Raw genomic sequence first — 121,896 nt, 5'->3', positions numbered from 1 at the left:
TCCGGAGGAGCAGCAGCATTGATTTCTGCACAAACGTCCACTGTACATTTACTAGATATTCTCAGAGCTAAACTAACTCTTCTGCAGTGTGTAGTGAGACAGCGAGAACGCGCGCGGTGTGTGAGTGAAGGCAAGCAGGCAGCGGAGCAGAGACTCCGGCCAGTCGCGAGTGCGCATATGCGAGCGTGCATGGGATCCCAACCCGGTAGATTTATACGTGTAAAAAGTTACAAACAGTCCCTTTAAAAAAAAAAAAATTAATATTAAAATATGCAGGTATTTTTAAGAAGCGATAGCCAGATAGAATATTATGATTTTAAGCTGATGACTAAATTGACCGCTATGAGGAAAAATATCTTATTTACTGACCTTCTTGCAGGATCAGCTGCAAAGCCACACCTCTGGAGCAGCTGGTTATTTTGAGTCTTGGTCCCATTTGGAGTTCCTGAAAGGTCACTCTTCTTTCCCTCTGCAAGACCTGGTGGTAAACAGATTTTCAGAGACTGGTGAGCATTACCCCCCCCCCAGTGATCACTGCCATCAAGTGCCTGTAGGTGGCGTTGCAGCACTGGGCTCACATGTAGACCCTACCACATCAGCATCCACTGAACAGCACCTGTATATGATGTTTTGCTCACTGGGAGCCAGGATCCACACACACTTGGACATGCACCATAACTAGAGGAGCAGATTTTGGAGAGCCAGGGTGAATTATTTTGCTTTCTCTCTTCAACTACTTTATTCTACTTAAATCCTTTTGGGGTGCTTTTGTGCACTAATATGTTGCCAATGCGTCGCTCCTTTTTGGTGCTTGTGACTTTTATCAAACTGTCTCCGTTCCGTCGCACAGTGTTGGTTTTCACTATGGTTGTTGTTTATCCGTTTTGTGTTTGACCGACTTTGAGCTCCAGGACAGATGTTCACAGCTGGCTGCTGCAGCATCATTGCGACCTTGCCTCTGACTCACCATCACATGCTGCACCGGTGCAACTCATCTACCGATTTTACTGTTTTGTTTTTGTCTGCTGGTGATGGGAACTCTTTTTTGGGACTCTTTGGCGCATGAAGGGTTCTTATGGTTCATTTTTACGCAAAACACTCAGCTGCTGCTGGATCTCACTGACTGAAAGGAGATAACTTGTCTTTAAGTTAGATTTAAGAACATACATTTTTTTTTTTTATTTATACAGTTATATATTATAATTTAATAGATGTTTGTGCTGTTTTTTTTCATCTGTTTTGATTAGAAAACACCTTCGCATTCATCTCGGTTGATAATGATGATGTATAGTTTACAGATATCCAGCATGTAATTGTAAGGCTGTCTTCTCGCTGCCTTAACTATAAACTTACTTGTCACTGAATTAAACTACTGTAGGGCTGCTGTGGGTAAAGCAAGAGCTTCGTCTGTGCAAAACAGGATCCACTTTAATGTCTCAACTCCAGCCTATAGGACAATTGAACACCGATAACCAGGTGGCACATCACTTCTCACTTCATATCACTCCGCCAATCTTAATCATTACTCACCTTATACAAGCACGTAAGGTGCGCCATATTATATAGTTCCAGATCTAACTTTAAAGGAGCAGAATACAATATGTATACTGTATAAAATAAGTCTTTACAACAAAAAAAAAATCTAATCTTACATAATTTTTTACGCCTATACTCTTCTTTTTGAACAAGTATACTTTCAGCACCAAACCTCGTTGCACCACTTCAGGTGTTGCAGGTGAAGTGGAGAATTGGATCGACCTAAAAAAGTTTGCCTCATGTTTGTGTAAGACTATGGAGAGGACTATCTAGCTGCCTGAAGGATCTCAGAATTGGGACTTGTTTAACGTTCACTGTGAACTAGGTTTAGGCAAAGGCGTGCAAGGATCTTGCTTTTACGCACGGCTGCCAGCCTTTTTTCCATTCCCTCCGCAGCTCAGACAGTTGATGATAGGAGAAAAGGACAGTGCCAAAGGACGTGTGGAGTCCCAGACCTGGGGTGCCTTTAGCAGTCAGGGTCAGGTTACCGTGAATGGTAAATGGACTTGCATTTATATAGCGCTTTTCTAGATTTCCAACCATTCAAAACGCTCTACACTACATGTCAGCATTCAATCTTTCACACACACATTCATACACTGATGACAGAGGCTGCTAAGGTGCCAACTTTGCACCATCAGGATCTAATCTAAATACTAATTCACACACCGATGGCTCTCTAGCTGCAGGACAGACCAAAGCCATCACCAGAACTTTGTTAAAGACTCGTGTGACGGAGCAGGAGACGTCTCTGGCAGGAAAACTGTGGATATCTCAAGAACACTTTTTTCTTTTGCTGGCAAGTACCAGACGGATGAGCTGAATGAAGCTTCGGAAGAGGAAGCTGCAGACTCAGCTGGTGAAGGAAGGAATGCCTTACGGAAACTTTGTATGAATGTTACAGTATATATTCGGGTCGTTTTATTTCACCAACGGTCATTTTTACTATCTTTTAAGCAACATGAGAAAACTTCTTTCTTCGGGAGCAATTTGGGGTTAAGTGTCTTGCTCGAGGACACATGTGACCTTGTGACCCCGGAGCAGCCGGGGATCGAACCACCGACCTTCCGATTGGTGGACAATCAACCTGCTCTACCCTCTGAGCCACAGCGTGCGGTGAAAGCATGTCCTCTTGTCCCAATCTCTCGGAGTGCCTCTCCCATGATAACTACAGCTGGGAGGAGACACACAGCAACGCCACGAGGACCTCTGACCTCAGCCTGCCGCCTCTTAACTACTACTCCATCCCTCTCCTCACGGCCATCACCACCGCCTGCACGCTGCTGTTCCTGGTCGGAGTGACCGGGAACGTCATGACCATTTTGGTGGTGGGCAAGTACCGAGACATGCACACCACCACCAACCTGTACCTGTGCAGCATGGCCGTGTCAGACCTGCTCATTTTCCTCTGTATGCCCTTGGACCTCTACCGGATGTGGAGGTACAGGCCCTGGCGGTTTGGAGCCGCGCTCTGCAAACTCTTTCAGTTTGTGTCAGAGTCGTGCACCTATTCCACCATCCTGAGCATCACCGCGCTGTCGGTGGAGCGCTACCTGGCCGTCTGTTTCCCGCTACGTGCCAAGGCCTTGGTTACCAAGAGACGGGTGCGCGGCCTCATTCTTCTCCTCTGGACGGTGTCTCTGTTGAGCGCCGGACCTGTGTTCGTCATGGTGGGAGTGGAGCGCGACAGCATGGGGCCAAATTTCACTTGGGGAATGAATGAGACTGGCTTCTTCATGGAGGACACCCGGGAGTGTAAGATGACGCATTACGCAGTGGAGTCAGGCCTGATGGGCGCCATGGTGTGGTTGAGCTCTGTTTTCTTCTTCATGCCGGTCTTCTGTCTCACAGTCCTCTACAGCCTCATAGGCCGCAGGCTGTGGCAGAGACACAGAGAGACAAACATCAACTCACGAGTGGCTCACCGGGACAAAAGCAACAGACAGACCATCAAGATGCTGGGTAAGTTTTGGAGAGTGCGTAAATTATGATACGATAATACGATAATACGATAATACGATACGATACGGTACGATACGATACGGTACGATACGATACAACTATATCCTCCTGAGACCCAGTCCATTGACATGTGTCCTCTGTAGTGGACATTTTGTCCACATGCATATCCTTTTACTCTTTTGACTTACTCTATCAACCCCTGGTGTATTGTAAAGAGGACATCATGGGCTTTCCAGTGATATGGCATTAGTTTTTTTAATCAAATTGAATGTTTTCTTGATTTAATATCACTCTATGGCCATAATCTGTTCATTTTTTTTTGTCTTTTCACACTGAAATGGTCCTGCGGTCCACTACAGTGGACATGCTGTAAAATAAAAAATAAAGTTTAAAAAGCCTAAATTGTAAGATTTTCTTTTAACCATAAATAGGAAGGAAATCACACAAAAAAGTAATTGTAAGACTCTTTTTTTACTCGGTTCCCAGGAGGTTATTGTCAGTTTGCACTGAAATTCATTTTGCATCTTTGCGACTGATGGACAAAAGCGTTCTTTAGCCTGATGCAGGTTAAATGTAGGGACTCTGAATCGCGTCTTGGAGGGCAGAAGTTGATATTCCCCATTTAAAACATGTAAGGGATCAGAACAGATGTTGTTGGCCTGTCTGAGCATACTCTTGTTGTGAGCTGTTTGAAAGGAGGGTGTCACAGGAGGGCCAATGATCTTTGCGCAGATTTTGATTTGGCTATAAACAGTGTGTCACTGTGTCATAATACTTTATTGTCAGACAGGTCTGAAATTTGTTTTTGCGTCACAGCAGCTCCATTTGCAACATCACAGAAAGGACAAAGACAAGAAACAAGGATACGTACATTTAAACATTACAATCACAGAAGGACGATATTCAGGGCCCTTCAACGTGCATTTGATCTGGGATTAGGCTTCATATTTAGTTTTAGGATTGACTGGTGTACAAAAGAGTGCTTCTTCAGTCTAACCTTATTAAATCGTGGAACCCTGTATCTCTTATTTTGATATTCACCGTTCAAAACATGGTTGGTGGTCAGAGACGATGTTGTTAGCCAGCCTTAAGTAAGATGTTATTATGATAGGCTGATTCATAGAATTTCTCAAGGGGGTTGAACGACAATCTTTGAGCAGATTTTCATTTGGTGAAGCAGTTTTGACTTTAAAGTAGTGGACAAACTCTTGTACCATGTAGTATAACAATACTGTAGAACACTCATAATAACAGACGTAAAAAACAAAAGAACGCACACACATAACTTGGCATTTCAACTAGAGTTTTTGCAACTTCATTAATTCTCTCCTTTCTCCTTTTACTCCTACCTACCTGCTCACCTTCGTCCTCCAGTGGTGGTGGTTCTGGCCTTCGTCCTGTGCTGGTTGCCGTTCCACGTGGGTCGCTACCTGCAGTTCCGCTCTCTGGACGCTCCGTCCCCGCTGCTGTCCGTGTTGTCCGAGTACTGCAGTCTGGTGTCCGTGGTTCTCTTCTACCTGAGTGCCGCCATCAACCCCATCCTCTACAACACCATGTCCTGGAAGTACCGGGGTGCAGCGGCGCGCCTCTTCGGCCTGGCCGACAGCCAGCCGCCACGAGGGCGCACGGCCAGCACCGTGAAGGGAGACGGCTCCAACGGCTGGACGGAATCCACAGTCAGCTTCTGAACACTGTCAAAATGGAAAAAAACTATCAGTCATAAATTGATAACAATCACTGACCTAAAAAAAGCCATTATTTCTGTCAGGCCGAAGACAAACTGCTCTGCATGTCATGCAGCGCGCGTCACTTGCCTTTTGACTTGGACACAAAAAAAAACAGATGAGAAAAGCGCAAGCCGCAAAAAGGCTGCAGGCCTCTGTTCACTTTATCAACATCTATCAATAGAACTTTGATTTTTGTCAAACAGTTCATTTTCTTGTTGGATTATTTCAGCAAGTGCCCTGCAGTATTCATTCACACAACACACTCAGCAGCATTTCAAACACAGAAGTGCTTCTATTGATCCAAATGTGAACAACATGGGGGCGCGCATGCCCGTATACACATATAAATAGAATAGACATCTACAATTGCCTTATATTGTATTCATACTCTGGATGACAAAGAAAGCACTGTAGAACTTGTGGCACTGATCTGTACCCTTTCTGAGAGGGGCAGCGGTGCAGTGTGTGTGTCTGTGTCTGTGTGTGTGTGTGTGTGTGTGTGTGTGTGTGTGTGTGTGTGTGAGAGAGAGAGAGTTTGCATGTGTGTATTGTGTGCCAGGTGTCATGTTTTTGGATGTGATTGCTGTAATATGTTAGAAAGAGTGTGAATATGTAAAAGTACTGTGTCACTGTTATTCATTTCTGACATGCTGAATGCCCTGTATCTTGGAAATTCAAGTCCATGCTTTGTTGATGCTGCCAAGAGGGCCAATGGGGATTGGATTTCAGAGAATTAATGTTCCTGTGACGCCACGTGCTGCGCAGCAGTGGGCACTTGGGACTGTGAGATAATTTACCGAATGCAAACATTTCGATATGTATCATTATCATGTCTCTATTTTTGTAATTATACTTCATTCTTGTTAAATGATCGTTATTCAAGCTGCAGGCTCTTAATAGAAATCATCTGGAAAAAAAAACAAACAGTGTACATGAGGAGGGTTTTAAGAAGCTTAGACAAAGAAAGCTGGTTGGTGTTACTGTAAAAAATCAACATGTCAGTGGCCATAAACGCCTCAGCTTTCTGAGTCTTGTGTACTGTGTGCATCATTGAAACATTGCTGATTTCAGCCATCTCAGGTGTGCTGATGTTGGTTAACTTCATACAACATGCAGTACAGGGTATTTTCTGTTTATTACAGCTGTGCGGGGACAGGATCCAATCATAAATCACATGTAGCACATCTGTCTGATTTGACAAGATTCGTTATGTTACTTGAAGTAATGTCCATACTTGGTAAGTGATGAAAACCGTTGGGAAGGTTAAGTAACTTTTAATTTTTCCCCATTCACACCTTCATAAATGTACAAAGGCAGTCAGCCTGGAGTATCAGCTGCCCTGTGGATTCATCTGTGGCCTGAAACTGTTCAGTGTGAACAGTAACTTCTTCAATGGTTAAATCAAACAAACAATTTAACTTATATTATGTATGTATAATTTGTCTTGTTTTTTGATTTGCCAAAAAGTTTGATTTTGATTAAAAATTAAGGATTGCATGGGTGTCCTGTGGAAACTATTTCCATGGGCAACTTTAAGGTGCATGATGGTGTGTGAACTGAAATAAAAACAATCTAATGTGCCAAAGGTGCCACCCTATACAACACTATTGTACAAAGACGTTTTTTTAAATAGCCTTTCCTTTAAATATGTATAAGATAATGCAACAGATGGAAAAATTAAAAATATTTAATTTTGTAAAATGTATCATGCAAGTGATGATGTTGTGCTTGCTGCTTAAACTTGTACATAGATGCTTTGTAATGCTCCACACTCAACGCTGTACACTCAGATGGTTTCATCAGTCCAAATCACTGCAGCAGCCTCCACTAATCTGCACTGGATCTCAAACCATGGCCTCCTGTGCTCTGAAGAATGTATCTCTGTTATAAATAAATGTTTCTGACTGTACATAATGATGTCATGACATACTATTTATTAACATACATGATGTATAATTAAAATAGAAAAGATTGATTCATATTTTTCTTATTTTTGAAGATGTCTGTGAATATCTCCTGCTGGCTAATGTATATGTCGATGATAAAGTGTTGTAAAAGTAAAAAAAAAGAAAAAAAAAAGGGAAAACTCAGTTCCTCTTTGTTTTTCTTCTGTAAACAATACCCTAAACCTTCCATCCTCATTAAATCCCACACCGCTCAGAGAGAGGGCCTGTAATCTTTTCCCCTTGTGACCCTGCTGTAACCCATTATAATGATGTAAGTCTCAATGGGGGGTAACAGCAGTCAACGGATTGCAATCTCAACACAGAGACGCAGCGGTGTGCTCTCTCTCATCTCAGCACAGCTGCATCACCTGCTTCAAAGACAGCAGGCTCTGCCCTCAGATGCCACACAGGAGCCCTCGCTCACCTGTGAGGTAACATCAGGCAACACTTAGAGTGTCTGCAAAACCCACACTGACAACATTACACCGACAGAAGTGAATTCATTAATTAAAAGCTGGGTTGGTATCTCATAGAAGATGGTTAGTGGGCGGATGATGGGTGAGGAGAGGGAGAGGTGTGAAAGAACAGGGACGAGAGGTCCCCATTCAAAACAAAGTGTGCAATGAAAAATAGACAATAAAACAAAAGGTGAGAGAAGAGAGGTTTAATCAATGAGTCAGACATCATGATAGTTTATTTAGATGTGGGCTGTGCAGTGGAGAGTGAATTAATTACCTTTACACAAAGAGGAGGAGGAGGAGGAGGAGGAGGAGGTTGAAGATGATCTCTCTCAATTTATATCAGCGTGTGCCTGCACATGCAGTAGCTACTTTGTTTGGTATACCAGCTGGTAACAGTTATGACTAGCAGTTGCTAATTGGTACTAGCTGCTGTTCAATTAGAGGCACATGCTCGAGCATGTGCACCCTCACAAAAGCTGAAATTCATGTGGTGTATGGATTTAGCAAAGTGCCGGTCCCTGCAGACTTGACAGTTATTGGCGAGTCTGTGGTGCAGAATCCCAGAGGTGCTCTACTGGGACTGTGTGCAGACACAGTTATATTTCTGGAGCCATCGTCTGACGGTGACAAAGCATCCTGCAGGAATCATCCATTTATTAAGAGCCATGCTCGCGGCTCGGGGAGGCTGTACTTAGGCACGGCGGTGCTTTGAGCTGAATGCAAATATCAGCATGCTGCTAACATGCTGATGTTTAGTAGATATAACGTTTACTGTGTTTACTATCTCAGTTTAGTGTATACCACGCTAATACTTGTTAATTAGCACGGAACATAAAGTACAGCTGAGGTTGATGGGAATGTCGTTAGTTTTATGGGCATTAGGTCATAAACCAAAGTATTGGACACATTTAAATTTTGACCTGATGATGGCGATAAATGAAAAGTTAAGGGATTATCACATCTCATCCTGAATGGGAGAAATAAATCTGAACCAAATTTCATGGAAATCCATCTAAAATTGTTGAGACATTTCACCTAAAAAGCACAAAAGTTCACCTCGTGATGACTGAAAAAGGGATCACCAAAGTCATAAAGCTTCATCCTCTGGGAACCACGAATGTCTCCACAAATTTTTATGGCAATCCATCCAATAGTTGCTGAGATATTCTAGTCTGAACAAAAGAGGTCGTCCTATACTGACCTCACCAATGTCATCTCTAGAGCCATGGTTTAAAAAAATGCATTTGTATGCATTTGTATTGCATGCATTTATGTATGCTATATGGTGTTCTGATGGTTCTTTGCGGATCTGCCCAGTTTGCTGTAGCCCCAGCTGTAGATTACACAGCCACAGAAGTACATTACATTTCTTATTCTTTGTTTTTTCCCCCGCGAGCAGCTGATTGGATTTTTTTTTTGTTCTTGGTCAAATTTAGATGATACAGTTGGTGAAAATGCCAAGAAGTTGGCTGCTTCAAAGATGCCAGAAGTGGTGCATCAGACCCCACAGATCATTCAATTGTGCTTCTTGTCCAGTAATTCACACACTACCAAAACCACTTTGGATTGCTTTACCCTTCAGCTTTATTCATGCTGCATTTCACTGTCTGGTAGAGCGAGTTATCGCGTGGCCACTGCTTACAGTGCACTTCCCAAGAACAAGGGTTTCTCATATTATTGCTGTATGAAGGCTTAACTAATAAAAGACAAGTGTTGTTTTGCTCCCTCCTATTTAATCGTTCAATTTCAACACCACTTTATACAAAAACTATGCGTGTGCACCACTGGAACGCTCCCATAAAAAGGTCAAAAGACTGTTATTCCCCTGTTGTCCTTGGGTCGCTTCACTCTCTCTCTGGTTGCCCTCGCGGACAGCAGGGGATGATCACGAGTGATTTACTCTTCCCGGCTATCGAAGCCACTGGAGAGTAAATCTAGCACTGACACACCTTCACACTGATAGTCCAGCATAAAGGGATAGTTTGGGTGTTTTGAAGTGGGGTTGTATGAGGTGCTTATTCATAGGTGTATTACTCTATACTTTACTTAAATATGTTTTTCTGCCGTCCCCGTCCACAGCACTGTATTGCTTTGCTCCGGTGTCGGTTCTCCAAGCTGTGGGCGCACCGACTGTCACCTACTGTAGGTTATACACCTACTATGGATAAGTACCTCATACAACCCCACTTCAAAACTATCCCTTTAACTGGACAGTCGTGACAAAAGAAAAGTCTTTAATTACATAAATGAGTCTGACATTTAAAATGTTGTCCCCTTGAAGAATTACATCTGTTTTGAGACTATTAATCATAATTTAAACCCTAATATTTTAATTCTTGATTACTACTCAGCGATGATTATAACAGTACATAAAGATGTATCTGATGAGAACGGAATCATCATTCTCTTATTGAAGATAAAATCGATACTGCTTCACAGCAGTAAATGTCAGTGAAACTGTTTTTGCATTGACATTGGCTACTGTTAGTTTGCACAACAAATAACTGTCCATTTAGCTACGGTTCATCAGTAGAAAAGTGATCCATACAAAAGCACAAAACAATGTGTAGAACAGTGTCTATGTAGGTAGAAGTGCTGATGAATAATGACACACGCAATAAAACATACAGGTGCAATCGAAGTCAGAAAAAAATCAAAACATTTATTGGGCATAAATATATTATATATACGCTACCGATACAGTTACGTCTTACATACATAGGGTAGTATTTGCAAAAATCTATACATTAAAATTGATATGGCAGTTTCTTTTATATAATGCATATGAAATTGTCTAACATTTACAATACAAGAAGAAATGCATGAATTTCTTTTTTTTTTTTCTCAATTCGTAGACCATGACAACATTGGAATGTTTGTTTTTAAATCGTGAGGTAAAAATATGTTTCTTTTTTTTTTGTCTCGCTTAAAAAATAGTTAAATACCTGTGAGTCTCTGTACGTTTGTCAAATCGCCAAATTCTCAGTCAAAATTCTCTACTTACTGTAAAACGTACAAAACATAAAATAAAAAATTAAAGGAAAAAAAATAAACTGATCAGAAGGCACAGACGTGGGGTTTGCTGGGCGAAAAAAAAAGTCTTATTCTTGACATACCCGCCAAATGCGCAGGACCTGCAGGGTGGGGGTGGTGGTGGGGGGGGTGAAGGGGCGGGGCGTCTTTAAAATCACCAGCATTTGAAAATAACAAAAAAGCACATAAAGGGAGTACCCTGCCCACACACACACAGCCTTTCAGTTAACGCTGTGATACCTGTACAACGCTAACAAGACTGGCCTGAGCGCGACAAAAAACACCTCTGCTCTCCCATTAAGGCCTGAAAAAGGGGGATAAAAGGGGCTGCGGGTGGGCAACATAACATCAGGGGCTTAAAGGACAGGACACCTCACATTATCACCTGCCGACTACAATGCAACAGGCTCGGTACACGCACCACGAGCACGTCTGAGAAAGGAACCGATTCTCCCTGTGAACTGTGCTTCCTTTGTTGCCGTAGTTTGGAGAAGCACAGCGGAGCCGTGCTCCGGTAATGCCAATGTCACAGTGACGCCAACGACAGAATAATGCCAATGAATGTAACAGACGGCGTTGGCAGTAGTGTTTGGAACAGAGCGACGTCTCCTCCCGCTCTTATTAACCTCATCAAGACTAATGCTCGGCATAAAAAAAGTGCTTCAACTCTGTTAGTCATAATGTATTACCATCTCATTCTATAGCTCTATAGATATCTCTGTATATCATCTCTTAGCAAAATACTGGATACAAAATACTAACTACTGCTATACCAGCACTAGCCCGATCAAGGAATCGTCAATATTATTATTGTCATCATCTGCCTGAAATCATCATCATATGATTGTTTTTGCCTTTCAGTGTGAAATCAGGTTGTGTTAAAAACTCTCCTTCGAAAGGGGCTACACATTTCAATAAAATGGCACATTTTGCTTTACAAAATAATAAAAAGATAATATGAAAAGAAGCATAATCACAGATCAAGTTAATGTTTTTTTTTTTTTCCTTTTGAGAGAATAATAATAACAATAATAATAATGCTGTGTCGTTACAGAAGAACATCACAGAACCCTTTAGACGACTGCGAACGCGACATCTAGTGGACACGAGAAGCCTGCGCTTTGGCAATAAAACAGTAAAAAGATATCAGAAGCTTCATTATAACACTAATCAGGAAAATAAAAATAAAAAAGCCAAAGGCAGCGACGTTTATCCCAATACAGATGACTTGAACCGACCCTATAAGGCCTCGCTTTGCTACATGTCTCTCTAAGCGTTACAAGAACTGCTCGGCTGTGCACGGCCGCGACAGGAGATGAGAAAAAAAAATAAAATACATTTGGTTACATGTTTGAAACGGCAATGATAACTGCAATGCATGGACTGATGAGCTACAGGTTCCCAACAGCTGTAAGAGAAATACTTAAAGGGTTACTGAGATAAGGAATGCTGGCCTTAATCATACAATCTAACGTACATCCATTAAAAAAAACAAATGAAAAAGAAAAAAAAAAACATGCTACAAGGAAAAAAAAAATTAGTATATAACTACACTTGTCTCTTAATCTTTAAACAATAAATAAATGAAGATTGCACTGTAATTGGCATGTAAAGTACTGTATGCAAATATATAGTATAAATAAAACCTAGAAAAGAACTCTACCTTAACTTTCCCATCAACTTTGGCAAAGGTATTTTTGAGCTAGTAAACCACTTTGCTTACTGACACATACAGAAGCAAGGCACAGCATCGACAAGAGGACAAGATACAGCATAAAAAAATAAGAGAAAAAGAAGAGAGGGAGGAAGACGGAGAGAAACAGAGGCTAATATGATGACGAAGATGACAGCGGTGGGGGTGACAGGATCAGATCTCCCCTCTGTAAGGCCTTATCCCTGAGGTACGTTACAGGCTGCCAATCAGAGCTGGCCCGGCGGCGCTAAAACTACAGCACCGCCACTCTTCCATACTCCCCCCTTCCCACCCAATCCTTCTTCCCCTGCACCCCACCTGGTCAGGGTGACTTCTTTGGATCATCAGGGTATGTATTGGGCTGTACCTTGGCTTTGTGTTTGTCGGGGTTTGGGATAGTTCAGGCGGGAGGTCAGGTGGGGGTGTTACGTGTGTCAGAATGCCCTGTTCTGTTGAGTTCTGTCAAAGGCTTGTTTGGTTAGTGAACATGATTAGTTCAAGTCCCCAGAGAACATGTCCGTCTGAGGAGAGACCACAGACTTGCTACTGCTCTGATTACATGTCAATAAAGCACCTTTTAATAGAGAGAGAGAGAGATGGAGAGAGGGAGAGGGGGAGTAGTGCATGGGTAGAGAAGATGGGATGGATCGAAAGCAAGAGAAGAGCAGCCAGAGCGAAAGGTAATTACAGATCATTATGGGCAGAAAAAGAGAAGACGAGTCTTCAGATGTATTGATTCACAGGCAAGCTGGAAGGAGAAGCTGCAGCGCTGCTCTGGCTGGCGGCTGGCAGGAGGAGGTGTGGGAGGGGGGTGGGGGGGGGTAAAGCTCAAGCTAACTCCTAATGGCTTTCCTGGTTAACACACAAGAGCTCTGAGAAGCGCGGCAAGCTGGCGGGCTGTTAGCACCTCTGGGTCTAACGGGCGTATCGCTACTAAAGCTACAGATAAACAGGCTGGAGCGATGGTACTTGAGATGGTAGAATACGAGGAAGGACCGACAGCTAAACCCCTTTCCCGTTTAAGTCGCAGCCAATCACAATCCCCCAGCCCGGCTTCCTACACGCTAGCGCCAGTTTACGCCCGACATTCGAATAACTACAAGGGTTCATAATCTGATCCGAGATCAGTGTTTAAAGGCTCCTTCTTTGAGCTGCGGTTTGTGAGCACCTAGAGTCGCCTCCTCCTCCTTTCACACTGTACTTCAGACCTTACATTGCCATCATTTATATTACATCACTTTTATAGCATCATAGATATTTGTTATAATATATATATATATTTATATATATATATATATATTGTGTGTATATATATATATATATATATTAGATTACTGGTTTTCCATTCTTTCTTAGATATAATAAAATCACAGGATAGCAGCATCTTACACCACACATGGATTGCATCACTTTGGTAGCTGAATGAGTGCGTGATTGAATGTTAAAAGCTGAGCAGATATGAATCGACTGAATTGCATGAATCGACCGACTGAGTCTGTATAGTAGTAACAAACTGAATAATAAGGTATGAACGGCTAAAGCTTTTGTAGGCCTACATTGGAATATGGCTGAAATTAATAAAGACTGCAGCAAAAAAAAAAAATTAAACATTTAAAAAACAAAAAGTAAGGCAATGACCGTCAAGAAATATACACGTTCTCTAATCAAATATGTTTTTAAAAAGATACAAAATAAAAAAAACAAAAAAACATGCAAGTCAGTCTGAGGAGCAACTGCTTTGCTCACAGCTATTTTAAGGCTTGATTATCAGTTTTCTTTCCCAACCGGGGTACAGCTAAGACACGGCTTCCCCCGACAGAAATCCTCAACAAATGAGACAGACGATGACACAAAGACGACAGAGACGTAGAGAGAAATGAGACTGAACTGAGTGAAGGCAGAAGACAACAGGAACAAGGTGAGGAAAGCCAGAATCGATACTTTGACTAAAAAACATACATCGCCTTAGAAGTACATCAAGTGTTTGTTTTGATTTCATTCGGTTCTTTCATAGACGTTTTTTTTTTTTAAAAGTTTCTCTGTGATTTTGCTTTCTCTTTCTATCCTATAGTTAAAATTCCCTCACTTCATGAAGAAGTACTGTAGCAAGCAGGCGATGAGGATGGAGAAGCCCGCGAACATGCACACGATGAGCGCGGCGAAGCGCTCGTCGCTGGAGATCAGCCCCGCGCCTTTGCCCGTGTCCACGGCGCACAGCTCTGAAGAAGACGCCGTCTCCTGGCGACGCAGCGTGAACAAGGAGGAGGGGCTCAGTGGTCCGCACAGCTCCTGGCACGTATCCTGGCAACGGCGGCAGGCGCCCACGCGGAAACGATAGTCTGTGTTGCCCTGGAGACCAGAGATTTGGAACACGCCCTCCTCTCCCTTAAAAACCTGCGGAGGGGAGAAACAGACAGGTTATAAAAACATCATACAGTTTGTTTCTTCTCATTAATGAGCACACATGTGCCAGTTGTTTGTACTGGAGGTGTTCTCATGAGTGAAATGAGTTGCTTGGTGTTTTGATGTAATAGGGACCTGCACGCTTGCTTAAGTCACAGTGACGTATGATTGATGTCGTGGGCACGGTAAAGCTCTCAGCAGGCGCCCATTTAAAAAGGGAACTGGTTCAAGTCAAATTATACACATGTGGCAGGACGTCATGGCAGTTTTAAGAAAGCAGTTATTGTCACCACTCATTTACTCGAGTTTTATCTGCTGCTAGTTATAGAAATAAATAAATAAAGGACTTATAAGGTTTCAATTTTTCTGTTAACTTCTTCCTTGCTTACCTGCTTATTCTATTGGAACTAAATTGTTTTCCATTATCAAGGTGTAAATTAAGTTCAAGAAATGGCTTCAAGCTTTACAAATAAAAACACTTTGCTATAAATAACTAATAAAAAGGTTTCAGATTCGAGTATAAGTTAAAAGGTGACAAAAAGTGTGTCCTGTAATGGCCAGTCTGTACTGTAGAAATGTCCTTGGGTAAGACAACGAACCCATATTTTCTCATTTCCTGTCCATAACTCCCGAGACTGACTCATAAAATGACAATAATATGATAATACAATGTCATCTAAAAGACACAGTATCAATTTCAATATCTTGACAGGTCACCTTCTTGTTCATTTTGTAACCGAAGAAGCACAACATGTTATTTTATTCTGAAAAGCCATTGGAACTGGCTTATAGCTATATATGTGCCTATATAGGACCAAATTATGCAATTAGACGCCTGCTGTGAAAAACTGGATATCACGTAATTACCTGAGATACCAGGGATCACGCCTCTGTTATTCTTCCTGAGGTTTCTTACATTGTTTTTTTTTTTTTCAGGGTAGAGGGTGCACGCTGTACAGATTATAAAGCTCCTTGAGGCAAATTTGTGATATTGGGGTATATAAACAAAATTGACCTTGTTTTTGTAAGTGAAAGCAGCTAACATAATTTTGCAGGCAGAAGGTGGACCGTAAGTGTGTGCATGTGTGGGTTTCATGGACATCTGGATAACAGCCTAAAAAAAATGTCAAAAGGTCATTATTGGACTCATAATATTCACTCCTGGTGTTATCCATCTCGTCTGTTCCTGTGAAGTAATGTTTATAAAAAATAAAATTTAAATAAAGTCTATTTATGTGCTGGATGTGTCGATGTAAGATCATGTGCATGCATGCGTTCCTATGGTCACACTATGTGTTAAATAGAAACACATGCATAAATATGTCCTTGTATTGTCATACTGTCTTTTTTGTTAGGTTTGTTTGTCATGGAAAATCCGAAATACCATCTAAATGAAAAAAAAAAAGTTTCATCCTTCAGAATGTCTCTTACTTATGAATGAAATTTGCAAATCACACCATAGCGTATACATGCATGCACTCACTCACTCACTCACTGCTCTCCTCATTGTGAGACTACACAAAAAGGACAAACACACGGAGAGGGATGCATACAGACGTCTGAAAAGCAGCATCGCAGACTTGTATTGACAGCTGATGTGTGTAATGAAATGAGCAAATACACATATCAAACCCCCATATGCACACATGTGCGCACAGCTGCGGTTTAGTCCGCTGGTGAGTATCAGCAGTTCTTCCATTCAGTAATTCAATAACGGAGAGGAAAAACGTCCCTGAAGACAAATGTCTCTTTGTCTGCAGTATGCGGCTCATAGCTTCAACCGCCAGACACCCAATACCATATTTCCAAGTGCAGCCAAAATCTTGTTGTCAGTCGTTTCGGTTGTTATTTTCATTAAAATCCTTCAATACTATTCAATAAATACTGCTGGCACTGCAGATTACCTTCAATTTCAGAATGCTCTATCTCTCAGGGAAGACATAGTGTGTGTGTGAGAGAGAGAGAAGGAGTGTGTGCGTGTTTCATTCATCAACGTGCAAATTTGTGTCGAGGTGTGTGGGCGGTTGAGTGCTCTGTAATGCTTTCCCCATCAATGCAAACTGAATTTTTCTGCTCCTCGGGGAGATTAGAAAAATATCCTCCCAGTAGTCGTACACACTTCCACAACTTTAAGAATGAACCAAATTACTGACGCAGGGTTCTGGACTACAGAGAGCTCTCAACACTATCCTCAAATAACCCGAGTGTGTGTGTGAGTGTGTGAGACGAACCTGTTTGTATTCTGACTCGCGTCCCACCAGCACCTGGAGCACATAGCTCACCGGATCTCCTCTCATTGGTGCGATAGTCTCCCATGTGATCTCACACATGTTCCCCTCCAGCTGGTGCACCCTGGGAGCTGTTGGAATAAATTCCATTAAGAACAGGATGTTAATCACATGACAGGATTTCATAATTACAAAACGTAATACAATATAAAGCTAATAACTCTCCCAAACAGAGAATAATTGAATCTCACTCAACCGTCCCTCTAGGCACCCTTACAGTCAAGATGGCGGCAAAGATTACAAAAACAGGGATTTATTCATCTTGTGTCGTGTTTAACGTTAGTTTGCAGATGCTCTGGTTCAAAATGAGACCAAACTAGGGTTGTTTTTAGCCTAGCTGATTACCAAAAATGCCTTTTGCTACTGTAAATAAATGTCTATTTATAAGCAGTTGTTGATCACTTGAGGAGTGAGTTTTAAGCGGGGCGAGAAATAAGAAGTCACAGTCAATAGAATAGGTTTTTCAAAAAGTGTGAAACACTGCAACCAACAGAGGTCTTTGAGCATACAGTCATAAATGAGCACAACAAATATTAGGCTGATGGGTCCAGTCGTATGCAAGATAAGCTGCGGACAGACAGACACACTCGACCGAACACATAATCGCCTGGCGGAGATAACAAACATTTGGACTTTGTACATTCGGGCCTACCAAAAAAAAAATTCAACCTATTTGAAAAACAGAGGCACGGAAATAGATGAGGTGTATTCTCTCCTGAAATTAATACACCTTTTCCTATTGCAAGAATGCATCCTGAAGGTCATTTAACAGTTATTCCTAACCACCTATTTATTAGTAAACACTCCATCTCTCCATCTCCCTCCTAGAATCTAATGCTTCATAACAGCATGTTAATAGCTGATGTAGATGCTGCACATCATCCCGGACGTGAGCCACAACAAAGACAATAGATTATTCATGTGTAATAATTCTGCTTTTCAGTGTTGATACCTGTTTGGTAAAGCAATACTATCATTGGACACTAATGTAATTTTACTGTAAACAACATAACAATAATCCAATTCTGACTGCATTAATTGCTGTGCTAAATATAGCATCCATTTGACTAAACTCTAATCAGGGACCGATTCATTGAGCTGTCTCAACTCGTCCTGCTCTTGTTGTTTTGAATAAAAGCTGATGCAACCTGCTAACAGTTTTATCGAAGCTGTTTGGACCCCTGAGGCTGTTGTTTGCCTGGTTATGGATGTGTCAATGCTGTGTTGCACATTCACAGTAATACCCATAACACTTTCTGGTTATATCACCTGAGAGGATACTCTTTACTGTGATTATTGCCGGTATAATCAGCCACAGCAAAGAGCACATACTGGAGGCAATGATCAAGCAAGGCAACAGTAAACATGTCATCTCTACCAGCCAAACAGAAACGAATGAAATGTCTTGTCCTGTTAGTGTATCACCTCTCTGGGGCCGTTCAGCGTAACTCCTAAACTGCTGGAGTCAGTTGCAACAGCTTTTCAAAAGTTGGAACTTAGCCTAGTTATAACATATCTGTAGATTTATGCATTACTAAAATTAAATAGGTTGCACAATGCAAACTCTTACACAGAGATTAGCTGTTTCTAAATATTTACACCCAGTAACTGCCAGGTGTAGGCTAACTGTTGTGTAGCTAATTGAACCGAATGACAAAGCTAACGTTAGTCACACTTGGAAAGCTTTTAAATTAAATTCCAATTACTAAACGTTATGCTAATAACGTCACACTAAATGACCAAATAAGCATATTATAATTAGCATAATCTGATATTTTCCCTCTCATTCCAAACTGCATGACTACACACATTTCTCCATGTATACACTTTTAAGCAAAACAAAATGATACGTACATTTACAAAAGATTAGCACTTAAGTTTGATATAAAGTAGGCCCCCCTAATACCGATATTTTTGTAAGTTTGACTTCTTGTTTATATGGTTTATTTAATTATTTTGATTGGACGGCGCAACAGATGTATCAAGGTCATGTCTAGAAGGTAACCCACAATTTGGGAAACTCTAGCGAGATGGTATTGGTTAGGTGTTGACCTTGAACAGTTAAGGTTTAGCATTGATCTTGAATGGCTAAGGTTAGGATAGGTCATTGGGCAGCGAGTCTCGCAAGAGTCTTTGCACATTTTTGCAAGCTTTCGCAATTTGCGGGTTACCTCCTAGACACGATCACCAATCAATATACACTTTGTGAAAGATTTTCCTAGCTAAGACATTTCTTACGTTTTATAGTTTGAAACTGGCTAGTAAGAACAAAGAAAGGACTAGCTGATGCAACCAAATCCTGGAGTGCCTGGGTCAGTTTACCTTTGATGGCCGGGGGTACGGACTTGGTGGTGCAGAAAGTGTGCGTGTCGGAGAACGGACCCTCCCCAGCGTCGCTGATAGCCTGTATTCTGAAGCTGTAGCTGCTGGACTCGGTCAATCGCTGGACTTTGTAGGTGTGGCTGGGACCGCGGTAGATCGTCACGAACCTGGACAGAGGAAATAACGAAGATGAAACGTAAGTCTAAAGATCTAAAGGGAAACTCTGTAAATGAGAAAAGGGGGTGAATAATAGAAGAAGGGATAGACCGTGCGACGAACCTGGACAGAAAGAAAAAGTGACTCAGAGATAAGGGAAAAGGTGAATACTGAGGTGAAGGTGAGAGGAAGGAGTGATGGCGCTATGAATAGATTAGAGGAAGAAGGGAGAGATGTAGTGATAGAGGAACTCAGATAACAAGAGCAGATCGATGCTTGGATTGCACTAATCACCAAACTAGTTTTGGAGACTGATTCAGACCACGTTCAGAATTTAATTGATGCATTTTCCCAAGACTTTCAATGACTCATCACAGCAGGCATTACCAGTTAACTGCGCTTATCACCATTTCTGGTCTAACCATAAATATATAGATAAATCACAGTTCTGTTGTTACTTCTTTTGTTGTTGCAGTAGTTGAGACCTTGAAAAGAAACAAGGATGCCGGTGGGAAGAAGAGAGGAGAATGCGTCCGAACAAAGATAGCAGTGATTTATAAACACACAGCACGAATACTGTCAGGCTGTAAAAGTCACAAATCGAATGAAAACGAGCACCAAAAAAAAAAGTTTCTGGCTGGCTGGATGGACAGATTGATGGACTGAAAGAGAAATGATAAGTGAGTGAATGAGCGAGTCTGAGAGAAATGGGGATTTGAGCTGAAAAGGCAGTTATTTATCTCCGCTATCAGCTTTTCAGCACAATAAGGTAAAAGTCTGAGCGAAGAAGGGTTATGGGAGGGGAGGAGAAAGAGAGAGAGAAAGACAAAGGTGACGGGGCAGGTGAGAAGAGGAGGCAGTGATGGAGGGAGAAAGAAGCGGTGACTGGTAATTATAAGAGCGGAGACAATGATGGAGGATCTGCTGTTCGAAGAAGGAGAAGAGAGAGTGAGAGTGGAAGAAGATGTGAGGGAGGTCATGGTTTAGTAGTGGGCTATAACTCCAGATGAGCTCTTTATGTAGCTGCACTGCTGGGAAGTGATGCGTTTCTCTGTCTGATGTATGATGTTATTAATCCTTACTGCCGTACAGTTAACACCCACAGACACCCAGCGCTGGTAGACTTAGTTCAATGGTTGTAAATGTGTATCGGAGTCTCCCCTTGTTTACTCTCGGTTGACCCTCACAACCACATGGCCAAAACTTAGTTTTCTTCTACATATATACGGTAAATATATCAGCTTTTCCAGCATCATCAAGTTCCATCATCAAAACAATTAACACTCAGCAGAGCACCGACAATAAACACACACACTAAATGACCAGGCTGCGGTTAATGAGATGAACTGCATCCTCGGTCCAGAGCCAAACAGCCGACCAATTAACCACAACAAGCAGCAGCAGAGGAGGACACAGAGGGGTTAGAAGTAAGCAATGATTGTCGCTATCCATTATTTCAGTTTTTTTTTTTTTACAAGAATAAGTACAACAATATTGGATATTTTGTACTGATATCATAAAATAGCGTTTTATTTACTTCATTCTGTCAAATGTGCCTAATGTGCTGGAACTGTGACGCTTGTTTTGTTCCCGGTGCAGATCCACTCACTGATAAGTAACAGAAATAGCATATTGTGACCAAAATAGACGTGTGTAGTTGTCATTAATGGTGAAATCGTCATCACATTCGCACAGGACTTGTATACGTTTGTTATCAGTTTTTAAGCAATTATTGCCTGATATGGATGCGTCAAGCATGGCTACGTAGTGATAAGGTTAGCATTGGAGGCAGAGAAGGGGAAACAGCTTGTTTTCAAAGTGGCTGAATTGCTTCCTGGCTGGCTGCGTGGAAAAACAGATGGGTGTACATAAAGGAAAAATGGCCGAATACAAGGATAAAGGGATGGAGAAATGAGGAACATGGAGGAACGAACAAACAAATGGGTGAGTTGAGTGACACATGGGTAGATATAAAGACAATATTGGGTTAATGAAATGATGGAAGAACTGAAGGAAAAGGGGATGAAGGATGGACGAAAGGATGAATAGACCGCTATGGATGGATATTTCTTATGAGTGACGGCACCCAGCTTCGCCCCTAGTGACTTTTCTTCCACCTGCATTCATCTTACAAATACGTTGTCAGAAGGTTTAAGCCTTCTTCGCACTGCGCTGCCTGTGTTGCCATGGCGCCCTTACATTCCCTATACCAAAACTCAGCTTTTAAAGGGTAACAACGGAGTGAGTAAAATAAAGTGAAAATTAAAAAAAAAAGCCAGGAGCGAGGGAGGACAGAACACGAGCAACAAGTCTGCATACAGGGAGATAAGAGTGGACAAAATAAGCTGGGGGGAGAAAAAGAGGGACGGAGAGGGAGAAGAAATGGGATTACATTTTGTGAAAAAGCTTTGTTTATCATCTTACACGCTAACAAAGACGTGGCAGGGTGGACGGGGACAAACAAAGAGGGTAAACGATGGGAGGGATGAAATGTATGAAAGGGGGCGAGCATTTCTCCAGAGGTCCCTCAGAGGTGAAGTCAACTCTCTAACAATGAAATGAGATGAATGAATATGAATGAGATCGTCCGGAGACAAACAGATACCGCAAGAGACGGGGTCGGGGACAGCCAATGTCAAAAACATAAACAGACAGTAATGTCATTTGGTTAGAAAAATGTTACTGATGGAATTTATTGGCAAAGTCTGAAATTATATTTGTAGAAATTGCAGCTGGCTATTCAGTGTTTTTATTTACAAAGCAATTTCAAAATTCAATACTTTGTCTTTTCTCAAAAGGCCCCTCCAATCTCCCTCGATACATTATGATTAGCAGTGAAGCATCGGGTTACCATGGTGATTTCATCAATGATAAAACCTCCTGCTAATTCTTTTTAATAGAGTGTGACAAGAAAGCAAAGGGGGAAGAGGAGACGCGTAGGAAGAAGAGCCCTGTAAACCAACTGCACGCGCACACACACACACACACACCACTAATGCAGCCGCTAATACCCGTAAACGCCCCGTCACAATCACCTGTAGCTGCAAGTGATGAATCCTAAGCAGAGGCAATTAGGTTGAATCAGTCAGGAATCACGCATCGTCATTATGGGGCAATTCAGTCAATTATAGTTTATGGACAGTTTCCTCGGGGAGGAAATGATGGCGATGAAGAGGAGAGAGTAAAATAATGTTTGTGTATTTGGGCTCTTTGGAGATGCTGCTGTTATTTTTATCTGGATCCTTTCTACCAACCAAATGTTCTGCAGTTCTATCTGAATGAATCTGGAAGTTTGTGCCCAACCAAATGCTAAAAATCCACCGAGGTCGACTGCTGTTCTTGAATATATAAAATTCATGCTTTTACAATGAGGTCGACCAGGGTTAGTATGAAAGGGATCGCGATGAATATGTTCCTCTCTGTGGAAGTCTGATTTAAAAGACGTGCAGTCTATGGCTATATCTTAACTATAAAATCATCTCTCTCTCTCTTCCTTGATAGATGATGGAAGGATTGTGCTCTAGAGGAACAGGCTAGTGAGATCCTACTCAAAATGTTCCTTTGTTTACTTTGTGAGGAGAGTACACTTGAATCAACCACTCATAACAGTCTACTATCAGAGTGCAGGGAGGGACACATGTGGACTGGAAAAAGAAATGAAGTAAAACTGGCCAGAATAATGATACATTTAAGGCTATTCTTGGACAAAACAAAAAGCTCCCGTGGAACACAAACAAGCCCTGCTCAAGGTTGCTTTGGTCATTAAAGCCATATTGTTTCCAGTGTCATACATTTTATCTAGAACGCAGAAAACATTTTAAAGTACAGAAAGAAATTTGACATAAATGCATTATTTATGTTTTGCTAAATACAGTATGTTTTTGTCTTACAACTTTAACCCTTTCACGGTGGGTTTTCAGTTCATGAAAGTTAATTATAACCTTTTTGATCGCCTAAAAATGTCATGATCTGTTGCACTTAGCTCCAAACTCTCCTGCACAAAACCAATGGGTGATGTCACGGTGACTACGTTTTAACCTGTGTATGTGTAGGATTGGGCTTATCAATTATAACATGTGCTATAAAAATCATATAATCAGAAGAAAGATCGAGAAAATCAAATAAGCAACTGTATTATTTTTTCAATTTACAGCAAATGCAGGGACAATTCTCAAAATACCATCTGATCCAAATATGGTGCATGCACACATATGCACAAACACACACTGTGTGCCAATTGGAAAAGGGTAAATAAAACTCTCTACACTGTGAAAGCTGTTTTCATTTAGCTGGCAGGGAGTGTGTTTGTGCCTACGCACATGGCATTCCTCTGTTTGTTTGTTTGTGTGTCGAAGAGGTTACCAATCCAGGGGTGCCAACTTGATGCCAGCCAGGCTGTAATTCAAACACTGATAGCCGGCCAACCAGAATGGTAGAGGGCTCGATGGAGGGATGGAGGGAGGGAGAGAATCTGACAGGTGGGCAGATAAAAGTGTCTCTTCACTGCTTTTCAGTTTAGTCTGTTACCTTCTTCTTTGTTCATCTCTCTCTTATTCCCTCTACTCTTTGCTATTTCTGCTTGGATGCATAAAAGATTCTGCCTTCTCCTCCAATTATGTGTTTCACTCCCTGACAGCAATTATGTTTCACCCCTTCGCCTCCTCCTCAGTCCGTCTCCCTGTTCCTTTCTCTGTCACACCTATCTGACCAGCCCGTTAAATAGAGGCTTGATTGTTTGAGGCTGCATCCCAGCTGGCTCCAGATGCCCTCAACGTGACTACTCGCTGGTACATCTGGTTACTGCATACACAGGAATAAACCCACACACACATACAAGACCTACACACTAACCAGGCATTCATGCACACAAGCTCCCTCGTCTTCTCTCAGGCGGCTCGCGTTCTGTCCATCTTGTGTTTGTGTGTAGTATTGACCTTCTGATATTGACTAGCTGAGGGTTAAAGAGTCTGAGAAATGCGGCGGCGATGTTTAGAGAGCACTTCCCCACAATCACAGATCCAATATCGGTCGTAGCCGAGGCTCCATATATGAAATAGCCACTAATCTTGTCTCCTCTCTACAGAAGTGTTTATAGACCATTTCACAGTTGTAAACATTCCAAATGTGTCCCACTTTATTTCCTGTTGCAGTTTATGTGAATGACAAAACGCCAAGTTCATACTATACGACTTTAGCCCTGATTTTCCACTCGCAGACAGTTTTAAGAACTCCGCAACAAAAGCCCCACACCAGAGGGAAATCAGCGTTGACTTGGCGCTTGCACATGCTCACATGCTAAATATCTGGACCTGTCGGGGAGTCCGTCGGGGAGTCATTCAGTATGAAAAAAGCCATAAAAAACTACTAATCAACCAAAATAATCGATTAGTCGACTGATCGACTGAGAGGGGGCAGCCTGAGTGGACTATCCCCGTGTAACTTCTCGCGTGTGTTTTCGCGACAAAATGTAGTTTGGAGACCTCATCGGGGATCCTCCCAGTGAAAGATCTTGCAGTGTGTGACTCCCTGTCGCCGATCAGTCATGTAGTGTGAAAACCACGACGACTTCAAGACTCCCGATTACAAGACAGGAAGTTGCGTAGTGTGAACAATACTGCGATCTGATGACTTTGAAAGTCATGTAGTGTGAACTTGGCTTAAGCTGACAGGAAGTAAACAACAACCCAAGCCTAGCAACGCAATTCTGTTGAAACGGTCTATACTGTAGTGTTGATGAGTGCTTCTTTTGACCAGAAACGTCTACAAACCAATACTTATCGATGTAACACATTGAATTACCATTTTGCCAAATACCGCTGTCCAAATGAATTATTCTGTAATTGTGCAAAACTGCATTAAAAATGAACTGCATTAATTTCATTATTTTCAAAGTAATACAGCTGGTGTAGTGTTTATACAGTAGGAGCTGCTGCGATGAGGTGTTTAGTGTGAACAAAACTTGAGGTTCTTTCTTAAATGTGTAAATGTCATCTCTAATTGTGAGCTGTTATTGTGATGTGTTTGTGTAAATAAGCATGTTTTGGATGTTTGACTTTTTATCTTTTCTTTACCCTGTACACGTGGTCTGTTATATAGTAAGCTGGAGCCCTTCTCAGTCTGTACAATGATGATATAAGAGCAGCATAGATTAGTCTGTGTGTGTGTGTGTGTGTGTGTGTGTGTGTGTGTGTTCTCCACCTGTGGTTCTTGTCCTCCATCTGTAGTGTGTAGACCATGTCGTCGGTGAGCAGGGCGCGGGTGTGCGTGTTGCTGGCGTTCTCGCCCCACTTCAGCTTCAGGCTCTGAGGGCCGGCCGCCGAGCATTCCAGAGGGGGCGGGGCCGGAGGGAGGGGGCGTGTCCTCGCCAGCAGGGGTGGACTCAAGGGACTGGAGCCGATGGCGTTCACTGCCTGGATATGTACACTGCAAGCCATAAAGAGAGGGAGAGACAGATTACAATGTGGTTGTTACAGAATGTTAGATGGAAGATCAAATTTACATTTACACGTATCAATCGGATACCACTTGATATTTTTAGGAAAATGTCTTTAGAAATGGTGTTTCCACAACATGCATGTTGTGTGCAGGGATTGAGTTCACAAGCCAAAAGAACTTGTACATAAATGCTGGGTACATCAACCATGTGTATTTGCAGACCTATTTATCTAATGGTGGAGTCATTTTCAGTGAAGAGGCTGCTCTGGCGTGTTAGCTTTGACCTTGGATGCGTCCGTGATCTCTCCGCCCATTACCATTCCCCCATTACCATTCAACGTACTCTCCAGGATGAGACTTAAATATGTCTGGCCTACTTTTTCCTTCATCTACAGTATAGTAGTGTGCATGAAAAAAAAGCAATCCCTGCTGCGCGGTGTTTTACAAGAAGGACTTTTCTATTTTCCAAGCAACAGAAAGCAATTTCTTTCTTTTTGTCCAACTTGATTTATGTTGCGAAAAGCCAATCTAGATAGAACAGTAACAGACAGGCTACAGTGGGTGCAATGCAATGTGGTTAAAAAAGAGTGTGTATACTCCTATCCTAAAAAATACTAACATGCACACGTGCACACACAAGGACAGACAGATCTACTGCTAATTAAAAAGCACTTGCAGAAATTTATTTTTGTTGTTTTCAAACTCCCCTGCTGCCTTTCTTCTAAGAATCCCCCTCCTTTCCCCACCCCGTCTTCTGTCAATGTTTAGGTGGCTGATTAGCATCCATATCAGAGGCCCTCGGCTAGAGAGCATCCACCGTCTGGTATTCATTCTCTGTAACTGTAACCTTTCATTATAATTCATGCAACGGTTCAGAGTGAGGACCGATCAGAAAGGGCAGCGTTCCGTCCGTCCGTCCATCCATCCATCCATCCATCCATCCGGTGGGTAATTACGCATACAGATAAAAGATGATGGGGATAGATGAGAAGGAAGGGAATGACAGACAAAAGATCTTCGCTTTTGATGATGAGGGATTACATTTAGCTGTGTAGGGATTTACATATCAAAGTTCAGGACGGATGCAGTTTTTGTTTCACAGGTTGAAACGAAGAAGAGCAGGGAAGAGATGATCAAAAGGTGGTCGCTGCACCACCATAAGGCTTCATGGTAAACATGTCACCCTCTAACTAGCCACTCACCGTATGCTCAAGTTAGTGACAACTAGCCAAATGATTAAAATGTAAACATAACGTCTATTTTGCAAACCTTCCTGCAAATACATTTATTTTAATGACAAGCACACAACGCACTGACTGCTCCAATTACTTGTTTGAAATTGGCATTTTGTGGTTTTCTTGTCTATTTAAGAGCGCAATTTCTTAGCGAGTCTGTAGTCTGTGATGTGTGACTGTTTGGCAATTATCCTCTTATAGTGTCTGTACAGACTTATAAATAGCTTTTAACATTAGTTATGGACTGTGACCGTATTGAGCGAAGATGCATATGGATGGCAACCTTGTATTTGTAGAAAAAAAAGCCATTACTGAAAAAAAAAAAAACTCTGCTGCCATTCATTTTTGGTTATCAAGCACAATCTTTGGAGACTTAAAGGTTATAAAGCTTTCAATGAAAACTTGAAATGTAATTAGAAGAAAACAAATCATTAGTAGGTGCTTCAGGTGTCCTATTAAGACATTCTTTAATATATAAACTGCTGAAAAAAAAGACTATTTTTCTTTTGAACATACAGCTACTGTTACCAAGGACAGTTCTCCGAGGTATGGATAAAAGAGAGGGAAAAACACTCAACAAGTCTGAACATTAATAAGACATGTTAAACCGGCACTAAAGCACGGCACAGCCCCACTCCGACAAAGAAAACAACATTTAACGCGGCCCTTCCCGAAGTACAAATTAAATATGAATATTATTATTTGAAGTAGCCCACACTGCTGTAAATAACAACCAGAATTACCGTCATTGTCACACACACACAAAAACTCCCACAGGCAGACTCTCACGCAAGCACACACACACACACACGCACAGTGTTATTGCCATTATGCAAGAGAGCAGAGTGACATCGGGACAAAAACAACCTCGGAATGAAAACAATGGCGTGTGATCGCTGTGCCTCTTCACACGTCACCCCACCTTGGACAGACACCCTTTCCTTTTTTTCACAGACTTTGCTCATGTAAACATCATACCCTAACTACTATATACTACTACTACTACTACCTCCTATGTGCCTGTGCCTTAAAATTCATGTGTTACACCATAGGGAACAAGAGACAAAGTAAACAATCTTGTCGCCTACATGTCATGGACAGACGGTGTGTTGTTAGTGGTATTGAAGAGTAAGGACCACACCAGCATCTAACTGTGCAGAAGTGACATTTACAAGTATGTTTACACGCTGTTTAATGGTAGATATTAGTTTGGTCAGTCGTTCAACCAGCTATGGTGAAGGACAAGACGTGTATTCATGTTTGTAAGTTATATAAGAAGGAGACTGGAAAGTTAATGTGGGTTGTTGTTCATAGTCTGTGGCTCTTGTGTTGCGTAGCTGCAGTCTGGCTCAGTGTGACCGTCTGCTCTGCCTACAGAATGATAAAACCCTGATGTAATAATGTCATAATGTCTCCGTCTATGTCAACAAACACCGGAACAGTGTTCTGTTAAATTACTGCAAAATTAGGGGGCGCCATCATGAAGCCAAAACATTAGGACTGTCAAAATTAACGCGATAAGGCGTTAGCAAATTTGTTTTAACGCCACTAATTGCTTTAAGGCATTAACGCTACTTGTGATTTTTAGGTTGTAGCGGGCTCTGTTTTAAAGCTAGAGTGAAGGTAACTTGTGGTGAAGGAGGCTAAATAATGCTATAAATTTATGCAAAATTTTGGTGAGGAAAATTGGTATGGCCATTTTCAAAAGGGGTCCCTTGACCTCTGACCTCAAGATATATGAATGAAAATGGGTTCTATGGGTACCCACGAGTCTCCCCTTTACAGAAATGCCCACTTTATGAATACTGATATGAATCACATGCAGTTTGGGGCAAGTCATAGTCAAGTCAGCACACTGACACACTGACAGCTGTTGTTGCCTGTTGGGCTGCAGCTTTTTATGCTAAATGCAGTACCTGTGAGGGTTTCTGGACAATTTTGTCATTGTTTTGTGTTGTTAATTGATTTCCAATAATAGATATATACACATCAATTTTCATACAGCAGTGTATTTGTCCACTCCCATGTTAACAAATCTCCCTACATTTTGAACAGATAAAAAAAAAATGTTTTAATAGATTGACAGCTCTGCAAAAAATATAAAATGTGAATTTCTTCCCTTTTGTTTCTGTTTTTTTTGCCCAGGAAAACACAGGATAAGAGATTTACAGAGCAGATAAATATACTGTAGCAGACCAAAAAAAATGCAATTTAATTTCAGTTGGACTTTAAGAATGTGAAAGGGTCGTATTAATGAACCCACAGAGAATTATCACTCTGTCCTTCAGCTCTACGGAGCATTTCAGCATCTTTAAAATCAGTTTTTTTTGGTTCTTCTACAGCCGAATTAACTGTTTTTTTTCTCAAGCATATATTTCAGATGCAGCAGGCAGCTGTTTTAAACCAAAAAAAAGCTCTAGAAACCAACTGTACACTTCCTGTTACTTAATGCAGGTTTATTATTCAATATTTCATACTGGTTTAGGAAGGATTCAGATTCTCTGACAGCTGATGTTAATGGTCATCTGCCCACCAATTAATTCCTGTGGTAGTATATTTGGGTTTTATTAGTAGCTCATGTAAGTCAAAATGTCAGCCCACAATTTGATGTTCATCATGAATATAAATCACACTTTGTATCTAATAAACCATCAGTTTAAATGTCCCTCCCATCAGCCCAGATGTCTACTAATGTATGCCAGTACCTGTATTCGCTGTCTGGCTGCAGGTCCGTGACAAGGTGACTCGTCACTGACTCCACGGTGATGGTTTGGTCGTCCAGGGTGATGACGTAGGAGGCGATCTCCGCCCCGTTGCTGTTCGGCTCGTCCCACTTCAGGAGGAGGCAGGTAGACGGGGATTGGCCCGACTCCGAGGAGGTCGGGAGGTCCAGGAGGGCGAGGGAGGAGACCGGGTCGGGATTGGTCGCCGGGGTCCTGAAACTCACCTGCTCGCTGTACGGACCGGCGCCCGCCTGATTCACCGCCTGAGTCGGACACAAAAACACAGAGAGGGTGAGAGATGAAGGAGACGAGGGAGGAGACGGAGGAATCTGAGGACAGTGATAAAAGAAGACCAAGACAAATAGATGAAGGTTAAAAACAGGTTGAAAAGAGGAGAAAAAGTGACAAAGTAAAATAGAGCGGAGAAGCAGACTTGAAGAATGGAAGAGAGAGAAAACCAGCAGAGGGAGAGGAATTCAAATTAGTTGTGAAAGCACATCAGTCTATTTATTGTGCTATGTAACACATTTATATTCACCTCAAGTAGCCTCTATTAAATGCTTCAATTGCTTCTGAGTTGTAATAGTCTACTTCACTGCCTCTGACAAACTCAGCAAGGAGAAAACCAGGATAAAATATACCAGCTACCAGAACTAAAATTAAAAAAATGCAACAAAATGTCAGAATTGTTCTCTGCAATTCTTTTAATTCACAACCAAAATGCGACTTTCTGTCTGCGAGGAGCGATGGATTTATTGTAATGGTCAAAAAAATAAATAATCCAGTACTTCTCCGAGAACATGAGGACCACTTATTTCTTAGTATAACAAGTACCGAAGCCACTTTCTAACAACAGCCCAGCAACATTAATGTGAGTGCACTGAAGGAGTACAAGGCGTGCTTTTCAGCCTACGGTGTGCACTTAAAGAAGAGTCTTGATTTACTACTTTATCTTGGCAGTAAACTATCCACACTTTGAAGGTCTGACAGGAAAAGTTATATTTCAGTAGTACTTCTGATTTATCTTAACATGTCAAAGATATTTTGGCGAGGCTTGAAAGACTTTTTTATTTACCTTATCCTTGTGTGTGCGTGTCGGGCTAGTTCAAGTGTCTCATAAAACAAGTGCATGTCAAGCGGTGGAGATTTGAAACAGTGATACAGTAGGTGAAGCTGCACTGGTTCGTACAGGTACGGGACGTAAAGGAGTCACAGAGAGTTCAACCAAGTTGATGCCTCTAATGTGGTTTGTTCTTGCAAGTTATTACACATTATGAATACACATGTGCACAGAAGTACACAAAGACGGATCACGTACGCACACAAGCGTATTGATTAGAACATTAGGATGACCTTGTGTTGTCCTATGAACTATAAATGAGCCCATAAGGAAGTGAGCCATAAACCATGCTGTTATTGGATTCATAGCTTCAGAGGGTGCATCAGAGAGAGAGAGAGAGAGAGAGAAAGGGGATAAAGTGTGTGTGTGTGTGTGTGTGTGTGTGTGTTAGAAAAATACACAGAGGAAAAAGAGCACTTACTTATGCACCAGATTAAAAGTCAGAACATAAATAGAATCAATTATCATTAACCTTTCACTGGTCTCTGTCTGTTTGTGTGTTTCTTGCTTTTGAGGCTCCCTTGGCTGACATTTGTTAGCAGGTTTTGCACTTGTCTTTGCCTGTGTCCTGACTGCGTCTCTGTCATGCTTGCAACTGTGTATGTTTGTGCACGTGTCTGTGTTTTTGTATGTCTGTGTTAGGGATACGAAACGATAGAAGACGATAATTCGGTAGCAAGTCAATGCCAAAATTCTGAAAACACGATGGTGCCGTCAGGGCTAGAGACTAACGGCGTCCAGTCGTCCTGGAGGCGATAGAAAATGTGTTTGGGATGCAGTAAACTCACTATCGACGCGTCCAGGAGACGCGCCCTATTTTTGTCCCTCCCAATGCTACATTGCAAACAACAAATCTGTGTAGAAATCGGCAGGACAAGAGATAGTTAACGTTATCTGTTAGCTCTGTGCAGGGCTGTTTACCGGCTGCTAACAGATAACGTTAACTAGCTCTCGTCATGCCGACATCAACACGGGAGGTGGCATTGACATTACCATTGACGTTTACATCATGATGCGTTGAGGCTCTATTAAGTAAAAATTAGTATTTGGTGAAGTTAAATTCTAACGTTATCATGATGTGTCCAAATGCAAACATTTTGAATAAATGCAGTTGTTTGAAGGAGATGTGTTTATGATGAAGTACATGGGATTTATTGTTTTATTTTTGTTTTTTAATGTGGTATCAAGAATCGTGGAATGTCACTGGTAATCAGTATCGACTACTAAATTCTGGTATCGTGACATTTCTACTTGCAACTGTGTTCATGTATCTGCGTTCATGCCCGGTATAGCTTATGGGCTTTCTTAATTCCTGTAAGCAAATCTCTCTGTGTGCATGTGCACGAATGCAGCATCTATGTGTGCTATGTGTGCGGCTGTGAATAAGGGCACATGTATTTAACACCCACAAGTAGGTTTTGAGTGTATTACCTGTAGCCTGCAGCAGAAATCGGTGGCAGGCGTCAGGTCAGACAGTTCACACTGTGTGGCGGCTCCACAGTAGATGAGCTCCATGGGTTCGTCTTCCCTCGCCCACTCCAAACGATACTCAGAGATGTCTGTACCCGAACCCTCAGGACTCTACAACACAGAGACAATAGGAACTTGGAATTTAAACAATACTACCATAAGGGAAATGATGGAGATTTATTCAATTTAGGATACAATGCCAGAGGCTTTCTTTCAATTTGGATACGTCTTCCAGGACGAGTTGGATTGCTATGAACAACAGTCTCCTAGGTCTACTTGTCCACAACAGCCCGGCAGACAGATTTAAAGCAGCAGCTTTTTAGGTCAGTAGGAGCAGAAAAAGGGAGAAGCGTGGCCTCTCTGTCTGACACTTTCTTTGCTCATAAACTGGTTCTTTCTTTTGATAAATCCGGGAGTGTTTCTGTGTTTGTCTCACCTCCCAGTTGAGCGTTACGCAGGTGTTACTGGTGAGAGTGATGAGTGGCGCCCCGCACTGGCCAGGAGGGCCCGCCGCAGTCGTCACCTCTGTCGGCTCAGAGTACACTCCGAACTACAAGGGAGAAAGAGACACCACATGATGAGACATGTGTTTAACCTATAACACAAACAGGAGAGGCAGCACAGATCACACCGGGTTGCCTGTTTATGTGTGAACATGTGAGTGTCCTCAGCATGCGTGCACTTCCTCTGTGTTTTTGTCTGCATTCGATCAGCCAGTCTGAGTGCTATTCACTCTTGAGTGTGTGTGTGTGTGTGTGTGTGTGGATGATCAAATCAGCAGTTGTTAGCTGTGGAACACTTATGCATCCAAACACGGCTGCTTTTAGTCTGTCTGGGACACTCTGACCTAATAGATACCGTTCCTGTGTTTATGTGTGTGCGGCTACAATAAAAAAAACCATTTTGAATAAATTGGATAATATTTGGATCATATGAAGAGGTTCCACAGCTTGTGTACTCGATGTGCTGAGTAGATTTCATGGCCTGAAGAGCCATTAAACACAGAATTTCATGCCTGTAAAGTGGAAAATAAGAATTACTTTTATTCATTTTGAAAAGCTGACTTGTTGAGGTGCATGGTTTAACGTCCGGGAAGTGTTTTTTTTGGGAGGGTGGTAATATTCCAGGAAAAAAACAAAGAATTTCTGAGATTAAAGTCATACATTTATGAGAAAAAATAATTGTGTCGGTTTTTTTTGTCAAGGAACCACATTGCTTCAATTTGCAAGGCTGGATCCACCTCATTAAACCACAGACGCCACCGTTAAACACTGTGAGCCGCCAAGTGCAAAACTGTGGTAACGCAAGCCACTCTCTGAATTTCGTTGCTCCTAAAGTAGTGTTATTGTGGTAAAGATGGCCTCTGAGCAAGACAAAGGTCCTGAAAGATACATATGTGCGTTTCCTCTCATGTCATTTCTGTGTTATTTTATGAACATAATGATAACATCAGTATGCATTACACTTTATCCTCATGTTAGACTAGTTGCACGTTTTATTTTGCCAATGGGTCATCAGATAAATCCTAAAGATCGATGTTTCCAGCCTTTGAGCGAGGCGAAGGTCCTGAAAGATACATATACACATTTTCTTTTATGTAATTTCCGTGTTCTTTTAAGAACATAAATAGCGATAGAAGCGATGAAAAACAAACACAATTTTTCAGATTTTTTACTTGCAAATTTATGACTTTATAACATCAGCAAAGTTTTTTTTTCTTGTAAATTTGTGAATATTTTTCTCTTAAATTTACCACTTTAATCTCTGAAAAAAGTTTTTTTCTCGTTGATTCTGAGAATTTTTCTCAGATATTTAGCCCCCTCCATTGGCTCTGTAATATTATTATTTTTTACCTACAATGACCCTACTATGCCGTTGTATTTTCCTGGTGAATTACTAGTTGACGGGTTTTCTTTTTCTTTCCTATTGCTGTGTGCGCATGTCGTGAAATTCTCACCCCGGCCTCGTTGGCAGCCCGCAGTTGGAATCTGTATGTGGCACCGGGTAGCAGACTACCCACAGTGCATTGCAGCTCCGACCCATGGTAGACCTCTGCTGGCTTTGTGTCCCCCTCACTCATCTCCAGACTGAACACACACTCCTCACACACTCCCTCAGAGACAGCGGGCTCTATAGGGACAAAGAGAGCAATTACAATCGTAATCAGATGACATGTAATCAAAATCATCTGTGATGGAAAGACACAACTGATATCATGTCTTTGATACATAAACTTTAAAAGATTTCCTCAATATTAAGTGTAGTTTTAGATGCCATGTGTTTACAGATCAGTTCACCAGGTGCATTTTCTAAATCCCCTCCCAGGGATTCTTTCTCCCGCCAGCTGCTTCACTTGGGTTGCAGTATGGTGAAAGTAATAAATGATGGAGACAGTGGGGAAAACCCTCCAATACATTATGTCTGACCTTCAACTGGAGCCAGTAATTGCAGCAGCGCTGCCTCAATATGAGCTGATTAGGACTGCGGCCAGCACTATTAGACTGGTTAAAACAAGAACTTCCCCAGCGTTTCAGGCTGGGAGACTTTAGCCTGCCAACAGATAACAGAACTAATCTGCAATAATGGGCCGACATTAGGAGAGTAAAGTCAGATATGAGGCTAGTTCAGCCATATAATGGGCTAAATTAGGGCTCAATTAGGCTGAAACATGGTTGAGTAAGGTTACATTAGAGTTGGCCAAGGGAACATATTAAGCAGCCAAGGGCGATTTAGACTGAACATAAAACAACTCAAATACATTCTGGTAAATAAAACTAAACACAGTGTATATGTGCACTCACCCCATTCTAACTGCACTTCCTTGTGTTTGGCTTTACCCACAATCCTTGGCGGCGGGCAAGGCCCTGGTGGGACGCTTAATGTGCGGACCGGAACACTACCGGTGCACTGCAGGAGCGGCGATAAACACAGGAAATCAAAACATAAGAGAAGGAACTGCAGTTATAGATCAGTTTGAATAATATCTGGCAGAAAGTGTTGATTATCTTTGTGCAGATTGTAGATTTTCCCATATTCTTTTTCTCTACATGAGCATCAGTGATGCATCACTGCTGCCCCACTCCTAACTCAAGCTCAGGTTACCACTCTGAAGTTGTTTTCACCTGCGTGTGTGTGTGTGTATCTTACCGGGCTGTGTCCTCCGGTGGTGATGCTACACACACGTAGGCGGTAGAAGGTCCCAGGTGTCAGACGCTCACACACACATTCTGTTGCTGGACCACTGTACGCTACCTCCCACTGGCTCGCTGCGCACACACAAAACAAAACCCAGAATTTCACAACCCGATCACATACATAGAATCCTTTACTGTTTCAAATGTATTCGGCCGTCGATCTTATTATTTTCCCAGAATCCCACTGACCTAATTAATAACTGCACTTTGTGTTGCGGTTATTGTCCTGCTGATGGATTGTGTAGGACTGTGAAATGTACTATTCCAGCTGTAAAGCAGCACTTGTATTATGCAAATATAGGTTGTGTTTATACAACAGCACTGAAAAGCTATTGTGCAGCAGAGATGTAATAATATAATGCAATACCCTTTACATACTCTGACTGCAGCTTAAAGTGGAGTTCAGGTAAACTTTCAAGTGCTGCACATCGGAAAGACAGTGTTCAGTGACTGCTGAGAGTTCACCCAAACATCTGTTTCAGAGAAGTAAAGCTACACACACAAAACACGCTTAAAATACTGTAATGAATCACAGCAACCACAATGAGATGAGTCAGTGCCGTCCTGAGAGTTCACCGCTGGTGCAACTTAGTGAGAGGTGAGAAGGTGAAAAGGGAACAGGGATAAAGGAGGAGATGGAGACAATTTACAGATCAGAGAACACGGGACAACAAATTTACTGTGAACGGTATCTCTGATGTTTAAAAGCCCTGAAAAGCTTTGTTTCACAGTCAGCAATGAATTAGAACCTACTTTAAAACACAGTTTCACGCCACAGTTTTGTTTATTTCACATGAGATATGCGGTCCAGGCTGGGGCCACATGTGATTTTAGGGGCACCAAAAAATATTAAGCAGTCATTAGGGATGTAAAGCGGTCGTCCACTAATCGGAAGGTTGGTGGTTTGATCCCTGGTCCCTGCAGTCGTCATGTCAAAGTGTCCTTGGGCAAGATACTGAACCTCAAATTGCTGTAAGTGTGAGTGTGTATTGCTCTTTGGTACCCTTACTCTGTCAATAATACTACATTTATACTGCACATTTCAAGAAATACTCTTATTTAATTGTTATTTATACCATTCTGGCATTTATATTTAATACACTTAATAGAACCCACTTCTTAGCATTTTATATTTACTTATAAACATTTTGTACTTTATTTACTTATTTGCACTGTGATTAAATGTTATATATTGCACATCTTAATGCAAATATTTGTACATATTTCTTATATTCTCATTTCTTATTTTTAATTTTATTACTTACTTATATTTCTTTACATATATATTGTGTTTATACTGTAGCATTGTGTACATAATTTACATGTTACATACTCTTTTATTTCTATTTTCTTACATTTCTTTACGTTAATATAAGAGAAACTATAACGCCCCAATTTCCCCCTGACGATCAATAAAGTATTTCTGATTCTGAACAGGTAGCTGGTATTGCAGCCTCTGCCACCAGTGTATGAACGTGTGTGTGAATGGGTGAATGTTGACTTGTGCTGTAAAGTGCTTTGAGTGGTCGCTACGGTAAGACTAGAAAAGCGCTGCGTATATGCAGTCCATTTACCATCCCCATAGGTTTGGTTCTCTAAAAGATTCATATATAACAATAAACACAATACTCTTTCAGTGCTAACATACATTTTATCACTAAGAATAATTAGATCTCTCCTCTCTGGGGTGAAATATATACTAAAATATTTGCCACATTTAGGGGGCCAGAGGGGGGTCCAGGCTTAATATTATGGGTGCACTCGCCCCTCCATAGAACCACATCTGGATATTTCTGTATTTCATGTTTTGTCTGTGCTCTTATTACTGGATTAAAGCGGGGTATCAGTTGAACTTCATTGCACCAATGAGAAACACTGGAATCTGAATCTGATCAAATAACACCCACACAGGCGTGATAAAGCAGATGAGCTTTTGATAAATAATAACTGAGGATGTTCTTCTGAACTTTTACTTTTATTGTTGCTTATTTAGTCATGGATATTAAATGTTAGAGATAAAATCCTTAGCATTTGAAGCCAGGCTTAGCTGCTCTTGAAATATTTGAATCTAATAAGAGCACAACTGCAGTAGTTGAGGTGATAAATCATATCACATCCAGCTGGCTGAAAAGCACAGATTAAATTTGAGTTGCACACAAGCCCGCGGCTGAATTTACCAATTACATTAATCTAACTTGTGATTAGATATGTGCTGCTGCTGATCATCTTTTCATCATCAGTGATCTTTCACTGATAGAACATGAGCTTTTGATACTTAACACTGGTCTCCAATAAACAACTAACTCCTCTTTCTTTGATATGATTGATTGAATACAGATTCAAGACATTATGCCTCTTTCCTCTCCTCGCTAAAGAAACAAGAGGACATTTGGTTTCCTGAAGCGCATATTTGCGCAAATCAGAAAAATGCTGTGTGCTAAATTGATGCCAAAGAAAGAGTGAATTACAGCTGCTCTTCTTCTAAGTGAAGGTAAGTGAGAGAACGAACACACGGGAGAGAGGACGGATGGTACATCTTGAGCTTGAGGACTTAAAAGGCACTCAATTTAGCTGCTGCATGGACAGATGGACAGACGGAGAGAAGCACAGACATATAGATGTACCTTCAGAGCATCCCTCCGAGATCTCTAGCAGGTACGTCAGAGCCTCAGAGCCCCCGTTGTCCTGGGGAGGATCTGTTGGAGGAAGAGATGGACTCATTTTAGTTTGGGGTAAACATCATGAGCTGGAGCACAACTCAGAGGGATAAAACATCTCAATTCCCAACATGGCTTTTATGTCTTCAGGAAAAGGTGTAAAACAACTAAAATGGTCCAGTATCAGCACATAATCTATACAAAAATTATATAACACATATTCATAAGTCACCAGTTGAGACTTTTCATGACATTTAGCATCCTCATCATTCCTGAAGACGTTATACAAGAGCTCATAAACCGTCAGGTGCTGTGGCAGATTGTTCGTCTTTCAGACAAACAAAAATGATAATTCTCTCAGAGCACAGTCATCAAACTGTTATCAAATGTTTCAGTGGCAAGGGAGCTGGTTGGAAGTGGTTTTAGTTTCAATTCTTTTTGTATTAATCTGTATATAGTCTATTTTAAAGAAACTATACAGACATTATGATGTAACGGTAAGATAATACGCTATTAGGGATGATTCATTCTGAGATTACAGATAAATCAGCACTGCTGGAAACAACCTACTTGGCTGTGTCTCATCTCATACTTATCATATCAACACGGCTGCCATAATTACAGTGAGGCACACCCTTGGGTGGTGCTGTTTGAATAAATAAGCAAAAGTAACAAAATACAGCACACAATGAGGGAATGCAGTGCAGCTGTATCACTGTGAAATGGTAACGCTGTAGCTGCAGAAATCACACTCCTTACGATATAATAAAGACAATTGTTTAGCACTCTATAATGTGTTTATAGCTCTTAAGAGTCAAATCAATGGATGTGATCAAGAGACATACAGCAGATCTGTGCCGTGTTTGCAACATTAGAGAGAGGGCAAACTGCCCTGACTCCTGCTACTAACACAGGACAGATGGATGAGAGCAGACATGATGGCTTTCATGGCCGCTACAGGAACTCAGTTTCATGATAACACCCCAGAGGAAGCAGTTTATCAATGAATTTCCATCTTCCACAAATATGTTTATTTTGCAATATGAGTAGTTTTGGTACACTTTGATCACTTGCAACCGTTCTCTGCCCCGTCTCAAGGTCAGATTCACAAAAGATATTGCCGTAATGATATTACAGTGCAAACACGCCCTTAAAGTTGCAATTTGCCTTTTTTGTGTCCGATTGCAATTATCCATGTGGTAAAATTTGAATATTGCCTTTGCGCCAAGAACACATTAGGCAGAACAATGGCAGACAGAAAAAGAAAAAAATAAATTTTCAGACCGTGAGCTACAGGTCCTGACCGACGAGGTGCAGAGGCATTCCTCAAAACTTCAGGCAAGGAATTTAAACGTGACCAAAAGAAACCGTATTTGGAATTTAATATCCCAGTCTGTCAGTGCTGCTCTGAAGTCCAGTGCAGTTCTGGGTGCTTTTCACCCTTTACAAGTGCTTTGAGAATTACACGGTTCATTTTGTCTTATTTGTGCAGGTTTAGCAGCCTCAAAAGCCGTGCAATCCTTTTGTGAATTCGCCCCTGACAGTACTACAACATTTTAAAACATCATTATTATAATATTATTCCAATAACAACAACAACAAGAGAAGAAGAAGTCCAAGAAGAATAATTTAAATGTCATGTTTCCCTGTGTCTATTTCCACTGGCATCTTGCAAGTGTTTGTGTATTACACAACGTGCAGTTGATGTGTGGGTGTGTATCTTTACCCCATGAGACGGTGAATCCGTAGGGTGTCGCCGCGGTGACACAGGGTGTAGATGGAGGGCCTGGTTTGTCTGGATTGGTGGTGCACACCAACACTTCACTGGGACTGCTCTTTCCCTCCATGTTCGATGCTATGAGCTGCAGGAGAGGAAGAGGAGGGGGGTTGTGTGTGCGGATGGTATGGTGTGGGAGATAAATGTAGGAAAGAAGAAACAAAAAGACGGAGTGTGAGTAATAGGAGCCATTACTCTCTGCTCCTTCACCTTTGGCTCCTCTGCCTTCATTTCTCTTCAGTTTACTCCCTCCTTTCTATAGAAAATCTATTTGCTTTTGTTCCCAGATGTTCAAACCGGATGAACATCACAAAGAACACAGATGTGTCTCTGTGTGTGTGTGTGAGCATGCTTGTGTGTGTCTGACAGTGAGGACAGGTACACATGCGTGTGATAGTCCATGTGAGGTGCTGTTTGAGATGATTGCACCATAATACACAGTTAATAACAAGACAGGAATGCCCGCATTAATAAGAACGCAAACTCACTTACAGAGATCTAATGTTGGTACATTTTGTTTCACAATGTCCTCACATTATGAACGGCTATCACAGCTTTTAGTCGAGCCGAGCGGTGTTCTCTACTCGCTAATAGCTGGTGAATTGCCTTCTTTCACCATTGGTTAAATTGCAGTCTATCCCCGAGGCGGTAAAATGCTGTATTCCTTCCTGGATTGATGGATGGTGTATTACCACTGAAAATCACCTGGTGAGGTTTGTATCCTTGGAAACATTTAACGGAAAGAGAACATCACTGACTGGTAATAAATGAAGAACAATCTGAATATTATTAGGCAGACACGACGACTCCGGTGTTCCGAGCTTTGCACAAATGCAGGCACGACGCCAGGATTTCAATTTTGGAAGGGCCAAATTACAGAAGTTAATACTGTTGCCTTCCTTTGACGGTTTCCAACTGGTAGCCCTGCTAAAACAGAAATGACTGATATCATACTGTGGAAGGCGACTAGCCTATTATATTTTCAATGCCCATATACTGTAGCTCCGCGTCGTGCCAAACAATGCCCCTTAGCTGTTGTAAAATCATTGTAAATCACAGCCTCTCATGGATTATTGCTAAAATCTAACTCTCTGTCGACACAAAAGTAAGGAGACAAATAAAAAATAGGAAAAACACAGACAAGTATCGATCTTTTATTTACCTCTTAACAATCCGCCGGCCCTCTTTCAGAGGTTGTAGTGGGCTCAGTCTTAAAGCTAGAGTGAAGATACTGGTATCATATGGAACTAGAAAACCTAATTGATTGCTACCAACCATGTCATGTTGGCTTTTCGAGATGAACGCTAAACAATGCTCCAAAGTTGCACTAAATTTTGGCGAGGAAAAACTGGCATGGCCATTTTCAAAGGGGTCCCTTCACCTCTGACTTCAAGATATATGAATGAAAACTCTGAGATGAAAACTGTATTTTATTAGTGAAAACAGATGTTGACTAACTGCATAATTTGTAGTTGAAAAAGGACCTTTGTGACAACAAACAAACACACACACCAGCATCCACATCATCACGTTGTCACTTACCCTGAATTTATACTGTGTACTCCTCTTCAGGCCTTGTACAGTACAGGTCAAGTTTTCTCCAGTGTACTTTGGATGAAAGTCTGTTCCCTGTGGGTCATACAGATACAGAAACACTGTCAGTGTGTGTATGCGTGAGTGTTCCTGTCAGCATGTATTAGCTTAAGTGTACATTTTAGAGCATACGGATGCAATAAATGCTGACTTTTGCATTATATACACTTGTGTGTGAAGGAGTTTGTGGGAGAATTTGGTTCAATTTCCTCCTTGTTTACGTGCTCAATCAAATGCATATGCTGCGTGTTTCTGTGTGTATGCTTGTGTATTAGAGGAATTGCTGCTCTGTGCATCTTCTAAACTATTTTGCAAGCAATTTTCCATATTTACTCATAATCTGTTTTTTTAAAGTACATAGTTTCCTGGTGGAAAATGTTTATTCTCCTCTTGTGGGATTCAAGTGACTGACAGCATGGAGCTCAATCAAATAATGTTTCACAAAACCAGATTAAGGTTTCATGTTTACTGTGGTGGATTGTGTTGCTGCTGCTACGTTCAAATCTATAAGGGCTGTTTTGTTGATGTAATGTAAAAGAACCTGCGTCAGCGACATAAACTGTTTTCTATATAATATAGGTGTTTATATGTGTGCGGTACTCACGCTGTTGTCCTCCTGGATCTCGAGAGTGTATTTGAGCTGCTCCTCGCTCGGACTGCCCTCGGGACGCCCCCACTCCAGGGTCACCCAGGACACCCCCGCCCTGACCAGCCGTGGCGCCAGCGGCAGAGCGGGCAGGGTGCCCATGGTGTAAAACACCACCTCTGTGCTGAAGCCGCTGCACAAGACACATTTTATTCACATTTATTTAAAATGCTGAAGCAAATTATTAACTTTTTGGATCATTGCTTTTGCTGGAAAAGGGAGTGCTGTGCGAGAGCGAAGGGAGGCTGTGCATCATGAATTACAAATTCAACAGAGACGGAGAGAGGAGCAATTTTTTTAAAAAGTGAAAGGACGCTGACATGAGGGATCATTTGACGGGAGTGCAAGGGTGTGTGCGGGGTTGCAGGTGAGGATGGGGGACGTGGGGAGCACCCGGTGGAGAAAGCGAGAAGAAGGTTAAAGAGGAGCCGTGACAGAGGAAAAATAGGATATATACATGTCAGGAGCCAGACGGAGGAGGAGGGGGAGGCTAATTTGAGAGTAGCAGGAGGGAAAGAATTTGAATGTACGACCAGCAGTAGGGGTTTGAGAGGTCGGAAAAACTTTTCCCAAGCAAGAAAAATAGCCAGTAATCAAATGCCGTGCGAGTATGTGTGTCCGTGGCTTCAAAAGGGGAATTAGGCTGAAGGATGCATTAAGGCCGCCTCGAGTTCAGCCAGAGAGCTAATATCTCCACCCTCGCTGTAGCTCCCCTCCATCACCTCCTCCCTTCTCCCTGTCACCCTAACGACTGCAGGCGAGATGCTCCCCGCCGTAATGACAAAGAGGAGACGAGGCGAGAGAGGAAATGGAGGGAAAATGAGAGAGAGGAAGAGGACTCGTGTCACATGCAGAATAATGGCCACAGGTGGACTGGTGCATGTTCGTGTGTCTCTGTCCATCACTTTATCATGAGAATGTATGTGGTGGACGACACTGATACAATTTATTCCCATAGGTATAGTCTCACATCTGTCAGGACCTCATGTGAAAGGCTGTCATGCATCTTAATAAATCCATGCTCCTACAGTATATGAAAAAGGAACAAGATGATGTGTGCATATGCGTTTTGGGCAACAGTACCTTGTGCCAATGTCGTTGTGCGCAGCCACTCTGAACGTGTAGCCACAGGCGGGGAACAGTCGCGTCAGCTTACAGTGTCTCTGGCTCCCAAAGTAACATTCTCTGAAAACACTGTTCTTCTTTCCCTGCAGAGGAGAGACCAGACGGATGCGTAAATGGTAAGAAAGTAAGATAAGATAAAAACAGGGAGAGGAAAGATTAATTTCAATAGGAGATTAAAGAAAATAGATGAAGCACAAAAAGCATGAAAATGTACGAAAGGGGATAAGGAGAGTAGGGACTGACATGGATTGGAAAGGCATAATTCACACGTTTAGTACATCTTCTCCGAGGAGCTGGACGTTGACATCCGTTAAGTGACGTCTATGATAGGTATGAGTACTTTTTTTTTTTAAAAGGAATGACAGATGACGTGACATGTAAAGCGAGAGCGAAGACTCACCTCATCCCACTCGAGCAGGTAGTTTGTGATTTTGGATCCGTTGTCGCCTGGGGGCTGTGGACGTCAGAGAGACGGACAGAAAGATTAGTCAAGGATAAAAGAGTCCGACACCGAGACAGACAAAATACCTGCTGTGGTTTTATGATTGTCCTAATATCCTGTCTGGGTGACTGATGTCACTCTTTACCAGTGACAGTGTGAGCGGATATAAAAATTACTTGTGCAGAAAAAAAGGTCAGAGCAATGCAAGGATTTCTCTCTATTAGGTGCTGTAGGGCTGATAAAGTCAAGCTAGGAGATAAACCAGGTGAAGCGAAACATACTGTTGTTGATGTCGCTGTGATGTTTATTGGAGTTAAAATGTGTTACTGTGTGTCTTTGAGATGAGAAAGGAGTGTGTGTTTGTACCTTCCACTGTAGGGTGAGGGTGCTCTTGGTGCGGTGGGAGAGTTTGGGGGTTAACGGGATGTCGGCAATGCTGCAGTGTGTTTTGAACGAGCCCGCCTCCGAACACGAGCCTCGGACTGAGTTGTACATCACCGACACCCTTTGAGCAAAAACACACAAGACATCACATGTGCACTGCCAGATGAAGCTAGGATCTTAATATAGTAAAAAAAACACAATCTAACATATAGAACATTGGAATGTTACAAAAACACAGGTATAAAAGTAGTATAAAAAAGTCAAAAACGTCCTTACCGTACGTGGTAGTCTGTGTCCGGCCTTAGGTCTTTCAGATGATACTCCAATTCTTCGCCACTGAAACACACACACACACGCAAGCAAAGAACAATGTCACACCAGTGAACTCTGGGTGTTTCTTGAGGTGTATTGCAGCTGATGCGTACTCTTGTAGCTTAGAGCGTGTTCCCTACCTGTATATGAGACGATACTTTCCGTCTCGTCCTTTATCTGTGAGGTAGACCTCGTAGGAGCAGGACACAGGCATCCCGTTACTATGCCTGTTCACCAGCCCTGCCGGGGGGGCCCAGGACAGCCGTGCAGCCCGCGCCTGCACATTGGAAACCTGTAAGACACATAAACATATATACTAGGGTTGTAAATCAATTAAAATATTTAATCACGATTAATAGCATGATTGTCCATAACCCATCGCAATTAATTTCAAATTAATTTCACATTTTTTCTGTTCAAAATGTACCTTAAAGGGAGATTTGTCAAGTATTTAATACTCTTATCAACATGGGAGTGGGCATATATGCTGCTTTATACAAATGTATGTGTATATTTATTTTTGGAAATCAATTAAAAACACAAAACAATGACAAATATTGTCCATAAACCCTCACAGAAACTGCATTTAGCATAAAAAATATGCTCAAATCATAACATGGCAAACTGCAGCCCAACAGGCAACAACAGCTGTCAGTGTGTCAGTGTGCTGACATGACTATGACTTGCCCTAAACTGCATGTGATTATCATAAAGTGGGCATGTCTGTAAAGGGGAGACTCGTGGGTACCCATAGAACCCATTTTCATTCACATATCTGGAGGTCAGAGGTCAAGGGACCCCTTTGAAAATGGCCATTACAGTTTTCCCTCACCAAAATGTTGCGCAAGTTTGGAGCGTTATTTAACCTCCTTCACGACAAGCTAGTATGACATGGTTGGTACCAATGGATTTCTTAGGTTTTTTAGTTTCATATGATGCCAGTATCTTCACTCTAGTTTTAAAGCCCTAATATATACTATATGTTATATTCACAATTAAACCAAGTACCCGTGCACAAAATGTAAGGTCACATTTGGTCTATTCTACTCAGCAGTACTTCTACCTTCATGAATATATATATTGTTCTATCAAGGTGTGTGTTTTGCTATCATTTTGAATGAAGCTTTTGTCTGTCTGTTCATGTATGTATTCAGCTCTTATGTGAGTCTTTAAAAAGCAATGTGTCATTGAAATTATTACGCCAGATTCGACATCTCTTTCCGGCTCAACGCACAAGAGAATTCAAATGAACGAACAGGAGAAAGAGGGCTGCATGTTAGTGTGTTTAACTGTGTGCCTGCGAGTGCCTGCATGTTTATGGGAGTTTAGCGTGATTTAGCGCAGTCTGCCTCTATTCCAGACTCCACTTCCACTGAATAGGCGATGAATGCGCCTTGAGGGCACTGCAAACCACAACCATGCCCAGACTGTCTATGAGGAAGACAGACAGGAAGAGACGGAGAGACAGACGAGTCTGTTTATTGAGAATTCTGATCATAATGATTAGGTTTTATGAGATCACATCGCTGCGTCCGCATGTCTGAGAACGCCTCTGTCTTTGACGGCAATTTATGCAAAACTATGAACACTCTTTCATTCTGTCAATCACTTTGCTCATATACACAGTGTGGATACATAAATAAAGTTTCCACTTAAAGTGAAACATTGCAGATTTTCAACCGGCTTTGTATGCTATGGCAAAAGTCCGCTGGATGACGCCGGTGACCTGATGATGAATGCAACAACAGTTTGATATCCATAACGGCAACAGAGAGAAAGACAAACTGACAAAAGGCAGAAAGAAAAGAACACGAAGAAGCAAGGAATGACAAGAAAAAGAGGATGAAAAAACGGAGATAAAGAATGAAGGACACCATTTAGAGGTTTGTGGCCCTCTCGCCCTTTGACCCTGAGAGACAGCCGGTTCATCATCTACAAAAGGATTTGCTTGACAGACTCTGTCACACAAAGGACGCTGAAAGTTAGACGGTGAGAATCAGTCCTCGTCTTCTGTTCACTGCTTGTTTCATCTCTCCCGTACAATGGCTGCATTTATGTACATACTAAGGCTGCCACGATATCAGATAACGATATTATCGCGATATCTATAGAAAATTTAGAAGAAAAAAAATGATGCGATCAGTCAAATTCGTCTTTAACTTTGTTAATCTCGTTATGAATTAGGGTGCTTTCACATTAGGGACCCAGGCCTGGATCCGAGTACACCTGACCCCAAAATCCAGTTTGTTTGATTAGTGTGAACGCTCCGTACCGCACTCTGGCACGGTTTGTCGATCCGTACTCGAGTCCACTTGAGAAGGTGGTCTGGAGTACGGTTCATGTGTACTCGGGCACAGTTCGCATCAGGTGTGAAAGCCAACCGTACTGAAACACGGAAGTGGACCGCTTTTTAATGCGAGTAACGTTAGCAGCCAGCGAGTAGTTGTGAAAGGGCTGGCTTTTTACAACGCCGCAAGTCTCATCCGAAATGTTTATACACAGCTTTATTTAATTTATATCTTATTAGCATCATGACAGAAAGGTCAGGTGTAAAGCTGAATGACGGAGGGATTTAACATTATTTCGGTCATGCACATAAACCTATAGCAACACTTTTCTAATACTAACTTTTTATAGTGGTGTTAAAATAAAAAGAATATTGTTCCTGGTTAATTAAATTTATTTCATGTCTTTTAACCAAATACCCGTAAATCAACTGAACAAGAACGTACCATCTATTGCATGGCACATTGCATACTATTTCCGGTGAAATATTACAGTATTGCAAACGTTGGACACTACGGCGGCATAAGTATCCCACAATGCAATGCGGTAGTGACGATAACGATCATAACAGACGGACAAGATGCATACTACTGTTTATTCACACAAAAGTAAGTTGAACGATCGTCCACATATTTGGTATGTATTGCATAGTATTTGATTTTGGACGCAGCTGACTGGAAGTGTACCAAAGCTGTTGCCTAGCAATGCAATTCTGTTGAAACGGTCTATTCTATACCCTCCTCCTAAGTGACACTCTGTAGGGAATGCTATTGGGTAGAAATCAGTTTGGGAAAACAGCTTTTTCACTTTAACATAATTTGGCGAAGTAATTAATCGGTCTCTGCTCCATAGAAAGGAAACAGGAATATTAATGAACCTGCATTAACATCTTAATTGGTGTAATGCCTTACTGTGAAAATCAGCCATAATCAAATAACCATGTAAATGTAGACAGTGCCTTTGAGGTGAAAAGTTTTTCTTTAAGCACTAAGAGTAAAAGAGTACAGAGAGCCTTTTCCCTGCATACTTCTCTTTTAGCCCCCCACTGCTTCTCATATTTCAATTTAGCTGAAGTAGACGCGCCTCCCTGCTATGAAAGCAAACGATACAAGCACAGGAATGATATTGTGAACATTTTTATACGAAGAACTTTCTCATATAAGCTGTGCCTCTGCGACACCTGTTACACCTGGTACACAGCTGAATCCATCACGACGCACTTTTGCTGTTGCACAGAGGATTGTAAAATTGACTCTGTCCTATACAGTATAAATCCATACCACACTCCTGCCTGCAATAAAGACGCATTAAAGTAATGGGGTGTCAAAAGTGACAGAATGTCACATCTGCAGTTCATGACACAAAATAGCAATCAGTGACACAAGGAGATCTCTAAATTGTCCTTCCTTCCCTTCCCTTTTCTTTTCCTCCTCAGTACCGACTATAATAAACTGTCACTTCACTATCAGTGAAGGGTTGATTCGAGGTTATGAGAGCGAATAAATGGCTACTGCACACTTCTAATCTCCTGAAGGGCTCAAAAGTCTGACCTAACCTCTCATCAATCCGTTCTCTCTGTCCGTTATAAACTCGCAGATATCAAATGGTCCAATTATTGGACAGCCTGCTGACCAAACTGCTTTAACCGGGAGCGAGCAATTCCTCTCCAGCAAACCATGTCTGCACGGCTCCAGCTCATTCATTCACACTCCCCTAAGGGAAGGAAAAAAAGCTGTTACAGTGTTTTTCAGCTGATAGGGGGAAGTGAATGGTGTGGACGAGCAGATGCTGCCCTCATGTGGCCAGTGTGAGCAGAGCTTAAATGATCCCTGTAACTGTTATTAAAGCCCTGAAAATCACTTCAAAACTGTTATCATTTTCAGTGGAAGCATTTTTATGTTAATCAAAGAGACAGGATGGAAATATGGAAAATGCATCAACACTCATGCCAGCTATGATTGCATCAGACAAGAGGTGATTGATGAAAGTGGTTAGGAGTGTGTCAGGTTTGTGTGTGTGCGCAGCTGTGGGAAGAGGTACGCATACCAACCTGTGGTTTGTCGATTGTAGACAGCATGTCTTGAAGTCGCTTCCCCTCTGAATCATGATCTGAGGAGACAAGAGAGTAATTATCAAAAAACAAGAAGAAGCTTTTTTTTTTAATGTACTTTAACAGAAAAGAGAGACTGGCACCAATCACGGGAGATTTTGTGCCACATGTGGGGTCATATGATCCATACATTTCTGAATTTGATTCTGACTTTTTTATTTAAATAAAAAAAAAGAAAACAAAAATTCCACAATCTTAAGTTTCAAAACAGATGCGCATTAGCAATTTTGGCAGCACTGCCGCTGAAAACAGGGCTGCTGATTGACAAGGAAAAGGTTTACAATTCCCACAAGCCGTGTTATTGTGATATCTTGAAGTCTATGGCTCATTATTGTCCAAGGTCAGCCAAGGTTTGCATCTAGATTGTCAAATTGTAGGGTGAAAGAGTCAGCTAAGATGCCTGATATTGTGTTAAAATATTCTATCCAAATCTGTGGAAAGCCTAAAATAGAGTAAAAACAGACCTAAAATGTGTTCTCTAATGGTGATGCAACACTTGTTTTCCTCAGCAAACCACTTATTTCTTCCCATCAGGTCATGATGAAAACAGCCCTTGGAAATAAGAACACTCCCGTGTTCCACAGAAACGAATTAGTCACGAAATTCCTGATGATTTCCTCGAGCAAATACAACGGGGATCACCAAGAAAAAACATGACTCATATTCCACAGTTCTGCTCTGTACACAGAAACTGTAGATTATATCTTCGGAGGCATTAGTTCATAGAAATCATGATACTTATCATTATTATGTATCATTTTCAATCAGCCGAATTGTCCCTACACCTGTGAATAATCATCCACATAATCACCTGACATCAGCCGTGTTGTTGCCGCCCCACAGCGCAGCTTGTTACGCATGACATTAAACAGAATACAATGCCATTACATAATGACCTTGTTGCTATACAATGCTGCTGCTGGATCGTATAACGCTACACACATACAAAGAAAACAGGATTAAGATATTTCTCTTATAGCCCTTTTTAAGTAGTTATATTTATTTCAACTTTTATTTATTTTTTATTTAACTTGATTATTTGATACAGATGCCATCAAATATAATGGACCAGATACAGCTGCTACAGTAAGTCATATATGTGGTACCAAAGAAGATGCTACACATTGCTTCCTGTGCAGCATAAAAAACACTGATCCTTCCAGAAAACATCTATCAGACATCAGGTGTTTAGAGGAGCAAATGTGAACTCTTTCATATCTTAAGAACAAGCGTAATAACTCAACGTATCCTCAACGCCGGCTCGTATGATATCTTGCAAAAAGTTATGCCACATTTTTCGTGCGTTTTTTCTACGAATGTCCAGCAGCACGTGTCAAATTCCCCTCGTTACATGCATACAGTCTTTTCAAAATAAACCTCCATCTTCACAGCAAACAACTTGGTTAGGTTTAGGCAACAAAACTACTTAGTTAAGTTTAGGAAGAGATTGTGGTTTGGGTTAAAATAACACTGGAAGAGGCGGAACTTAAAGTTCGGAAGTTACGTGACAAATGAATCAACGCTGACTTCTGGTTTCACACGGGGTACGAAGTCCAGTGTTTTTTGGCTCGTGGCGTTAGTCGCTCTTTATACTTCCTGGTTGATGATATCTTGGATTACATACGAATTGATTTTGTGACATATACACAATGCATTACTTTTCATAGGTATAACAACAAATGGTGTATGAGAGAACAGCCTGAATGACTATACAAACATTGTGACGGAGTAGAAAAAGGCCATTTATTTCTATGGAAATGGTGCAACTCATTATTAAGCAACATATTAGGGATTTGAAAAGTAATAAGGTTTGAAACCATTGAGAAGTTGACATCAGAAAATGTATTAAATCAATTATTTACTGAAGTCATTTATCAAGCAATAATGTTTACTCTTCCTGTTTCTCAAATCTGAGATTTTGTTGTGCTTAATATCATTGTGAAGAGATAAAATAATCCTTTATTAGTTCCACAGTGGGGACAAAACTAACAATTTAAATAAATCACATTGTGCTCTAAGAAGCTTGTGAAAAAATGTCTCATTCTTTTTTTTGTAAAATTAATTATTAATCAATTAATTGAAAAAAATAATCAAAAACATCAATTGATAATGAAAATAATCACCATAAAGTTGCTGCACTACAGTTCATTTTGCCTCTTTGGGTATGATTTTGCGTGGACTAGTCCATTGTAACACACACATACACGTAGCACAAACAAATGCACACAAACACACACCCATGTACACGTCTGGTGCGGTGATACGATGTGTCTAAAGGTGATTTATTGGACACTCGAGGTAGTTACAGTAGGAGGGTGAGCGCAAGTGAGTGTGTGTGCGTGCATGTGCATGCATGCATACACACACACGTGTGTGTAATGGAAGTCTTTCCCCCCTGTGTGATCCCCGCAGTTGAGGTTTTTCCGACCAGAGGAGGCCTGCTTTCTCCATCTGAGTCTGACCACTGTAAATCACACAGGACGTGTACGTGTACGTACGTGCGTGCGTGCGTGTGTGCGTGTGTGTGTGTGAGGGTCAGCAATACAAGACCTGTATGAAACCAAGTCTGTTTGATGAGAGTGTTACAGTGGTAGAGCACTGCGAAAACACAGACATGTACACACCTGTGCACACACACACACACACACACACAGTATACTTGTGTATATTAAGATATTTAAAAAATCACTGTACACTTGGAGCAAGTAATGAATGAGAGTGTGTGTGTGTGTGTGTGTGTGTGTGTGTGTGTGTGCGCGCGCGCGTGTGTGTGTGTGTGTGTGTGTGTGTGTGTGTGTGTGAGAGAGAGAGAGAGAGAGAGTGGCTAAGTCCCTCTGACAGGTTGTGTGGGGGAGAGGGCCTTACTGTGCCTGGGGGTACACTTATGAGTCATGGCAACAGTGATGTCATGGAAGCACAACCTCAACTTGACCTCCTCGCGTGTGAGTGTGTGTGTGTGTCTCAGTATCAGGTTACAGTAGATTGGTGATGGGTGATAGGAGGAGGGGGGGTTGAGCTACTGTGTGTGTGTGTGTGTAGAGTTCAACAGGTGAAGTACACATTCTGCATCACTGCTAGACACTGTGGCTCATTAGCACGCTTTTTTTTCATACGCACACTTGTCCCCTTTCATCCATTTGGAGAAAAACTGAACTTTTCTCTTTAATGGAATAAAGGCCCAGTGAGACAGACAGCTCCAGACATGAGCAGCTCCCTCTGACCCAGCTTATTCCACCCATTCATCACAGCTGGGTGCAAAAGGAGAATATTGCCTGTTTATTGCCGCGGTCCTGTAGCTACTTGTCTGATGCAGGCATCACGGTATAGGCGAGAAGAAGTGGAATTCCATTACAGCATCAGTTCAGCTGTCCCGTTCAGCACACAACAGATGTTAATAATCGAACAATATGCACGGCTGGCGGACAGCTTCTCTGGAAGTTCAGGGCTTTATCGGGAAATGGAGAAATTAATTCTGCATTTACCGTAAAATGGTAAAAAAACAAAAACACATTCTGCCTTTTCCTTCATTAAATTCAGTTTATCATTCAGCCTTATCAAAACAACTCCATTCACTGTTGACGACTATTAGAAGAAGCAAATGTGAAATGTGTTTTTATTTTATATTTGTACTTTTCTGTACTTTGCAACACACTTCTTCTCGAGGGCTGCATCAGGACCAAAAGTAGGACCACGTCCGGCCTGGTTAAAATATTTACTTGAATGGGGTAGCTCACCAGGTAGCGTGGGCGCCCCATGTACTAAGCCCCGGGCCGCAATGGATGCATGAGCAGCACGTGACGGCTAGCTCGCTGAACTGTTGCGTCTCTCACGTGTGTGGTGTCTACACCGACAGCGTTGCTGCTGCTGCTGCTGCTCTGCGGCTACTCTGCGCCTGCCAGCCGTTTCTTTTTACGTAGTTTGCCTTTCATAATAGTCAGAATGTTTAATTTAAATTTCATTATAAATGTCATATACATTTATTTTAGAAGTTAAGAAGCGGGTGCTCATTTGTAAATAATAATAATAATAATCCACAATTAAAAGCTCCTACTCTATTTATTTATGGAGCCGTACAAGTCACTGCATTTTCCACAACACTGTCCTGCAATTATTTCAAAATAAAAGCCCTGTGTTAAAAAAAATGAAGGAATTCTGTCCACAGAAAAAACACTAGAGGGCTTTTATTTTGAAACGGACACAGAAAGTGGCTTCATGTCTGTGACATATTCTACATATATAGACATTGAAACTGTAGTAAGGTTGCGGGTATGATGACAACATACGGTCAAAAGATCATTTTCACTGTCTGTTGACGCTGTGAACAGTGCGGCACACGGACAAAAGACCTCGAATTTCTAGAAGAGATGCAGCTAACGCGCATCCGAGCCCGAGCCCTGGTTTAACCTGTTAACATGGGCGCAGAAATAAAAAGCAAGAGGTTCTCATGCGTCCTGTGTGGTCCAGGCGCAAGACTGAGTCCTTAGCAGTCCATTTCAAATCCGAGCTGCTGCCCTTTTGCTGCAGTTCGTCCTCTCTCTCTCCCCCTTTCCTGTCTATCTTCAGCTGCACTAAAATAAATGCAAAAATAATAACTTATATACATATGTATTAACTTGAGTAACCCTATATTTAATGGCTGCATTACGTAACTAAAACAAACCAAACAATTCCACACTGACTGAGACGGACTAATACTTCAGCACTATGAAAAGAAGTTGGCTCGCCCACAAAACTTTGTGACAGAAGTAAGAGATTTATTTAATATTTCAGGAGAGCAGTAATAAAGTTTGAAAAACACTGCTGCTTTACCTCACCGCTGAGTGTTATGACTTGCTGTGGTTGCTGAGTCCAGCTGCTTAAGTGTTTAATATAGAGAACGACCACAAAGAGCTGATGCTGACGGCTGAAACAGAAACTGAATCTCTTCCCAGTGTAACTCCACACACACACACACACACACACACACACACACACACTCCTCTGTCCTCGCCGTCCCTCACCTCCTCTCTCCTCTGTTTGTGCGCTGCCCACGCACCCTCACTTCCTCTCCTCGTCTGACCTCACATCCTGTCTGCGTCTGACCGCCTGTGTTTGATTACTGAGGACAGCCAGACGGAGCGAGGGAGCGCAACGGACAGCAGGAAAAGAAGAGGAATGAGGAATGAAGGAGGGGGGGGAGAGAGAGTGGCAGGCCGAGCCAAAATCAGGCGAGAGGGGGGGATTCAGAGGAAGAAAGAGAGACACTGAAGGACAGACTGCACAGAGAGAGAAAGAGGACAGGCAAGAGGAGTCTGGGTAAGAGATTAGGTGCAAAAACGCAAGGAAATTGAGAGACGAAGAGCGAGCCAGGGATCAACAGAGGAGGAGAAAGGGAGGGATGAAAGGAGAGGAGGGAGGAGATGGCTTATAGGATGTGAGGTGAGGATTACACAAACTTTTGTGACATCATCAGTAGGCGCAGTGCAGATGCACACCAGTGATCTCAATGTACGTATTAGTAGTTACAGTACTAGTCACTGCCTTCAAATCTACACCGGCTTCACTACAAGCAAAAACAAAACAGATATTTTATAAAAGAGTTGCTTTGAGTTTCATGTTTATTCCAGCCTTTAAAGTGCTCCAACTTCCAGTCACCTATTATTGGACTTTTACTTCCAAAATCCTGGACACCTGAAACAACTCCTCCACACTGTAACTCTATTCCATGGGGGGGGAAATGTAGGAATGCACCAACTGGATTATTAAATAGCACACATTCACATACTTTACATGAGCTTCATTCTGACTCTATCCATCTCATTCCTTTCTAATTCCTCCCCTCCTTGCTCCCTCCGTCCTCCTTAAACACATGGACATGTCTACAACAATCGTTTTTTTAATGTCGCACACCTACGCACTTTATAATTGGCATCACTTGAAAATAGAGCTACAGTAAAACAGAGTCACTTTGACAGTGAGGAGGTTGCATTCCTCCTGCATGACGGCCTGCGGTTCTTAGACGCAGTCTGTCTGCACTGGGACAGAAAAAGACCTTTAAGGCCTGGAGAGAAAAATTTGAAAAATGTGGCGCTCATTCAGCCCCCACTCCGCTCCACACACACACACACATATACACACACACACACACTGGGCCACAGGGCGTGCGTGTGTGTGTGTGTGTGTGAGGCCTCCGTAAAGGAACAAAGTGACATATGATACCCATCTTTCGAAAGCCTCTAATCAGGGAGAACAAAGCAAAGTAACGGACACTCAGCTGGAAGGAAAGGGAGGGAGAGAGAGAGAGACGTGGAGATGAGAGGGAGGACAGACAGACAGCAGAGGACAGAGAGTGGGGACGGAGTTGAGACGGAGGGAGGACAGAGGGAAGAGGAAAATTGAGGTAGAGAGGAGCACAGACCTTGGATTCCACACTATTATCATCGGCTGCATAGTGAGCATTCCATCTGCTCAACAGCTGGGCTACACACACACACACAGACACACGCACACACACGGCATAGAAGTCGTTGGGACATGCCTGAGATTGTGGTTGTCATGGTGAAGGTTTGGTTCTCATGGCCAGAGCCCTGATCGTTTATAAAGGGGATTAGAGAGGGAGAGACGGACCGAGAGGCTGGCACAGAGAAGAAGTGTAAGAATGTGAAAGAGAGCAAATAAGGGCATTGGATAGAAAATTAAAAAATCAAACCCTCAAATCAGAGAGGAAGAAATGCAAATAAGAACGGTGTGGTTATTATGGTTTTCCTGCAGTAAACTGATTTATTGGATTTTCCAAATCGGGGCAAAGGATTGAATAAAATCTGGTTAACACAGCTTGATTTCTGCAGGAGAAACCTGACTTTTGGCCAATTAATGGTTTCTAAAAGTCTGCAATTGCATGAGAAAGACTTTAGAAAGCATTGCATGCAGCAATGCATAAAAAACATCCCTATCCGTGCATCCTTGTGTCCAAATCCAAGGTCAAACCTTACCAGAAACTAAAATAAATAAGCCTCAGTATAAACACGCGCAAATTGCGTTCTCCGATCCCCTGCCTTAACCTGATTTCTCTCAATAACCGGGCTTCATGTAAACGTAGACGGAGAGACAGAGAGACCTTGTCCACTGCAGCCCTCTCACCGAGGAGAGAGATGAGCGCCTCAACTGCCAAGCGACACAGAAAAACTCTCTCCACTTTTCCAAGAAGACCATGAATTTGTGCGCATGTATGCACATGTGTTTATGTGAGTGTGGACGTGCTGCGTACGGCGTAGCAACCTGGGCCAGGCAGCGAGGGATTATGGGGGATGAGTTTCTCAGAACCCTGACCCCATTCGACCCTGCTCAGCCCAAAGAAGTCTTGCGAGAGTGACTGCAGACTGGCAGACGGAGTGGAAGACAAATTCAAAGTCAGAGAAATGGAGGAAGGCTATCAAAGAGGCAAACAGAGATAAAAAAAAGACACGAGGAGGCAGATGGAATGACGGGGACGGAGATGCAGATTGAGTCTATAGCCACACTATTGCAGATGAAATGTAAAACATCTGTTTTTATGTTTGCTCAAGAGGCCTGCACATGCAAAGTACCAACAACCAGCAATACCAGCAATTTGCATGGATGGAAAGCGTGAAATGGTAACATCATTTTCACATTTATCAGCATGTTTGATGTAAAATTATATTAATTAAGGACCTTGTGAGCATATGGACTCTTGGCCGGCTCTAATCAAACACAAAGAATTATTTTTTTTCAAAATGAACACCAACCAGCTTTCTCATTAACCCTGTTGTTTAATGACTGCAATTGTAGTTTTTCAGTCACGTAGAAAGTGAACCTTCCATAGATCTCTCACTGCTTCCAGCATCTGCATTACACACGGGCAACATTGCCAGCATGAGCAGCGCGTGGCGACTGCCTCGCTGAACTGCTCCGTCTCTCACGCGTATGGTGTCCCCAAAGACAGGCGTTGCTGCTGCCGCCGCCAGCCCTTTCTTTCTACTTATAGTATGCATTGCATAATGGCCAGAAGGTTTCATTTCATTTCATAATAAATGCAATATATATTTACTTTAGACAGAAAAAGGTTAAGAAGCGCTTGCTCATTTGTAAATAATAATTATAATAATCCACAATTAAAAGCCGGTACTCTATAAATTTATGGAGCCGTGCAAGTCACTGCATATTCCACAACACTGTCCTGCAAATATTTCAGAATAAAAGCCTTGTGTTAACAAATGAAGGGATTCTGTCCACAGAAAACAAAAACTAGAGGTTTTTTTTTATTTTCAAACAGAAACAGGAAGTGTTGAGTAAAAAATAAATATAAACTTTTTTTTCATGTCTGTGACATATTCTACAGATATAGGCATTGAAACAGTAGTAATGTTGCTGATACAATGTCAACATACTGTCAAAAGATCACTTTCATTGTCGGTCTTTGCTGTGAACCATGCGGCACGCAGAAAAAATTGAGGAGACCTCGAATCTCTAGAAGAGACGTAGCTAACACCCTTCTGAGCGGCGAAATAAAAAGCTAGCGTTAAACTCCAAAACTTTAGCGGTGTAAAGAAATGCATCTCCTAAAACCATACAAAGCCCAGCACAGTGACACACAATGTGAACAAGTAAAGGGTGGTCTCAAAATTAAAATACTACATGCAGAACCTTTAATCAAGTCCCAGATGTCTGAGGTTTGTGTATTTCTTCTATTCAACAACTTAATTTCGAACTCAGTTTGCAGTTGAAAGGATTTAGAATATTATGTAATCTAGTTCTGGTTAATACGGAGCGGTCGGGTGCTGTAGTTTCGATAGTGTGGCGAGTTTGTATCACAAGGTTCATTCAGCTAGATGGGGTAATGTCTGGTGTACTCATTGTGATTGGCGAGAACAACCTCCCCTTCTAATCCCACTAGTCCTGTTACATGATATCAGCGGGAAAGACATTCCTCTGCTGGTAAAGCCATCCCTTGTTCTCCCTCCGTTTTCTGTACATCCCCCTCTTTTGACTCTTTCATTCCCCCAATTTCTGTCCATCACTTCTCTTCTGTCCTATTTCCTTGTCTTATCTCTTTCTTTCATTCCCTCTTCCAGCCCACTGCCCTCCATCTTGCCCTACAAACATGGCCGTATTTGGGTTGTGGGAAGGGGTCGGGGTGGGGAGATGAGATTATCACCATGGCGATCCACATCAAAACAGTCCAGTAAGCGAAGGGTGGGAGTGTGACACACTCGTTTCACACATCTCCAGCCCTGTTACTACAGTTACAGCAGGAGGAGCTGGAAGAGGAGCTTGATGTTAATATAAGGGCTGAGTCATGAATCGGTCAAAGGCCACTACAGCTAACAAGGATGACGTCGCTAAAACACTACGAGACATTGTGCTTTTATAAGCCTTTTTCTTTTTTTTTACCAGCGTCATTGTTCTAAAACTGTCAGTTCATTGGAGCTGCAACTTAATTAAAAGGAAACTCTGTTGGGGTAAAAAAAATAGCACACTACTAGAGCAAAACCCACTGAACTGACACAAGAGACTGTGTTTCTACTGGTGTTATCTGCATGATACAGTTATGGATCTACCGTCTTACAATTTCTTGTTAATAGTCACCTGATGTTTTTTTAATGCTAACTTTACAAGATGTTAAAGCACATCCTTCAATTACAAAATTAGAAATTACACATTATTCCTCTTACAAATTTAATGTTGAGTTCATAAACAATTAAACACACCCCGGCACAGTTCAACACACTCGGGAGTTTTGCTGGTACAGCCTAAGTTGGTCTTAAAACTTAAACTTTATTCATATCATCACATACATATCAACACGTTCTCGTCCCAACTCGTCACATACCGCCGCTTTGTCAAGCCCCTTGGAGTCACTTCGTTTTCAGCATCAAAACCACTATAGTTAGCCTTGCCGTCACTTTAGGTTTGGGCAACAAAACCACCACTATAGTTAGGTTTAGAAAAGAAGTTAAAGTGAAAATGACACGCGACATGACACGTCGATCAATTGTTCAATTGATTGACGCACAGGACACGAACAGCGGCCTCCTGGATGAACGCCTTGTGTTTGTTGGACCCATCCACCTCCCCTTACCGCCCACCTGGTGTGTGTCTTTTTGCTCTCTACTACGTCACCACACTCCCAGCGCACTTTCTCGGAGCGTTTACTGTTGCCGCAGATGAGTTTACATTGTAGTTAATGGAACGCCCGGTGCGTTTCATACCGGCGCTAAAGGGTGCTATGTGCATCGATATCAGAGGCCAATGGCCATGAAAAAGCCTCGGAATATGACGTCCTGGAAATGAGAACGGGCTATTACACATGCACATTTGACCTCTGCGTTTAACCCATCCTAAGCATTGAGGAGCAGTGTGATGTTGTAAAGCGCCTGGGGAGCAACTTGGGGTTCAATTTCTTACTCAAAGACATTTCAACATGTGGAGAGTAAGAACCGCCAACTTTTTGGTTGAAGGACGACCCGCTCTACCCCCTGAGCCACAGCCGTCCCAGTCTGGTATGACCAGTAGCTAATGATGACTAATGTTGGCTAAAGGTAGCAAACTTTAGACGGGTATTGCTGTGGAACTGATATTACTGAGTCAGTTCACTTCCCTAATGGCTCCTCTCTACTTGTGCTACTGTTAGACTAGATATGTTTTAGCATTTATAAATGGCAGCTGTGGCTCAGTGGGTACAGCGGGTCGTCCTTTAACCGATCCCCGCCTCCTACTGTCTGTGTATGTTGAAGTGTCCTTGAGCGAGACGCTGAACCCCAAGTTGCCTTGATGGTATTGTAGTTGGTACTTTTAAAATCAGGAAAATGAGGCCAAACTGTTCTTGGGAGGAGAAACTTGTATTCTTAGATGACGATGCCAGAAGAAATTATTATTTCAGAGTAATCGTATACGAATTGTGCTTCAAGTCTGAAGCAAAGAATGAGCCAAGAACTGACAGAAGATTACATTCCAGTCGGGTTTTCCCAGTTTCAAAACATCCCTCTTGGCACATTGTCTTTATGTTTGGCAATGAAGAAACATCTTTAGAAATGTCTTTGGTTTAGATTCACTATGTCAACACTGAAGAAACATGAAATGTTTTCCCTTATTTTGGTTGCTAAGACGATTGTGCAACTGAAAATGAACTTTGAGGAATTCCTCAGAGGCTCAAAGAAGTGCAGTTCAGGAAAAAGAAAGGAAAGCCAGCTATACATTAGAGCTTTCCCCCTATGTAATAGATAGATATGTTTCCACAGTTCTCATACCACAACAGCAGACCACTGTAATATCTATTACCCTTCTTCTTTTATCCCATTCAACAGAGCCAACATGGTGGACACAGCCGTCACTGCGCACATCTGGTTTCTCCTGAATTCACAGCACTGTGGCAATGACGTAGAACCAAAGATGGAGGAGCTGCTGGCCCATCTGTTTCTGCTGAAATCCCAGTTTCTCTCCGAGTGAGAGACAGGATCTGCGGTGGTGATGATGCAGAGCCAAGATGGAGGAACAGAGGGGACGGGGCCCACATCTGTTTCTGCTCAGCGAGCAAACTCAGTTCTGAGGAAAAGGGCCTGTAGAGCTGGCTTTACTGGGGAATGGACACCGTGCTCGCCAAGTCAGCCTGCTGCCTTACTGGCACCGGGGCGATAGCCACACATGCACACACGGAGCAAGGGCATCAAGGGCAGAGCGTAGGCGGCTGTGTGTGTGTGTGGTATTCTGGGTTGGACCATACTTGGATGCGCCGGGCCAAGCAGCAACTTTGTCGGAATGCTCTTTAACTCGCTGTCTCTTCGTCTTTCCATCTCTCCGTTCCCTGTGATGTTTAACTTATGGCTCATTTTTTCTCTCTCTCTCTTTACAAGCCTTCCATCCATCTCCCTCCTCTCTCTCATCTGTCCTTAAAAATCCCACATTCCTCTCCTCTCTCTCTGTTTGCCCCCCCTGCCTACCTCCCGCCAATTCTCTGGACCCTCATGCTCTGATTGTTTTACAGGAAGCCCAGTCACGGGGTGTTTGTGCATGTGTGTGTGTGTGTGTGTGTGTGTGTGTGTTGGTGTGTGGTAGCTGACTCAGCCTGATCTCCAGCCCGGTACGGAGACCCTGGCAGACCAGAACAGACAACCGACGACACGCTGACATCCTCCTGTCCGTCATGTGTTGTTTGACTACTACAGTATGTGCAACATGAAACTATGACACTCACAAGCTGAGCTGTCGACTTCACTTTCCTTTTCCTGCTTTGGCACTCGTCTAAGCCGAATCTCTGCTAGTGTGTTCTGTGTGTGTGTGTGTGTGTGTGTGTGTGTGTGTGTGTACTGTAAGGAGCTGTGCAGTCTCCCCCCCTGCAATGCAGTCAAACATTGCCTCTTCTGCATGTGTGTGTGTTTTGCATTTTGCAGATGTCCAGACTTGCACCTGTACTACTGTACACTCTATGTGTGCAGGTTTAAATGCATTTGAGCGTTTATTTTTTTAAGGGTAAATACACCTAAAACGAAACACGTTTTCTCACTTTACATCTAGTGGTATCAAGTCCTGCTGATATTTTTTGTTGTATTTGCACACATTATTAGATATCCGAAAGAATTCTACAATGATGTGAATCTTGCATCCTCACTAGATGACTTACAGACCTTGTGGTGAACAGTAGGGCTGCAGCAAATAATTATTTTTATGATTAATTCATCTGTCAATTATTTTCTGCTTGTTTTGTTGAGCCAACAGCCCAAAACCCCAAAATACAAATTTTACAATGCTTTGAAAAGAGTGAAGTACAATTAAATACAGAGAATGCTTGGGATTTTTGCTTACAAATGACTCACTGAATTGTAATTTGTAGTCAGTTAAATCAACTAAATGCTTAACCAACTCGTAGTTTTAATAGGCACTACTTTCTATTGAAACAAATAGTCCCTATGAAAACTGACGGTATGTTCTGTGGATTATCCAGAGGAACTAGGGACATTTTTTTCAAATGTAATTTTTTAGGGCTGCCCCTGTCGTTTTGGTCTGAGTTGACTAATCGTTTCTTGTGCTTTTTCATGCTGAATGACTTATTTCTGAGGATCAAATGAGCACATCTCTGGTAAACACCATATTTAAAGTGGTGCTTTTGTGCGAGTCTTTGTGGAGAAATTCAGTAAGTTGATTAAGAATTTCTTTGGTCGAGGACAGCCCTTGTAATTTTTCAATGATGTGAGCAGAACAAACCAGTTTCCAATCATCTCTATTGTATTGAGATGAAGGCAGAAATCTTAGAGACAGAAAACTAAAAATACAAGCAAATAAAACCAATACTGTCTGCATGGCAAGATACCATTAGGCTTTGTTGGCAATTTAGGTGAATTAACCAATTAAATGCACATTTCCATAATGTTTTAATCCACCTAAACCAAACCACCCCAGTTATATTTATAGACTTACAACAATTTTGCCATCTCCAAAGTCCAAACAATATTCTAAATACATGACAAGTCTGTCACCACAAAAATACATTTCATACCAACATGGGTATGTTACAAAACCTTCAGACTTTATTTATATAACGTAGGACATAGGATCATTTGAGTTATGCTCAAATTTACCACCACACTCGTGGATTTTGGGAATCGCACACTTTCCCACACCTGACCCAGATGTGATATAGCTCTGATCCGACACCGTGCTGTGAGCGACCAAAGCAAAGTTTTATGGGGAGGGTAAATTAAAGAAGAGTCTGACAGTTACAGCGAGGAAGTAGATGAATTTATATCTCTCGTTATGTTTTTCTGTCGTCACCTCTGCGCATAAATGAGATACTCAGCTCTTTTCAATAACTCAGACGTACATCTGACGCGTCATTAAAGAGGAACACTACCACAATGAAGTGTGTGTGTGCGCCCTCATGTCTTTCCACTTCTTTATGTGTGTGCGTGCGATAAGGCTGAGCTGTGGTGTCTAAATCTCGGAGCTCAAAGGTTTCCTTCATCTCGAGCAGGACTCTACAGGTATGTGACTCCCCCCCTCCCCCCTCCTGTCTCCCCTCTCTCTCTCTCACCCACTCCCCCCCTCTGTGGCTCAGCCTTCACCAACAAGGCCGGTATTGTAGCGAGGGTAAGACGATAGCGCTCAGGGACGGGTTCAGCTATGTGGTTACCCAGACAACCTCTCATACCCCCTTCCCCACCTTCCCACCATTACCCCCACCCCACCCACTGGATCCCTTCACCTCAATGAGGCTGCATACATCCATTCATTTTTTTTTGGGTGACATTCTGTGAGAAGAGAAAGAGAGGAACGAAAGGTGTGTTTTATCAGGCGAGCTTGAATGCGGAGGGGGCATTGAGGTTGAAGAGGACAAAGCCCATCACATAGAGACGGAGGGAGAGGTCAGCGAGGACAGAAGTTATTCTTCCGCAAAGAGATATGGGCTGCTTTGAGTGCATAAAAAGAGCATAAAAGAGCATAAAAAGGCCAGACTAGCAGCAGCAATGTACACAGGAATGCCCAGTTTGTCTCCTTTCTGTTGGTTTTGTGATGCAATTTTAAAATCAAAAGGAAAACATTCAGACCTACTGTGAACTGTTGCTGTTCAGTTGTGTGTGCCAGTCTCTCCTTATGCTTTGTGTGTGTGTGTGTGTATATGTGTCCTACCTTGTGTGTGTGTCTCTGGTTCACTGTTTCGTGGACTGCTGCGGAGTCGTCTCTCCGGCTTCTTCCCTCCTGGACTGCAGAGTCCGCCGCCTGACCCCACTGACCCGAGCGACGGGGCGTGTGATTTGTTGCTGCATCACAAATAAAGTTACAAAACAGCGTTTAATTCATGCGAGCCAGAATTTTGAAATATCAATCCATATTTGCAGTTTACATTTAAAGGAACAGTGTGTAGCATTTAGAGGGATCTATTAGGCAGAAATGGAATCAAATATTATTAAGTATGTTTTCTTTAGTGTATAATCTCCTTGAAATAATAATCCTTGTGTTTCGTTACCTTAGAACGAGTCACTTATATCTACATACGGAGCGGATCCTCTTCACAGTCGTGTCTAGAAGGTAACCCACGAGTTGGGAAACTCTCGCGAGATGGTTAGGGTTAGGAATTGATCTCGTAAAGTTAAGGTTAGGAGAGGTCATCGGGCAGCGAGTCTCGCGAGAGTTTTTGCAAGTTTTTGCCAGATTTTGCAATTTGCAGGTTACCGTCTAGACACAACCTCTTCACGGAGCCGGCCACCATGTTTCTAGAGTGGCCTAAGAATGGACAAACGAAACACTGGCTCTAGATAGAGCCATTTGCGTTTTTGCGTCGGACACCATAGTTTTCCTGCATGCTTGGCAAACAGGAGAAGTTTCACTTGGTTGCAAAAATGACCTGCAACCTCGCCACAAGATGCCACCAAAACCCACACACTGCACCTTTAACATGTGAAAAAAAAACAATCGAGTCAAAGCGGATCTCAGAGAAGCAGTATGCTCACCTGTATCCGTTGTGTGCTGGCCCCAGGCTGCCCTTATAGAGAGTGGAGGGAGGGGAGTTGAGTCGGTTCTGTCGCTCTAGTTGTCTCTGTTCCTTTATCTTTTTGGGCTGTGGCTTACTGTACGTCTCCTCTCTGCCTATGTAGTTAGACATCCCATAAACTGGGATGATTTCTGAAAGAGGAGATGAAAGAAAAGAATACAAATCTGCACAATTTATATTTTTAAATTGGATTAATAAATTAATTTTTAATTCCACATTAACCCCTTGATTTTTTCTGGCAGTAGCATAAAGTCCAGTCAGCAGCATGTCAGTACCTGGGTCGTACATGGGGGGAAGGTGGTGCTGGTAGTACTGGTGGGACAGCTCCCCGGGGCTGACAGGGGGGTAGAAAGAGTGAGAGTTGGGGATGAAGTGAGGGTGAGGCAGGTAGGGGGGAAGGTGGTGTGTGGGGGAGAGGGCCGGAGAGTAGGAGGGAGGGTAGCACTCTGGAGACTGGGGGGTCACCACCACCCGGCGGACCCCTGTGGTGTCTTCCAGCACCTGCGGGAGACACAGAAGAAGGGAAAAGGGAGGTGAGTGTGGGAGGAATAAAAAATGTGTTTCAGGAAGTCACAGTTCAGTTGGAAATTTTGCACACAGCTTCAAAATGGCTTCTGTGCCCATAAATCACATGAGGTCAGTAAACTGCACACAGTGTGTGATCGCTTTATATGTTGATGTTGAGTGGGGGGTTGCATGGATAGCGCTCACTCAAAGTGGTTCAAGAATCAGTTTGTATCTTATTATTTAGTCTTAATTTGACATTTGGTATGACATCAAAATGTAATTTGAGTCAAGGGGATAATGTACAGATTATCAATTAGTTTCTACATATGATTTATGCTGATATCACAGCTTTTTATGTACATTACATACGGCTTAAAGGAATAGTTCAACACTTTGGGAAATACACTTATTGACTTAGATCAGTGTTTCCCAACCGTTTTCTTTAAGGGAATTGAGTAAGCTGACGACCCCTGACTAAGTGATATATTTTATGGATATTTCATATTATATTCGATGCAAAACAATACTAGTACAGAACAACAGATGAACTGTACAATTAACCCAAAAAGTGAACGCAATAACTGCAGGAAGTTTGTGTAAAACAAGTGATTTGGATGGATTTTGCATCAGAGATGAGTTTTTGTGTTATTTTGAGGAACTTTTATACAGTCCTTTAAAATTGTAGAATTCTTTATATCTATTTTTAAAGCTATTTATAGAGCTGCAACGATTAATTGATTCGTTGTCAACTATTGAATTAATCGCCAATTATTTTGATAATCGATTCATCGGTTTGAGGAATATTTTTAAGAAAAAAAAAGTCAAATTTCTCTGATTCCAGCTTCTTAAATGTGAATATTTTCTGGTTTCTTTACTCCTCTGTGACAGTAAACTGAATATCTTTGAGTTGTGGACAAAACAAGACATTTGAGTACATCATCTTGAGCTTTGGGATAAACCGATCGACATTTTTCACCATTTTCTGACATTTTATAGACCAAACAACTAATTGATTAATCGAGAAATTAAATGGACAATGAAAATAATCGTTATTTTACAGCCCTAGATTCGAAGGTTCTGGAGCACCTGCTCTTACAAAATTATGCTGTCAATCATTTGTGTAAGAGCAGGTGCTCTGTGGATATCTAATAAAGGAAACGAATCGCATAATTTATTGAACAAGCGGGGCATTGTGCTAACAGGATGCTTTGGCGAAGTGGTGAAAACAAGTGCCGCAATGTTGTCATCAGATGGTCTGCAGATTTCAATAACAGCAAGTTTCAATGAACTGCCTCAAATTAACATAGATGCCATACATGTGTTCACTTTCACATTCACGGACACCCACACACACGCATTCCAACTATTCAGACACTTTCACAGGCCTGCATTCCTAGCAGGGAGCAAACACACACTCCCTGCAGAGAGGGGGAAGTCATCTGCTGGTCCCCAACAACAACAACAACAACAACAACACACACATACACTGAATAAAACTACCCCAAACCCCCCCTCACACACACTCTGAGAGGCAACAGACTCTGTGCCAGAAAACAACAGACAGAGAGAAAGAAGAGAGAGTATTAAAGGGGGTCAGAAGGGGAGGAAAAGGGTTACAGAACTAATCCGAGTGAGAAAACTTGAGAGAGGGGGAGAAGAAGAGGAGGAGGAGGAGGAAGAGGAGGCCCCGCTTCCCCTCCAACGCTGAAGAGGAGAAAAACAAGAGTGTTTACAGGAAAACAAGGGCAAAGTCCCTGCATGAGTACATGTGGAGCCGACCTACAAACCCACGCTCATTTACTGGCAGGGAGACACTCACACATTCCAAATAATACAAACTGGAAGGGACATACAAATACGCATGCACGTGTACCCATACACACACACACACCCACCATCACAATGCAGAGCCATTAGCACAAACCACCAAGGACACACACACACACGTGCAAAATCCATCTGTCAATGCACTACTTTCCACCACCGCAGTGCTGTTTCTCCATCCATCCCTTCTTCCACCCCTCACTCCACAATAACCCACCCACCCAGTGCCTGTCTCCACTATCAGCCTTGTTTACGTGAGAGTGACAGTGTTTCCCGCTCACAGTTGGCCCAGGCCCTGCTAATACACACACACACACACCCACACACATGCAAACACACACCCACGGTGAGCCAATGACCTGACTTCCATTGGACATAGGAACACAATCCCCACCACATGCACACCACAGATGTATCTGCAACACTATACTTGTGAGGACAGACTATTGATTCAATAACCTTTGACCCCTCCACACTACTGACACAGCAAACTCAACCTTTACCTAATTCGTAATGTCAAACTTGGATGTCAAAAGTCCAGAGATAAAATCCTCACTTTCAAAGATTTGTCCTCATCTTTCTGTTCTTGTGAGGACATCTGATAGAGTACACACTCTTGCTCTCTCTCTCACACACACACACACACACTCCCACCCAAGAGAGAGTCAGAAAAACAAGTGCCCCCTAACACCCAAAATTCAGCACATTCCTGCTCGGTACTCGGTACGACACATGAGGCTGCCTTAGTTACTACTCTTTCAGCCAGGATAGGTGTAATGCTTGGTGCATGCTTTCTGTGTGGTTTGATGTGCACGAGCTCTCCACAAATAGTCTGACTTCCATCATATTAATGAGGACCACTTCATCCACTTCTGATAGTAGTCTGACAAAATGAACACAAGTGAAAAATGTGTGGTCTTTCAGGCGGTCCTGCTCAAATCTCTTATGTTGCATAACCATATTTGTAATGCAACTATTTTTATACGCCAGGAGATTATGTATTCGGTTGTGTGTGCATCTCTGTGTCTGTCTGTCTGTCCATGGCTAATCTCGCATAATGCTGGTCTCATCAAACTTATATTTTTTGTGCTCATTTATGACTGTATGCTCAAGGATCTGTCACGATTGCGGTGATTCACACTTTTTGAAAACATATTTTATTGACTGTTATATACCGTTACTGACTCCTGACACCTCACTACTTTTAACCAGCCGGTAGGGGCCGCAAGTGATCAACAACTGCTTCAATTTGGATTCTTGTTTCCGCTACGGATTACAAAGACAATTGTATGTATGTTTGCATGTATAACTATCGCTTAGCAAATGACAAACTGAACCGAGCGCTGACTACACGGGGCACGTCTTCTCATGTCGGTAGGAGGACAGCTGTTAGCAGCTTGTGGGAGTCCTACAGTGTGTGTGGCTAACAGAGCTAACAGCAAACGGAGCTAAAAACACAGCCGGACTGACAGTTTCTGTTCAGAGGAAGCGTTAAACAGTCAACATGAAGCATGAACTGCAGTTTAGCTGCAGTGCAGACACCTGCGTAGATTAAAAAGAGAGCGTGTATGTTGCATGAAACGTGCAGGTCGAGCGCCCCGGAAGCTCACCTGGTAGAGTGAGCGCCCCATGTACCAAGGCTGAGTCCCAGCCCATCCCCACTTTCTCTCCCTTTCATGACTATCACTGTCAAATAAAGGCAAAAAGCCCCAAAAAAAATCATCTTAAAAAAAAATGTGCCGGTGAAAAATGTGTCTGATACGCTTGCAGTGTAGACGGGGGGATTGGTTTGTACTCAGTCACACATTACAGTAGTGGTCACTGCAGACACACTTGGTGGAGATCTGCACTCTACTGACTAAACTTTTCTAGTTTTCGCTGTAAATATATAATTTTAATTAAATTTTCCTTACTTCATTTCAGGAAGTTTCCAGAAAAAAAAGCGTCTGTACGTTGCCACAAACCAAAAGGCTGTTCAACTGGCACCAGTAAACTGACACCTTATGAAATAAATACTGAATAAATTTGCCTCGGAAAGATGTTTAATTAAGGTTTTTATATGTATTATTTACTTGTTACTAATAAAAATAGGCTTTTAAGAGTCAATAATATTAGATTGCAATATTAGATTGGCTTACAAAGCCTTATTTTCCAGTAGTATAAATGACTGGTTAATTAAATGCAGTAACACGTGTTGGTCTCCAACTAACTGAAACGCTCCAACAAAACACAAACACATGATGAACATTAAAAATCATGTCTGAAAGGAAAAAACACAAACAAACACAAACTAACCTGTGAGATGTATCCTGGGGGGACGTGGATGGGGGGGATTGACCCATTTGGGGACATCATCGGAACCTCGGCAGGACCTGCGAGGGAGGAGAGGAATTATTTATTTAACCAGGCAGCTAAAGTAAATTCTCATTTCCATTCGTCAATCAACACATGCAGAAACACAAACACAGCCACACACACACACTGAGGGGCTGGCGAGTGTGACACAGATGTGCAACACCTTTATTGTAAAGCGCCCCTTATTTCAGTGAATAAACCTCCACCAAATGTAAATCTAAGGCGGTCTTTTCCTCTTATTTCTGGCAAACACTTAAAGCTCTTGGAGATGACGACGTCTGTAGCATCGTGATGGATGGATGTACAACATATGAGGGCATGCTGAAAAAGAAAACCTGAAGGAGAAGCAAGAGAATCTAATAGAATTAGCAGATTGAAAATGATGTTGACTTTTCCACAATCCATATCTCCCCCCCCCAAAAAAAACTCTCTCCATGTCTCTCTTCCTCCGTCTCTCTCTCTGATGGAGGTCTGCGGCTGCCGGCTGGTAAAGTCATTGGGACCCCGTTGGGACAGCTGGAGGCAGACCTGGCCTCAGAATAAATCATACTGCACACACACACACACAGAGGCCATTTCTACCTACGAACACAAGTATGATACGAATAGTTGCTGTCAAATGTCAGTTGAATATTCTAAAACCGGATTTCCTCTAAAGGGTCATTACATATTTTCTCACTTACCTATGGTCGGTATGTGAGAAAATAAGCTTTTTTTCTTTTGTAATTTAGATGAACTGACCCTTTAGCTCCTGTTTTCATCCCTCCCCTTGCTTTTCTCTCATTTCCTCTCCCCCTTTCACCCAGTCTCCTTCCTTCAATAACTTCTCTCTCCATCCATTCTTGTGTCTCACTTATTTTCTTCCCTCCATCCTTCTCTGGACCTTCACTCTTCTACTGTTACTCACCTTTCTCTCCTTCTTTTTCCCTCTCTTCCTCCATCCCTTCATCCCCAATTTCAGGAATTCCTCATGTGTGATTCTCCCTCTTTCCCCCCCTTCACCTATTACTCACATCCTTCACTCCCTCCTTTCATTTTCAAATATTACTCACTTCATCCTTACTTATTTCCCCCAAGTCATCCTCTCCCCCCTTTTTCTCCCCTCTCTCCCTAAATCATCCCCTCTGTCCGTTCCATCCCTCCATCACCTCCCTGACCTCTCACCAGCCAAACAAACAAACAAACAGGTACAGTAAACACCCGCACACACATATATACCCACGCACACACAAACTGAGCAAAGTCTGCAGTGTGGACTAGTGTGTGTGTGTGTGTGTGTGTGTGTGTGTGTGTGTGTGTGTGTGTGTAGGTCACAGGTACGAAGAGACAGACCTCTCTCAGTCCTGTCTGCTCCCCTACCATGGAGACTATGAAAGTCCTCATTGAGTAGAAGGTCATAGTATGGGGAACACACACACACACACATACACAGAGCTCCTCTAAACCGCTTTCCATCACTGCTCAGGACACACTTTCCCTCTCGCTCACACACACACACTGTCCCAAATACACACTCTCTCCATGTGTCTCAGCCGCCCTCGCTCAGACACACACACACACACACTCTTGACAAACAGACGTGTGTTTGGACAGTCTCTGCTGCCTCTGTGCTCTTCACTCAGCAAACAGCAGCATTCCTCAGCTCACACACACACACACACGCTCACACACACATACACACACTGAACATTCCCATCCCTGGCCCCCAGGACTGGACCCAACAGGCCCAACTACCCCCCCAACTCCTCCCCAAAATACAAGACACTCTTTGTCCTGCTACCCTTCACACACACACACACACACACACTCAGTGCTGTAAGTCATATAGTATTAGACTGTTTGCCATTTAGAAAAGCTCAGGATAATCAAGCAGATGAACGTGTGTGTACTCAAGTGGTTGTTATTGTGTGTGTGCGCACATAAAAAAAGTGAGTGTGATCCACATTGTGGTAACGTCACGCTCTGGTCTTGCCTCCAGCTTTGGCCTTTAAGCACCACAAACAGAGTCACGACTTCCTCTGCCTAATCCTGCAGGAATCCCAGACAACACAGCTAACACACTCCACTCCCCCCCCTCCCTCCTCCCTCCTCCCTCTCTCCCTCCCCCTTCACATCTCCCATCTGTTGCTTCTTCCGCTTCCGACTACCGGAGAGGTCAGGTCAAGGATCAGTTATGAGGTCATATCCTGCATGTGGGATGACATCACAGTATTACCTGAGCAACTGAAGGGCATACGCATGTGTAATCTGGTCCTTTGAGAGGCATTAAGGGGGTATCCGGCTCAATGAGGAGTCACTCATTTCCATTTTACTCCTTTGGAGTGGAAAAAAGTCCTTTACACACCAGTGGTGTGATGAATAAACAACACAAAAATGCGAAATACTCGCCTGCAAACATTATATGTATAGGGCTTTTATTGTGAAAGGTTAGAACAGAAGGGGTGGATCTGGTCTCCGCTACCTTTGTCAAGGTTGATAAGGTTTGCTGCCTGGTTCGGACTACGGAGCCTCCGTGTTGTTGTTTCATACATATAGGAGCAACTCAAGATGAAGTGACCACGAACCACGTGTTTAAGTGCAAAACTTAAAACACAATACATATTATAAAAAACACGTACCACATCTATGACTTAAAATTCCTGCTGTGATGGTCACTGAAATAAATGCGAGGTCTGTGGTCAGATGCGCATTCATTTGGGGGTCAGTGACATGTGTACATATTTGTTTGAGAGCTGCTGTCTAAAGTAACCGAGAGGACCACAGGAATGATGACAGAGTACCGTAACAAAGATAGACACAACAACAACAACACTGACACACAGGGGGGGACGGACGGCCAGGTGTTGAATGGGAAAACACTGTTGTCGTGAGAAGAGCAACAAGTTGCAGAACAAATTCCAATGACGTGGTGACCAGAATTACCGCTTTGCAGTTGTATGCCACCGCCAACCAGTCAATCTGCAGTTAACAGTACATCCATGTCTGTCCAAAATGTCATCATTTTATCCTATTAGACATGTGTGAAATTGTCATAATTAGCGTCTTGAGTTATGGCCAGAAAAATGTGTTATGTGAGGTTACAGTGACCTTTGACCAACAAAATCTAGTCAGTTCATCCCTGAGTCTAAGTGGATGTCTATGCCGAATGTGATGAGATTTCCTCCAGGTGTTCCTACATATCGCGTTCATGAGAATGGGACGGACAACCTGAGAATATTATGCCTCTCGACGCATAAAAAGTGCAAAATACATAATCTAATTTAGATAAAAGTGGAAATGTAGGGCAACAAATAACTCAAGCTGATTGTCAAAGAAAAAAAACAACCACATTTTCCAGCTAATCTAGCACACACACAAGTCTCACCTCAGAAAGATGGTCGCCAACGATTTACACAAGAAATATACACACATGTCCATGGTAAACATCCTGTTTCATATACTACCACATACACACACTCACAATCTGAGGCAGACAATCTCATACTCAACTCTTCTATACCGACTCACTCTCAAAAAGAAAGAAAAAAGAAAGGAAGACAAACTTGTGATTTTGTCTGGCTGCCCGTACCGTACATACAACCACAGATAAAGGAGATGATGCAACATTTCATCAGATGTTTCCCATGATCCAGCTGTCAAATACAGCTGCGCCTGGGGCCCCAAAGCACAACACACACACACACTCCAAACACAGAAAGAGTCCTGGTCTGACACACACACGCCCAATTACTAACATCCGCAATAATGCACTAACTTATGCACACTACATAAACACACACTCATCTATCGATCGACAGCGCCAATGCCGAGCTTGAATGTTGAAGGCCGACTGTGTGTGTCGGTTTGCGTTCTGTCCGTCGAACTGAAGCAGCGTTGAGCTTTTAGAAAGAAGCAAAACACTTTCTTTCTCTCTCTGCCTTCATTTCAGCGCCGCACATGTGGCCACCACATTGAAAGGAAACGCAGACCCTCTTGGGAAGGCGTGTGTGTGTGTGTGTGTGTGTGTGTGGTGTTGGTATCAGACCAAAGGAGCCTGTTTGTGAGCTGACCTACATACAAAACAACTGGACTCAGATGGGTTTCCCAAAAAACGCTCAGACAAAAAAAAAAAAAATTGAGTTACTAAATAGCCAGACTTAAAAAAAAAAATGTTCACTTTATTTTTAAAGTACAACACACACACACACATACAGAGACACACACACTCATTGTAGACCCTATTGGAGCCCCACGGAGGCAGCTGTCCAATCTAGATGGGTATTTGTATTCCTGTATGTGTGTGTTGTGTGTGCATCTGTGCATGTGTGTGTGTGTGCGTGTGTCTGGGTCAGTTGTGACGTGGCGTTGCCTGGAAGTTATGTAAGCATCAGCAGGGTAATGTTATCTGTCCTCAGAGCTCCAAGAGCAAGACACTCCCACGACAGCTTCCTCTACTGCCCGGCCAATACACACACACACACACACACACACACACTCACACACACACTCACACACACACTGTATAGAGCATGGCCTATTGTCATATGTCGTAAAAATGATACAAATCCCCTTTCGATCTTTTAGTCAACTGATACGGCTCCTAGAAGCTCTGGGAGAGAAAAGTAGACGGAGGAAGGTAAAGAGAGAGCATGATGGGACACATAATTAAAAAGAAAGAAAAAAAGAGTTATAGAGGGGGGAAGAGAGGGCTCGCTGTTGCAGGAAATGTGGGAGACAACTTTAAAATAGCACAGTGTACTGTATATACACACATCCCGGATTGGCGCTACATACACACACACACACACACACACACACGAGAGCCCTTGGGTCCATCTCCGGTGAGTCAAGTCCGGCAGACATCTTTGCCGGGGGCAGGGTGAAGCTCAGTGATGGAGGAGGAAGTCAGGACATCCTGCGCTGCCCTGCCCTCGGTAACGACACCAACACTCAACACATGCACAAACACACAAATACATTCACACACAGCTGATGGCTCTGGATATGCATGTAACTAACTATACACGTGTGCATAGAGAAACACACTTCTGATCCTGACTGTCTGTAATTTGAGCGGGCTGCTGATTTGCTGTGGAATGTAAATCATAAGCTGGAAAGTTGCTACGTTTGAACACTGGGTCTTACTGTAGGTACATAGTGTGTGTGTGCGTGTAGGTGTGTGTAAGCACATTCCTCAGGACAAGTGAGCCCCTCGACTTATAGCCTCCGAGCTCAAAGTTACATAAGGAGAACAAGCATTCTCAGTTGTGCCAGCTGATGAATCTATCGATGCCATGACGACTTCATCAACATCTGACATCAGCACATTAAGAGAGAGAAGAAGAAACAATCGCTTCGAGGCTTGTAAAACCACGGCTCTATTTTACTAGCCCACTGGCTCGGCCTCATATTTCACATTAAGCGTGCTCTCCTTCTAAAAACTAATGTATTAAGCTTTTTGCAACAACGGTGGAGAAAACTTTCCACCCCCCGCAAAATAAACCCGTCCAAGCCAAATGCTGCATTGCATGGGGTCTGATGGTGGAGAGGTTTGTGCCAGACTTGTGCACGAAAGCCTTCAGTTCCATCTCTGGTTGTTTGCCCGGAGGAAGTAAATGTGGTTGTGATCCTCGTCCCTGGTTGGCGAGAGATTAAATTCCACTGTAACCTTTGGCTTCTTCAGAATCTCTACCGTCTCTAGAGATAAAATTACCATGGAAGTTATCTGTCCAACTTATAATCATGTTTTTTAATGGGCTGTTTGCATGATCCTATTTAATTCAAAACCCTAACAGCTAGAGCATTCATTCTTTTTGCAGTGGAAAGCTAATGCTTCTGTCTTTCACGTCATCACGGTGTACACTTGTGATGACATCATTACGTTACTTGGCGTGGCGTGACATGCGGATCAAAACGCCTTTGCACTACTCATAAAAATGACCATATCTCAAAAACTAAAGAGTGAGAGAGGAGTGTTGAGAAATATTTTGTTCATGTTTCTACATTTAGAAATCTTTTGGATCAATGTTTTGTGTGTTTATTTCGTAACATTTTATTAAAAAAATGTCCAATTTTTGTTTTATTTATGACACAATTTCAATATTTTTTATCAATTATTATGGTTTATTTACTTACATAACCTGTTAGCTTAGGTTGTGCAGATTTTATGGATATGAAGCATTTGAAGATACTCTGAGAAATTCCATCAAAATAAGCAAATGTAGGCACTAGCGGACTATTTCTATTGCAGAGTTCAAAGGGTTAAGATGTATTTCTTATGTGATTATATGTACAAATAAATAAATGGTAAATACAAAATGAAATATACTTCAGATTTATCATTCAACATAAATACTGTTTTGACATACAGGCAGTAACACTGACATTTTGTCAGCTAAAGAGTAATGTAGTTTCCAGTAATAATATATTATTTCTGTGCTATCAATCACTACAAAACAACAGGTGTCATTTTTATGTCGGACATGTCATTTGGGAATAAACACTTCATAAATCAAAATAGGTTTTTGAAAAATTTGAACCACTTGTGTTGTGCTTCTTCTATTCCAAGTCACAAATGTTTTCCTCTAATATGAAGCTGCCAGTCTCTCCGGGTCTGCGCCAGCCTCCAGGAGTTCCTTGAGGAATCTTTTGAGGCATCTTTTACACATTATTTATTACTTTTAGTTTATTTATGTAACCTTTATCTATCCATGTTAGTCCCAATGAGCTACAGTATTGTTATTTTTTTTTTCTTTTACAAGGCAGAACTGGCCAAGACAGCAGCAGCACTTAAAGTGTGTAACACTCAATAGCCCCGGAGCATTGGAAAACATGTGCAAGTTATTATAAATCTAACAATCCTCTTCTTTTTTTTTAATTTTTGAGAAAGATATAATTCCAAATGGAGATCTTTTTCCACAAATGTGACTCATTTTATGAGAAAAAAATAACACATTAGGATCATCATTAGTAGGACACACAACAGCCAGGTTATAAAACTATTGAAGAATTCTTCAACCAAGATCCTAAGTGACGACTATATTCAATCATTTCTTTCTAACATTTTTTCCTCTAAATGACCACGTCCCCTGAATTTTGGATCTCCTTTAGGAAAAAAAACACTTTACAACTTATTTCCAAGGGTTGGATTTCTAAGAATACGATAAGAACATCTTATCCTGTCCTGATCGCTGTGTGAACAGTACTTAAGCATACAAGATCTGTTTAGTGTTGAGCTTGTAGCCTGGGTGCCAGCCCATAATACCTCCACCCAGCCCACATCTCTCTCTGGTTCTCCCCCACCCAGAGGAGGGGTGCTGCTGTCGGCCGACCTACTTCTGCTGCTGAGTCTGCTCCAGAGGAGAGCAACGTAACGTCTGGAGGGACACTGAGCCCAGCCGTGCTTTGTTCTCAACATGCACAAACACACACACACACACATACCTTCACAATGACACTATACATCAAGACAAACAAATTTAAAAACTGCAGACAAGTGCATAAATGTTTAAAATGTCACGCTGACATGGACACACAGTTGACTTGTGGAACACACTGACATTTACACTGACAGAAATCACGGTCACCTCGGCACAAACAACCAGATGAGACACACACCGGCTGTAATACTTCTGCAAATCCAGACATAACTCTGAACACACACACACACTAGCTAGATCTTTTCCAGTATTATCACATGGGGCTATTCTCGGGCTCGCAGATATAATTGTTTTGGGATTGGTAACCATGCAACACACACACTGCACGGACTGGGCGACATACTCCACTTATCGCCTTTGCCGTCTGTGCAGGTGGACGCACGCGGAATCCTGACATGCATGTGCAAGCGTGCACGTGCACACGCAAATACACACGATCCAGACACTGATGACTCATTGTATCCATTCCCTAATCAACTCTACATGTCTAGAAGGAGAGAGAAAGAAAGAGAGAGAGAGCAAAGAAGTGCAACAGCTGTTGGTGTGTAAACAGACCCAGAATCATTTCCTGCTCTCCTCCTTTGCTCCCTTCTTTTTCTCTCACTCCCTTGAATCCTCAAGACGCAACAAATTCTCAAACCTTGACCCACTAAAGGAACGGCAACGCTTTCAGTCACTTTTACTAATTCTTTCCCCTCTGTGGGCAACCTGCTACGCTTCGTACCAGGCAACCTCTCTCCTCCTCTACTCTCACTTTACTCCTTCTATCTCTCCACATGTTAATGTGGGGCATTTCTGGTGGATGAGTCACAATCTGAACAGTACAACAGTTTGTGTCCACCGCAAAGAGCAGAGAAAGTGTGTGTAGGGAGGAAGAGAAGAGAAGAGAAGAGAAGAGAAGAGAAGAGAAGAGAAGAGAAGAGAAGAGAAGAGAAGAGAAGAGAAGAGAAGAGAAGAGAAGAGAAGAGAAGTCGTGTGAATCTCAGTGGAAAGAAAGAGGGCAAGACTGGAAGTGCTAGATTAGCAGGGACTTTCCCCCCACTCCCCATCTCTGAATTCCTCTGTTTGTGTGTATGCGTTTATGAGTGTGTGTGTGTGTGTGTGTGTGTGCACGACTCATGGCTGCAGACAAGCAAGGGAAGTGCAGATATGGTCGAGATTGTGTGTTAATGCAATAGGGGGCGAAATATTGTTATAAGTCAAACTAACAGATTTTCACACTTGGTCCCTTTTAGCCCTCCAAACAAACGAAGAACGACTAGTCAGCATTTTTTGCATATATGTGAGCACTCCAAAAGAAATCAGACCCCTTTGAAACAAACCGTACTCAGACCTCCTCCTCGGGAGGTGGTCTGAGTACGGTTTGATTCAAGTCCGCGTTGCGGTTCGCTAAATCTGTGCATTGTGAACACAAAGTGCTCCAGGTTCGCCTTGCCTTTTGTCATTGTATTTTAGCCCTCTAGAGTTGCCGTAGACGGATAACACGCGCTTGCACACTGTGATGCTCGGAAAATCAACTCGGCACCATGGTCGCTAGTGGACGAGGAGTAGTTTGGACCGAAGAAGACACCCCTGCACTTCTCCAGATACGGAACGAAGGACACGTCAAACTGCAACTGTCTTCAATGCACAGAAACGCTAAGGTTTTACTCAAATTTTCAGTTGAAAAGTGCAGCGTCAAAGTAAAAAAAAACTATGTCAAAAGTACTTGACCGCACGCGATAAAATGAGAAAAATAGGGGAATCCGCTGACATAAAAGACACGTGCCCCGAACTGGACCGTATTGTGTGTGGAAGTGCCTGTGCCAACCCAAAACATGTCATTGAAGGGGAAAGCATTGACCAGCAGTGATGAAGGTAGGAACTACTGTATAGTGTGAACAGAGAGAAGACTGAGGCCCCCTCAGAGCTCTTTCAAAGTCCTCTTTCAAATGAACCGACAATGTGAACGCGAAAGGAACTGAGTCCCTTTTCTGTTGGTCCACCTTTTGGTCCACTTTGGTTTAAAAAGGACTAAATGTGAAAACACCCTAACTGCACTCCTAGACCAACATCAAACCTGCTTCTCTACTAGTTCCTCCGATCATTCCTCGACCTCCGTGCCTGGGCCCTCCCACCGACTGACACACACTTCCCTGCTGCCGTCCAATCAGATCAGAGCAAAAGGAAAAACTGAGGGGCTTCCCTGTGAAAGCTAAACACACACGATGTAAACAATCACATGTGTATTCTATGCAGCTGTGCAGGAGGCCTCAGGAACCGAGGCACATTTATTCCCATCACCACTCGCGGCTCCAACGGCCCCATGCGATCAATAAAGATTCAACCAATTTAACTGAATCTAATCCGAAAAGTGGCGTGAGCAACATGTGGAGAGGATTTTTTAAAAAGGACCCTCGAGTGTTATGATGAATTTCATTCAATTAAAAAAAGCATGCAAAACTTAGGCGGGAGTTATGAGGACACAAGAGATAGAAATGCAGAGAGAAGGGAAGCAAGGGAGGAAGTGAAGGAGGTTGGAGAAGGAGAGAGGGAAAATGAGGAGGGAATGAGGGCGGAGGGAGGGAGAAGTGCTCCAGCTGTACCCTGAGCTTCAAGGGAGCCAAGAATTTCATCCCTGGAAAAGCTCGCTTTCTTTCTCTCTCTGGAAAATTCTGCAAAGCTCCTCTACACAGCTGCTGTTCACACACACATCCACTTTCACACAGTCTTATACATGAAGACAGACACAGTGTTCTCCAGAGTTTTGCCCACTCTTGTCTCTCCCCCTCCGACCTTAGTGTTGCCATAAGTGAGCCAGTCTCAACAGCAAATAAAGCCTTCCCAGGAGCTGGCAGACCAGACCAAGTCAGCAGCGCAGGGGTGGCTGGGGTCATCGCATAGAGGAAGTGGCCTCGCCCAGAATGCATGGCAGCAGACACGACCAGACATGCAGCGTCTGATTCTCTCACTCTATTCCTCTTTTTTCTTTCCGTCTCTCTCTCCCCCTTTATTTACCTTCCTATCGTTTCATTTCTTCCTCCCTCCCTTCCTCATGCCCTACTGTGTGAGGGCATTGAGTTTATAAGAGAGCGCTGGGCAGGGCATACAACAACAATCAACTCTCTCTCTCTCTCTGCCTCACGCACACTAAAGTCAAGCTCTTAACTACCGTGTGCCAAATGAACCAAACCAGTCCTCTCTGTCCTTTTGTTTCTTACAGGGTACATTTTCAGTGGAAACTAGTGGAAAAAGAAAAAAGACAGGTATGCTTCACACAGACACACACACAAACTGTGCCCAGAGGGACCACATTCCAGTACACACCACCTGGAGTGCGAGTCCGTTCCCATGGTGACCACTTTCCCAAATCCAATGGGACATAACACAAAATTAAAACACACACACACCCACTAAACAAACCTCCCCGGTTGGTTTTACAGTCGGCCCGAGGGGATACAAACTTGAAGGTAAATCCTCTGGCTGCCAACTAAAAATTACATACGTACAGACGCATGCATGCATTTCTCTATTATATGATCATGTGTCTCTCCACCCATCCCATTACCCGTTTTTCCAGCAAAGCATATTCCATAAATACAGACTCAGCAGTCGTCAACTTGAACCAATTTAAAACAGAGAGGGGAGAGACTAAATGTGTTAGCTCTTCAAAACACAAGACTGAGACTTCACTGTCTGAACGCTTGTTACTGCAAAACTTTTGATATGGTCTCCTGGTCTGACAGGCAACATGACGGTACTGGGAGATTTAAATATGAAGATGGTTGCTGTGTTCAGAGCAGGTATCGGAGATGCAGATAGTGAAATCTATTTTTTTAAATCTTCTCAGTGACATGCTGCTGTCGAGTGAAAGCCGTGTATCTCCCAAATTTGGATAATTTCATTAAGTTTTACTTTATGGGTTGAGAAAATTATTATGTTCTTATGCTAAATAAAAACCTAGAAAACCAGTGCCTGGATTGGACCAAAAAAGGTGCCAGTACCTTAATTCAGCAGTTGCGTGACATGATCATCACACATGTCTTGGATATTATGTGTATATCTTTGTAATATATCCCACTTTAAAAGTATTTTTGTATGCATTTCATTACATACATTAGGCCTACATACGACATACATTTCCACAGTTTGTACATAAATGTATTTGGTTAATAAAAACTTTAAAAACGTAGCTATTGTTACAAATAAAAATTGTACAGAAATATAATATTGCATATATGCAACAATAAAACCAACTTAAAATATGATGTGTTGACCTACAGATGAAATTGGATAATGAAAAGGAATACCAAAGGCAGCATTAAGCTATAGCTACAGTTTACGTTTACACAGAGACACATTTACGCGGGTGTTTAGGGGCGCACACCTCACCAGCATGTGGCGGTACGCTATAAGAAGTAAGGGTATTCATGTGGACAAAAATCAAAGTGCGGTACTCCGTACTGGCGAGTACAGGCCCGTTTCAGGCACTGAGAAAAAACCCATTGGAATATCTACATCTAAACAGTCCTGTTTGTCTCAGCTCATAAAAAGTTGTCATACATTGTTTTCATAGGACCGCGTTGAGATAAACCAGTCAGGATATAAAATTAGCAACGTAAAGGTGAACTTAATCATGTCTGAAAGGCCACATAGACACAACGAATGCCCATTTAAAGCACTGCATAAATATGCAATGCACATTTAATTGGTTATGGGATTCATTATGCCTGGGGCTAAATGCAGGTGGCAATAACAACAACACCCTCATTCATTTGTCTAGTCACACAAACAGGAAAACACACATCCATACACATTTTTTGATGTACATTTGCTGCTAATTTTACAAAATAAGGTATCATAACACATAAAGCCTAAGTTATGTTAATTTCAATACACATACTGTATACATACACATACATTCAGTCAGCAGTAATTTTCAATCCTGCTCCGTTTGATTGTCACACTGTCACATCTTAGTGGATTTTACAGCAGGTTTGAAACGTTCCCTAAACAACCGCCTCTGGTTACAAGCAGCGAAGGGACCGTCTGAAACAGAACTCTAAATGAAGCCCTTCTGAGAAAAGTGTATTTGTGTCTTCACCCCCAGCTTGTTTAGAGCCACCTGGCTCGGTGTAAACACAGACCTCGAGGCTTTCCACTATATTTCTCTCAACCAGCTATTTAGCCCATTTACATTAAAAAGGGCTCAGAGTGTTGAAGTGCACACTCTGGGAGAAGACTGGCGAAAGGGAAGCTCAGCGTGCTTGTGTGTTGATGCGGTGAAACCAGCAAGAGGAACATCAGCATCGTCCATCCGACTCTGGCAAACACCGAAGCGAGGGAGAAACTGAGACAAACGAAGTGAGACGAAAATAGACAAAAAGGACAGAGAGGCTGAATGATGAAAGGGAAGGAAAACACAGGGTGCATCCCGATTCCTCCGACTGAAGAAACGAAGACGAGATGCGGGGAGGAGGCAATTGAGGAAACGCGAATCATCTGAATTGACGTCAGTTGCTGATCAGACACTAAATGTGCATGACTTGCATCTGCATTTATCAATTTCTTTTCACTTATAAATGCATTATTTAATAATCCAAGATTATGATGAAGCCTCATAATGCGTAATAAAAATTTAGCGGCCGAGCCATTTTGTACAAAATGAAAATAGCTTACAGTACAACTATAGTCACTTCTGGCTGATGCACAGTGATTGATCGCTGCACTCACATCACAGCATGGAAATGATGCCAATAGACAGTTACTATGACAACAGCATAGCAAGGATACTGTACAGTAAAAAGAAAAGTTTGTCATCATTCAGACATATATTCAGTCCAACTTTTACTACTTGATAAATAGAAAACAATAAAAAAAATGGAATAATATTCAACCTGAGTTGTTGACAATATCTGTGTTTATCCACATCAGTAATTTGATACAACTGCAGTGTTGTGGTGATGTGATTTCAAGGCAGCATCCAATTACTATAACACATTTTTAAAATGGGTACTATTTGTCTGATAAATGACTTGTGTATCTTCCATCTAAGTAGAAAAAAGGTAAGTGGAACGTCCTTAATGACGGATCGACTTCAGGAGCGTAAAGATATGAAATAACAGGATTAGGAAGCACCCACAGAGGGAGAGAGAGAGAGAGAGAGAGAGAGAGAGAGAGTAACAATGAGAGAGGGAGAGCAAACAAACAAAACACATCTGCTGGTAAAACACAAAACAGACCATGACATGATTCACACTCCGCTCCGTCCAGATGACACACATGCAAAGAAACATGTGCACACAGCTGGTGCAGAGACCACATCACTGAGGTCACGCTGGCAGCGTCCACCATAACCATTGTTTGTCAGGAAAAAAAAACTAGGCCTGGGCGAGCCGGACTGCAGCAGAGCATAGGACTACATTTCCCATTGTGCCACTGCAGTAATGCAGCACTGAGACTGGACTCTATCGTGCATGCATTCTGCATTTTCAGACAGAGGCCAGTCTGTGCAGGAAGTTCAAGTTCAACCTTTGTTAATGTAATCGATTCCGTTTAATACAGAAGATTGTTTTATGTTCTAATAAGAAAATAACCTGTAGGAACTATTTAGTTTGTTGACACATTGAGAACAGTAAACCTTGTAAACATGAGTTTATGGTCTCAATCGCCAGTTTCAAGTCTTCTTCAATACAGCATGGTGTTCATTTAGTAAATTATGGTCCCATTTAGAGTCAAATAGACCTTAAAGCAGGGTGGCTACCTTGCGATTGACAGGTCGCTACCACGGTGTTGTCCGGTCTGGGAGTTGTCCACGTTTTGGTCTTACAACTTTAACTCTTTCGCAGTGTGGTTTCAGTTCATGACAGTTAATTATAACATTTTTTGGACGCCTAAAAATGTCTTATTCAGCGTTCGGTTGTACTTTGCTCCACCCTCTCGTGTCACTTCTGGTTGCAAAAAAAAACCAAGATGACGACAGGCAAAATGCTGAACTCAAGGCTTCAAAATGACAGTCCACAAACCAACGGGTGACATCACGGTGACAACATCCACTTTGTACATACAGTCTATGGTAGATACAAATGATTTTTTGCAAACAGGTTGAGTTTATTATGAAGCCATTTAGTAGCTGCCGACATAATCTACATGCAAAATGCAAGTTTTCGGTGTCAAAATGATTAGTTTCAAGGCAAATGCGGACCAGATTAACCACCTCTACTCAACTCTACTGAGATGCTGTGCATTTAAGACGTCCAGAAAGGCCGCCAGAGGTTGCAATATGTTGTAAAAATAAAACCAATCAACCATCCTTAATCTCAACCAAGCCCAGAAAGTACAAATACTCAACAGGAGACTTGCTTCTGCTGCTGCTGCCACCCATGCCTCATGACGTCACATCCTCCCTGGCAGGGCACAGCTTCCTGCTCTTCACCCCCCCCCCTTGGCCTCATCATCCCTCATAAAACTCCAACAAAGAGCAAACAACACAGTAAACCAACACAGCCTTGTAAAACACACATAGACACACACACGCATGCACGTATTAACACACTCACATTCCATAGCAGGGTGCTCTAACACACCCTCTAGAGTCTTGTCCTTTGATGTGAGTGTGGGAAAGCTCAGGGGAATGGTCTTAGTGGGGGAGGGAGCGAGAGAAAGGGAGAGGGGGAGGGGAGAGGAGGGAGGGGAGGGTATACATGAGAGCAACCCAATGAGACGGTGAGAGATAGGGGGGGGGTCAGTTGAAGCTGACCCCTGGAGCACCGAGAGGTCAGAGTGTTTGAACAGTGGATGGAGACATGTAGACTCACACACACACACACACACACAGTGCATGCTAATTAACACACTGATACAGAAAAGGATTTTAGATGCAGATACACTGATTCCCCACAACAAAAGTGGCACAAAGAAATTAAGTCGTGGAAGCAAAATAACAGCGACAGACTCCGGAAGAAAGCAGCAAATAAGATAGAGAGCAGGGAAAGCGTTGTCAGCAACAGAACTACTGAAATAACTGAAAACTTTTCAAAAGCAAACATGAATTATTCGACTGTGCGCACAGTGCGGCTCTGAATAGATTTTCTGTGCCCTGAGGTTATGGAATTTGTTAATACAATCCTGTGTAAACTTTCAGTCCAAATAAAAGAGCATAATTGAGCCAGTAGCATTTAGCGGTAGTGTGGCTAATGAGCAGTACTTAACATCAATCCAACAAAAATACAATAATCTCTTTGCTGCTGCAGGTTTGCTCGAAGGTACAGAGGCAGAAAAGAGAGAAGTCGAGAGGAGTAAAAGAGGAGGAGGAAGGCTGAGGGCTCGTATGAAAGAATCTCTTTGGGCTGCTGTGCCGACGTCTCCAGGCTGGTTGAGCCTTGGCAGGAGCATCTGTGCCTGTGTGTGTGTACGTGCATGCATGTTTGCATGCATGCACCGCAGTGCAGCAGCTAAACAGAGGTTACTTTATATAAAAAGCCGGGGCCCTGGTTGTGCCCTGAGGTCTCTGTAATCTCGCTCTCATGTCACACACACTTGCGCATAAGTACGCAGGAGTGCAAACACACACACACGCAGCCAGGCACACAAGCATGCGCAAACCCAGAGCTCTGAGGTCTCAGTAATCACACCAGAGTCTCTGTCTAAAGAGCAACTTTAAAAACACACCGCCACACTCCACCTCTCATTAAACCCAGTGACCTCCTCCAGATAGAGACATGGAGAGAGGGAGAGAGAGAGGGAGACACACAGAGAGAGAGTGTGTGTGTGGCCCTCCACATTAATAATATGTGCATTTAAACATGACCCCGAGCCCCCAGCCACCCGCCCAATTAACTGTCGTCGACTGTAGTAAAAGGCACCAAAAAAAGCTCACACAGATGCACACTGTGCTCTCGATGCTAAATTTTGCATCCAAGTGCACCCACACAAATAAACAGACAACCGCCAGACCCCAGCTACGTCAGTGCTGTGTGTGTGTTTGCAAATCAAAGTATGGTATCCCATTAATGTAATCTTTTATGCATCTTTCTGCAACTCATTGATCCACATCTATAAATTTATTTGTCAGCTGTATCTATTCTGCACATCTTTGCATCCGTCCATCCCATCATGCACTGTTTCTATCTGGCATTATCTGAGCCTCTGAGGTCCGCCTAGAGCGATCCCTCCGATTTCAGGGAAAAATTGAATTACACGGCGGGCGGAGAAAAGGAGGCGGGCTGTAATTAGTTACAACATAGAGTATGGGGTGGTGGTGGTGGTGGAGGTGGTGGGGGGGCGGGGTCAGTGTCTGAGCCAAAAGTGCTCTCACTCAAAGGAAACCTTCACAGAGGGCAAAAGAAAGAGTGAGAGAAGAAGCGAGAGAGACAGACAGATGGAGAGAGATTCGAGAAGAAAACAAAGGCGCCCTTTCAAAGTTTCTGAGTAACAGCTTACTCTGCTGACATCATCAAAGTGAGACGCTATTCCACAAGAGGAGTCGGGGAATTCCCGTGCTACTGCCACCTCTTTCTGTCTTTGAGAGCCTCTAAGTGGCTTACATTTCCACTCTTTTCATGTACTGATATCGGATGCAGCTAGAGAGTGAGAGAATGTGTCACCGGTCTGTCACTGACTATGCTTTCAACTAGTCTTTTTTTAATTTGAAGATAACATGCGCAGAATCCTCACCCTTAATGCTGCATTACTGACTTCTCTCCCAAAAGACTACAATTAGGAACTATTCTGGAGTTTTACACCCATGTGCAAAAAATTTCTAAAAAAATAGGGCTGTCATTTGATTAAAATATTGAATCACAATTAAATCGCATGAAGGTCCATAGTTAATCATGATTAATCATAACATGGCAATCTCAAGCCCAGCAGGCAACAACAGCTGCCAGTGTGTCAGTGTGCTGACTTGACTATGACTTGCCCCAAACTGCATGTGATTATCATAAAGTGGGCATGACTGTAAACTCGTAAGACCCGTGGGTACCCATAGAACCCATTTTTATTGACATATCTTGAGGTCAAAGGTCAAGGGACCCCGTTGAAAATGGCCATGTCTGTTTTTCCACGTCAAAATTTAGCACAAGTTTGGAGCGTTATTTCGCCTCCTTCTCGACAAGCTAGTATGACATGGTTGGTTTAACTTAGGTTTACTAGTTTCATATGATACCAGTATCTTCAGCTTTAAAACTGAGCCCACTACAACCGAAAAATCGCAAGTTGCGCTAAAGAAATTAGTATAATAACGCTTTAACTCTGACAATAAAATATTGTTTTTGAGAGGCACAGGGATGAGGAAGAGACCTCGAAACTCTCCGGACTGTGATGCTAATTGAATTTACTGTATTTTTTTACTTTTCATTTTATTGGTGATTCTTGTTTTGTTTGTTTTGTAAAACAATACTGCTGACAATTTTCTAAACCATTATTTTGTAAAATTTTTGAAAGGTAAACATTTGTGCAGAGCCTTAAAATGTGCTTGAGATGGGTAATAAACTTCTAAAATGCTACAATGCAGTTGAAAGAATGGGTCGTTGTGATGCGTTCATGTGCTGGTGGGAATTTACAACATCCTAGGTTTGAGAGTCAGCGCCTCAACTTCCAAGAATCCATGTTTTCACCAGTATCACCATAAAATAAAGGAAAAACTAGCATGATATTCCCTGTGTGGCTTCCCTATCTTTCAGCCAGTTTCAAGTCTACATCATTTGATTTTTTAATAATAAACTGTAATAAACAGAACCCAAAGCTACCTAGGATATAAAATCTTAAAAATAGATAAATACATAATATGATTTGGAAAGAGATTACCCATAATGTCAACTTTTGTTGTTCAAGTAAATAGTGAATTAAGATCTTGTGAAATCATTAGATTGCATTTTCAACCCACAAACATCATGTAAGCATGTGCAGCCAGCACGTAATTAAAGTGATGGGAAATGCTCGGTCTCAAAGTGACACACATCAGAGCGGCCACCAGGCCACATATTAATATGATAATGTAATAATAATACAGTATATCATGAGACTGACCCTGGATGCATTGCAGTGAGCCGTCCTCTGCCCGGATGGTGAACGTCTCCCCCGGGTTCACCTGCACCAGGATCACCTGTACCAACAACACACACAAAAAGATACACACATAACCACACAGTTAGACAGCACCAATCAGATTCATTGATCAAAATCAGTCACGCATAAAGTCATAAACATTTTGTACATGTTCAACAATCACAAAAACAGGATAGACTCTCTGCTGGGCAGCCAATCGGCTTGCAGAAGTGACATAATACACAATAAGCATCAGATCCCAGAGTAGGGCGGACACAGAGTTCACACACATATGAATGAGGTGTTAGGTAAGCTAATGGTGAGACAATGCTGCCGTCTCACACACCCTGATCTGAGAAAAGCCTTTCTCTTTTAACCACAGTGACTGGCAGGAAACCACTAAAACCAGTACACACATGGATTTATCACAATTGATGAACAGACAGGTGGCACATAGTGTTTCTGCTGAATATGCCGGAAGGGAGTGTGCTGTGCATGCACCTTACCGTCATATTCTCCGCATACAGATTGTTGAGAGTGTACACATGGCTGTAGACATGAAACAGGTGACCCTCCATTACACACACGCACACATGTATGCACACACACACACACACACACACGCGAGCACAGCCCTGTCTACGTTCTACAGGTGTGCCGTCGTAAAATCCTCATATCCTGCGCTCCTCCTGTAGTGTCTGCATGCTCTCCCATCTCAGCGCTAACCTGCTCCTCTCCCTCAGACACACACACACACACACTTCCTGCTCTGTCTGCTGCAGCGGCTGCTGTTGCTATGGGAACCCCAGCATAGTACAGGGCGACCCATGTTTCCCGAAGACCGAGAAAACCCCCATATCAGACCATGTGGGTGGTTGTGCGAGGAGTGAGTGTGTGTTATGTATGCGTCATGTATAAGCAACCCAAGATTATAGTATATAGTGTAACATAATCATGTGGGATATTCTTTATGTTTTGATTTGAAGTTGCTATGATCCAGTGAGCTGATGGTTTACAGAATATTTTTAATACGAAGAATGTTTCTTACCTATAAAATCTGCAAAAATGTAGTTTTTAAGTTTAACTTCATCTAGATTTTGGTGCAAAATGCACTTACAGCATATTAAAAAAATCGGATTTTGGCTGAACTGACATTCTCCAAACATCTTCTTTGCCAGGCTACAAATATTTATTTTAGTATCGTCTGAGAATTTGATTTTTCTTCTAGTTATCTCGTTTATTTAGTAAACAGTTTCAGGCAGCATGAGTTTTGAAAGGCACCATTTATAGAGAGACAATCTGAACATTTCTTCTGTTCCAGAAGTAAGAAGTCCCAATTCAGTAGCTCAGTCTGTGGGGACTTGGCTTGGGAACCGGAAGGTCGCCGGTTCAAGTCCCCACACGGACCAAGTACAGAGTATGGACTGGTAGAGCTGGAGAGGTGCCAGTTCACCTCCTGGACCTCCTTGGGCAGAGTTGTTCATGTTTATTAATATGTTTTGGACTGTCTTAGCCGTAGGAATAACATGTAGGAATTTTGAAAATGGGCATAATTCCCCTTTGACATTCTAAATAACGCAAATTAAATAATAAATCCAGGCATGCAGCTCTCTCCATTAGTCCAAAAAGGCTTCATAAATTTTTAAAAAGCATTGTAATATCACTGTTTATTTTAATATTTCTGTTTTAGCAGCCTTTAACACACAGTTTCTTAAAAGCCCGATCTGCCACAAGTTAAATGTTACCAACATGACGGACCTAAGCCAATCGAGTGGCTATGGGACTTAAAGTCAATGGGTTTTTTTTTAATGGGGTTTTCACACGAAATTAGGATATTTTAATATTTTATTCTACGATTTCGTTTCTCTCTTGTTTATAGCTTAACGTTAGCTTTTTATTTCTGCGATTGCTGCATTTATGGGAAAAATTGGAAAAATCCCACCGGCTTTTTGTCGAGGGAAGCCGTGTGACTTCTGCTTCTAACTTCTGCATGGGCCTACAAAAATACGTCATCCCTGCAACACTCTATTGTTGCACTTTATTATGTCACAGCGGAGAAACTGTTACAACTGTTTTAATACTAACAAATCAATCTTCAAGGATTCAAACTCTTACAGCAAGGGCTTTAAGTAGATAGAAACTTATCTTAGTATACATGTAGTAAAAACCTGTTTCACTTTAGCAGAAAGGAAAATGAAAGAAACCCTCGATTGAGAAATTCCACCAAGTTACAGCTACAGCTAGTTTAGATGTTGGTGGCGCTTTGGCTCTTTATACGATTTCCTCAATTATGCATATCATGTAGTAGAATGATATGTTATGCACCCTAACAATGTTGTCTTTGCTTGCATGCACCGAAGGACACACACAGACACAGATAAACACACATACAGGTGTGGGCAGGCAGACACAGATAGACAGACAGGAAGGCTGATAGACACTTAAGCAGACAAACACAAATATACTATGTACTCAAGACTCAACACAGACACTCGTGTGCCCACACAGACGCTAAAAGGGTAAAAGAACACACACACACACACACACACCAAGAAACAAACAAAAACACACAAACAAGGACACACACGAGCACGCAGAGTGAAATCTATATAATCATGGGTCTAGATCCCTGATTCCACACTGGGAACCGAGTCTAAACTGCAGGGTGTTACAATAAAAAGAGCTCCCTAACTGCCGTGTGTTACAGCCAAAAACCCCCCTAACTGTTATGTGTCGCAGCCAAAACACTCCCACCATGCTTCCTCTGGGCTGTGAGGGAAACAGGCCGGGGACGACGCATAAACATCATCATCATCATCATCATGTCTCATCTACCAAAAAAGTGCATGGTGTAAAAATATATCTGTGACAACAGGATTAGATCCAGGTCAATTAACTGTGATGCTTTTAATTGCCTCCCGCCTGTGCCGGGAGCTCGGGTGGGGTTTTGTACTTTGAAGGTGGATCCAGTTGGCACTGCGGCTTCTGATAAGATCGTTCAGCCTCAGAGAATCCTTTTCCAACGTAATTTAAGCTAAGGCCTGGGATCCATCAATGGAGCTCTCTCTGAGATTGAACGATGTTAGTGTATGTGCCTGTACGGGTCGGTCTTGTTCCTGTTGTATGACAAATGCTTTCCCGTAACAGCTTGGCAGCTATTCATTACCTATGCCAACAACAACCCCTGAGCCATGTGACGAAATGACAACAAAAGAGAAGTGCCCGCATGACTGTTTGATGTGTATTCTTGAATGCATATGGTCGGTGCGTGTGTGCATGGAAACACAGGAATGCTGAAAGGAGGTGGCTGCATTTTGTACACTCATTCTGCAAGGATGACTGAATGCAAATGACAGACGTGCGCGTGAATCCGCTTACCTGCTGCGCAGCGTCCCCGTTAACCATGTGAGGCATCAGGGGGACCTCCCCGTTCAGTAGGGGGGGCGGAGCCAAGTCCAGTGGAATCTGGTCTGTCATCATCATTGTGACGTACATTCATGGAGAAATTCACTGAACTGCCCTACCTGGGAAAGTACAGAGAGAAAGAGGAACAGGGGAAGACGTCAGTATTGTTCAGTTATAAATACACACATATCGTGACGAGAACAAACACAACATGAAAAGTAAAAACCGGGTTAGGGGTTTCCCTGGTTCAATCAAACAGGATTCCACAGAATGTCAAAAAACACCGAGACGAGAAAAAAAGGAAGAGTGATCTTTACTAGTGAAGATATAATAAAATATAGCTTTATAGCATAAGCAACAAACAACATTTGTTGGACAGATTTTAAGTTTCAGAAAGTCCAAACTTACTTTTTTAAAGAAATTGTTTCACACTTATGTTTATAATATGTTTAGATGGAGACCAGAATTCTACAGTTGTCTAATACAGTTGAGGAGATAACTATGATCAGAATAGTAGGGCTGTTCCGAATACCATTTTTTGGGCTTCGAAGCTTCGGTGAGTAATATCTGAAGGTATTCGAAGCTGTCGAACATTATTATGACATACTTAAATATAAACAAAAAAACAAAAACAAAAAAAACGAAGCATTCAAATACTGATTTGGAAGTTGAATACCATGGCAACGGTCGAAGCGCTCTGGTCAGCACTACAGAAAAGTCACTCTTATGACTATAAACTATTCCCCATTTTTCTGGGGACCTCCTGGTACTCCCTCAAGGACCCCTGGGGGTCCCTGGACCCCTGGTTGAGAACCACATATTAAACAGACAGATGTATCCTCTATCTAACTCTCACTAAGACAGCCAATATTTCCCAAAATGTCAAACTACTCCTGTTATACAATGAAGTGTGATACCAGATTATGCCAAACCTGTATTAGGCCGGCCAACCAGTGTGTTTTTCATCTGTGTGTATTGTGGAAAATCCTCATCTATAAAACTATTTTCCACTTCATGTGAGCGTGAAAACCTCTCTGCATTGTTGAGGAGCTTTTATTAAATGTGTCTGTTTCCACTACTGTAGTTATGCCGTTTCCATCCCAATTTAAGGATAAGAACTTGGATCAAAACGCAGATATATTTCTAATAACAGAGGTGTACGGGAAACATGAATAGCCATACGAACACTGGTATAGTAGAATGAGCTAGAAAGAGAGGGCGTTTATTCTAAGAAAGGTGCACACAAACAGAACAATGGAAAGATAGATACTGTAATTGGTCCAGTCTACAAAAGGTAAGAAAAATAACCTTGTGCACAAGAGGAAATAAAGTAGACGCATAGAAAGAGACAGAGGAGACCGCATTATACTTGTGTTTCTAACAGATTAACATTAATACTTTCCTAATATGTTGTCTTTGGATAGGCTTTGGTAAAATACAACAAGTCACATCATGTCAATATAAAAGAAAAAAAGATGAAAGAGGCAGAGTAAAAAGAGAGATGAGAGTGGGAGACTAGCTCAAAGCACTTCACCATCAACAATAGTAAAATACAGGAGGGATTACAGTGAATATCCTGTTTGGAGGATTAATACAAAATAGAAATATTGGCTGAATGAGGTCTTAGTTTGATAGGTGAATAGGGATTACTGCACCTGCTGTTAGCTTTCTAAATAAAGCACACAGCAGATCAGAATTCCATATAAACACGCAAACACATCAAGAATAGGATGTGCTCCGAGGCCTTCTGGGGTCAACGGTGATGCCGCTCTTTGGAGAGTAAACCCGGAGAGCTAAATGTGGATGTGGCTTCTTCGCTTGTATAATAACAGCAGTAAAAACCAAGAAGCGTAATTATGAAAAAAAAAATAAAAACAACAACCGAGGCCATTCATCTTAAGTGGAAAATAATATGGCTTTACCAAATTGGCTATAGGGCAAGAACCAAAGAAAAGAGGCAATGTGTGTTGGCCGTGCATGCGGTGCTCACCGGGGTTTTAACCGAGCTGCTAACTTGAACTCATTCACACACTTACGTCAGCAGTGATATATATGCTGTCTCCTGGGGGCATAAACACACTCATATACAGTACATACACAAAGAACTGCAGAACCTAACGCATACATATGAACACATATACAAAAACACACAGATTGATTACCAGAGGTAGATTACTGAATGACGTATTCAACGCTGCCGAGTGAAATCGCTGCTAAAGAGCTACTGACTAATGGCTATAAGCTGCTATTAACACACACACAAACACACCCATGCAGTATGCATTACGGAGTTGCTATTCATTTCAGTAAAGACATACTGTATATATCCAATATCCAGTTCAGCATTCCTCTGAAAACAGCTGTGTGTCATTGCATGTCTTTTCTTTCAGCTGGTCGTCTTCTAGCACTGACGAGGTCTTTGAAAGGGTTAGTAGATCACACAGCTGCGGCTCGCACTGTTGCAACACAAACACACACATCACTCAGTGTCTTTCTGACTCTATCTCCTCTTTTATTTCTTGATTTTGTTCTTAAACGCTCCCTCTTTCTCCATCTGAGCCCCGTTCCCAGTTCAGCCTGGCCATCCTGCCTTCAACACACACACACACACACACACACACACACAGAGAGAGAGTTGCGTCCAGGACACATCACAGACAGATGGTAACACCACTCGCAACTCTGCCAGGAAAAAGAGAAGAGCGAGACAGGGAAGAAAGAAGGGAGGAAGAGAGAGAGAGAGGGAATAAGTAAATGAAGGATCGGCTTATATGATAGATGGAGAGCAAATGAAGAGGAGGACAGTCCAAGACATGTCTTCCAATAACCCCGTGTTCTTGAAATAAGCCCTCATTTCCTGAAGAAATTCATTATATTCCTACAATCTTTTGACTCATGAATACTCATCATCGGCCTGAATCACAAGTAGAAATGAGATTGCAAAAAGTGTGCGCTGGTATGATGTTCCAAGGGATTCTGGTGTCGGGTGAGGTTACCGACAGGAAGTCTATCTGCATACAGGAAGTGAGGAATTTCAACTGGAAATAAGCCACCAAAAATAAAAGCTACCATGGTATTGTACCTGAAAGAAAACTGGTCTACTTGTCTAAAAGGTCACTTATTCTTTTCTTAAGGGTCAGGTCACAACAAAACAGAGAAGTCAACCTTTAGATAAACCATGGATATAACTACAGTATACTGATATACAGTATGTATGAGTATTGAGTAACGTTACAGAACACTTTAAGGCTGTCGAGACACGCAAGCCTTCCCAAGTGCCTATTTTTCAGGGCGTGACGGCTGCGCCCCGAGATGAACACAATTCAACATTTGGAACTTCAACTTCATCATCGCATCGCAGCATGCAGGTTTTGGTTGCTTAGTAACGGCAGGCGTGACAGAAACGCAACCTCCCAAGCACCTGGATAAAAGGATGAAAGCGGCACGGCTGGCGTTTTTCAACACGTTTTTAGTTGCTACATGTGAACGGCCCTTAAGGCTACTATTTCAAAATTAAAGAATAGGCTGCAATTATTAATCAGATTACTCACATAAGAACGTAACACTATCAGAGTGCTAGATACTTTTTAAATTTATGAATGATTCTCTGTCAAAATCAGCCGAGGGAGACGCAGATACAGCTTGCAGCTCTCGCCGTCTCTCTCTTTACAACCACGAAAAGAAACCAAACTAGGTGACGTGTTCTGTCGGTCTGTCTGTCGATCTCCTCTCCGCTCCGTTTCAGTACTACGGACAGCGCCAGGAATATCAAATTGCATCGCAGCAGTCAGTGAGAGTGGGTGACGATGACCAATATCGTTTGGCTATCAGACTCCAAAAGTTACTTTGGCCATGGCTCCCTGCCGACTATTTCTTGGCTTCTTTCAAAACCGGGCTAGCCGTTTCCCCTCTGCTTTCAGTCTTTATGCGAAGCTAACCGGCTCTAGCTTCATATTCAGCGCACAGACACGGGTGGTATCGATCTTCTCACTCTCGAATAAGCATAAATCCCATAATGTCAAACTATTTCTTCAGAGCAATCACGGAGCAGTCTGGTAGATAAACACAATGTGTTGTGTTCAGCTTACTGATGAGGTCTTGTTATAGAATTTCTTGGCATTGGCATCCTCTAAATTTAAACACTTAACCTTTCGCTGCAATTTGGAGCAAGTGATGTGTGAAATTGCACAGAGCAGAAGCAAGTTTAAAAAAACAACTGATTATCCTTTTTTTGTCTACTGACGTCTGATTTGTCTGACTTTGGGACTATGTGCGTTGTTGGGCTGAGGCATGCTGGGAGTTAAATGTAGGGGAAAATGTAGATGCACTTTTTGTTTCCTACAGGATCCAATGCACATATCTGGAAATTAAATTTATCGATGAATGAATAATGACCTTTGTTTTTCGAGTGGAATCATTACCAGATGGATGCTGCTGTTGATAGCTTCAGAAAATCACCACACACACACACACACACAGTGGTTTCCGTTCCCCTGTGGAATGTGGGAGGAATAAGGTGTCGATTCCCAGCAGGGATAAAATGTTAAATTGAAAAATTCCATGTTGAATCCAGAAAACAATCACCCACTTGTCCAGGCGTATGAACGTTTGTGTGTGAAAGAGCATGAGTGTGCATGTGTGCATGTACACGTGTCTGTGTCATTAGACAGAAAGCCCTGTGTAAGCATGGAAACTGCCTCTCCAACATAAAAGATGCATAGAGTAAAACACACACCGAGATGTAACGCACACACACACACACACACACAGAAGCACTAGATGTTCAGGAGCAAGCTCTGACCTCATAACACGACGGTCATTACTCATACAGCCATTTATCATTCACACACGCACGCCCGATGACTCCGGTTTGTCCATCCTGATGAAGCATAATGGATATTCACAACCACATAACAGACTGTCTGACTTACTTCCAGTCGACTGCTTCACACCTCTTTCTCCCGAGAAACACACACACACACACACACACATTTGTGCAACAGGCAAAATCTCTTGAGAAATTTGGCCTTGGAAAATAGTCTTGAATTTTTTATATACAGTATATTGCAAAAATAACAACAATACTCGAAAATGATCCCATGTGCTCTCTTACCAACCTGTACATCTCCTTTTCTGAATGAATTACTGATTACATGTCCACTTCTTCTTCTTCTTCCGACCACAGAGATTGACGAGATGACGTGAGGAAAATAAAACACTGTGACAGCGTGCGGTTTCTAGCAGCCCGGTGAGAGAAGCCACAGGTGATATAAGGCTAACATTAGCTAATTGGCCATCCATGTATTCCTTCAGGTTAACTGCTGCTTTTTAAGTCTTGCAACCGGGGAGATCAAAGTCAGTCGTGTCCTGGCATTCGGCATGCAGAGCGATGCTGAATCAGTCCATCGGCATGTCTGACTCTCTTAGTTTGTACTTTTCCTCGGCTGTTAATGACGGCAGTAAGAGGCTTTTTCAGCTCTGTATACGGCGGAAACCTCTTATGGTGTCCATGGTTACATTGCTTACATGGGTCAAAAACCTTGAGGCAGAATCATTCCTATATATAGTAACCAAGTAGGGTCTTTTCATACATGACAACATATGGAGAAAAAAAAGTAAAACTACAGTAATTCCGTAAATTAGAAAGTGATTTTCTCTCAATAAAAAATGTAGGCTATGTATGGCTGCTAGTGATGGAGACAGAAAACGAATGTGCATGGGGAAAGCACCTGTGGTTGAAGCTGGAACAGCTGTACTGTAAGAAGTTGGTAAAACAGCTTTTATGATTCAGGTTCCTTCCGATTGGAATAAGTTACCTTTAAATATTCATTCTCTGTCATCACTTCGCTTATTTTAAATGTTTTGTTTTCTCGTCTTAAAACAGACTGCCAGTGCTTTCAGTAATATCGTCACTGTTCCGCTCTCTCTGTTCAGAGACTGATCATTGATCGTTTGATTGTGTCTAGTCTAAGGTCTTACTTTTTTTCTTTTCTATTTTTCTTATAATTTTTTTCTTTATTATTGATGTTATTTTTCACTTCGGGATTTAGTTTATTATTTGTTTGGTTATGTTGTTTGTTTTGTCTCTTTTGTGTCATATTGCATTGTGTCTTGTATTGTTCCGTTTTCCATTTGTGTTGTAAGTGTTTGTTTGGGACTAACTCGAAAACGAGATGATGCATCTCAAGAGGTTTATTCTGATGTAATTCATTTTTATTAAGTACTGTATTTTGAAAGAGTCAATGAAATTCAATGAATAGTGAAAGCTGTCTGTTTCATTACTTTGTATTCATGTAAAGAAATACACTGATGTCAACTAGATGGTAATCTATGCATGAGGAAAAAAAAGGAAAAGAAGAAAAAAATTGGCTTACAGTGATCAATTTGACCCAGACAGACGTGAACACATAAGAGGTATAAGAGGTTTACGCTGTAGTAAAAAAAAAAGTTTGTTTGGGAGTTTTAAACATTTTAAAAAGCTTAAAACTTTGAGCTCAAATATGTAGAATAACATTTCATTTCAGCTCCAATCATGGGGCTGATAAATTTATGGATGACTTTGCTCATGTGTAATCCACCTGATCCATTCTAAAATCTGCTAACGCTTTTTAGAGGATGATGAATGCATGGTTCACACACGACTCATGTGACGAGTCCTTCTCAGGAGTGAATGTATCACCAAAAGAGATAAGCATTGATTTCAGATGTAATCTTGCCCCATTATCAGGGGACGGGCAGCGGAGATGGTGGGAATCTATAACGGTCTGGAAACTCGGACAGAAAGCAGTTGAACTTTGAGAGCCACACAGACCTAATCTGCAATAAAAGTCAGTAACGGCTACTTTTTTTGTCTGAGGAATGTCCCTTTCTATCACTGTTATGTACTGTGGTGTGTCTGAAGCCACTCTGTTGACTGGTAGAATGCTAAACAAGGTATGAAATGTGGTGCATTATTTGATTGCAAATTCACTGCAATTGCTCGGTTGTATCAACGGCCTTGTCTTTGTCTTTGTTGAGTGTTGTTTTACCATTTGGATAATTACAAAAGATGAATATGCTGTCGAGGAACTATGCATGTGTTGATATCAAACCGACATATGTACGTAAACACACTGATATGCAGAACAGAGAACCGCATTATGTCAGAGCATTGCATCTCAATTAAAACAAACATGGCTTCATGAAAAGACCTTGGCCTTTTTGGTCAGTTCTGCTAAATACACCACTGTTTCCCGTCCTGGATAACAATTTAGCGCAGAAACCATAACCAGCTACACACCGTAATAATATCCACTAACGGAGAGAAAGACTGAATCTGAGCCCATTTTTTTCCAGCACACCAATGTTTCCAGGAACTTAGGAACACTTTCAGGAACTTAGAGCTGGTTCTCATTTTGGTTTCTTGATTCCTACCGCAAAAAAAAAACCCTGCCCTGCAACCAAGCTACTAGTTTTCATTGGGCTGCAAAATCCTGGGGTGGAGTTTGGACTACTGAACTGCTGATATACACAAGAATCTTACACAACCTCCATTTTTAAATACCAGCAACCATGTGATTAAAAGCAAGAGAGTCGATTCCTACTAATAATCACGGCTCCTGATGCACGACACGTGTTCATCTAGTTTCTGGAGTGTTTTCTGGTGACAAAGAGGTTAAATAGAGAGAATAAAAGAAGACAGAGGGAAGAGGAAGGCCGGAGATTAGAGAGGTACAGACAGCAGGAGGAAAATATGGCCATGAAAGGAGGAGGTATAGACAAACAAAAAGACAGAAGAGAAACATCTTCACAGTAACGAAACAGAGAAACAAGACAAGGAAATGAAACTGAAACTGGACTTTATTTGCTAATTCGGTCATGTTATTCTCTGTAATTTTGTGGTTTAACGGGGATGACGCATTAACCCGGAAAAGTGGCCTCATGTGAATATGTCATCATGAATGCGCTTCCTGTATTGACAGCGTATATTGGACACTGGTATAAGCTTTAAAAAAAGAAAAACCACATCAGTGTAACTGATCTCTAATGTGCATGTAAATGTGGCGACACAGAAGGAGAGAGATAACAGAGAGGAGACAGAGGTGCAGGTATCCTCTTCCTCGTTCTGGGTGTGTTAAGAAGCGAGGAATGCTCTCAGGTGTCAGAACTGAATGGCTATCCATTCTATCCCTTCTATTCACTGCAGCGCACACACACAAACACACACGCACGCGCACACACACACACACACACAGATATACAAATGCACACAAACAAAGTTCATGCCAAACGTGACTGTGATTGATCCAAGTCCTTTTAAACCCATTTTATCAACTGACAACTTTAATCTGTGCTGGCATTTAATACGCACGCACACAGACACATTCATGTGTGTGTGTGTGCATGTTTAGAGAAAGAGGGAGGGGGGGGTAGCTTCTAAATATGGTGGGAAACTGCCACCAACACCACTCCCATTCAACCCCAGCTCCTTTTACAAAAGGTATTCAGTGTAGGAGACCTGCTCTCTCTTTCTCACTCACCCTCTTTCTAACATGCACACACACACACACACACACACACACACACACACACACAGATGGAGTACCTTTTTACCAGAAGAGAGAGAGAGAGAGAGAGAGGGAGAGAGGTGGGCTGGAGAAGGGGGAGATGCAGAGAAGGAGGGAGGGAAAGAAGGGTGGAGAGGAAGGCAAAGAGGAATGCTGTGCTTGTGCTTACTCTGAGGGGAGCGTGAACACACACACACACATTTGGGAAAGACAGAGAGGGGATTTATAAAAGATGGAACCTCTTCGGGTTCCCACGTCGGCTGGCAGCTTTCTGCACATATGCAGCCTGTGTGTGTGTGTGTGTGTGTGTGTAAGAGAGAGGGAGAGAGAGGGTGTGCATTGAGAGGCTGAAAGAGAGCGACAGAGGAAAAAGTGTCTGAAGCAAAATTCAGAGTTTCAGCTTGTTCTTATTCATGCATTTGGCTCGTGTGCGCATACATTTGTGCAGCGCCTATATGTGTGCACGCCTCTCTCTCTCTCTCTGTGTGTGTGTGTGTGTGCGTCTATGGTCGAAGTCTTCCTGCCCTGTAATTGCGGTAATGATATGTCATCCACGAAGAAGAACTCGGAACGGGTGGAGAGGAATGCAACGGACACATACGAGCGCAGACACACACACACACGTTCCACTTGCAAACCGTGTATGAACAAGCTCCTCTTCAAACCCCCTGAACTGAGCATCTTTTTTCATCCCCCCTAAACAGATGAGATCCAGCACCTGATGGCGAAGCCTCAACAAACCAGCTGCTGCTTACGGCTTTCAATTCACTTCCAACAGGTGTCTCTCTTTTTTAAAACTTGTATTCAAGTTCCCTCAATGCCACAGCGAACGTAGAGGTTGCTGTTACCTTTTCCCTGCAGCATCAATCAATCATGTCATCATTTCTGGATAAAAAACATCGGTCTCCTGAACAATCCCTCAAGGTGATGGAAAAGAAAATGTGTCCTCTTGAAGGTAACATTGCTATTATGAAAGTTTATAGCACATTTAGCTGGCACTCTTACAAATCTACGAATGAACTACCAATTAAATGTCCATCGTCTTTCTCAAGGATACGTCTACAAAAACAAGGTGAACTTGTGATTGTCTGGGCGCAGGACGATCTGTTGCATCACCAGGCACACCTGCCAAACCGGGAATATCTGCAAAACACATCAAACGCAATATAGGACGTCGAATTTCTCCCTCGAGCTCTGGCTATCCCTATCACAACAAGGTTGCAGTTCTGGAAGTTTTGCCATTGCCACGTCCCACATTCCCTGCAAGAACGAGCATTTCCCCACTTTTACAGAATGCAAATGAGTCTCCAAGGTTAAACCGCGGTCGGTTGCCTCGCCTGCATCTCGCGCATAACTCAAGGCAGATGAGGAGCTATTAACAATCTGCAGTTAGTGCTGGGAAATGCAGGAACACCCCGAACTGTCTGATGAAATCTTGAACTGTCATGCTGCACTTAATGAATCCCAGATTAGGTGGCATAAAAACATCACTGTGTATTAATTATTTTTCCTGGATTACTCCTTTCATGGAACTACTTTTTCTCTTTTATTTTCTCTCCTTTTTCTTCCCTTGTTTCCTCTAAATGCCAGGCATTCTGCAGATCATTGTGTGCAGCCGGAGCGCCGACAAGTCAGGACTCAGCCTGGTAAACGTCAGGCTCAGCACTTCTCCTCTCCCCGTCCATCCCTCAACCTCCACACGCACACACACACACACAGACACAGAAAATAAGCACCCTGGGCAAAGCCTTTCTCCCCTGTCATCCTCCCATCCATCCATCTACCCACCCATCCAATCCTCTCATCAGGCCTGGTTTCCAGGAACACAGGCCAGAAACAGATGACCCAGTGACTTCGAGTCAGCCTTCACTCTGCCTCTCCCTACCTCCTCCCTTTGAATGCATTTAACATTATAGGTCAGTATATGGGTGATCTACAGTTGTAGCGTCGGCCGATTTGACCACGAAGATGAGAGTGACGGCTGGCTCGATCGCATGTTACGGCAATATGATAACGTTTCCTGTCCATGACAGAGTTAGCATGCAGCTTTAGCCATGATGTCTAGCTCTGCTTTTCCTGGCAATGTATGAAACCCAAAGTGTTTCCGTACTGTGTAGTGTTTACCACGTTGGATTTAAAATGTGAGAGTTAAGGTCGTATCCACGCCGACCCTCCGCCGTTTTCTACTTTTTCAATTCGGCTCGCGGCGGCCGGCTGCGGTTTGTTTTGGTTGAAGGATACGGAACGGATACGGAACGGATACGGAACGGATACGGAACGGATACGACGTCAAGTTACTCAGACTACAACAATAAAAGCGGTAACATCCTTCTACCTCTGTATTGACTCAAATGAAGCAAATACATCGATTCTGGCATTAAAAAAATCTATTTAAAAATTGTAAAACAAAAAAATCGTAAAGTAAATCGATTATTTTCCCACCCCTAGTTCTCTGTCCATCTTTCTCTTTGACATCAACTTCAGATAACTTGAATCAAAAGATAGAAAAGACAAGAAGAATTCTTTCATTCAGTGGAAATACAACAACTTGCTCTTGTACACACAGAAAAACAAAACTCAAACAGCTTTGATTCGGCTCGTTTCCACATAAAAAGAAAAGTGTATCACATTGAATTCTTTTCCAGGGTGCCAAATAAGTAGCTCAGCCAAAAGACTCCAGGATCTGACTCTATTGCCATCCACTTCCTGGAAAGACCCCACCTCCCTCGCATTCCACCACCCTGTCAAAACACAGCTCCCCTCTCCCACTGGCTGACGGGAAAACCATCGGCTCCCGTTATAGGCTGTTCGCCGGGGCAGTGGGCGGGAGGAAGTAGGAGCGCAGCTCAAAGAAGCAGCGGCCCATTCCCAGGGACAGACTACAGTTACATAACTGCACACACACACACACACATACACAGGATCAAGACAACACCCTCAACACACAGCAGAATAGGGTCAGAGAGAAAGAAAGGTGAGGAGACAGTAGAGGGAGTGCAGAGGAAGAAAGAGTTGAGAAGGGGGGGAGGAAGAGGTGGGTGAGGCATCGGTTTTCCTTGTGAACAAAATGAAGAGGAAATGGCTTTTTTACACTCAGGTCAGGAGCTGAGGGAGAGTAGCTCCAGTGTGTGCGAGAGAGAGAGAAGGTTAATTGGTGTACGGTGGAAGATCACCTGCATCGAAACCGAAGCGGAAGAGCAGTGGACCGAATAGGAGAACTGTGCCAAGACTAAAGTGCACACACACACACACACACACACACACACACACACACACACACACACACACGACCGAGACAGCTCTGTAGTTTTGTCAAAAACAAAGCAATTTGGTGTTATTAAATCAATATCATCTGTTGCCTGTCTGCGCAGGGCGGAACTGACAGCAATCTGTTAACTGAGAGAAGGGCAGGACGGAAAGAAGAGGAGGAGGAGGGGAAGGAAAGAAGACGGGAGGAAAGAGGAGAAGGGAGAAAATGGGGAGGAGAGGGGGGGGAACAAGGGGGCCGCACGTTGAGTGTGTGTGGAGACAGAAATGTGTGGAATCCTAATTGTGTTATTGCTCCAGAACAAACATTAGTCCTGCCTGTCATACCACAGACAGCAGGCAGCGAGCGAGTGTGTGTGTGTGTGTTAGTGTGTGTGTGAGTGAAAGAGAGACAGACAGGCAGAGAAAATTGAATGAGTCCTGCAAATTAAAGAGTCGAGCTAAGAGAGTTTCAAACATGCCGTCCACTTTTTTTTTTTCTCCCCCAGCTATTCACGAAGGTTCACAATCAGCTCTGTGTTAGCCGTTAGCTCCGCATTAGGACAGCGCAGCTAGCTCCAGCAGATGTGTGCATCTGCCAGCGAGCCCTCCCTCCTGCAGCTGTACGGCTGTGGGCTGGCCATATGTGTGTGTGTGTGGTTGGGCTGGGGGCCAGCAGGCAGTAAACCCACAGTAGAGGCCCTGACAGTCCAACGCTTGCCACGTAGCCACGCAGCAGCGACGTAACGAAAGAGGAGAGGAGCGAAAAAGGAGATCTATACGTCTTCTGCGTGTGAGAAAACAGATGCGAGCAGGAGGGAGAAAAGTGAAATAATGTGGGTCATTGTGTGGGAGTCTAAACTGAGTCGATGCAAACACTCTAACACACGAGACAAAGTGACTTTGTGATAGCGTTTATCCCGGTCGCAGACACTGACGTTTCCACCAATTACATCAGCCGGGGGCCGCCAGACTCACGCTCTTTTCTTCCCAACTGAGAGCTTCTTTGACTTACAGATGTTCGAGGTCTGTTTCCACAAACTGGTGACCACACACACACAAGAAAATAGTTTACCGAACCGGCACAAACACAAACCCACCCCGCCCTAATCATCGTCATTAAGACTGATGTCATTGTCTTCATTACTTCCATCAGCCTCATCAACGTCTTCACGACTGGCACTGCCAACACACTCATTGTTCCCATCAATACGCCAGACGGCCTTCAGAAATCGCCGTATTTTGTTTGGTGTTTGTGTGTGTTTAATACTGAGGAAGTGGCTATTCTCCCACAAGCACATGAACATGACTCACTCTTCTTCATGGCAGTGCTTCCAGATTTTTCTTCTCCTTTTGTCCTTCTCTCTCCCTCCTCCCTCTCTCTCTCTCTCTCTCTTTCTCCTCACCACAGTTCAGACTTTCCTCCGTCAGATCCAGAGAGGCTGAGGGCTGAGCGCTCTGCAGCCCAGAGAGGAGCGCTGAGCCTGAGGAAGGCTCACAGAAAACCCCTCCCTAACACCTTGGATCTCCGAAGCTCAGTCTGGCCACACACATAGGAGGCTAGATCGACAAGCCGGGAGACTAAAGGCTGAGTTGGGCTGACTGGTGGTGGGTAGTATGACAGGCTGTGGAGATGCAAACACAAGCCCTCTGGGTTCGGCCTTGGCATGGCTTGCTTGCTAATAATGTTAAATAAGACCAGGGGTCGTTCGGTTTAAAGCCTATTTAAGGATCATTAAAGATTTGGGAATTCTTGAATGTCTTTAGCCCCAAGCACATTCTTTTACAGCACCATTGAACCCTACTGACCTTTGACCTAATGACCAAATGCTGAAGATGTGCATGCCTTTAGGTGTGCTTGAGTTCTGCAAGTTGGTGCAGTTTAAATTGACAAAGTGAAGGTTATAAGTGTCTTATTTAACTTCCAGTGTCAAACATAAAGACAGACTTAGAAGTAAGCCATTAATAACAAAGGTAGAAAGATTACTAGCTGTAGGAGAAACATTTGTTTATTTTATTTTTTCATTTTAATATATTTGTATTATGATGTATTTATTTATTTTAATATATTTGTATGTATTTGTTTAATTTTAATATACTTTTATTATTATGTATTTATTTATTTTCAATATATTTGATTATGTATTTATTCATTTTAATATGTTTTTATTATTATGTATTTATTTGTTTACTTTCAATATACTTTTATTATTATGTATTTATTTGTTTATTTATGTTCTATATAATTTATTATGTATATCTACTTCATTTCTGTCATATATTTTTTAATGTATTCTTATTTTATGTTTTTCTTGTCTTGTGTATGTTTCTTTAGTTATGTATTGTTTCTTGGAAATTAATAAAAAAGTGTAAAAAAAAAACAAAGGTAGAAAGACAGATGAAAAAGCAGAAAAAACAGGAATAAATAGGAAGAAAAGCACAGTTACTTTTTTCTTAATATACTAATGTGTTTCAGAAATACATGTTATTTCAAAGTCATTTCTCCTCTTGTCACCATGGAGATTTGAAGACGGAGTGAACTCAACTCAGGTTCAAACCTTCTCTCGGTCTGTCTTTTTCTCTTCCTCAGACACACACACACACACGCACATATAATACACACTTGCACATGCACTTCCACGTGCATCAAACATTCATGCCAGACACGACAATATTATGCTAGCATGACATACAGCAGCAGCTCTGCATTAGCTCCACAGCCTCATTCATGTCTCCTCTACATGTCCATCGCCCACCACCTCCTCTGAGTCTTTTCTTTATTGCTGTGTAATACACTTTGTTCCATGTAATGCAGCCCTTTAGCAAAAATATGAGGCTTTTGCCCGCAGTGGCGTCTCAGATAAGGCAGCGTCTGTGCTGTGTGTGACTTTCGTGGTTGCACGGTTTTCACAAGAAAGGACCAGTGGCCAATGAACATTAGCTACACTTTGATTTTCATGCACCAGCGCTCGGCCTCCTTCCTCTACTCCCATATCTCCTCCTCTACTCCTCTTCTGTCCCACGTCCAGCTTTAACCTGTCTGAACGCTCCCCTGCACTCCCTCTTCCTCACTTCATGCCCCCCCTCCCTCCTCACTACACTTCCCAACAACCCCTTAGCCTTCAAAGACAGCCGCCCATTCAGAAGGTTTTGGGGTAGGGTGGGGGAGGAGGTCGGCGCAGGCTTGGTGAAGGAGGGGGGGGATGCAGGGTTCTCATTCCCGCTAAATTGTCCCACATGGCTGAGCGTGCTTAGTTTAAACAAACACAGCCACTTCCTCCTCACTGCGCACATCGGCACACAGACACACACACACACACCAATTGGGTGCACAGGCATGCTTGAACTCCGTCACACAAAAACAAGCATGCGCGCACATATATAAACACACAATACATTGTATAGCAGTTGGCGGGCAGCTTTCAGCTGAGCCTTCAGACTCAACGCCAAAACACCACAGACTGGACTGAAGATTGCTTATAGTTGCTCGTGATGGACAGTTTCACATGCATATTCAACATGTTTAGTGTATGATTTGGCTCCTGGTTGCAGCGAGTTTAAAAAAAAAAGGAAAACGTTTGTGGGGCTTTAACTGTACAATCCACAATAAACATCTCAGCTAATGGGTCCCTGGAGTCAAACCCCAAAACCCAAACTCATACCACAGAATGAGACTCAGGGATCAAACACCGGACACAACATATGTATATGTGTGTGTTTGAGTGTGTGTGTGCACAGTTCTGTATGTGTTTCCAGACAGAGAGAGACAGATGGAAATATGAAGGACATTTTTAATATATTACTGTAAAGTCAGGTGTTTGGGTAATTTAATTAAATCACATTACATGCATGTAAAAAAAATGATGTTTACCATACAGACACTGTATGTCTATTGCAGAGTGCACACAGTGATTGAGGCAAATATGAGCGATTCCTCTAAAAATGCTTTTACAGCAAATGAGGGGAACTTATTTGAATAATGACAGTGGGCCAGAAGATGCATCTGAACCAAATTTGCTGAACTTTTTAATGTTTTATTTATAAGGGAGAGTAACCACAAAGTCCCTGAAAGTATTCAGAATAAATTAAAGCTGCAAAATTGCCAACATTTGATGGTCCCACATTCTTAAATTGCTGCTTTTCTTGGTTTTACTTTCTAATAAAGTGAATATTTTTTGTTTTTTTGGGGGGCTGTTGGTTGGACGAAACAAGACATTTTAAGACGCCACCCTGTGTTGTAGGATTAGGGCTTCGAATCTTCGGTGAGAAATATTCAAAAGGTATTCGAAGCTTCGGAACAGTGCCGCTGCCACATTATTGTACTCACACACACTTCTACACACAACAAACAGCGATAACCGTCTGCGAATAACTCATAATAATTAATGTTGAATATGAATAATGAATTATTATTCCTTCTTCCATGGGCTATTTTGGGATTTATCTATTATAATTACATACTTATTAAAAAAACAACTACATTTGAATACTGATTTAGAGGTTGATTACCATGGCAACAGTCAAAACATTCGGGTCAGCCCTATGTAGGATATTGCGATATTGCATTTTTCATTGTTTTCTGATTACTAGCATCACTTAGGTGAGATAGATTGCAAAATACAGCTGACTAAACACCAAATAATGTCACAAACCAACAGTTTATATAGTGGGTTTAGAGCCAGAGATGCATGACATGGCATGCAGTATGTAGTGTATTAAGAAAGATATTATTTAGAGAATTCCAAAGTGCACTTCTGTCGTTTTACCTCTGCTGTGAAGGTAAGTAAAGAGCCATCTACCTCGGCATCGCCATGTATTTCAATGCAATGACCTGCAATCATCCTAATCAGCTCTGCGTTACAAGCGGCTGGTAAAGAGTGGAGTGAAGGAGGACAACCACAGAGTCCAGACAATGAGTCCACATTCCCTGCCAGCGGACCTGCCGCCGCCCCAGCCGGGAAACACACAGCATGTCTCTGCCACTAATGCCGAGCTCCATCAGGGCCGCATGCCATGAGTCTTAATTAAGACAGCTATGCCAAGTCAAGAAGTAAATTCTACTCCCCCCCCTTCACACACACACACACAGCTAGACGGATGCCCAAACCCACATTCTTGGATGGACGAGCACGTAGACGAAGACAAACCACCAAGAGACACTCAGATCATCAGTTTTATGGGCCATGAAAAAGCTTCTCTCAGTGGGTGGTGTGTGTGTGTGTGAGTGTGAGTTTGTGTGTGTGTGTGTGTGTGTGTGTGTGGGTGCTGAGAGAGAAGGACTATTTAGTCACACCTACATGAGAAACCTGTCTCCTCTCTCACAGACAAGACAACAACTGAGTCTGAGAGTGATGTGCACACACACACTCACACAGCCTTTAAATGCACAACGGAACAAGCAAATCATGAATGAATGGTACTTTGCATGCCTAATTCCATGACTAACTCATAGTCCTGTTTATGAATGTGCATGCGTGTGTGTGTGTGTGTGTGCATAGAGAGCGGGCAGCAGTGTTTAATCCATTAGAAGAAAACTGAAATGGGCTGAAAAATGAGGACACTTCTGGGAATAGTAAGCCAATGGAAAGTGTACATACAATCACTTGGTCCCGTAACATCAAACACACACACTTCCAACACCCCTCCCCACAGCCTGGGGTCACAAGGTCACATTCCTCCTCCTCAATCAGCCTCAGGATTTCACACACTAGTTCAGGGATGTGGATGTGTGAGTGCTTTAGTGTGTGTTTCTGCCTGCTTATGTGTGTGTGTGTGTGTGTGTGTGTGTGTGTGTGTGTGTGTGTGTGTGTGTGTGTGTGTGTGTGTGTGTGTTTGAGATGTTTCAGTGATTTGTGGGGGGTCCAGGTTTGAGGGCAAGGAGGGGAGAAGTGAGGGGAAAAACAGGGGAGGCCATGTCCACACAAAGCCAGATAAATCTGAAATGCATTTTCTTTTTGAAAAACTCTCTTCGAAGTGAATAAAGCTTTTCCAAAAACAATGATAGACTCAATCAGGTGCACTTGTGGCGGTAAGGTTAAGTGGTTTTATCGCCTCAAATTCTCCTGTGGTCACTCATTTTTGTATTTATGTTCATAGTGCCAGCTGATTTTGCGAGTATAAAGTCACCATTTGATCGACGTCTCAGTCAAGCAGCGCAAGAATCACTGTTGGATTTCAGGTATTTATGATCCGTGATCAAATCATTCTTTTATATTGTTTTATACACAACATAACAGTAGTCCCTGTACTTATGGAGTAGGAGCTTTAGCTATTTTCCCAATTTGCCTCCTGATTTTGAATTTCAATGTGCACAACAAACGTTTACGTGCAAGTTATGCACAAAAAAACACCTAAAATTTGCTGGTGTGGATGAAGTCCATCAGCGTTTCCAAATGTATCAGCCCTGTGGAAACGGGTTGTGAGTGGCAAAATAACAAGAGGGAGAAATGACAGGTATGTGGAGCCGGGACAGGTGGGGGGAAGACGGGGTGAGAGGAGGGGTCGAAGTGTGTCTGCATGCCCTGGAGGAGGGGAGAGAGAGGAGGAGGAGGAGGAGGAGGAGGAGGAGGAGGAGGAGGAGGAGGAGGAGGAGGAGGAGGGTTTAACAAGGGAAAGCAATAAAACATGTGGCTTCACATTAAAAAACATCTACTTCCTCCCTGAGCAGAACCCTCAACTTTGGTCCTGCTTACCCGCCAACATGTGACACACACTCATACAGTAAATACACACAGAAAGAGGATACTTGAAAATGCAGGTACCCGTTCCAATTCTAGTTCCAGCCATATAATAATCAGAAATACAACCCACAGCAGACACACTCGAGATACACACACACACACATTCGAACCGCTCACAGTCAGGCATAAAAACAGCCATTAACGACCGGCGGAACTTTCCATGGGCCTGCCAACTAGCAACACCAACACGCCCGGCATGCTAATGCAGGCACGTAAAGTTAACTCTGCGAGTGTGTGTTTCATGCATGTGTGTTAAGTTTCTGTGTGTGTACAGGTGCACGTTTGATCCCTTCAGCCAGCTGACCACGCACACACACACACGGACAGCAGTGGGCAGCTCTTCAACAAGCTATTTCTATGGATGATACCCCCGAGGAAGTGTGCGAGGGGCACGAGTCGGGCAGGGCAGCCGAGCGCTACGCAACTCTCGAATCATTCGGCTTTTTCTGCACGCGTGCACGCATCCTCAAAACTTTACCAACTGACGGGGAATTGATGAGAAGCTTGACAGCCTAATTACTGGATTGCAAACACGGTATCTATTTGTCACAATCATTTTATTTCATCATCTGCTCCAATCCTCAAATGTCACTCTCTGTCGTTCCCTCTCACTGGTGTCTCCGCTGCAGCCATACAGCTGCTGTCAAGACCTTTCAAATGACACCAAGTGACGAGCAGTGACTCAGATGTGCAACAAGAGAAGTGGAAGTTTTTGGTTAAGTCACGCGTTGCATCATGTGCCACATATGTTGTGTATTCAATGCATCAAAGCTAAACAAATATTGCGGATATTTGCACAAAAGGTCTACTGTATCCCCTCAGAGTAATACAATACTGTACTATATTATACTATACTGGTGTTTAACTCTGACATTTGAAGCTATCAGATAAATCAGTGACTTGCTGAGTTAATTGTTATGACCCAGTTCACTTGAAATTGAATTATGACCTAAAGATTGCCGCTATTTTGTTAGCAAGAAAAAGTTTAAGATAGCTGAGAACTTCAATGACCTTTAATGACGGGGGGTTTTAGATTTAATAACAGCAAATGATAGTCAAGTCAGAGTAGGCATCACATTTCTCCAAATGTCAAATGTCTTATTTTGGACTGGAACTTGTAAAACCAGGGATAGAAATGACGGAGATTGTTTGACATTAGACATGAGGAGAGGAGAGGAGAGAAATAGGAAAGGAGGAGGGAGGAGGTAGGAGGGAGAAGTTGAAAGACTTCTTTTATCTTCTTCTAAATCAACTGTCAACAATGCAGGAAATTATCAAGGGACACAAAAAAAAGTGGAGACGGGGCTCTGGAGAACGAGAGAGGAAGGGAAGGAGGGAGGAAGGGAGGGAGGGAGGCAGAAAGAAAGAAAGAAAGAAAGAAAGAAAGAAAAAGAGAGGAGGAGGGTAAACATTACAGCTCTGTGCCAAGCAAACATGAGATGCTGGGATACTTCAACAAAAAGCCAGCGTTCATATGGGAGAGAAAGAGACACCAAGAAGCAGAGGGAGAGAGCATGCAGGAGAGAGAGAGACAGTGAGGAGACACAAAAAGCTGGGAAATGGAAAGTGAAAGCATCAAGCAGCAGACAACAAGCTGCTGTCACGAGATACAACTAGTTATATTTTCTGTTTTGGACTTCGAACCTATACTTGCAGCTCTTAACTTGGTATGTGTTCTGTTTACATGGTATAAATGCATCGCCTGCAGATTTAGCTTGACCAAGATGTAACCTCATGCATCACCACATTTTAATCAAAATGAAACTACTAAACAGCTACTGCAAGACAATTGTACACTCGTACACATAAAACAAACCAAACACTTCACCCAAAACCTGCACAAGCACACTCTACAACATCATTCAACTGTGCCAAACTACTACTGCAAACGTGTCACTTTCTAATTTAGTCTGTACAATCCACTATTTCTGCGCTAGGCTGAACATAAAGTCAGTTCCATTCACAGTAACTAAGAGGAGCAACATCACTATGACATATCATCATTCACTGATAAATACAAACAGAAGAAACTCAATGTCAAAGCCAACAAAAGAAATGTGTTTTACTTTCTTGAGAAGTAGCTTTTTATGTTGAATACAGCTGAAAGGATTAGCCGATGGACAGAAAATTGAGTTGGGCAAACGTGACGCCCCGTCTCTCGAACTGCGCCGCCACGTTACCAGAATGCGTTGCACGGCTGCTTGCATAGCCAATGAATGGGAAGCATGAAAAACACTGAGGCTGTGGACACTTGCCATAAGAGGGGGGAAGCCCTATTATTTTATGGATAAAATGATTAATGGAATAATTGAGATAACAAATGGCAGATTTATCGGTATTTTATTGCACAAAGATTCCTCTCAGCTTAATAAAGCCATTTGTTTTTAATATAAATGAAACATGGGGTCGGCGTACCCTCTTGAGCTCCCCTGCACTCCATCATGTGTCACGGATGCCGCAGCAGAGATGGTTTTCAACGCAAACACACCGCAGGGAGAAGCCGTGTGTGTTTTACTGTGCATCATCAGGACAGAAGGGTCACAGGGACAAGAGGAAGAGAAACTGCAGAAGCTCTCCCTCCTGCACTCCAGGCGTTGACCCCTTGACCTCACCGAACGGGAACGCCTCCCTCCGCACATCCAACCCACCCAATAAGTCAAACCTCCCGTCACAGGCAAGGGAGCAGGAAGCAGCTCGTTCATTTGACCAAACCACACCTCTGCTACAGTAACAGTGGAGGGCTTTCTGGGAAACACACCTGTTGCATTCGGAGAAACAGATGGTACGGCTGATAGCGAACTCTGACGTAGTTTAGTACTGCACATGGAAAAGACGTACTAGTTAATGGGAGGAAATATTCCAGATATGGGCCAGCTGGACCGTTTTAAACAGTCATTATCAGTATATATTAAGGGCAATTATTGATGATTATTTGCAGACATAGTGGATAAACTTTTATCTACACAGGCTGAGCATATTGAGAGCATTTCCTTATTTTATAAAGCTTCGAAAGCTTATGCACCTTTTTCATTATCTGTTTCATTATTATCACCCCTGTCCTATACTGCCTAGGGCTGCAACCAACAATTATTTTCATTATCGATTAATCAGATCATCATTTTCTGGATTCATTGAGTACTTGTTTGGTCTAGAAAATGTTTGAAAATAGAAAAAAAAAGTGCAGCCCAAGGTGACGCCAAAGTGACGTCCAAAATCCAAGGGTATTTGGTTTAGTAGTGCAAAAAAAAACTAAGAAAAGCAGCAAATCTTCAGATTTGAGAAGCTGGGACTAGTTAATGTGTGGTGTTTTTGCTTGCAAATAACTTAAACGTTTAATTATAAGTCATTCAACTTCTCTCAGAAATATCAATCAATGCCTTCAAAAATCTACAGTAGGTTTGGCACTAAGACATCAGATCGGCACAAGCAGCACTGCTCTGTAACACTATCCCTCGGATAACATGTTCTAGGTTACCAGTCATGTGCACACACACAATGGCCAGCATCGTCCTGCCCCCTCCCTGACCCCATTTCGACCAGGCGTACCTGAAGGTTTTATAGAGCCAACAGCGAACCGCAGGCGGCTGCGGGTAGAAAGCGGAGAAGCCAGATGATGCCTGAGGTCAGAGATGGAGACAGACGCTCTTGGCATCACGAGTGCTCATGAAACATGGGAACAACTTCCTCGTTGCGCTTAGAATAACCTGTCTACGGAATATTAAGAGATAAAACACAAGCAGTCCATCAAACCCGGGTCACTATATGTCAATCTTTGTCTACTGGAGGAGAAAACGGGAAAGTGTAACTTGTAACTTTGATTCAAAGAAAGAACAATAAATTGACTTTTCTAATGATATACTGTGAATTCTTGGCGTCGGTTCCCCCCGTTCTGGTTCAGGCACTTTAGTGGAATAAAACAAACTGACAAACTGATTAAGTGGGATCAAAGGAAGCAGCTGCACAGCTACATGTACCCCGTGTGCAGGCGATGACGCACCATGACCCGGGCTGACACAGCTGAGTGACTTGTACCTGCAGGGTGACAGAGCCCTAACGTTTACAGAGCGCAGGTCGTTAACTTATATAAAGCGTTATTCAACCCTTCGCCTATTCATGTGAAAGACAGAGAAAGGCCACGGCAACAATGGCTCCCCTCCTTCAACCTGACTCCAGTCTAAACACCGCTCTTTCTGCTCCATTATATAATTGCAGTGTATTCGATTTTTTTTTTTTTTTTTTTAAACACAGAAAAAGGGGATTTTACAAGTGGCAGACTAAAAACGGTTGGAGGAAATACACTTGCTCGCAATTGCATCAGTTGGAGTGCAAATCCCTGCTTACATTATGCCGTTGCACATCCAACATTCCTGGCTCTCCACACAGCCAACTAAACATACAGTATAAAAATGTATAAAAAACTCAAAAAGCCTGTCATTAAAAAGGCAAATACGAGTTTTCATCCAAACTTCTTTATTGAATTTGCTATGAATACAACGACAACATAACGGGGCTTTCATAACTTTTCAAATGTCGGCCTGCGAGCTTTGTTTACATTCTTATTGTGTATAAATGTTGAAGCCAAAGAGGCTTAACTCTCAGAGAACAGTGTGCAGTGATATAAACCTCATTCAGCTTGTGTTAAGAGGGATATGGCTGTATAGTATGTAACTTAACCCATGAAAAAAAAAAACAGTTTCTGCTTTGATGTATGGATTGCCTTTGTGATCGGCACCTGGAACTTAATCAGGGCTCAACAATAAGGCTTGCCTGCTTGCCTGAGGCAAGTAAAATACCACATCAGGCTGGTAATAGGGCTGGGCAATATACTGATACTATATAAATATCGTGATATGAGACTAGATATCGTCTTAGATTTTGGATATTGTAATATGTCAAGTGTTGTCTTTTCTTGGTTTTAAAGGCTGCATTACAGTAAAGTGAGGTCATTTTTTGAGCTTACCAGACTGTTCTAGCTGTTTTATTATTTGGCTTTTCCCACTTAGTCATTATATCCACATTACTGACCATTATTTCCCAAAAGTCTCATTGTGTAAATATTTTTTGAAAGCACCAGTAGTCACCCATACAATATCGTTGCAAAAGCGATATCAAGGGATTTGGTCAAAAACATTGTGATATTTGATTTTCTCCATATTGCCCCGATTGGGCAAGTAGTAAATAAGAATTAAACACATTGTTTGATCTGATCTCTGTTGAGAGTTGCCCATGTACAGAACCGATCGGGCACTCACGAGAAAATGGCGGCGGGTGAAGACAAAGTTTATGAGCTAGAGTGCAAGCGAGCATTTCAATTATCCTGGAAATAGGAGTTTAGTTGGCTGGCGTTAGAGGATGTGGGCGAAACTCCACATTAATTTACTTAAATAAAAATTAAACATGACAACTAACTTTGGTCTTTGTTGTTATTTGATAACCGCTAATAAATAAAACAATTCAATTTGTATAGGGGCAAGTAAAAGCTGACTTTGGGCAAGTCAATTTCTGACCCACTTGCTCAACAATGTTTAAAAAACATTAACATAAACCCTACTTAAAGCTATACGGGTACCAACACAGCTTTTTCACTGTGAGGATCAATTGCAAAATACAATGCCTTTAGCATTTGTTTCTCATGCAACACACTGGAGCTGCAGGCCATGATAAACAACCTGAAACCCCAGAAACAAAAGGAGACGTCCTGGGGCTGTAAATCAGGAGCCATCCCAAATCTGAAATTACCTGTTAGGTAACCTCTGAGTGAGGGCCTGATTTAGAAATGAGACATTTTGAAAGAGTTTAAAGAGGCAATCTGGAAGATTTTCATTTAAATAAATGTCTGTTAAGTCACTATCTATTGCCAAATGAGGTAACACAGTGGTGATTGAGCCTACGGCACACTGATGAAAGGATTGCAGTATTTATTTATTCAGTATTATGAAATGGGTGTCTGGGGTGACATTGCCGGAAAATTACTGTTTTTCTCCATTGGATACACACAAAAAAAAATGGAACAATGCACACGATTCTGAAAACTTGAAACTTCTAAGCTCATGTGTCAACAAAAAAACTCCAGACTGCTAAACTCTTTAAGAAAAAAACAATCGAGAAACTTACACTTAAACTTGCAGTAGGCTGAATGTTTTTGGCATCATTGGGCAAAAATTCCATAATAACCTTCCAGCATATTGTAATTTGAGTGTTCTGAGAAAACTAGACTTTGCACTTCCTCATGGCTCTGTTTTCAGGCTTTAAAAAATCTAGCATGTGACAGTAGACTTTGTCCAATCACAGGTCATTTCAGAGAAAGAGCGTTCTTATTGGCTATTCATTCAACGGAGGCAGCTGTCAATCACTCGCGAACTCTGATCAAACGGTCAAAAGGCAACGCTGATTAAATATTAATCAATATTCTGTTACTGTAAAGCCCATTTTCTCGCCTCAAATGTTTTCAGAAATATCTTGTAATGTACTGTTTAGCTGTAAAATGAGAACGTTTGCTCCGGCTGGTGGGCGGTGCTTGGTATTTCCTTAACAGATCTCAACATGGCTGCCGGGTCACAAACTTTCTCATTTTACAGCTAAACCGTGCACTACAAGATGTTTCTGAAAACATTTGAGGAGAGAAATAGGCATTACATTAACAGAACATTGATTCTTATTTGATCAGCGCTGCCTAGTTTGACCGTTTGATCGGAGTTGGCGATTGATTGACAGCTGCTCAGAGACGGCAAGGCTCCAGATCAATTCTGATTGGTTGTTTTCCTCTTGTAGGTGAAATCTTGCAGATGTCATTAAGAGCACCGGAGGACACAGAGGAACATGATTTTTTATTTCAGATTACCTGTCTTGTGCACTACTGTCATGATATAGTGACCGTTTCACAAAAATAATTTTTTTTTTAAATCATATTTGCTCCAGTTCTACCCACTGCTGCTTTAAGGGATGCTACTTTCAACTGAAGAGATTCTGTCTCCATCTGTACCTGCTTCCTCCTCCTCTTCATACCTTTGGCTTATTGCCCAAACTTTTGATGCTAAGACTTTTTGATGCCTCTGACTTGTGGAAGCAAAATAAATTGCCCATTCATGCACCGAATTCCTTTGCTCTCACCTAAACCTAAACACACCTTTTCAGCGGGTAGCCAATCATTTCGTCCCTCTACCAAATAAAAATAAAAAAATAAAAAACTCTGATATCAGTTTTTCACAGGAAAAAAAAATAAAAATGCATGGCCACATCAGCCTTTCACCAAAGGAATGTCATCTGACGTCATGTATTTGGGATCGGATTTCTCCCTCTCCTCTTTCTCTCTCTTTCTCTCTCTCTCTCTCTCTCTCTCTCTCTCCACTGAAAAAAAAGTGTGTGTGGTGTGTTAGGTTATTTTTTCCCTTAGTCTATATTCTCCAATGTACCCACTGGATCCAGAGCCCACAGCAGCAGTAGGGGGATATTCTCAAATCATAGCCCCAATTATAACCCCCCTCCTCCACCACCAATCATGACAGCATGACAATTAACCACTCAGTCCTGTTATTATTACATTAAAAACTGACGCACAAAACCACCAAAAACTAGCTCTGGAGTCATCTTTCTTGCATCTGAAATTTTCCAGTGTGTCTTCATCTCTTCACTGATGAACTAAAAAAGGACTTCTACTTAGAGGTGCTGTGCTTTTTTTCTTTTTTTTTTAAACGTGTGGAAGGCAGATAATCGATCCCCTTCAAGCAGAGGAGGAGACCAATGTTTGATTTCCACGTCTGCATCCAGAGAGGCTGAGAGAGAGGTTTGTCTTTCCCTGCACAAACAGACAGACACGTAGTCGTTTCTGAGAGGGAGAGAGGGAGAGAGAGGGGGAGAGAGGGAGAGAGAGAGAGAGAGAGAGAGAGACTGGCTGGAAGGAATGCTAGGATATGCTGGAGTTTTTACCCCTTTTTCCTGCATTCTGCAATTGCGCACAAACTCTCTCTGGAAAAGTCGCTCCAACACACAACCCCCTTTTTTTTACCATTTCCCAACATTTCCCTTCCTCCTATAGTGTCAATTCAATGATTTCGCAACCCCCTCTCTCTCCCTCTCTCTCTGTGTCAAATCTGACTGCCTCAGCATCTTTACACTCCAAACTTATTTTTCCAGCTATAAAACAAAAGTGTCCATTTCCTGATTTTTGAGCAGTTACAAACACAACCGACTAATTCCAGAATGCGCGTAAAAGACGCAACAATTGCAACATTTGTTGCAGAATTACTTTACGCACAAGAGGAGATGGGTTTTTTCCTGTTGCGCATTCACTCCATCCGAAGTTCCTCGGAGACAAAAACACATTCTTTCGTGGATAGCTGAGAAATTGCGAGCACAAAGACTCCAAAAAAACGCACAGCCTGACGCATTCACTCGGTTATAGTGTGGAGAACTAACCTGTTTTAGCTTTTTTGGTTCTAAATAAAGGGGAAAATGTTGCCCAAAAAGTTTCGTTTCACCTCTCTCTCTCTCTCTCCGCAGCAGTTTTCCTTTTTCCTTCGCGCTGGCCAAGTGGCCCAGACTGCCGGCGTCAGCGCTCAGCTCTCCAAACTCCACACACACTCACAGGCAGACACGCACTTTGAAAACTTTTTTCCAACATCGACTCCTACCGTCGCCATTCCCCATTCTTTGCTGAGCTGGTACCGTGAAAGAAGTGTAAAAAAGGAGACTCACCTCGCTGCAATAAAATAATCTTCAAACAGACTGGTGCTGCGTGTGTTTTTTTATTCCCAGGGTCGGGTCTTGCTGTCTGCTGGCGCGGCGCAACGCTTACTGGGAGACTCCGCCATGTCAATCAAAACGCGACGCACATGTAGGTCAGAGCCCGCCTCCTTTTTACCGTAATACACCGCGCACTGGGAAACTGAGAGCAGAGCTGCTGCTTTATCTTAGTGAGGGAAGAAATCAGAATGCTCGTCTTTTCCATTGGTGTAGGTATTTCACAAGGAATAACAACAAGGTGATCATTTCTAAACTATTTAGGATCCAGTTTTTTTTGTATGGTATCCATTTATGTATCTTTATTGAAATGGACTCATTCTGATCTTTACTTAGCCATCAGAACAACATTTTGGAGCTGTTTTTTTAAAGATGTTTTTATTGAAGCAAAATAATAAAATATTTTTCCCCCATAGATAAATAGGCTACTCATGAAAAACAGACAAAAAGGGAAACAAAATACGCCCTAACACCTCCCATTTACAGTCCAGGTAAATGTATCTCTTGTTCACAATTGAAAAATAGAATAAAATAAGATAAAATAAAATTCAATCAAGTAAGGTGTGAGGTTCTATTGTTTGTTCGTAAACTTTTACTCTGGAGCTGTTTTGACAAATAATTATGATATAAGACATTTTGTGTTACCATTTTATTTGATGGTCACTGATCAGGTAGAGGTAGAAAACATCCATTGTTACACTTCAACTATCACTTTCAGACTTTTTTTTTAATTTTCAGGGGGAATAATAATAATAACTTTATTTATATAGCACCTTTAAAAGTTTACAAAGTTACAAAGTTTACAGAGTTTACAAAGTGCTTTGACAGACAAAGCAAAGCAAAAGCAGGATACAAGGCAATATAACGACAGAAAGACAAACAGTGATGCCAAACAAAAGCAAGACAAGGAACAATTTAAAACAGATAAAAACAATTTAAAAAATAGATACATTCAAATAAAAAGAAGAAAGCAATAAAACAAATAAAAAATGTAGGTTGCCGTGTCCTGAAGAGTTTTTGTTATGTCAGCTCAAAAAAGGTGGGTGGTGGACTGTTCTACAAATAAAAGCAAGCTGAATCCAGTTTAGGCTGGTTTAACCTTGATTATGACACAGAACGTCTTCTTACGGGAACCTACAACAGCAAATGACATGCTCGACCCGTGTCACCTTGCTCGCACTGGTACATTTTATTACAACAACAAAAAACAAACACCCTCCAAAAAAAATCAATAGATGTCAATATAGCAGAAAAAATAACTTTATCAAAATACACAGTAGTTTTCCAACAGACATAACATGTGGAAAATAGTCTGCTTATGATAGCAGATTTTGAGGAGGGGCAAGTGGGTAAAATCTCCGTCCCAGTGCCTCCAAAACAACTTAGACAACAGGCCAAAGTCCCTCTGGTGGCTGCACAGAAACCCAGCGGCATCCCTCAGCTGACAGGTCCAAGGGTTACAGGTCCAACCGACACTGGTGCTAAAGATAGAAAGAAACATCATGACCTGATTTATTAAAAAAAACACAATTGAGGTCAAAATCAGTGAAATGTGTGCCAAATTCGGTTCATACTATAGATGTGTTGTGATGTGTACCCTGCAGGGTAAACTATACAATGAAGGTTGTATCTAAACCTGTAACTGAATGAATTACATCACAGTTACATGTATACTCAGAGTTATTACCTGCGGAGGTGGTGGTGTTGGTGCCTGAAATTAAGACATTAATATCAACACGTCAGGATCAGAGCATTAAACACTGCTGCAGAGTTCCATTACAAACCCACATATTGCCATTTGATGGAAGGAACTACTTTTCCGAAATTATTTCTTGTGCATTTTCAAAACTAAAATGGGATTAAAATTACAGAACAGACGCAACGTAGGATATATCCTCCCCCCTCTCCCCCTAATAACAGATTGAATGCAGTATTTTTGACTGATGACATGATGGCGAGACTCAGCAAAAAAAACAGTATGAAAGTGAATTCACTGCACAATAAAACTCTCATTAGGACTCACTGACAGATTCAAATTTGGGTCCCAGACTGGAAAATGTGAGGAATTCTTCAGTGAAGAAGACATTGTTCTTTATTAACATAACATAACAAGCTACATAAAGAACAAGGGCAAACAACACGAAAACAAGCTGTTAAATGAACAACGGGGCTCCCGTCTGTTATGTGCGTGTTTGTCTCCAGCAGAGATCGGCGTCGTTATTTCTGTATTTTCAAGCAAGCAGACTCAGCCAAATACACTCATTGCCCCTGAGTTCTACATTTCTCTCTGCTGGCAAACACACACACACACACACACACACACACACATTCCAGCAACTGCACTAAGAAAACAGCCACTGCTGTAATTCTAAGCCGGTAGAAAAAAATGGCCCTGGATCAGGACAGTGTGCCTGTAAGGAATTAAATTCAATTCACTTCTATTCAATAAACACTAATCACCCTCAGGGGGCAATTGATGTGGCAGGCAGAAAAATCCTTCTCACACACCAAAAGTACAATGCAGGTTATTATTATTATACAGAGTGGGTACGGACAGACTGTGGAGCCCCCTAACTGCAGAAATAGTGTATGATACCACTTAAACAAACTGGGTTTGTTTGGATGTATATTCTATATTCACCCATTCAAATCTATCAAAGTTGATTTTTATTTATGTTCAGGATAGGGGGAGTAAAATGCACAGTAGTTTCTGCCATACAGCCTTCAGTGTGTGATAACATTTAGCTTCATAATTGAGTGTTTTTTCAACCTGTCGTCAACATAAAGTGTCCATCGATTCATCCATCAAGTAGCTTACCTTCAATAAGAAATGGCATTCACAAAAAAATATCCAACATATAATCTGAAATATATTATCCAAATCAAATCACATTGATAAAAAAAAAGCATAAAGCAACCCCCATTGGCCTTGTTCAAGAGATATTAAAGGGATAGTTACTGCGGTAGAAAGTGTCCAGCAAAATCTGCACCAATTGACAAATCTTTACTGCTTAACTACTGTATATATATCATCAGGGTGATGCAGGATGTTCTTAAATGGCAGGTCTCTATATGGTATCAAGATTATCTCTCCACACAGTTACATATTCCATATCTACGGGGACTAGCGCTGTCCTCGACTAACACTAACACTCATATGATTTTGTGGACTAATCGATTCGTTGATTTAATCGACAGATCTATGAAACTGAGTTTCTCCACAAAGAATGACACAAAAGCACCACTTTAAATCTTGTGTTTTTCCACAGATGTGCTCATAAGTTTCTTGGAAATAAGTCATTCAGCATGAAAAAATTATTAAAAACGACTATTCGACTCAAAAAATCTGAGTCAACTAAGACCAAAACGACCGATTAGTTGACTAATCGACTAAGAGGGGGCAGCAGATCTGCATCATGTGTGATAAATGCAAAGTGAGACATGGCTATGTCACTGGACAAAAATGCTCACAACTGCTTTCCATACCTTCCGCTGATAGTAAGATGTTGGTTTAGCTTTGATTGATTGTTTCCACTATTTCCATTACTCATGGCCACGTCAACTGCTTAGTTTT

At 42.2% G+C, this 121,896-nt stretch overlaps 2 protein-coding genes and 1 long non-coding RNA gene across 5 annotated transcripts; 1 reads left to right on the top strand and 2 right to left on the bottom strand.

Moving 5' to 3' along the window:
• Nucleotides 1-1,015: 1,015 nt before the first annotated feature.
• ghsra (growth hormone secretagogue receptor a) lies at nt 1,016-7,305 on the top strand. Its single transcript, XM_074661279.1, has 3 exons — nt 1,016-3,498; nt 4,873-5,261; nt 5,299-7,305. Exons 1-2 carry the CDS (start codon nt 2,661-2,663, stop codon nt 5,184-5,186), a joined length of 1,152 nt encoding a protein of 383 aa, XP_074517380.1. The 5' UTR covers nt 1,016-2,660; the 3' UTR covers nt 5,187-5,261; nt 5,299-7,305.
• A 2,968-nt stretch (nt 7,306-10,273) lies between these two features.
• fndc3ba (fibronectin type III domain containing 3Ba) lies at nt 10,274-118,391 on the bottom strand. 3 transcript variants are annotated; one of them, XM_074660344.1, is made up of 27 exons: nt 118,278-118,391; nt 91,025-91,170; nt 87,629-87,704; nt 69,144-69,220; nt 64,793-65,018; nt 64,477-64,648; nt 63,656-63,786; nt 48,977-49,035; nt 44,781-44,932; nt 44,605-44,664; nt 44,311-44,449; nt 43,903-43,956; nt 43,461-43,585; nt 42,336-42,510; nt 41,681-41,767; nt 40,088-40,223; nt 38,329-38,400; nt 35,658-35,776; nt 35,312-35,417; nt 34,468-34,640; nt 32,947-33,060; nt 32,472-32,621; nt 29,903-30,183; nt 25,726-25,950; nt 19,372-19,538; nt 16,993-17,120; nt 10,274-14,752 (listed from the first exon to the last, which is right to left on the bottom strand). In XM_074660344.1, exons 2-27 carry the CDS (start codon nt 91,139-91,141, stop codon nt 14,441-14,443), a joined length of 3,633 nt encoding a protein of 1,210 aa, XP_074516445.1. In that variant the 5' UTR covers nt 91,142-91,170; nt 118,278-118,391; the 3' UTR covers nt 10,274-14,440. The 3 variants fall into 3 exon arrangements, with proteins under 3 accessions (XP_074516445.1, XP_074516444.1, XP_074516446.1); XM_074660343.1 differs by having other exon boundaries at nt 87,629-87,714; nt 91,026-91,170; XM_074660345.1 differs by lacking the exons at nt 91,025-91,170; nt 118,278-118,391 and adding an exon at nt 88,153-88,388.
• Nucleotides 80,917-87,610, bottom strand: LOC141783210 (uncharacterized). Its single transcript, XR_012597227.1, has 2 exons — nt 87,000-87,610; nt 80,917-86,936 (listed from the first exon to the last, which is right to left on the bottom strand). It is a non-coding gene; the product is annotated as an uncharacterized LOC141783210 (long non-coding RNA).
• Nucleotides 118,392-121,896: the final 3,505 nt, after the last annotated feature.

This window comes from Sebastes fasciatus, chromosome 15 (genome assembly GCF_043250625.1).
Source record: "Sebastes fasciatus isolate fSebFas1 chromosome 15, fSebFas1.pri, whole genome shotgun sequence".
In the NCBI taxonomy this organism is placed as follows: Eukaryota; Metazoa; Chordata; class Actinopteri; order Perciformes; family Sebastidae; genus Sebastes; species Sebastes fasciatus.
Note: the sequence above shows the minus strand (reverse complement) of the source record. Positions and strands in the feature narration are given on the sequence as shown.

Bases quoted from the DNA above. Each gene is read 5' to 3' on its own strand.
- ghsra (XM_074661279.1), top strand. From the start codon at position 2,661: ATGTCCTCTTGTCCCAATCTCTCGGAGTGCCTCTCCCATGATAACTAC. The intron at 3,499-4,872 runs GTAAGTTTTGGA...TTCGTCCTCCAG, and splicing joins ACAGACCATCAAGATGCTGG to TGGTGGTGGTTCTGGCCTTC.
- fndc3ba (XM_074660343.1), bottom strand. From the start codon at position 91,141: ATGTACGTCACAATGATGATGACAGACCAGATTCCACTGGACTTGGCT. The intron at 44,933-48,976 runs GTTGGTATGCGT...TGTGTCTTACAG, and splicing joins CTACAATCGACAAACCACAG to GTTTCCAATGTGCAGGCGCG. The intron at 25,951-29,902 runs GTACTGGCATAC...TATGGCTTGCAG, and splicing joins CAGCCAGACAGCGAATACAG to TGTACATATCCAGGCAGTGA.